We start from the raw sequence: 136,516 nt of genomic DNA on the forward strand, positions 1-136,516 counted from the left end.
GGGGGTGTCGGCGGGGCAGGGAGGGTCCTAGGGACTGGGATGGTGGCGGAGTGAGGGAAAAGTGAGTGAGGAAGGGCTGTGGGGTGAGCGGAGGAGCAGGAGGCGAGCACGAGCAGATAGCCCGCTGCCGTCGCCGTTTCCCGCGCCCCGAGACGGAGGCGGCCGTGGGGGAGTTTGCTCCCGAGGCCCCGGTCCCCTCCCCTGCCCAAGCCCCGGGGGTGTCTCCCCAACGCTGGGCCCCCCACCGTACGCTCACCCCGACCCCACTGGACTCGGTCGCGTCACTGCTCGGACACCCGGCCACCTCGAAGGAAACCTGCGGCGGCGAGCTCGGGGCTCCCGCGGCCAGGGGCGCTGCCCGGCTCGGGAAACTCGGGGCGGGCGGACCGGGCCGGCGGGCAGCTCCCGCCGTTTTGCATGAGCGGCGGTAAGTGAATCCGGGCCTCTCTCTGTTCCGGCCCACGCTCGAGTAGCCCCGCCCCGTCCGCCGGGGCGAGTGCGAGCCGAGGTCGTCCATGCCTTCTCCCCTGAGGTGGATGCGGGCCGGGGTGTCCCTGTCCCGTCCGCCGGGGCGAGCGTAGGCCGGGGCGAACGCGGGCCGGGGTGTCGCCCTTCCACCCGCAGGGTGAGCGCAGGCCGGTGCCGGGGCACGGGCCCTTCCTGTCCAGAGAACAGGACCCTCACCCAGCCCGCTGAGCCGCCGGCTTGTTTTCTAAATGTTTCCGATGTTCTTGCAGTTTTTCATGTGATGTTTGCAGATTCATTTTGAATAAATAAATCATTTGTTTCTTACCGAACTCTCCCCCAGACCTTTGTGAGGACTGAGTGTCCGTGGGGGGCCCGTTCCTGAAGGTCTCTAACAGGGGCATCAGGACTCGGCCCGGGCCCCCGGCCCAGAGCCGTTCCCCCCGCAACCCCAAGTCCTTGTCCCCTTGCCCTCCGGGGTATCTGAGTGGCTCCTGGCCGCTGGGCCCGTACTGCCACGCCTGACCTCGGGAGGAGGGGGCGTTGGCCCTGCGTCCACAGAAGGAGATGGAGGATGGTGCCAGGCATCCGTTGCGGGAAGCTTGTCCTTACCGCTGCTGCCAGGGGAGGAAGGACTAGGAACAGATGTTTTTAGACCTGGCGCTGCCCGCCGGCTCAGCCCGGGGCCTGGCTTCCCCACTCTGAGAGGTCCACCCACCCCTCCGGCCGTTCGGCTTGCGAGACATCCCGGAGGTTTGGGGGGGCTTCCGTCCGGCCGTTCGGGTCCAGCGGGGATAGGCCGCCAGGACGGTGGGGACGGGAGAGAAGCCGGATGCTCCCCGTGGAGCCCTGTGCACCGTGTGGGCGCCGGGGGAGGCTGGTAGGCCGTGGCCGCCGGGCCTGAATCGTGTGGCTTGACCACCACCGACGGCCCTCAACCCTGCTCAGCCAATCACTCCATCGGTAGCATTCAAACTACTATCCAAGCACTTCTGTCCCAACCTTGACTACGGCATCGGCCTCATCGCTGACCTCCCTGCCTCCTGTCTCTCCCCACTCCGGTTATTACTTTGCTACCCGAGTCATTTTTCTAAAAAGCGTTCAGTTCACGTCTCTCCCACTCAAGAACCTCCAGTGGTTGCCCATCCACATTCCCATCAAACAGAAACTCCTAACTCTTGGATTTAAAGCCCTCAGCTCACCCCCTCCTATCTTACCTCACTGCTCTCCTGCTACGGCCCAACCCAACCCACACCACCTCACTCCTCCAACACCAACCTGCTCCCTGTGACTTAGACCTCGTCTATCCCGCCACCGACGCCTTGCCCTAGTCCTTTGTCTGGCCCGGTACTCCCTATCCCTTCTCATCCAACAGACCGTCATCCTCCCCACTGCCGAAACTTCATTCATTCAATTGTATTTATTGGGCACTTCTTCTGTGCAGAGCACTGTACTAAGTGCTTGAGAGAGTACAATACAGCAGTAAACAGACCCATAACGAACCCCGTCTCCTCACACAGGCCTTCCCCAATTGAGCCCTCATCTTCCCGCACTTCCTCCCTCTTTGGCCTTTACCTACGCACTTTTCTGTACCTTTTAAGCACTTGATATTTACCCAACCTCAGCCCAAAGCCCTCAGTGTACATATCTGTAACTCATTTGTATTGTCTGTCTCCTCCTCTAGACTCTAAGCGCCTCGTGGACAGGGAATGTCTGTCAACTGTGGTGGTGTACTTTCCTAAACATGTAGTAGAGTACACAGTGCTCAGTCGATACCACCGATGGATTGGGCGGGGCCAAAGCCAGAGAGAGGATGCCGATTTTGGCCGCGTGGAGGAAGACGGACAGTGACAGCGGAGCGGCCGGCGTGTTTGTCGGGCGGGGCTCCCGGAACCTTGGCTCCGGGCACGAGACTCAAGCACAGGCGGGTCCCGATGGAAGATTTTATTTTAAAACGTCTCCGTGAGTACAAACAGATATAAAACCCCAGAATAAATATCGCCGGTAAAAAAGTGGGGCCGGAAGAGCGGGAGGGCTGCATCCGGCCAACCAGGCGACCGCACTCCCCCCGTCACACGAAGAGATGCCCCTGGGCGGGGCCGAGTGCCGACCGAAGGCCGGCACCCCGGGCCGCTCGGACGGGGCGTGTGGCCAGCGGAGAGTAGGAGAGCGGGGGCCCCGGTCCCGCCGGGCCCATGCTTAGGCCGAGAACCCAGCGGCCTCGCGTGGACCCCGTAGCCGGGAGGCCCTGGAGCAGGAGGAAGGTGGGGACGGCGCGTCTCGTTGGATGAGGGGAAGCGGCTCGGCTCGCCTCGGCACCGCGTGTGGGGCCGGGGGCGCCAGCGTACTGAGACACGGGGCGGTGGCGGGGCCCATCCGTGGGGGTGCGGGGAGGGGGCCGGGGCTGACTCCCTTCCTCCCTCTCCGTTGGGCCCATCACTGCCCCTCGTCCTGCTCCCCCCGCCCGGCCGCCTCCCGGCTCCTGCAGCAGATGGCCACGGCACCCACCGTGCCCCCCTCGCCTCGGCTCCTCGCCACGCACGCGTCGCCCACCGCGTAGGCGCCCAGCGTGGGCGACCCGCCCGAGTAGATGCTGCAGCCCGTCAGCGTCCAGCCGTCCTCGCAGGCCACGGTCACCTGCGGGCGGGGGGGGAGGCGGTGATCCTCCGGGCCGACCCAGTCCCCCATCCTTCCCCACCAAACCCGCCCACGCGACCCCCGGCCTCCGCACCCAGATCACTCACACCCACCCCCCCGGCTAGGAACAAGGACAGGGGAATTGAGGTGTCTAGATTTGGGGACCGCTGGTCTCCCCGTCAGATCCACAGGCTAAGGCTGGACTCCCTCTTTCCCGCCCTCCTCCCCGCCCCGACGCCACGGGACTGGAGGGGTCCCCCGCCCCACCTGCGGGCCGGCGGCCGTGTGCTCCTTGACCCGGCACTCCAGGCCCGGGGCGTGGCAGCAGGAGGCCCGGATTTCGGCCCCGTTGGGCCCCGCGCAGCCGCTGGGCCCGGCCGTGGGCCTCCACACCGGCCGGGCGGGCACCGCCGACCCCTCGGCCGCACTGCGGGAGCTGCACCCTGCAGGGGCGGGGGCAGATCAGATCCCCGTCGCCGGCAGGGTGGGGACGTGGGTGACTCAGACCCCCACCGTCAACGGGAGCCAGGGCAGGGGCCGCTCAAGATCCCTGTCATCGACGGGGACGGGGGTGGTTCGGACCCCCGTGGTCGACGAGGGCCGGGGTAGGGGCCGAGGTGGGGTCAGGGAAAGAGGCGGGCCAGGGGCCAGGGTAGGGGTGGGGGCGGGAGGAGGGGCGGGGGCGGGGACGGAATTGGGGTGAGGTCGCTACCTGTGAGCACGAAGCCTTGGGCCTCGGGGCAGAGGGCGTGGTTCTCATCCCCATGTTGGACGGGGACGCCGGGCCGGATGTGGCAGGTGGCCCGGGGACCCAGGCAGCAGCGGCCCACGGCGTAGACGCCACCGCCGCCGAACGTGTTGTGGGCCACGCACTCCGTCCCGTCCTCAGCCACCTGTCGGGGGAAGAGCCGGTGGGCCCAAGGTCCCAGATGTGGCCAAACGCCCTCCCCCCCCCCCCCGTCACGACCGCCCCCTCCCCCCAGAGGGCCACCCCCTCTGCTTCCCTCGGGGCCGGACGCGTCCAGTGGCTCAGCGAGGGCCAGGAAACGTGTCCAGACACACGTGCACGCTTGCAGGCACGTGACCAGACACGTGCGTTTACAAACATGCACGACACGGACCCGTACATGCTCATACGTACACCCGTGCGTGGGCTGGTGGAAAGAGCCCTGGCCTGGGAGTCAGAGGACCTGGGTTCTAATCCCGGCTCTGCCACTTGTCTGCCGGGTGACCTTGGGTAAGTCACTTTTCTTCTCTGTGCCTCTGTTCCCTCATCTGTAAAACGGGGATTCAATTCCTGTTCTTCCTCCTACTTAGACTGTGAGCCCCATGTGGGACCTGATGACCTTCTACCTAACCCAACTCTTAGGACAGTGCTTGACACACAGTGAGAACTTAACTAAAACCACAATTATCATTAGACGTACGCACACCCACAACTGCCGAAAAGCAGCGCGGCTTGGTGGTTAGAGCCCAGGCCCGGGAGTCGGAAGGACCCGGGTTCTAATCCCCGCGCCGCCGCTTGGCTGCTGTGTGACCTTGGGTAAGTCACTTCACTTCCTCTGTGCCTCAGTTACCTCATCTGTAAAATGGGGATGAAGACTGTGAACACCCCACGGGACAGGGACTGGGTCCGATCTGATTCACTTTATCTGCCCCAGCGCATAGATGAGTGCTTGGCACATAGTAAGCGCTTCAGAAGCACCACAATTATCATCATCGTTATCGCCCGCACGGCCGCAGACACACCTCCATGTGGTCCCCTCGCCTCTTGCCGCCGACGGAGAAGCTGGAACAGCCGAACATCTCCTCGCCAGGCCCGCAGCGCGCCACGGCCACCGCCGCCCTCGTCGGCCCCGACGGCCCCGACCACACGGTCCGGCAGAACAGCCGCCGCGCCCCTGCCGTGGAGCCGGCCCCGAGGCGGGGAGGGGGAGCTGAGCCACCGTCCGCGAGCGTGGGGTCTCGAGGGGCTGGGTGAGGGGTCCCCCCGGCTCCGGGCGGCCGGACGCCCCGGCCGGGGGTCTCCTCCCGCAGCACCCGGCTCGGCCCCCAACCCGGGCCCCCGCCCGGCCCCCAGCTCCGCCTCTGACAGCGGCTCCGGGCCACTTGGAGGGACCGCGCGCCGGATGCCTCCTCGGACACCCGCCCTCGTCGTCGAGGAAGGACCGTCCGACACCCCCGACTCTCCCCTCTCCGTCCCCGACTCCCTCCCGGTGACCCAGAATGGACCGTCCCCACACCCGTGACTCTCCCCTCTCCGTCCTCGACTCTCCCCTCCCCATCCCCGGCTCTCCCCGGCCAACCAGCACGGACCCCGGTGGGAGCTGACCAGAGAAGAGCAGCCGGGGAACGATGGCCTCGAGGAGCCGGCGGGTGGCGGGGCCCTGGCACGGATGCCACGCCCCCGGCCGCTCCTCCCCCGCCACTCCCCGGCAGGTGCCCCCGGCCCTCGCCGGCGGGAGCCGACGAGGCGGGAGGCCCGGCCCGCTTGAGCCGCCGCCGCCGTCCGGGGGCCCCGGGGCAGCCTGACCTACCCGCTCCGGGCCCGGGCGGCAATCTGGCCACCAGGTTGGGCGTCGGCAGCCTCTGCCCCTCGGGGAACCGGGCCTCGTCCAGGACGTCCCTGGCGGCAAAGTGGAGAATTCGCTGCCGGACTTCGGACGGGGTCAGGTCGGGGTCGGCGTCCAGCATGACGGCCACGATCCCTGCGGGGGCAGGAGGGGTGGTGTGGATGGGCGGCGGGGTGGGGGGCGGGAGGGGAATGAGGACGACCCCCTCTGCGAGGCCCGACCCGAGCTGCCCCTCGGCCGGGGCACTTCGGTGGACCACTGGGGGGGGGCCGAGCACGAGGCGGCCACTACACTTCCCTAAGGCGTGGGCCCGGGCGCCCCCCAGCGGGCAGGCGGAACACTGCTCTTCCCCGCTCACCTAATAGCAGTACTAATGGCATTTATTTATATATACATATTTATTATAATATATTATCATATGTATATATTATAGGTATCTATATTATACGTATGTATGTACTCAGTGGAAAGAGCCTGGGCTTCGGAGTCAGAGACCATGGGTTCGACTCCCCGCCCTGCCACTTGTCAGCTGTGTGACTGTGGGCAAGTCACTTCACTTCTCTGTGCCTCAGTTCCCTCCTCTGTAAAATGGGGATTAAGACTGTGAGCCTCACAGTTGGGACAACCTGATTACCCTGTATCTACCCCAACGCTTAGAACAGTGCTCTGCACATAGTAAGCGCTTAACAAATACCAACATTATTATTATTATTATTATCATTAGATATGTACTCAGTGGAAAGAACCTGGGCTTCAGAGTCAGAGACCATGGGTTCGACTCCCAGCTCTGCCACTTGTCAGCTGTGTGACTGTGGGCAAGTCACTTAACTTCTCTGTGCCTCAGTTACCTCATCTGTTAAATGGGGATGAAGACTGTGAGCCTCACATGGGACAACCCGATGACCCTGTATCTACCCCAGCGCTTAGAACTGTGCTCTGCACTTAGTAAGCGCTTAACAAATACCGACATTATTATATATATATGTGTGTGTGTTATTATAATATATTATTTATTCTATTTATTACAATATATTATATTGATTAATTATTGTAAAATAAGTATTAATTTATATAATATATTAGTATTGTATTGATATTATGTTATGGGATTATATTTTTTATCTGTAAATTACATATGTATGTATATGTACATATGTTATTTGTTATAATAATAATAATGTTGGTATTTGTTAAGCGCTTACTATGTGCCAGGCCTTGTACTGGGGTAGACACAAGCTAATCAGTAGTCCATGACCCACGCGGGGCTCGTGGTCTTCATCTCTTTACAGAGGAGTTAACTGGGGCCCAGAGAAGTGAAGTGACTTGCCCCAGGTCACACAGCAGGCAAGTGGCGGAGCCAGGATTAGGACCCAGATCCTCCAACTCCCAGGCTCAGTCTCTTTCCACTAGGCCATGCTGTATGTATTAAACACATACCGTGTCCTGGGGAAGTTCTGGGGGGAAATACATGGGGTGGGGGAGAAAGAATGGGGGAGGCAGGGCTTCCCACCTGCCTAGGGGGATGCCCTCTCCCCATCCTCAGGCCCCTCCTCCCCCCGCCCCTGGACCCTCCCATCACCACTCACCGGCCACGTGGGCAGCGGCCTGCGATGTCCCGCTCTGCGCGGTAAAGCAGGAGCTGCAGTCGCTGGAAGCTGCCACGATGCCATCGCCGGGGGCAAACACGTCCACGCAGCGGCCGAAGTTGGTGCCCAGCGTCCCCATGGTGACCGGCTGGTCCTGCGCGTTCGTGGCCCCGACGGTGATGACCTGCGGCCCGAGGGTCAGGGTTAGGGGGGACGGAAGGGCCGACGGACCGCGGCCGAACGGCCTTCTTCTGACTGCCCCGACCTGCCCCGTCCCCCCCCGCCCTCCCCCAGCTGGCCTGGTTCCCTGGGACCGAGCTCGGGGGGGGCCGGCGGGGGGAGGGGCGCCGCCCGCCGCAGAGGCCCCGTCCCCTACCTCGGGCTCAGAGGCAGGGGAATAGTTGCAGGCGTCGTCCCAGTGGTTTCCGGCCGCGGCGATCAGCACGGCCCCGGAGCGCACCAGGCGGCGGCAGGCGGCGTTCAGTGTTGGGCTGAAGCCCCCAGCCAGCGGCAGCAACACCACCGGCGCTGGCGGCGGTGACCCCACGAGCCGCCCCTTCTGGATGAATTCCAACCCTGCGGACGGAACGCGGGGGAACCTGCCAGGGGGTCGGGGGATCGGGGAGCCCGGGATGACCGACCAGAGGAAGGTCTGCCGGGGGTCGGGGGGGCCCGGGGGAACCGAGCGTAGGAAGATCTGCTAGGGGGCCGGGGGGCCCGAGACCGGAGGGCCCCGGGAGCTGGGCCCCGGGCACGCCAAGCACGGGGAATCCTTCTGGAGGAGAGGCCCTGGAGGCCGTTGGGCAGGGGAGCCGGGGGCCGGGAAGCCTGGGGGCCGAGCTCAGAGCATCGGGGAGGAGCTGAGGTCATAAGGAATAAACGGCCAGGGCTGCCGCCCCACTTGCCCTCCGCCACTTGTCCCCGATCCTCCGACCGACGGCCTGGCGGGCAAACCGATCCAGGGCCGGGGAGAGGGCCACATTCCCTCCGCCTCCTCCTATGTATCCCCAAGCACCCAGTACAGAGCTCTGCACACAGCGGGCACTCAATACAGTGCTCTGCCCATACTAAGTGCCTCGTACGGAGTTCCGCACACGGTAGGCGCGCGGCACAGTGTGCTGCACACAAGAGGAGCCCAGCAGAGTACGCTGCACGTGGCAGGTGGTCGCACAGCGCTCTGCACACAGTAAGGGCCCAGTGGGAGCTCAGCACAGAGCTCTGCACACAGCAGGGGCTCAGGCCACACTACTGCCGATTGTCTACAGGTGCCCGTGGCCCTCTGCTCTGCTCTGTGTCCTTCCTCAGCAATCGGGGCTGCGCGCGGAACCTGGAGCGTCTCAGGATAAAACCGGCCCCACCGGGCCCCGGGGTGGGGGGCCGGGAGGAGCCTCTGCCACCCCCAGCGGAGGCAGGCACCGCGGCCTCCGGTCCGGCAATCAGGCCCGTGACCCCCTCGCAACCCCCGCGGTCGGGGGTGAGGGCGGAGGTAACCCCCCTCCTCCGAAACCACGGCCACGGCCAAACCGACTGGGTTCCGGCCAATGGAGGCTCCGGCCCGGCCGGGCCGGATCTGAGGTCCCGGGGCCGTTCCTGCCCCGGCGGACCGGCTGGGGGACTGGGGGAGGGGGCTCGGCCCCCTACGCACCGGTGTCGACTCCCGCGCGCGGGTCCGGCTCAGCTGGTCCTCTGGGGGCAACGGGCTCCCGCCCACGGGGCCGGCCGGCCCGGAGGACCGGGCCCGGAGGCGGGTGGCGGCGGCTGGTGGGCCTGACCCCGGAGAGAGACTCCTCTAGTCTAGTCTAACTCAGATCCCCGCGGCCGCCGGCCCCGCCCCCCGCCGCGGCGACTCACCGGACAGGACGCCGCTGACCGTCCCCCGGCCCTGACAGTTGAGCACGCGGAGGCTGTGGACCCGGCTTCCCGGGGCGACGCCGGCGTCCCTGCCGCTGACCACGCCGGCCGTATGGGTCCCGTGGCCTTCGCACTTGCTGGCCTAGGGGCGGGGGGTGGGTGCCATTGGGACGGAGGGACCCCGAAATGCCCAGCGGACAGCGGGAGGGGTCTCCTTCCGCCTTCACCCCCTCCCTCCTCCCCCAACAAGCCCAGCTTCTGATCATTTCGCAGCTTCCCTCCCCTCCCCTCGCACCCAACGTGGCAGCCGTTCCCCCCAGCTGGTGGTCCTGCCTAAGGAGGAGCGGGGGGAGGGAGAGACAGAGACAGAGACAGACAAGGAGAGGGAGTGACAGGAGAGACAGACATACTGTGCTCCGGCAAGGTAATTAGCACAGCAGGTAATGAACTAATTAATTAACCTAGTTAGTAAATGAGAAAGTAAGATTTGCCACCCCGGACCCAGTGACGCCAAAGTGGCATTTTAACCCCGCCTCTCCCCGGTGCGGCCCGACTCTGGGACGCACAGGGTGTCGGGGGCAGGGGGGCCGAGGGGTCGGAGGGGGGAGCTGTCGGCCACCGTTAACGGCCACAAGGTCACCCGGCTTCTGGGGAGATGCCCAGTCTGTGGGGAAGGCGAAGCTGGGGGCTCGGGGTTCGGGGGAGCCGAGGTGGGGCCCATGGGGCAGGTAGGGGCAGGCAGAGGGGTCCGCCGGTCAGGTGGGGCGGGCAGCGGCGGCCTGAGGGGCAGGGAGGGGCAGGTGGGGTCTCCAGGGCAGGTATGGGGGGACGGGTCTTCGGGGCAAATAGGAAGGGGCAGGTGGGGGGTCCACAGGGCAGGTAGGGGTCGGGGGGGCGCAGTGTCCTCGCCTGCCGATGGAAGCGAGTCCCGTCTTCGTCCGGAACGTGCTGGAAGTCAGTGACAAAGGCTCTGCCGTCCAGCTCCCTGTGGCCGCTCTGGATGCTGGTGTCCAGCAGCTGCACGTCCACCTGGCTGCCGCGGCCTGGACGGAGATGGGGCAGGAGGGAGATTCAGCGAGGGACGGGAGCCCCTCCACCGGGGTCAGCGGAGCCACACGGCGAGGAGGCCCTCCCACCATGACCCCAAGGAGCCCTCCCCTCCGACCATTCCACACAAACACGACCCCAAGAGCCCCCCCCCCCCACAAACACCCTCCAACTGCCAGGCCAAGGGGCTCCGCCGGGGGGCCGGGGCAGGGAACATTCCCAGAGTCGGGTGGGACGCAGGCCGGACGGCAGGAGGGACGTACCGGGGGGCATGGCGTCCGGGCCGGGGACCGGGGCGATCCTGGCGAGGTTCCAGGGTCCGCTCTGGGCGAACACCAGAGAATCCTCCTCGATGACGTGGACGTGGGGCAGCCGCAGGGCCTGCGCAGGGCCAGGAGACGAGCCCGGTGGGTGACTTTCTCTCCCTCCCCCTTCTCACCGTGCCCCGGCGGCAAGTCCAAGGACTGGCCGACTCCCCGGGGGCCGGGCCCCGTGGCCCCACTGGTGGGACTAGCTCCCAGGCTCTGCCTGGGAGACGGGGGACCTGGGCTGGACTCCCCTCCTGGACGGGCTGCGATGGAGGAGATAAGTCCTGGGAGGAGGAGGCGGCGTCGGAGGGACCAGAGGGCAGAGGGCAGAGGGCAGACTACTGCTCAGAGAAATAGGTTCTCGCACAGGGAGCAGGTTTCCTATGTAGGGGGGACCAGAGAGAGAGGGGAAGGGGGAGGCTGCTCTCCCCACTACAGGAGAGCATCAGACACCCCTAACTCTCCCCAGTGACCCAGCGAGGACTGTCCAACACCCCTCACTCTTCCCCAGAGACCCAGCACGAACCAACCCACACGGTCGACTCTCCCCAGCGAGGCAGCACGAACCATCCAAAGCCCAGGACTCTCCCCTCTCCATCCCTGACTCGCCCCGGGGACCCAGCCGGGACCGCCCAGCACCCCTGACTCTCCCGTGTCCGTCTCTGACTCTCCCCGGTGACCCGGCCCGGCGGGCCCGTGGGCCACACGGCGGCCCCGACACTGACCAGGTCGAGCACGTCGCCGCTCATCTTGACCAGGAAGCCGGGGAAGATGTGCTCGAAGACGTGCAGGATCTTGGTGAGGTAGCCGTGCCTGGCAGCTCGGGCCTGCAGCCGCCGGATGGTTCTCTCCGTCAGAGACGGCCGCGTCCCCTCGCTCAGCACCACGACGTAGGTGCCGGGCAGCCTCCACGCATCCTGGCACAGCCGGGGAGACCCGCTCAGACCCCAACCCTAACCCTCTGCCCCCCTCACCCAGGGGCCACACCTCCAGTGGCCACCCCATTGCGGTTTTTGGAACCTCCGTCCTGTGGCCCTATAGTCCACCCCCTGCCAGGGTCCCACCAACCCCTCTGAGCTGCCCAGATGTTGCCCAGGGTACATTTAGTGATGTCTATGCTCAGCACGCAATAGGTGCACAATACAGCACTCTGCACACGGCAGGCACCCAGTACAGCGCTCCGCCCACCACGGGTGCCCGGGACAGTGCTTTGAACACAGCATGTACCTAGGGCAAGACTTTGCACTCAGCAGGTGCCCAGCACAGCACGCTGCCCACAGCAGGCACCCAGTACAGCGCTCTGCACACAGCCGCAGGGTAGTGTAGGGGCGGGTGCTCAGCCCGCACCATTTTAAGGTGTCGGCAAACACTCTGCGCCCGGGAGACCCCGTAAGGTGTCCGTCGAGCCCGACGGAGGGTCTCCGGAGCCGGGGCCGGTGGTCTCCTGGGCGGATGGGATGGGAAGGGAGGAGGGAGTGGGGAAGAAATAATAATTACAGTATTTACGCGCTTACTATGTACCGGGCACCGTTCTAAGCGCCGAGGCACGTAGAAGATCATCAGGTCGGTCACAGTCCCCGTCCCACCTAGGACTCACGGTCTTAATCCCCATTTTACGGAGGAGGGAACCGAGGCACAGGGAAGTGAAGCGGCTGGCCCAAGGTCACCCAGCAGGCCAGTGGCGCAACGGGGGTTAGAACCCGTGACCTTCTGACTCCCAGGCCCGCGCTCTAGCCACTAAACCGTGCTCAGACAGTAAAGGGGAGGGAAGAGGGGGAGAGGAGGAGGAAGGAGAGAAAGTGGGGAGAGAAAGTGGAGAGAGAAGTGGGCGAAGCAGCTGCATGCGGAGTAAGCAGCGTGGCGTAGCGGCCAGAGCCCGGGCCTGGGAGTCATGCAGGTCGTGGGTTCTAATCCCGACTCTGCCACTTATCTGGGGTGTGACCTCGGGCAAGTCACTTCGTCTCTCCGGGCCTCATCTGCCAAATGGGGATGAAAAGTGTGAGCCCCCCCCCCGCCCCCGGGGTGGGGGGGACACAACCCGATGACCTTGTATCTCCCCCAGCGCTTAACAAACACGATCGCTAGTGTTAGACAGTCTTGGCCGGCGCCCCCCGTCCCCCAGCTGCCCTCCCCACCCCCCCCCCCGGAGGAGGAAGTCTGGTCCCCGCCCCCGCCCCCGGCCCGTCCCCCGCCCACCTGGGCGCAGCGCTGGAAGGGGGCGGCGTGGGTGGGCCGCCCCCCGGGCTCCGGCTCCTCCTGGCCGGGCAGCGCCAGGACCAGCGCCTCCAGCTCCCCGTCCTCGTCGGCCTGCGCCCGGGCCCCCGGCCCGCACAGCCCCAGCCCCAGCGCCAGCGCCAGCCCCAGCCCCAGCCCCAGCCCCAGCGCCCGCCGCAGCCCCCCGCCGCCCATGCCGCGCTCGGCCCGGAGGCCCGGAGGCCCGGAGGCCCGGACGGACGAGGAAGGGTCTGCCCTGCCTGTGTGGCCGCCCGGCGCCCGGCCTCCGTCCGCCGCCCGGCCTCCGTCCGCCGCGGGCCCGCTCCTCGCCCAGCTTGGGCCCCCGGGGGCGGGTCCGGGGGCGGGGGGGCCCCGCTCACGCCATCGGCCCCGTCCAACCCCGGGAACCACCCGGGGGCCCGCCCCGGCCCGCCCCGGCCCGCCCCGGCCTCGGCCTCCCCGCGGAGGAGGCCTCCTCTCCACCCCCTTCCCCCCCCAAACCGGCCCTTGTCCCAGATGCAGCTCCACTTTTCCTCATGTCCCACGGGGCGACGGCGAGGCTGCCGGGGAGGAGGACCGTCCTCGGACTAATCGGGACTTTTGTCAGGCGCTTACTAGGTGCCAAACGCCTTTCTGGGCGCTGGGAGAGTCACGGTAATCATAATAATAATGCTGATAGCCGTTAAGCGCTCACTGTGTGCAGGGCGCCGTTCTAAGCGCCGGGGTAGATACAGGGTCATCGGGTGGTCCCACGTGAGACTCACAGTTAACCCCCATTTTCCAGACGAGGTCACTGAGGCACAACGAAGTGAAGCGACTTGCCCGCCGTCACGAAGCTGACGCGTGGCGGAGCCGGGATTCGAACCCCTGACCTCTGACTCCTGAGCCCGGGCTCCTTCCGCGGAGCCACGCTACGAGGGGATCGGGTTGTCCCCGGGGGGGTTCACGGTCTTCATCCCCGTTTTACGGGTGAGGTGACCGAGGCACAGAGAAGTCAAGTGGGTCGCCCAAGGTCACGCACGGCGGAAGAGTGGCGGAGGGGCATTAGAACCCACGACCCCTGACTCCCAAGCCCGGGCTCTTTCCACTTAGCTTCTCGGCGGAGGTGGACGGAGAGACACCGGAGACCAAGGGGGGTGGGGGGTGGCCAAGGGGTACTGAGTTCTGGGGGGGAGGGAGGGGGGGACCGCAGGAGAGCAGGAACCCGCAGGGCCCGCTCCCCTCCCGCCCTCTGACCTTCAGCAGGGAAAGATGGGCCCTGGGAGAGCCAAGGGACCAGGCCACTCACTGCCTGCCGTCAGACCCGCGGCGGCTCCCGGTCAGCGCCCGGCCAGCGCCCGGCCCGCTCCGTGGCCCCCGGAGGCACCGCACATCGCAGCTCCGTTCCTGGCCCGGAAAACTCCCCATCATCGTAATAATAACGATGGCATCTGTTAAGTGCTTACTGTGTGCCGAGGGCTGTTCTAAGTACTGAAGTAGATTCAAGGTAATCAGGTTGTCCCACGTGGGGCTCACAGTCTTCATCCCCATTTTACAGATGAGGTGACTGAGGCATAGAGAAGCGAAGCGGTTTACTCAAGGTCACTCGGGAGACAGGCGGCGGAGCCGGGATTAGAACCCACGATCTCTGACTCCCAAGCCCGGGCTCTTTCCACTAGGCCAAGTTGCTTGTGTGAAGCAGCTAGAGAAGCAGCGTGGCTCAGTGGAAAGAGCACGGGCTTGGGAGTCAGAGGTCATGAGTTCGAATCCCAGCTCTGCCACTTGTCAGCTGTGTGACTGTGGGCAAGTCACTTCACTTCTCTGGGCCTTAGTTACCTCATCTGTAAAATGAGGATTAACTGTGAGCCTCACATGGGACAACCTGATTACCCTGCATCTACCCCAGCACTTAGAACGGTGCTCTGCACATAGTAAGCGCTTAACAAATACCAACATTATTATTATTATTATTATCTACCCCAGCGCTTAGAACAGTGCTCGGCACATAGTAAGCGCTTAACAAATACCAACATCGTTATTATTATTATTATTGTGTCCTTCTCCAGTCCATCCTCCCATCTTCCCCCTCTCCTGATACTCCAGTTCATTCAACATGCTCCAGCGCTTTCTCCCCGCTGGGAGGGTGCTCCCTTCACAGACCCTCCCTCCGCCCCCCCAAACTAGAAACTCTCGTTACCCCTTCTACCCTGTCAGAGGGACAAGCCACCTTCATTCATTCATTCAATTCTATCTACTAAGTGCTTACTGTGTGCAGAGCACTTCACTAAGCCGTTGGGAAAGTACCATATGCTCTGCCGCTTGTCAGCTGGCAAGTGACTTACTTCACTTCTCTGTGCCTCAGTTACCTCCTCTACAGATGAGGATGAAAACCGTGAGCCCTACGTGCGACGACCTGATCACCTCGTATCTACCCCAGCGCTTAGAACAGCGCTTGGCACATAGTAAGCGCTTAGCAAATACCAACATTAATATTATATAAAAATAAGCAGTGACATTCCCTGCCCACAGCGAGCTCACAGTTTAGAGGGCGGAGGGGGAGACAGACATCGATACAAATAAATAAAATGACAGATACATACTTAAGTGCTGGGGGGTGGCGAGAGGGGGGAAGAGCAAAGGGAGCAAGTGTTTAAGAAGCAGCTTGGCTCATTGGAAAGAGCCCGGGCTTGGAAGTCAGAGGTCATGGGTTCGAATGCAGACTCTGCCACTTGGTAGCTGTGTGACTGTGGGCAAGTCACTTAACTTCTCTGTGCCTCAATTACCTCATCTGCAAAATGTGGATTAAGACTGTGAGCCTCCCGTGGGACAACCTGATGACCTTGTATCTACCCCAGCGCTTAGAACAGTGCTCTGCACATAGTAAGCGCTTAACAAATACCAACATTATTATTATTTAAGTCAGGGTGAGACAGAAGGGAGTGGGACATGAGGAAAAGTGGAGCTGCATCTGGGAAGGCCTCTTGGAGGAGTTGCGCCTTCAGTAAGGCTTTGAACGGGGGGAGAGTCATTGTCTGTGGGATTTGAGAAGGGAGGGGGTTCCAGAGCAGAGCCAGGACGTGGGCCAGGGGTCGACGGTGGGACAGGTGAGATGGAGGCTCAGAGAGAAGATTAGCGGCGCCGGAGGAGCAGAATGTGAGGGCTGGGTTGGAGAAGGAGGGAAGCAAGCTGAGGTAGGAGGGGACAGGGGTTGGAGAGCTTTAAACCCAGTGGTGAGGACACCTCTCGGGGTCGGTTCATCCTTTACCCTCCTGCCTTTCCATCGTCTGTCTGACATCTGTCTGTCATCTGCTTGCCTCCTTCCTTTTGGTTTTGGTTTACCTAGGACCTCTTTTCTACCCGTTTGTCCCCCTGGTCCCTCGGTTTGGTTTCTTCAGCCTTTGCCTGCCCGACTATACGTTACACTGTGAGCTCCTTCCTCCAGGGCAGCAACTACGAATTTTACCTTTTCTCTTTGCTCCAAAGTACCCAGCCCACAGCAGGTGCCCAGTTCAGCAATCTGTGCTTAGTAGACACTCAGCCCAGTGCTCTGCACACAGTGGACACCCGGGCCTTGGTCCAGCAGACACCCAATAAATGCCAGTGATGTTTACCAGTGCTTAGAAAACTGCTTGGCACATAGTAAGCGATTAACAAATACCATTCTTATTATTGCACCTCCCTCTTAACTCTTCCACTCCGACCTATAGCACCCACTGTTCTCCTAGCCTGGAACTCCTTTCCCCTGTCCCCCTCGATTCCTCCAGATCCCAGATCTTCCCATCATTAAAGTCTTCCTAAAACCCCAGCTGCTCCAAGAAGGCGTCTCTGATTAATTCATGACAATTCATTCATTCAGTAGTATTTATTGAGCGCTTACTATGTGCAGAACACTGTACTAAGCGCTTGGAATGTACAATTCGGCAACAGAGACAATCCCTGCCCAATCCCAACGCGTCAGCCCAACACAACAAGCCTCAGCTCTCCGGTACACGTGAACAGTTTCTATTTATTGCTACATTCCATGGGTTTATTTCTTTATATTCCTCTGTCCACTGAGTTACTTGTTGAGCGGTTTGCTGCTGGATGCTGGCCCTGCTTCCTGAGCCCTCATCGTTCTCAGACTAGGTGCCCCCTTTCCTCTTCTCCCACTCCCTTCTGTGTCGCCCTGACTTGCTCCCTTTGTTCTTCCCCCTTCTCCGCCCCACAGTCCTTATGTGCATATCTGTCGTTTATTTATTTATTGATATGAATGTCTGCCTCCCTGTCGAGACTGTAAGATCACTGTGGGCAGGGCATGTGTGTGTTTTTGATATATTGTACTCTCCCAAGCACTTAATACAGTGGTCTGCTCACAGTAAGCGTTCAATAAAGAATGCTTTATTCAGGGCCAATGTTCAATTAGAGAAGCAACGTGGCTTAGTGGAAAGATCACGGGCTTGGGAGTCAGAGTTTGTGGGTTCTAATCCCGGCTCCCCCACTTGTCAGCTGTGTGGCCTTGGGCAAGTCACTTAACTTCTCAGTGCCTCAGTGACCTCATCTGTAAAATGGGGATTAAGCCTGTAAGCCCCATGTGGGGCAACTTGATTTCCTTGTATCTACCCCAGTGCTTAGAACAGTGCTTGGCACATAGCGTTTAATGACCATCATTATTATTAGTAGTAGTAGTAGTAGTAGTAGTAGTAGTGTTAATAAATATGATTGAATGAATTTGGCTGGGAAAGTGGTCACAGGTGATGTTGGGGAGGCAGGTCTCGGAGGTCGGGGGACGTGTCCACACTTGTTCCCCGTTGCTGCCCTCCGCCCACCCCCCAACCCCCGGACAGATGCCCCTATTGAGGCCTGGGCCCTGCAGCCTCCGACATCCTGGACGTGGTTGGAGACAGGGGCGGTGACGGTCAACATTGGTCAGTCCCTGATCCGAGCCTGGCTGGTTTACGCCGGAAGCCCTGGCCTTTCCCCTCACAGGGGGAGAGGGTCTGTGAGGGGTTGGGCGCAGGGAGGGAGGACCGGGAACAGGAAGGAGCTCCGCCGACCCGCTTGGGTCGGACCGGTGAACCCGGGGAAACTCACGAAAGACCGGCCCTGATGGTGATGCCCAGGAATTCCTCCATACCCTTGGGAAGTGGGTTGGGGTATGGTATTTCTTTAGGGATTATTATGTGCCCTGCTTGTACTAAGCTCCGGTGCGGATACAAGCGTATCGGGTTGTATATAGTCCCTGTCTCACATGGGGTTTACAGTCTCAATCTCCATTTTACAGATGAGGTAACTGAGGCCCAGAGAAGTGAAGTGACTTTTCCAAGGTCACACAGCAGACACGTGGCGGAACAGGATTAGAACCCATGACCTTCTGACTCCCAGGCCCGACTGCAGGGACGGTGGCCCAGGGCCATCGCCGGGTCATGGCGCTGTGACCCGGTGGGCAGGAGGGCGGGTGGGCATGGGCGCCACCGCTATCTTCACCCCAAGTCGGAGGGCTGAAGACAGTATTTCAACCGGTATATGCCTCTTGCGGAACGTGCCCTGGGTCTCAGTCCAGAAATTATCCTGCCCGTGGCACTAGAACACAATGCTCTGCATATAGTAGCCTCCCAGGACAGGGAAGCTCATAGTGGGCAATTATCAAATTATTATGCTGGACAGATGCAAGCTAGGGGAGGGGAGGGAACGGAAGGACTTTACAGAGCCAGAAAAGGGGTGAACACCGGCGGGGAATTGCCCTTCCCCATCCAGCACAAATTGCTATTCCCCATTCGACCTTCCGAGCTGGGTTACCGGGGGAAACCAGTGATAGAAAGGAGAGAGTCAGGTGTGTTGGAGTCTGTGCTGGGTCACTGGGAGTTGGAGGTGGAGAGGGGAATATCAGGGATATTGGCTGTCCATGCTGGGTCACTGGGGAGAGACATGGTTGGAGAGGGGTGAGTCGGGGGGGGGGGGTTGGATGGTTCGTGTTGGGTCACTGGGGAAGAGTCAGGGGTGTCGAATAGTCCATCTCTGACCATGAGAGCGGGTCTCCAGGAAGGTAACCAGCTCACAGTTCCTCTGCGCATCCCATAGGGCCTGTCAAACACAGAGTCCTTAGCTGGCCGGGTCAGCAGCTGACTGAGGGCATGCTGCAGAGGGGCGGGAGCCTCCAGCCCCCATAGAGTCCCACACACACTGAAAGGCTTTGTGGTTTTGTGCAAGGCCTGGCCCCACATGGAGTCCTCTGCTCCCACCCCTCGCTCAACCCCCTAAACGTCCAGTTCCAAATCTGAGTCCCCGTCCACCAGGACGTCCCCATCCCTCAGCCCGTAAAACAAATCCCCGTCCTCCTCCCTGTCTTCCCCTTCCTCCTTCTCCCCACTCCCCACCTCCTCGGGTCCCCCCTCCTGGGTGGCCGCTGGATCCCCCGCTGGGCCCGGCCCAGGGAGCGGGGCGGGGGACACAAGGACCTCCTCCTTCGCGTCGATAAGGGCAAAGCCTCCGTAGAGGTCAGGGGTGGGCTGCCTGGGGGGTGGCAGGCCGGCGTGGCTACAGCGGGATTCCAGCGAAGAGAAGACATCCTCATCGTCCAGGAAGGAGGCCAGAGGGGCCCGAGCGTGGGTGGGGGCTGCCCAGCTGCAAGGACACAGGGAGCCAGTGAGGGGTGGTGGGACCCAGGATGAAGGAGGGGTTCGTGGGGGCAGGGAGAGGCCAGGGAAGGAAAGGACTGGGGAGGGGAGGCCCGTGGGGAAAAGGGCGCGGGGGAGAGGGTGGCCGTAGCTACATCTGCCAGGGTGGAAGGGTTGACACGGACCCCAGGGGTCACCCACTAAACAGTCCAACGCTGAGCCTACAGCCGTGAAGGCCAAAGATCAAAGTTCAAGCGAAATTGAAAAGAAAAGTTCTGGAAATAAAAAGTAACATTAGTACTTGGGTCAGGGCAAGGCAGGGGTTAGGATCGGGGTCGGGGGAGTGCCTGGAAGAGCCCCTATTCGGCCTCTCCTCACCCAGCTCAACCCCCTACCCCCAGGCCCCTCATCTTGGCCCAGAGTCCTCCCTGCCCCCAGCCCCCACCCCGGACCCGTGGAGGTAGCCCAACGCGGGGACCCTCACCAGTCCTCTGCCGGGCCTTGGCTCCATCTCCTGCTGCCATCCGGGCCCTGGTGGACTTCCACGCTAGCCTGTACGGATCTCTGGGCACCGCTGTCCCCCGGCTCACACGGGTCCGGCCGGTCAGCCCCTCGGCCCCCCCAGTGCCCTCCGGAGCCCTGAGGCTCCAGCTGGAGGTGGTGGAAGATGATGGGAGGAGGGGCTGGCCTGGCTTCCTCCTCCAGCCAGGCATAGGGCTGCTGGGGCCTGAGGGACACCGAGGCAGGGGAATTAATAAAAATAATAATAATGTTGGTATTTGTTAAGCGCTTACTATGTGCAGAGCACTGTTCTAAGCGCTGGGGGAGACACAGGGGAATAATAATGTTGGTATTTGTTAAGCGCTTACTATGTGCCGAGCACTGTTCTAAGCGCTGGGGTAGACACAAGGGAATCAGGTTGTCCCACGTGGGGCTCACAGTCTTAATCCCCATTTTACAGATGAGGGAACTGAGGCACCGAGAAGTTAAGTGACTTGCCCAAAGTCACACAGCTGGCAAGTGGCAGAGCCGGGGTTCGAACCCATGACCTCTCACTCCAAAGCCTGTGCTCTTTCCAGTGAGCCACGCTGCTTCTCATCAGGTTGTCCCACATGGGGCTCCCAGTCTTAATCCCCATTTTACAGATGAGGTAACTGAGGCCCAGAGAAGTTAAGTGACTCGCCCACAGTCACACAGCTGACAAGTGGCAGAGCTGGGATTCGAACTCATGACCTCTGACTCCAAAGCCCATGCTCTTTCCACTGAGCCACGCTGCTTACTGAAGCCAGGGTCAGGGCGGTGGGGGAGAGAGGGGTCATCAACCTTGGGGGGAGGAGGGGGAGGGCAGGGAAGAAAGGAAAACCCAGCCCACTGACTGGAAATATTTCAGCCAGATCTTGGGGAGAACTTCCAGATCCCAAAGACCTGAAATCCTGGGACAAGTGGGAGGCGGTGGCTGGGGAGTGGGGGTGGGGGTGGGAGGCACCAGGGGCATTGTGGGTTGGGTGCCCTCACTCGGAGGGGCAAAGTCCAGGGTTTATTGAGAGCCCAGTGGGCCACTCTCTCTTCCACTCTAGACTGTGAGCTCAAAGTGGGCAGGGAATGTGTTTGACGCTATACTACAGTCTCCCAAGTGCTTAGTACAGTAAGCGCTTAACAAATGCCAACATTATTATTATTACAGCGCTTTGCATAGAGTAAGTGCTCAATAAATATTATTATTATTGCTAATAATAATAATAAAGAAGTTTCCTGGGCCCCAGTCCTCCTGCCCCAGCCGCCATCACACACCCCAGCCCATGCAGCCCCACCCGCTCCCCTTCTCTGAGCCCTTTCCACATCTCACCCCTTCTCCCCTCCCTCACACCCTCTCCCTCCCCCGACCCCAGCTAGCCTGGGAGTGCCCAAAAGGCAGGCACCAGCAGACAGACAGGCCCTTCGCCCTCCCCATTCCCTGCCGCCTTTGCCCACCCCCCATCCGCCGGGGGAACTGACTCACTTTTTCTCCACGAACCTGGTCTCTGGGGGCCTCGGGAGCTTCTGCGCCAGCAACGCCTCAAAGTCGGAGTCAGCGGGCACAAACGTCACCTGCAAGCCCACGGGGAAGGGGCTGAAGAGGCTTGCTCTCTGCCTCCTGCCCACCCGCCGCTGCCCCTTACCCCCCGCCCACCCACCCTGGGCCCCAGGCAGCTTCCAACAGATAATCTAAATCCGCAGTTCTTTGCCAGATCAGCCTTAGGTCGTTGACCTCTGCTTCGCTCCCCAGAGACACATAGAGAGATAGTGCTAGAGAGGTAGACAGCGGGACAGAATTAAAGAGGGTGCTAGTGGACAGACAGGCAGACAGACAGAGCTAGGCAGGTAAACGGGGGACAGGATTAAATAGCAAGTTAGCCGAGAGACAGAGACAGAGACAGCAGAGAAGAAGGGAAGAGGAAGCCCCACAGCCCCTGTGCCCCAGACCTCCCCAGCCACTGCATTTCACCCCGAAACTCCTGTGAGGGGAGGAGAGGATGAGTTAAATCCTTTGTCCTGCTCCATCAGCCTCAGGGGACAAGGCAGCCTGTGGCCTGAACTCTGAACAGCAGGAAAGATTTCATCCAGACCCACGGAAGGACTTAAAAAGTGGGTGATGCCTGAGGAGGGGAGAGGAGGGCTGTGGCCTCTGAGTCCTTGAGTAGCCACTTCTGGCTATTCTGATTCTGGAGGCCTAGGACCTGCTGGAAGGCAGGGGAATGCCCCAGGTGATGTCTTCCATAGCTTCCCAGCTCTAGGCTTTCCACAAGGGCTCAGGGTGCGAGGGAAGGCGTGCCTCCTGGCAGCTCACCAGAACCACCCTCACCCCTGGGTTCCACCCAGTCCACTCCTGGAACGCCCAACCCAGCCGAGATGGCACCTGATTGATCCCTGAGAACCTCCAGGGCGGGGAGGGGTGGTGCGGGGCCCGATCGCCCAGGCAGAAGAGCAGAACCAACCCTGGGGCCCAGATGTACCCAGGGTTGGATTTTTTTATGGCATCTGTTAAGCACTCGCTATGTGCCGGGCACTGTGTTAAGCGCCGGGTTAGATACAAGATAATCAGGTTGGACACAGTTCATGTCCCACGTGGGACTCCCAGTCTCCATCCCCATTTTACAGATGAAGAAACTGAGGTACAGAAAAATGAAGTGACTTGCCCAAGGTCACACAGAAGACAAGCGGTGGACCTGGAATTAGAACTCAGGTCCTCTGATCCTCAGGCCCACACTCTTGTCACTAGGCCATGCTGCCCATCTCTTCCGCTGCTCCGTCCTGCCCACCCTAGGGAGCTTGCCCCCTGCTCCGGCCCCAGGGCCCAATCTTCCGGCCATCCCATCGCCTGTCGCTATGGGGACCGGACACTGCCAAGGGAGAGGTGTGGTTGGGCGGGGGGGAGCGGATTCCATGTTCTCCAGAGAGATTTTGAGCCGGAAGTAAGGTTCCTAGATGGACACCCACCATCGTCAGCCTCGCTGCCATCACCGCCACCGTTAATCATTCAATCGATGGTACCTATTGAGCATTTACTGTGGGCAGAGCACTGTACTACGTGCTTGGGAGAGTACGGTACAAGAGAGTTTATAGACACGTTCCCTGCCCATCATCCTCACCACCACCACCGCCATCACCACCATCACCACCACTGTCATCATCACCGCCACCACCGCTGTCCCAGTCACCATAGGGAGGCAGTGAGAAGAAGAAGGAAGGGTCCTTGACCTCCGGTCTCCTTGGACGGGCCGGGGACGGTGGAGGCAGGAGACGGGGCTGAGAGGGGCCCGAATCCTCAAGGAGCCAGTCCCCACCCCCGGATCCCAGGCTCCTCTCTGGCCCCCAGCAAGGAGGAAGCCGGGCGAGACGGGACCCTGCCTACCTTGGGGTAGCAACGGCACAGGCTCCAGACGACCCCCACGGCCACCAGGCCGACCCCCACGGCGCAGAAGGTGATGTAGACCTGCGGGCGGTCCGTGCTCATGATGAACATGCCCACGGCCACCAGGAACGCGCCCAGCACAATGAGGCCCGGGCGGAAAGACGCGTCCTCCGCCATGGCCTTGAGCGGGCCGGGCTGGGGCGACCCCGGACTGGGAGCTGACCGCAGCAGGGACCCGGATGGGACCCAGGACAGTTCACTCCTCCTCTTCTTCCTCCTCCTTCTCCTCCTCGTCCTCCTCTTCTCTCTTTCCTTGCCACGGCCGGGCTGGAGGAAGCCGGGGCTCAGCCCGGTCCTGACCGGGTCCTGCTCCGGCCGGTTCTTAATGAGGCAGAGCGAGAGCAGGCGCGATCCCAGCCTGGCCGACTGGCTGGCCGACCGACCGACTCACCGACCGACCGGTGGCTCTCTCACCTTGCCCCGGGGGGCGGGCCAGCGTCGGCCAGCAGGTGTGTGTGTCTGCGTGACTGTATGCAGGTGTGTGTGTCTGTGTGTTTGAGCTTCTGGATTCCCGGGTGTGTGTGTGTGTATGTGTGTGTGTGTGTAAGAGAGACACCCCCATTCCTCCCTCCCCCCATCTTCCGGAGACCACGTCGAAGCAGCAGGGGGAGGCCTGTGGCATGGAGGAAGGAATGAGGGGAAGAGAGGCAGGTGGATTCCTGGGTATCCTGGGTGCCGGACCTGGGGGCTCCGGGCCAGGGACTGGGGGGGCTGGGCCGGGAAGCCTGGGGACCCGATGCTGAGGGGCACAGATTGAGGACTCAATGTCTGCCCCTCTTCCCGTCCCCTCGGCTGGGCATTCCTAAGGGGGGGGCGGAGGGGTCATTTCAGGTTCAAGGTCACACTGGAACTGAGGGAGGGGCCGGGATATGGGCGAGCGGAGGCGGGTACACCGTCATTCATTTATTCATTCAATCGTATTTATTGAGTGCTTGAGCACTGTACTATGCACTTGGGAAGGTACAGTACAGCAATAGAGACAATCCCTGCCCATAACAAGCTCACATTCTGGGGGTCAGGGGAAGACAGACATCAATACAAATGAACGGGCATCAATATAAATAAATAAAAAGGACAGATATATACATAAGTGGTGTGGGGTGGGGGGAGGCGCCAAGAGCAAAGGGAGCGAGTCAGGGTGACGCAGAAGGACGAGGGAGATGAGGAAAAGTGGGGCTTGGTCTGGCAAGGCCTCTTGGAGAAGATGGGCCTTAAGGCTTTGAAATGGGGGAGAGTCTTTGTCTGGTGGATTTCAGGGGGGAGGGCGTTCCAGGCCAGAAGCAAGACATAAGCCAGGGATCTGTGGCAAGACAGGAGAAATGGAGGCCCAGTGAGGAGGTGAGCGGCGGCAGAGGAGCGGAGGGTGGGGCTGAGATGGAGAAGGAGAGAAGTGAGGTGAGGTAGGAGGGGTCATGGTGATGGACGGCTTTAAACCCAATGGTGAGGACACTGTCGGAGTCGAAGCCGCCACTGCGTGTCCCAGGAGCAGGTTTGAATCCCGCTTTCGCCTGCACACAGCTGGTCCCGCATCACTCTCCTTCCCCCACCCGCATGGTCCTAGTCCCGCTCTGCCACCCCCTCCAACTCCCCCGTGCCACGGGCAACCCCCATCCTGCATCAAGCAGTGTGGCTCAGTGGAAAGACCCCCGGCTGGGGAGTCAGAGATCATGCGTTCAAATCCCGGCTCCGCCGCTTGTCAGGTGTGTGACTTTGGACAAGTCACTTCACTTCTCTGTGCCTCGGTTACCTCATCTGTAAAATGGGCATTAAGACTGTGAGCCCCAAGCGGGACAACCTGATCACCTTATTACTTCCCCAGCCCTTAGAACAGTGCTTTGCACATGGTAAGCACATAACAAATGCCATCATTATTATTCAAGCTTCTGGACATGACCCGGGTTGGGGGAGGATGGGAAGGTTGCCTAAGGTGTACGTGGACTGAGTCCAACACTCTACTCACAGGAAGAGCCCAGTATAGCGCTCTGCACATAGTAGGTGCCCAGGATGGACAGTACTTTGCATATATGCTATAGTGCATAGAGCATGGGGCTGGGAGTCAGGAGGTCTTGGGTTCTAATCCCAGTTCCACCACTTGTCTGCTGTGTGACCTCGGGCAAGTCACTTCACTTCTTTGTGCCTCAGTTACCTCATCTGTAATATGGGGATGAGACTGTGAGCCCCACAGGGGACAGGGACCGCGTTCAACCCAATATGCTTGTATCCACCCCAGCCTTAGTACAGTGCCTGGCACATAGTAAGCACTTAACAAATACCAGAATTATTATTAATATTATTAGTGTTGTTACTCAGTACAGCACTCTGCATATAGTAGGTGCCCAGGACAGACAGCTCTCTGCCTACAGTCACACTTGGACTTGGATTCACACCCTTTGTTCTCTCTTCAGTGGCTTCTTCCCCACTACTTTCAAACACGCTAAGACAAGGGGAGGACAGGGTTTGCGGGGGAAGATGAGGAGTTCTGTTTTGGGCATGTTAAATTTGAGATGTCAGCGGGACCTCCAAGGAGAGATGTCCTGAAGGGAGAAGAAAATGCAAGATTGCAGAGAAGGAAAGAGGTCAGGACTGGAGAAGTAGATTTGCAATCATCCACTTAAAGATGGGAGCGAATGAGTTCTCGAAAGGAGTGGGTGTAGATGGAGAACAGAAGGGGACCCAGAACTGAGCCTTGAGGGACTCCTAGAGTTAGGGGGAAAGGCAGAGGAGTAGCCTACAAAAGAGACTAAAAATATGCGGCCAGAGAGAAAGGTGGAGAGCCAGGAGAGAACAGTGCCAGTGAAGATGAGGTAGTATAATATGTCCCGGAGAAGGGAGTGTTCTACAATGTTGAAGGCAGCTGAAAGTTGGAGGAGGATTAGGATGGAGTAGAGGCCGTTGGATTTGGCAAAAAGAAGATTCATACATTCAATTATGTTTACTGAGCACTTACTTTATGCAGAGCACTGTACTAAGCACTTAGGACAATTCAGCAACAGAGACAATCCCTGCCCACACCGGGCTTACAGTCTAGAAGCGGGGAGACAGACATCACAACAAGAAAACAGGCATCATTATAAATAGAACTATAGATATATATACATCAAAATAAGCTAACAGGCAATAATATAAATAAATTGAAATATAGATTTGTACATATGTACATGAGTGCCGTGGGGCGGGGGGTAGAGGAAAGGGAGCAAGTTGGAGTGACGGGGAGGGGAGAGGGAGCTGAGGAAAAGGGGGGCTTAGTCTGGGAAGGCCTCTTGGAGGAGGTGAGCCTTCTGTAGGGCTTTGGAGGGGGGAAGTGTGGTTGTTTGGAAGATTTGAGGAAGGAGGGCGTTCCAGGCCAGAGGTAGGTCATGGGCCAGGGGTCGACAGCGGGACAGGCCAGAACGAGATCAAGTGAGAAGGTCAGCGGCGGCAGAGGAGCAGAGTGTGCGGGCTGCGATGGAGAAGGAGAGAAGGGAGGTGAGGTAGGAAGAGTTAAGGTGATGGACAGTTTTGAAGTCAACAGTGAGGAGTTTTTGTTTGATATGGAGGTTGATAAGCAACCACTGGAGATTTTTGAGGAGAGAAGTGACATGCCCAGAACGTTTCTGTAGAAATATAATCCCGGCAGCAGAGTGAAGGGTGGACTGAAGTGGGGAGAGACAGGAGGTTGGAAGGTCATAAAGGAGACTGAGGCAGTAATCCAGTGGGGAGATGATTGGTGGCCTTAGAGAGGGCAATTTCTGTGGAGGGAAGGAGGCAGTGAGTCAAGGAGAGATTTGGAGGAGGGGAAGTGGAGGCAGGGGTGTAGACAACTCTCTCAAGGACTTTTGAGGGGAATGATAGGAGGGAGGGAGGGCGATAACTGGAGAGACCAGGGGGCCGAGGGAAGGTTTTCTTCGGGTAGGGGAGACATGAGCATGTTTGAAAGCAGTGGGTTAGAAGTCGTTGCCCTTCCATCTCCACTTCAAACAGAAACTCCCACACCGTCTGCTTTAAAGTACTCAATCAGCTAACCCCACTCCTATCTTACCTTGCTGATCTACTACAGTCCAGTCCCTTTACTTGGCTCCTGTAACACCGATCTACTCACTGATCTCATCCATCTCACCGCCTACCCCTTGCCCCCGTCTTCCCTCAGGCCTGAAACTTCCTCCCCCTTATACCACAGAATACCCCTCTTCTCACCTTCAGGACCTTAGAGATTTTTCCCCAACTAATCCTTCATTTCCCTTATCCCCTCTCCCTTGCACTTGGATCCGAACCCTTTAAGCACTTGATATTATTCATCCCACTCTCAAACCCCCAGCACTTACATATATTTCTTTGAATGTCTGTCTCCCCCTCTAGCCTATAAACTCATGTATAGGGAACATATCTACCAACTCCATTGTATTGCATTCACCCAAGCATTTAGTACAGTGCACGCAATAAGCACTCAGTAAATATCACTGATTGATCTAAGCACATAGGCAATCGCTTTCCTTTTGTGCACATTAAATAATAATGATAATAATATTTAGCACTGTTCTAAGTGCTGGGGAAACTACAAGATACTCAGGTTGGACCCAGTCCCTGTCCTTCATGGCGCTCACAGTCTACACAAGAGCTGGGGCACATATACTACATATAATCAATGGTATTTATTGAGTGCTACTTGGAAGAGTGCTATATAATAGATTTGGTAGACACTTCCCTGCCTCAAGGAGCTTACAGCCTAGTAGGGGAGAGGACATTAAAATAAATTACATATAGAGGAAGCTATAGAGCTCCAAGATACAGACATAAATTCTCGGCCGGGCGGGTGAGAAGTTAAGCGTTTAATACTAATTATGGCGCTTGCTAAGCGCTTACTAGGTGACCCGTGTATAGGGAACTGTCAGCAAGAGGGGAGATAGAGTTGAGAGGATGAGAGATTAGTCAGGGAAGGCTTCCTGAAGGAGATGAGATTTTAGGAGGGGTTTGAAGGTGAGGAGAGTGGTGGTCTGTCAGATATAAAGTGGGAGGGAGGGATTCCCGGCCAAAGGCAGGATGTGGATGAGGGGCCGGTGGTGAGATAGACTATATCGGGGCCCAGTGAGTAGGTTGGCGCTGGAGGAACAAAGGGAACAGGCTGGGTTGTAGTGGGAGATCATCGAGACCAGATAGGAAGGAGCGAGACGATTGAGTGCCATAAAGCCGATGGTGAGGAGTTTCTGTTTGATGCGGAGGTGGATGGGCAACCACTGAAGGTTCTTGAGGAGCGGGGAAATGTGGACTGAACGTTTCTGTAGAAAAAATGATCGGGGCAGCGGTGTGAAATATGGGCTGTAGCGGGGAGGGATGGGAGGCAGGGAGGTCAGCGAGGAGGCTGCTGCAGTAATCCAGGGGGGCTAGGATAAGTGCTTGGATCAGATGGGAGCAGTCTGGGTGGAGGGGAAAGGGTGGATTTTAGCAATACCGTGAAGGTTGAGCCAGCAGGATTTGGTGACAGATTGAATATAAGGGCTGAAGGAGAGAGATGAGTGGAAGATAACGCCAAGGTTGCAGGCTTGTGAAATGGGGTGGACAGTGATGTTGTCAAACATATGCCACATGACATGCAAACACGCTCTGAGCATACACACACTCACACACCTGCACAGACACAAATGCGCTCTGTGCCCACACGTAAACAGCTCACCCTACCAACACACAAATACAGAATCTACCCTGAGCATGTGTGAGCGTGCGTGTGCACACACACACACACACACACAAAGCCCTCCCCACCCCCACCACCTCGCACCCTTCCACACAAACATAAAACACACACACACACTCAAAACTCCCGGACTCTCTTGCAGTCACACGAACACACCCCACCCATCTTGTCACACAAACACACCCCACACACATGCAAACTGGCCCCCAGGGAGCTGCTAGTGGCACAAGCAGTTGGCAGTGTCTCTTCCTGCCAGGACTACTGTCCTGCTGACCGGAAGCCGATCCGTGCGTGGACGCTGACTCCGGCCAATCCCTGGCCTCGGAGATGGCAGTCCGAACAGGGTCGGTCAATGAATCAATCCAACATTCAGTGCTTGAGGAGCTTATTATTATTATTAACAATAAGAATTATAAATATGGTATTTGTTAAGTGCTTACTAAATTTAGGTACTGTACTAAGCCCTGGGGTGGATACAAGCTAATCAGATTGGACACAGTCCTTGCCCCTTGTGGGGCTCACAGTCTTCACCCCCAGTTTACAGATGAGGTCACTGAGGCACAGAGAAGTGACTTGCCCAAAATCACACAGCTGATAAGAGACAGGATTAGAACCCATGACCTCTGCCTCCCAAACCCATGCTCTTTCCAGTAAGCCACGCTGCTTCTCCGAGATTGAGAGTATGAGATCTGAGTGTAAGTTTTGTGGGGCTGAGGGTGCTTTACAGAGCACAGACCCAAGTTAATAGGCTTCCCACTTCAGCCCCCTCCCAGAGACCCAGCCCGCTTAGCTCCACCCCCCACACACACACCTGGTGCCCTGCAGATAATAATAATGATGGTATTTGTTAAGCGCTTACCGTGTGCCAAGCACTGTTCTAAGCACTGGGGGAGATACGAGGTAATGAGGTTGTCCCTTGTGGGGCTGACAGTCTCCGGCCCCATTTTACAGATGAGGTAATTGAGGCACAGAGAAGTGAAGTGACTTGCCCGAGGTCACACAGCTGACAAGTGGCAGAGGCGAGATCCTCAGCCTTCCCTCCCCCCACACTCACGGGGAATCAGCACCCCCTCCTTGCCTTGGGGCACTGCCCTGTGGCCAGGATGTAGTGGATAGTGCCTGGGCCTGGGAGTCAGAAGGTCATGGGTTCTAAACCAGGCTCCGCCACTCGTCTGCTGGGTGACCTTGGGCAAGTCATTTCAGTTTTCTGTGCCTCAGTTACTTCATCTGAAAAATGGGGATTGTGACCGTGAGCCCCACATGGGACAAGAACTGCATCCGAATGGGTTTGCTTGTATCCCCACGCTCCCCTCCCCCCATACTTAGTACAGTGCCTGGAACACAGTAAGTGCTTAAATCCCACTATTATTATTATTATTGTGCTTATTAAGGCTGAGGGAGCTTGGAACCAGACTGAGGTCCAGAGGACCTCCGGTGGGGGTGGAGAGAAGGAGGCGGGCGGGCAGGCAGACCCCCCTCCCTGCTGCTGCTGCTGCTGCTGCTGCTGCTCTGTGCTGCCCTGCTGTTGGCTAAACAAGGACCCCACTGCTTGGGGAAGCAGCCACCGGAGCCCGTCACCTGCCTCACCTGCCTCTCCACCCGCCTCACCCTCCCCTCCCGCCCCATCTTTCCTCTGTCGGGGCCTGCGGCCGGTTGGGAACACTGACTTCCCAAGGGCACACCCTTGATGCCACGGGAATTGCCTCATCCGAGCCCCGAGCTGCAAATCTCCGGTTCTAATCCCCGCTCCGCCCCCGGCCTGCTGTATGACCTTGGGAAAGTCACCGAACCTCTCTGGTCCTCGTTTTCCCTCCTGAGGACAGTGGGGTTAAGATCCCTGCTCTCTCTTCCTCTTTGACTGGGAAACCCTTGTAGGGCAGGGATTGGCATCGATCTGGCTATCTGGCCCAGTGTTTAGCACAGAGATTGAAACCTACCTAGAAAGTGTTTAATAAATGGCATCATCATCATCATCATCATCCTAATTATTATGATTCTTGTTAAGAGCTTACTATGTGCCAAGCATTGTTCTAAGCGCTGGGGTAGATGCAAGTTCATTAGATCATCATCATTATTATTATTATTATTAATACAACAAGCCCGGAGGCAGGGGGGTGAAGATGGGGGAGGGGGAAGAAACCCCCCTACAAACCTTTTTTTTCCCTTCTCTTGTCCCCCTGCCCCTGGAGGCTGGGGGTGGAACAGGGCAGGAACAGGGCCAGGGCAGAGGCAGGGACTGGTGCCCTCTCACCCACAAATCCCTCCAAACTCCACTTGAACCTGTAATAATCATCATCATCATCATAACTGTGGTATTTATTAAGCACCTGGAGCTCCCGGTCCAAGTAGGAGAGAGAACAAGTGAATCCCCATTTTGCAGACGAGGGAACTGAGGCACAGAGAAGTTAACTCTGCCCCTTGTCAGCTGTGTGACTGTGGGCAAGTCACTTCACTTCTCTGTGCCTCGGTTCCCTCATCTGTAAAATGGGGATGAAGACTGTGAACCTCACGTGGGACAATCTCATTCCCCTGTATCTACCCCAGCGCTTAGAACAGTGCTCTGCACGTAGTAAGCTCTTAACAAATACCAACATTATTATTAAGTGACTCACCAAGGTAACCCCGCAGGTATGTGGTGGAGCCGGGATTAGTACCCAAGTCACCTGACTCCCAGGCCCTTGCTCTTTCCACTAAACCGGGCTGCTTCTCTGTGTGATTGTTTGGGTGATAAATTATTCCTGAGAATCACGCTTGGCTTCTTGAGGTGGCAGGAAGGTCCTGTCTTCACATCCCTCTCCTCCCCACCCCCACCCCCCACTGTGAGATCATTGTGGGCAGGGAATATCACTGTTTATTGTTGTAGTGTACTTTTCCAAGCACCTAGTACAGTGCTTTGCACACAGTGAGTGCTTAATAAATACTTTTGAATGAGAGCAGCATGGTGTAGTGGATAGAGCACGGGCCTGGGAGTCAGAAGGGTATGGGTACTAATCCCACTTCTCCATTTGTCTACTGGGTGAGTCACTTTATTTCTCTGGGCCTCAGTTACCTCATCTGTAAAATGAGGATTGAGATGGGGAGCCCCATGTGGGACAAGGACTGTGTCCTACCCGATCTGCTTGTATCCACCCCAGCGCTTAGTACAGTGCCTGGCACATAGTTAAGCACTTAGGAAATACCATTATTATTATTATTATTATTATTATTATCTACCCCAGCACTTAGTACAGTGCCCAGCACATCATAAGCACTTCAATGCATTCATTCATTCAATCATATTGATTGAGCACTTACTATGTGCAGAGCACTATACTAAGTGCTTGGAATTATTATTATTATTATGATGGTATTTGTTAAGCGCTTACTATCTGCCAAGCACTATTCTAAGTGCTGGAGTAGGTACAAGGTAATCAGGTTGTCCCAAGTGGGGCTCACAGTCTTCATCCCCACTTTCCAGATGAGGTACCTGAGGCACAGAGAAGTGAAGTGTCTTGCCTGCTTCTCTATGTGGAATTTGACAACAGATAATAATAATAATTATGGTATTTGTTAAGCGCTTACTATGTGCGGAGCAAAGCAGCATGGCTAGGGATGCAGCGTGGCTCAGTGGAAAGAGCCCGGGCTTTGGAGTCAGAGGTCATGGATTCGACTCCCGGTTCAGCCACTTGTCAGCTGTGTGACTGAGGGCAAGTCACAACTTCTCTGTGCCTCAGTTACCTCATCTGTAAAATGGGGATTAACTGTGAGCCTCACGTGGGACAACCTGATCACCCTGTATCTAGAACTGTGCTCTGCACATAGTAAGTGCTTAACAAATACCAACATTATTATTATTATTTCTAAGCACTGGGGTAGATACAGGGTAATCAGGTTGTCCCACGTGGGGCTCACATTTTTTTTAATCCCCAGTTTTACAGATGAGGTAAATGAGGCACGGAGAAGTGAAGTGACTTGCCCCCAGTCACACAGCAAGTCACCTAACTTCTCTGTGCCTCAGTTACCTCATCTGTAAAATGGGAATTAACTGTGAGCCTCACATGGGACAACCTGATTACCTTGTATCTCCCCCAGCGCTTAGAACAGTGCTCTGCACATAGTAAGCGCTTAACAAATACCAACATTGTTATTATTGAACCGCGTAGAGGCAGGCTTGCCAGGGGGAGCTCTGCTGCCACCTAGGGGTCGGACGGAGTTTCCCCGCCCACTGATTTGCATACCAGGCCCGGGAGGGACCTGCCCCATCCGTGAGCCTTCAACCGCTGCCCCCTGGTGGACAGTTCCTTCTTCAATGGCGCTTAACTGTGCGCCCCCTGGTGGACAGTCCCTTCTTCAATGGCGCTTAACTGTGCGCCCCCTGGTGGACAGTCCCTTCTTCAATGGCGCTTAACTGTGCGCCCCCTGGTGGACAGTCCCTTCTTCAATGGCGCTTAACAATAACAACAACGGTGGTATTTGTTAAGCGCTTACTATGGGCCAAGCACTGTTCTAAGCGCTGAGGGGATACAAGGTGATCAGGTGGTCCCACGTGGGCCTCACAGTTTTTCATCCCCATTTTACAGATGAGGGAACTGAGGCCCAGAGAAGTGAAGTAACTTGGCCAAAGTCACACAGCTGGCAAGCGGCGGAGCAGGGATTAGAACCCACCACCTCTGACTCCCAAGACCGGGAGGCTCTTTCCACTGAGCCACCCTGCTTCTTGTTAAGCGCCTACTAGGGGCCAAGTACTGTTCTAAGCGCTAGGGGGATACAAGCTGATCAGGTGGTCCCACGTGGGGCTCACAGTTGTCATCCCCATTTTACAGATGGGGGAACTGAGGCCCAGAGAAATGAAAGGACTTGCCCAAAGTCACTCAGCTGACAAGCGGCGGAGATCGGATTAGAACCCATGACCTCTGACTCCCAAGCCCGGGCTCTTTCCCCTGAGCCACGCTGCCTCTCTGCGCCCCCTGGTGGACAGTTCCTTCTTCAGTGACGTTCAGCTTTGCGTCCCCTAGTGGACAGTTCCTGCATCCGCGATCTTGGACCTCCGCCCCCTGGTGGACAGTTTTCGGACCCGCCACCTCCACCGTTCTCCTTTTTCGACTTACTCCCTCTGGTATTAATACATAATAATAATACCGGTGTTTGTTAAGCGCTTACTATGTACCACATACTCTACTAAGCACTAGGGTAGATACACGGTAATCAGGTTGGACACAGTACCTTGCTGCCTGTGGGTTTAGAGACTCCTGGCCCAGGCCAGGGGCTTGATTAAGCCCTCATTTCCTCTCCTCCCACTTCCTTCTGCATCGCCCTTGCATTTGGATTTTCTCCCTTTATTCACCCCTCCCTCAGCCCCACACCACTTCTGGACATATGCATCATTTATTTATTTATATTAAGAGAAGCAGCGTGGCTCAGTGGAAAGAGCAAGGGCTTGGGAGTCAGAGGTCACGGGTTCTAATCCCGGCTCCGCCGCTAGTCAGCTGTGTGACCTGGGGCAAGTCACTTAACTTCTCTGTGCCTCAGTTACCTCATCTGTCAAAAAAAACTGTGAGCCCCACGTGGGACAACCTGATCATGTTGTATCCCCCAGCGCTTAGAACAGTGCTTTGCACATAGTAAGCGCTTAGGAAAATACCACAGTTTATTCGATTAGACTGTAAGCCTGTGAATGGCAGGGACTGTCTCTATTTGTTGCCGATTTGTACATTCCAAGCGCTTAGTACAGTGCTCTGCACATAGTAAGCACTCAGTAAATACTATTGAATGAATTAATAATAATAATGTTGGTATTTGTTAAGCGCTTACTATGTGCCGAGCACTGTTCTAAGCGCTGGGGTAGACACAGGGGAATCAGGTTGTCCCACATGGGGCTCACAGTCTTCATCCCCATTTTACAGTTGAGGGAACTGAGGCCCAGAGAAGTGAAGTGACTTGCCCACAGTCACACAGCTGACAAGTGGCAGAGCTGGGATTCGAACTCATGAGCCCTGACTCCAAAGCCCGTGCTCTTTCCACTGAGACACGCTGTTTCTCCAGAATTAACGTCTGTCTAGCTTTCTAGACTGTAAGCAGGTTGTGGGCAGGGAACATTTCTACTAACTTTGTTATATTGTATTCTCTCAAGTGCTTAGTACAGTGCTCTGCACACAGTGAGTGCTCAATAAATGATCGGTTGATTGATGGATTGACCAAGGTCAAGGGTATCAACTCCCATAGGGGATTCCACCCCCACCCCATGTTGCCTCATGTTGCCATGACCACGGATGGCTTCCTGGCCCAACCCCAGGACCCGGCCCGTTGAATCTCTCCCATTTCTGCTGATTCCTTTAATAATAATATTTCTGGTATTTCTTAAGCACTTACTATGTGCCAGGCCCTGTACTTAACGCTAGAATGGATACAAGCAAATCGGGTTGGACACAGTCCCCGTCCCATGTGAGGCTCACAGTCTCAATCTCCATTCAGATGAGGTAACTGAGGCACAGAGAAGTAAAATGACTTGCACAAGATCAACAGACATGTAGCAGAGCTGGGATTAGAACACACAACTTTCTGACTCCCAGGTGCAGGTTGAATCCACTAGGCTTTGCTGCTTCTTTACCCTCCGGGCCACACTGGGAGACCAGAGATCTGAGGACCTTGAATTGGGACTTGGGATGGGGTCAGGGATCTTGGGAGTCTGGAACCTGGAGATCTGAAGATCTGGGACCGTGGGGGCCTGGAAGCTGGGGATCTGAGGATCTGGAGAACTGGAAATCTGGGAATTGAGGGGTCTAGGGGCTTGGGGTCTGAGGATCTGGGAATGTGAGGGGTCTGGGGGCTGGGGATCTGAGTAGCTGGAGGTGGCAGTCCTGGAGCTAAGGATCTATCTGAGGCTCTGGGAATGTGGGAGTCTGGGGGCTGGAGATCTGAGGACCTGAGAGTGTGGGGATCGTGGGGGAATCTGGGAGCTGGGGATCTGCGGATCTGGGAGTGTGGGGAGTCTGGGTAGCAGCCGTGCAGCAGGGATCAATGGGTCCGGCCAGGGAGGGGATGGATGAGGGATGTGGCTCAGCGAGCACCCAGCAGGGAGAGGGGAAGAACATCTTGTCATCTGGCAAACATGAAGATGTCTGTTTTCTCACCGACCAGCAGGCCTCCAAGCTCAGCGGGTCTGGGAGCATCTGGTCTGCGGCCGAGGGAGGGCCGCGTGTTTTAGACGAGTCCAACCCTGTGCTGAGCCCTCGGCACTCTGCTCTGACTCCAGCCTAGCAAAAATCCTCCTCGGGACAGGCTCCCTGAGATCCCCAACTGCCCCTGGCTAGAGCCCCTCCCCCCCTCCCCCCGCCACCATCCCTTGCCCCTCCATGCCCCCTGCTCCCTGTCATCCCCCAGCTCCCCTGAGAAGGGGTCCCTGGGATCCCCAGCTCCCCAGACCAGGCTCCCCGTGGTGTCCCTAAAGCTTAATATAGTGCATTCTGCCCACAATAAAGGCTCAGTAAATACTCTCGATTATTATCATTGCTATTATTATTGGTAGTCATAAAAACAGATTGATCGATGGAGGGACAGAGAGGGGCGGGAGTGGAGTGAGAAGGAATCATGCCCTAGTCTAGGGAGTTCGGGTCCTAATTCAGGTCCTGACCAGGGTGGTGACAATGCTGTTTATTAACCAGAAGGATCACTCTGCCCCGGGCTGGCCGACGCGCTGACCGGTACTGACGGGCCTACCCAGTGGACATTCAAGGGCAGGGTGGGGAGGGAAGAGAGCTGGAATCAGGCTCAGGACGCCTGGATTCTCAGGGCTGTTGACCCCAGCGGAAAGCGAGGGTGGAGAGAGAGTAGATGGAGGAGGGGGGCAAAGGGTAGGGAAGTGGGCGGGGAGAGGCGAGTGGGTAGGAGCAGCAGGGTGGAGGTAGGTGAAGGGCCAGGGAGGAAGAGGAAGATGGTGGAGGGGGCGGTGGCTGAAGGGTTTGTTTTCCCTGCCACCTGGCCGCTGGGGCCCTCCCTGCTCTGGAATGTGCAGGATTTTCCGGGGGCGGGGGGCAAAGCACCATTTTCTGTCCTGTCGCCCCCATTCCTGGGTGCCCCACTTTCTTGTCCCCCACCCTCTCACCCCCACGCCCTGGGCTCCTGCCCCCACCCCACCTCCCCTCTCCTCCCCTCTCCCCCCGGGCCCCTCTCGGGCCCCACCTCCCCCCACCCCACCACAGGGCCTGTGAAGACTGGGACCGGACCACCGGTACCCGGATTTGGGGCTGACAGGACCGGGACCCGCTCACAGGATTCCCCCTGCCCCCACCAGACCCTCTGCTTTGGAAACAAAGGTCCCTTCGGCTCCCCTGGCGCAAGCCAGCCATTGGACAGAAAACAGCAAACATTCAAGCAATCATTCGATCGTATTTATTCATTCATTCAATCGCATTTATTGAGCACTTACTGTGTGCAGAGCACTGTACTAAGTGCTTGGAAAGTACAACTCAGCAATTCAGAGAGACAATCCCTGCTCACACCGGGCTCGCAGTCTAGAATGGAGGAGACAGATATCGAAACAAGTGAACAGGCATTAATATAAATAAATAGAATTATAGATATTATACATACATACATAAGTGCTGTGGGTAGGGGGGAGGGGGAAGAGCAAAGGGAGTGAGTCATAGTGACGTGAAAGGGGGGGAGCTGAGGAAAAGAGGGGCTTGGTCTGGGAAGGCCTCTTGGAGGAGGTGATCCATCGGTAGGGCTTTGAAGGGGGGGGAAGAGTGATTGTTTGGGGGATCTGAGGAGGGAGAGCATTCCAGGCCACAGGTAGGATGTGGGCCAGGAGTCGACGGTGGGACAGGTGAGATGGAGGCCCAGGGAGAAGGTTAGCAGCAGCAGAGGAGCGGAGTGTACGGACTGCGATGGAGAAGGAGAGGAGAGAGGTGAGGTAAGAAGGAGGAAAGGGATGGAAAGGTTTGAAGCCAATAGTGAGGAGTTTTTGTTTGATACGGAGGTTGATAGGCAACCACTGGAGATTTTTGAGAAGGGGGGGGTGACGTGCCCAGAGCCTTTCTGCAGAAAGGTGATCTGGGCAGCAGAGTGAAGGACAGACTGAAGTAGACAGAAGGTTGGGAGGGCCGAAAGGAGGCTGATGCAGTAGTGCTTTATTTAGCACTTTATTTATTGAGCACTTACTGGGTGCACAGAGCTAGGCTAAACGCTTGGGAGAGGACAATAAAACAGTAAACAGATATAATGTCGGTATTTGGTCCCTGCCCGCAAAGATCTTGGGCCCTAGTGGAGCCTGGCAGTCAGAAGAACCTGGGTTCTGGTCCTGGATCTGCTGCCTGTCTGCTGTGTGGCCTTGGGCAAGTCACTTCGCTTCTCTGGGCCTCAGTGACCTCATATGTAAAATGGGAGCCCCACGTGGGACAGGGACCGTGTCCAACTCGATTGCTTTTATCCGCCCCGGTGCTCAGTACAGTGCCCGGCACACTGTAAGTGCTTCGCGTCCACCATGATTAGTACTAGTAGTAGTAAGGGTTGAACAAATATGGTTTGGAAATAAAAAAGCTGCTCAGGATGACTCTGTGGCCAGCGCTGTGTCAATAGGGTGGCGGGGTCAATAGGGGTGACACGTGAGCCTGTCGTTGAGCAGGGATGGTTAGAGAAGCAGCGCCGCTCAGCGGAAAGAGCCTGGGCTTGGGAGTCAGAGGTCATGGGTTCGAATCCCGGCTCTGCCACTCAGTTAGGTGACTGTGGGCCAGTCCCTTCACTTCTCTGGGCCTCAGTTCCCTCATCTGTAAAATGGGGATGAAGACCGGGAGCCCCACGGGGGACAACCTGATGACCCTGTCTCTCCCCTGGCGCTTAGAACAGTGCTCGGCACATAGCGGGCGCTTAACAAGTCCCCACATTGTCATCGTGACTATTATCTGCTGCCGAATTGAATTGTACATTCCAAGCGCTGAGCGCAGTGCTCCGCGCAGAGTGGGCGCTCCATCGATACGACGGAATGAATGAATGAAGGAAGGAAGGAAGGAAGGAAGGAATGACTGAATGTCCCGTGGCCCGGCGGCGGCGGGCCGGGCTGGGGGGAGGGGGCGGGGGAGGGCGGCGCGGCGGCAGCCAATGGGCGCGCCCGCCTCCTGATCCGATCCCCGGCGCGGCTCCCGATTGGCCGGCGCCGGGGTCTCGGCCCACCGAGGCGGCGGCGGCGGCGGCCAATGGGGAGGCGCGGGGCGGGGAGGGGGCGGGGCCGGGGGCGGGGCCGGAGGGCGGGAAAGCGTCCCCCTCCTCGACTCCGCCCCCTGCCGGCCGGCCGCCGCCTGCTCACTTGGCCTCGGCCGCGGCGGCCTCCCCGTGCCCTCCCGGTGTCCCGGGCCCGTCCTGTGCCCCCCCCCCCCCGGTGCCCCCCCTCCCGGTGCCCGTGGTCCGGCCATGGAGCCGGCCGTGTCCCTGGCGGCCTGCGCGCTGCTGTTCCTGCTGTGGGTGCGGGTGAAGGGGCTGGAGTTCGTCATCATCCACCAGCGCTGGGTCTTCGTCTGCCTGTTCCTGCTGCCGCTATCCCTCATCTTCGACGTCTACTACTCCCTGCGGGCCTGGGTGGTCTTCCGCCTCAACAGCGCACCCCGTCTGCACGAGCAGCGCGTGCGGGACATCCAGGGACAGGTGAGGCACCAACGACACCACCGCCCTCCCTCCCTCCCTCCCTCTCTCCATTCGTCCCTCTATCCATCCATCCCTCCCTCTATCTATCTATCCATCCCTCCCTCCCTCCCTCCTTCCATCCCTCCCTCTCTCCCTCCCTCCATCCTTCCCTCCCTCCATCCCTCTCTCCATCCATCCCCCCCTCCCTCCCTCCATCCCCCCCTCCCTCCCTCCATCCATCCCTCCATCCCTCCCTCTATCTATCCATCCCTCCATCCCTCCCTCCTTCCATCCCTCCCTCTCTCCATCCATCCCTCCATCCATCCCTCTATCTATCCATCCCTCCATCCATCCCTCCATCCACCCCTCCATTCACCCCCCCTCCGTCCATCCACTCACTCATTCATTCGTTCATACTCTGTGCAGAGCACTGCACTAACCGCTTGGAATGTACAGTTCGCCCCCCGCCCCCACCCCCTCCCCCACCCATGAAGCAGCACAGCCTAGGGGCTAGAGCCCGGGCCTGCAACTCTGAAGGTCGTGGGTCCAGCGCTTAGAACAGTGTCCAGCCCTTGGAATAATAATAAGTGAGAAGTGGAAGTGACTTGCCCAAGGTCACACAGCTGACAAGGAGGCAGGATTCGAACCCTTGATCTCTGACTCCCCAGCCCGGACTCTTTCGCTGAGCCACGCGGCTTCACTTTGAGAACAGTGCTTTGCACGTAATAAGCACTTAAGGAGCACAGCTCAGTGGAAAGAGCACTTTCCTATGTGCAGAGCACTGGACTAAGCACTTGGAATGTACAGTTCTGCAGCAGATAAAGACAATCCCCGTCCAACGACGGGCTCACAGTCTAAACAGGGGAAACAGACAGCAAAGCAAAACAAGACAAGACGACATCATCAAGATAAATAGAATCAAGGAGATGTACACTTCATCCCGGCTCCACCGCTTGTCGGTTGTTGTGTGACCTTGGGCAAATCGCTTCACTTCTCTGGGCCTCAGTTCCCTCATTTGTAAAATGGGAATGAAGACTGTGAGCCCTGATTACCTTGTATCTGCCCCAGTGCTTAGAACAGTGCTCGACACATAGTAAGCGCTTAACAAACACCAACATTATTATTATTATTATTAACAAATGCCATCATTATTCTAATCCCGCCACGCATCTGCTCTGTGACTTTGGGTTAGTCGCCGCACTTCTCTGGGCCTCAGTTCCCTCATCTGGAAGATGGGTTTGAAGACTGGGAGCCCCCTGCGGGACAGGGATCGTGTCCAACACGATTTTGTCGGTATCCACCCCAGCGCTTAGTACAGCGTCTGGCACATAGGATGTGCTTAAAGCATGCCATCATCACGCTCTGCACCCCCAGGCCCACAGTCCTAAGCGCTTAGTACAGTGCTCCGCACACAGTAAGTGCTCAATAAATACAATTGAATGAACCCCTCCAGACTCGGGGACCGCCTCCCCAGCCCCACGAGGGCCCATGTGCCGCCAATAGGGGCACAGGCGACTCCTTTGTAAACTATACATGATGATGGTATTTGTTAAGCGCCTACTATGTGCCAAGCACCGGAGTAGGTACAAGGTAATGAGGTTAAGCAGCGTGGCTAGTTAAGCAGCGTGGCTCAGTGGAAAGAGCACGGGCTTTGGAGTCAGAGATCATGAGTTCGAATCCCAGCTCCGCCACTTGTCAGCTGTGTGACTGTGGGCAAGTCACTTCACTTCTCTGGGCCTCGGTTCCCTCATCTGTAAAATGGGGATGAAGACTGTGAGCCCCACGTGGGACAACCTGATTCCCCTGTGTCTACCCCAGCGCTTAGAACAGTGCTTGGCACATAGTAAGCACTTAACAAATACCAACATTATTATTATTGTCCCACCTGGGGCTCACAGTCTTCATCCCCATGGATGAGGTCACTGAGGCGCAGAGAAGTGAAGTAGCTTGCCCAAAGTCACACAGCAGCAACTGGCGGAGCCAGGCCTAGAACCCATGACCTCTGACTCCCAAGCCCCTGCTCTTTCCTCTAAGCCACACTGCCTCTTTCTGATGAGGGAACTGAGGCACAGAGAAGTGAAGTGACTTCCCCAGGGTCACACAGAAGACAAGAGGCGCAGCCGGGATTAGAATCGCCTTTGCCATCGTGTGGCTGTGGTCTAGAAAGCAGGCAGAGAAGAGATTTACACTTTTGAGCTGATGTCTAGAAAGCAGGTGGGGGAGTTGAGTGTTTATTGGGTCCGCAGTACTTTAGAACATGGAATGAAGAGCGAGCCCCAGCCCTCCCAGGGTTTACAGTCCTGGGTAGGAGGCTCCCGGAAAACTAGCTAATGACCCTTTCAAGTAACCCTCCATCTTCCTCCTAGTCCATTTTCTCCCGGGTCTGCCAGCCCCAAGAGCCGGACTGGACCGCAATCCTGAGGAATAGTAGCAGCTCCAGTGCCCTCCCCACCCTCCCACCCCCACGCTCATTAGTTAATTAATGATGGCATTTGTTAAGCGCTTATTATGTGCAAAGCACTGTATTAAGCTCTGGGGAGGATACAAGGTCATCAGGCTGTCCCACGTAGGGCTCACAGTCCTCATCCCCATTTTACACTTGAGGGAACTGAGGCACAGAGAAGTTGTGACTTGCCCAAAGTCACACAGCTGACAAGCGGCGGGCCGGGATTTGAACACAGGACCTCTGAGTCCCCAGCCCGGGCTCTTTCCACTGAACCACGCTGCTTCTCATGCAGATGGATTGGAGAGAGGGCTTGTGTCCTGCCCCAGATCTCCGAAGGCCCCCTGGGTCATCGCGTGGGCCGTCCTGGGACCGAGTAGGCTTCCAGGCATGTGTCCTGCCCCAGATGGGGTCATCCCTGGAGAGGGTGAGGGAAGAGCCGGCGGTATGCATTGCCTGCCTGTGCAGTGGGCCGCTGTGGCGCTGGCCAGCTAACTGGGTGGTCATGGTGGTGGTCAGCCACACCTAGGGGCCTGGGAGGGTGTTTAGCGGACAGTGCTCCTCCCGCCTCCCCCACCGTCCAACCTTTGCGCTGCCAGGCAGAGCAGTGGACCTTGAAGTTAAAACCGTGTTGCATGGCCAGGCTCTCACCTTCCCCGGGCACATCTCGAGCACAAATAGACCTTGCCGCTGGAAGCCCCGGGGCCTGGGTGACGCAACCAACTGTGCCCCTGTCTGCATGGGACGTTGAGTGGGAAGCCCCCAGTGGGTGATGGGCGGGCGGTCGGGGGCTAACCCGGGAGGCATGAGGACGCCACCATGTCTCCGCCCGGTCAGCCTGTCGTGCTGGCCCTGATCCTGGCTCGTGCTCGTTTAGGGGAGACGGTTGCCTGGCGATGGGGAACAGATGCCAACCGGAACCGGGGGTGCCCTCTCCTTGTCACTCATGTTGTACTCCCCAAAGTGCTTAGTATGGTGCTCTGCACACAGTAAGCCCTCAGTAAATATGACTGATCGAATCCCAGACGAATAATAATAATGGTATTTGTTATACACTTACTCTGTGCCAAGCACTGTTCTATTCTCTGGGGTAGATACAAGGTAATCAGATTGGACATAGTTCCTATGCCATATGGGGCTCTCAGTCTTAGTCTCCATTTTACAGATGGGGTAACTGAGGCCCGGAGAAGTGAAGTGACTTACCCAAGGACACACAGCAGACAAGTGGCAGAGCTGGGATTAGAACCCACTTCCTCTGACTCCCAGGCCCGAGCTCTTGCCACTAGGGCCATGCTGCTTGGGGATTCCATCTTGGCCTGAGCCCTTGGGGGCCCCCCAGAATGGGGGATGTTTCCAGGGGTCCAGGCCTAGGCTTCCTCAGGTGGAGGTGGACCAAGGCCCCTTGGGGCCAGGGGCGGGACCAATGCCACCCCCTTGACCCTAGCCATGAGAGCAAGGAGTCCATGGGGTGCTGGGACATCCCCGACATCTGAGGGGTGGGTCTAACGGCCACCGGTCCCTGCCGTTGGGGCCGGGGGGTTGGCAGAGGAGGGGGCTCTGTCTCCGGGCTGAGACCCCACACTTCCTCTGGCCAGAAGGAAGCCCTATTGGCGGGGGGGGGGGGTCTCTTACCTAGTGGATAAATTCTTGGGGTAAATTCTTGGGGGTCTAATTCCGGCTCCACCACTTGCCTGCTGGGTGACCTCGGGCAAGTCGCTTCATTTCTCTGGGCCCCATTTTCCTTCTCCGTAAATGGGGATTTAATACCCTTTCTCCCTCCTACTAAGATGGTGAGCTCCATGTGGGACTCCACCTGGTATGCCTTTGACCTGATTGTCTGGTAACTCCCTGAGGATTCAGTCTAGGGCTTGGCACACAGTAAACACTTATCACATAGCAATGTTATTATCATTAGGGCTCACCCCACTTTTCTCCTCCCTTGGTGGGAGGAGAGGAGCTCAGGGGCAAGCAGCCTTTTCGAAAGTGGATGAACAGTGGGTAAGAATGGAAAGGAGCCAAGTGGATGACATCCATGAGCCATCTGCTGTGGCGCAGACCAGCCCCCGCAATTCCGTGGCCAGGCGTCGCTCGCTTCCACTGCTTTCCTCTTCTGACCTCTCCCAAGCACTCAGCACAGTGCTCGGCGCACAGGAGCCTGGAAACTCCTTAAGGGCAGGGATCGCGTCTACTTACTAGCGTGGCTTAGTGGATGGAGTATGGGCCTGGGAGTCAGAGGGACCTGGGTTCTGATCCTGGCTCTGCCGTGTGTCTGCTGTGTGATCTCGGGCAAGTCACTCAACTTCTCTGGGGCTCAGTTATGTCATCTGTTAAATGGGGATTAAGAGTGTGAGCTTCATGTCGGACAGGGACTGGGTCCAGCCTGATTAACTTGTATATACCTCAGTGCTTAGAAGAGTGCTTAACACATAATAAACACTTAAGTCCCATTATTATTATTATTGTAATAATAATGTTGGTATTTGTTAAGGGCTTACTATGTGCAGAGCACTGTTCTAAGCGCTGGGGTAGATACAGGGTAATCAGGTTGTCCCACGTGAGGCTCACAGTCCTAATCCCCACTTTACAGATGAGGTAACTGAGGCACAGAGAAGTGAAGCGACTTGCCCACAGTCACACAGCCGACAAGTGGCAGAGGCAGGATTCGAACCCATGACCTCAGACTCCCAAGCCCGTGCTCTTTCCACTGAGTCACGCTGCTTCTCCCAGTGCTCAGTAGGGTGCTTTGCCCACAATAGGCTTAAACTCCTTGAGGAAGGGCGTCACCTCCTTAACTCTGTTGTACTACCTCAAGTGTTTTGTGCAATACTCTCCACACAGTAAGCATTCACTAAATACCATTGGTTGATTGTTTGATTGATTGATTGCTGACCAGCGGCTAGTCGTGAGGGAAAAGACACAATCTGTGGGGACCGTCAAGCAAGAGTCCCCTTAGGGTACCTGTGACACCCCGGAGGAAAGGGACAGGCTCAGGAATCCGGTCAGTCCGAGTCCGCTCCCCACCGGCTGGACTTCACCCGCCCTTGGTCATGCAGATTGGAGAAGGGGCATCCAGCTGCCCTGGGAATGGTTGGGCCTTCAGGCATGTGTCCTGCCCTAGACTGCCAATGCCCCTCCCCATGGTCATCCCTTGAGACGGGGAGGGGAGAGCCAGGGACAGGTGTTGCCTGGTCTGTGTTGTGGGCCGCTCTGGCGCTGGCCAGCCGGTTGGGTGGTCAGGTTGGCGGCCGGCCAGCACTCTGGGCCTGGGACGGTGTGTAGTAGACGGTGCGCCACTCCCTGTCCCCAGACCTTGGCCACATCATACGAGGCCAGGGACGGGCACGAAGAACGGACAGTGCGGCCGCCGGACCCATGCCGCCCCTATCCCCCGTCCTCAAAGCCGTATTGAAGGCACATCTCCTCCGAGAGGCCTTCCCTGACTAAGCCTGTTTTTCCTCTTCTCCCATTCTCTTCTGTATCTCCCTGACTGCCTCCCTTTATTCGTCTCCCCATCCCAGCCCCTCAACACTTATGTCCATATCTGTCACTTATTTATTTGCATTAATGTCTGTCTCCTTCTCTAGACTGTAAGCTCATTGTGGGCAGGGAATGTGTCTGTTTTACTGCACTCTCCCAAGTGCTTAGTACAGTGCTCTGCACACGGCGCTCAGTCAATACGATTGATTGACCGACTGAGTGGTTATTATGGACCCAGTGCCTTCTGCATAGAGAAGACTGTACTAAATGCATGGGAGAATTCAGTAATAAATAAAAACAATGATGACTTTGATTAAGTGTCAAGCACTACAGTATATATTAAGGTAAACAGAGGGTAATCAGATAGGACCCCATCCTGGTCCCACTGTCTGAGAAGGTAGGAACGAAGGAAAGAAGGCTCTCTCAGTTTTACAAAGGAGGAAACGAATCCAGGGAAATGAAGTGACTTGCCCAAAGTCACAGAGGAGACGAATGATGGAGGCAGAATAAGAACTTGGGTCCCCCAGCCCTGTGCCCTGAATTACAGAGCCCGTGAGTGCTCCAGAACTGGTCTGGAGACAGGAAATCCCAAGCATTGCACAGTCCTCCAGGAACACGGGGAGTCTCATACACTGTGGGGCTCCTCTCGAGCTGGGAGCAGGGGAGCAAGAGCACAGCAGCCTGGGGGATTCAAACCCTCCTCATCCCACTGGCGGCAGAAGAGGGAGGCAAACAGATGAGCATTTGGATGAGGGCAAAGAGTCAGGGTCAACTTTGTCCTCAATACTGAGTTGAACACCAGGTCGTGAGATCGGACACAGTCCCTCTCCCTCGTGGGCTTACAATCTTTCCCTGTTGTCCAAAGATAGCGAAACTGAGGCCCAGAGAGGGGTGACTTGCCCAGTAATCAAAATAATAATGGTAATTGTTAAGCACTTACTATGTGCCAGGCACTGTACTTGATGCTGGGGTGGATACAAGCAAAATTGAGTTGGGCACAGTCCCTATCCCATGTGGGGTTCACAGACTTAATCCCCATTTTGCAGATGAGGTAACTGAGGCGTGTAGAATTGAAAGGTTTTGCCCAAGACCACACAGCAGACACATGGCAGAGCCTGGATTAGAACCCATGACCTTCCGACTCCCCCAGGCCCCTGCTGGAGCCATGGTGCCATGCTGCTTCTTGTCCAAGAACCGTGGCGAGTCTGGGAGGGCTAAAAACCCTGTTCTCCCATCCGGCCGAGCCCTGCAGCTGGACCGCCCCCCGTCGCCGCCCCTCCCGGCGGGGTGCTTGGGCGGCAGTGATCCCCCCGCCGCCCCGGCACGGTCCGGGCAGACGGGCGAACGGCAGTGTTTGTGCCTCCCCTCGCAGGTGCGCAGATGGCGAGAGCAAGGGGGTGCCACCTACATGTGCACCGGCCGCCCCGGCTGGCTCACCGTCTCCCTCAGGGTGGGCAAGTACAAGAAGACGCACAAAAACATCATGATCAACCTGATGGACATTCTGGAAGTGGACACCAAGAACCAGGTAGGGACCCACGCTGAGGAGGGGAGCAGGGGGGACCGGGGCCAGCTGTGTCCACGGCCCCTTGGGAACTGCGAGTGGGGAGCAGGGCTACAAGTGGGGCTCGTCTTCATTCACTCAAATGTATTTATTGAGCCCTTTCTGTGTGCAGAGCACTGTACTGAGTGGTTGGGGGAGTAGAATATAACAACAGACACAAGTTTCCTGCCCACAGTGAGCTCACAGTCATCTCCCTGACTCGCACCTCCCACGAAGTACCCAGGCCTTTCAGTATACCCATCCGTCTATCGTCGGGGGTTCGGCGTGTATGGTTTCATGGTGGGCTGAGCACGGGCAAGGGGGTGGGGAGGAGCGGGGTTAAGAAGGTGGAAGAATCAGACAGTCTAGGAGCTCGGTACGTACAAATGATGGATGGATTGAAATCATCTCTGGTCACTGACCTGGCACCTGACTTTAGGGGGGCAGGCGGATGGGGGCAGGGTGAGTGTGTGTCTGGACTGGGTATGCCAATTGCATTTTTTTGTCCTTTTGGTTTCCAGATTGTCCGCGTGGAACCCTTGGTCAGCATGGGGCAGGTGACCGCGTTGTTGAACTCTATTGGCTGGACGCTGCCCGTGTTGCCGGAGCTCGATGACCTCACAGTCGGTGAGGCTTCTGCCCTGTCGGGGCAGCGACGCGATGTGGACCCTGCCTGTGGCGGGGGTCTGGACCGTGTCTCCAGTTTCGGGGGCGGGATGGTCGGCCGAGTCTGCAGTGGTGGGGGGCGGTGGGGAGGTCCCGGCCGTGTCTGTGGAAATGTCTGGGCAGCGGGGAGAGGGCCGGGCGTGGGTTGCGGCCGGACTGAGTGTGTCATGGTCACAGGTGGCCTGATCATGGGCACCGGGATCGAGTCGTCGTCCCACATCTACGGCCTGTTCCAGCACATCTGCACGGCCTACGAGCTGGTCCTGGCTGACGGCAGCCTGGTGCGCTGCACGCCGGTGAGCTCTGCCTGCGGGGCGCTCGGGACCCTGGGGCGGGGGGCGGGCGGCAGGGAGAGAGGGGCAGTCTTCGTCCCTGCCCTCCGGGGCTGCCGGTCCCGTGGTGGCTTTTGGCAGGCGGAGGGCGAAGGCGTCTGGGCGGGAACTTCCATGCCGAAGTGATGGAGAAGGGAGAGAGGATGGGAGGGGGGCGGCTCGTATGTCTGCTTCAGGGTGAAAGAGCCGAAGTGACAGAGGGAGTGTCATCTCTGCTGTAGGAGGGGCCATGTCTCTGATCGACCAGAGTCTCTGGGAGGGGCACCGTCCAGTCACTTGGGGTCTCTGGGAGAGGTGGGATCACCGGGAGGGGCTCGGGGAGGAGGGTCAGGGTCCCCATGGAGGGCCGGGTTGCCCAAGAGTGCTGGGGAGGAGGAGATAATAGTGATGATGGTATCTGTTAAGCGCTTACTACGTGCCAGGCACCGTTGTAAGCGCCGGGGTGGATATAAGCTAATCAGTTTGAGGAGGCCCCGGGCTCCTGGGCTGAGGGCTGCTCGGCTCGGCTCCCGCAGACGGAGAACGAGGATCTGTTCTACGCGGTGCCCTGGTCCTGTGGCACGCTGGGCTTCCTGGTGGCCGCCGAGATCCGGATCATCCCGGCCAAGAAGTACGTGCGGCTGCAGTACGAGCCCGTGCGCGGGCTGGAGCGCATCTGCGAGCGCTTCACCCAGGAGTCCGGCCGAGCCGAGAACCACTTCGTGGAGGGGCTGCTCTTCTCCCTGGACGAGGCCGTCATCATGACCGGGGTCATGACCGACAAAGCCGAACCCGACAAGGTGTGCGGCCCTCCCCTTCCCCGCCCCGGCCGGCCGCCCGCTCTGTAGTCCCGACCGAGTGCCGGCTAGTGATAACCGTAACGATGATCGTGATATTCCTTAAGGGCTTACTCCGCGCCGGGCACCGTACTAAGTGCTAGGGTGGATACAAGCAGATTGGACACGGTCCCTGTCCCAAATGGGGCTCACGGTCTTCAGCCCCATTTTGCAGATGAGGGAACCGAGGCCCACGGAAGTGAAGTGACTTGCCCAGAGTCACCCGGCAGGCAGGTGGCGGAGCTGGAATTAGAACCCAGGACCCTCTGGCTCCATGGCCTGGGCTCTGTCCACTACACCGTACTGCTTCTCCATGCGGGAGAGGTCAGTAGGGTCAGTAGACCTGATCCCTGCCCTTTCAGTCCACTTCATGTAGAGCATCGGACTGAATGCTCATAGACTGTTACCTGCGTGTGCAGAGCTGTGATCTCAGGCCTCTGTGGTCGGGTGGGCATGCGCAGTGCAGATAGGCACCTGACTGCAAGCGCTCACCTGTGTGCAAGGTGTGTGTACAGACAGGCTCCCCGTGTGCAGTGTGCGAATGCAGGTAGGCCCCTCGGCGTATAGACGTTCACGAAGCGCTGTCTCCGGTTGCAGTTGAATCGGATCGGCCGATACTACAAGCCGTGGTTCTTCAAGCACGTGGAGAAGTATCTGCTGAGCGACCAGCGAGGTGTGGAATACATCCCCCTGCGTCACTACTACCACCGGCACACACGCAGCATCTTCTGGGAGCTTCAGGTCAGGCCGAGGTCGGGTGGGCATCCCTCCGCCGGTCCGCTCTCCTCCCAGGCCCGATCCCTGACCCTGCCCTCCCCTCTCCGCTCTCCCAGGACATCATTCCGTTCGGCAACAACCCCGTGTTCCGCTACCTGTTTGGGTGGATGGTGCCGCCCAAGATCTCCCTACTCAAGCTGACCCAGGGCGAGACCCTTCGCAAAATGTACGAGCAGCACCACGTGGTGCAAGACATGCTGGTGCCCATGAGGTGCCTCAACCAGGCCCTGCGCACCTTCCACGACGACCTCCGTGTAAGCCCTGGGCCGCCCCCTGCGTCGCGCCCCACCCGGCGGAGGGGTGGGGGAGGCTGGTCTGCGCTGCCCCCTGGGTGGCGGGGCTGAGCGGCAGTGTTTGGGGGGAAGGGGCGGGGGGCCGGGAGGGATGGCGAGTGGACCCCGGACGGTGCTGTGTACCCCGGCCCCGTGGGGGTGGCCAGGGAGCACGGAGAGCGCCGCGGACCCAGGCAGCCGGGAGGCACGGAAAGGGCAGCGGACCTTGGTGTCCTGGAGGGCGGTGCTGTGGGGGTGTCTGGGGGTGCGGAGAACGCCGCGGACCCTGGCGGCCTGGTCTCCTAGGTGGCGGGTGGCCCCAGTCGGCCTCCGCCGCCCCCGTCCTCCTCCGTCCGTGGCCTGACTCTCCCCGGCCCTGCAGGTGTACCCCATCTGGCTGTGTCCGTTCGTGCTGCCCAGCCAGCCGGGCTTGGTGCACCCCAAGGGGGACGAGACGGAGCTGTACGTGGACATCGGCTCCTACGGCGAGCCCAAGGTGAAGCACTTTGAAGCCAGAGCCTGCATGAGGCAGATGGAGAAGTTTGTCCGCAGCGTACACGGGTCAGTGGTTCTGTGGGAAATGGGCGGGCGCCCCCGGGACGGGGAGAGGGTCTGGTTCTTGTTCCCGGGGCTCTGGACCCCATGGGTTGGGGCCGGGGGGATGTCTTTAATATCACCCAGACTCTTCAGGGCCTTCCTTGGTTGAATTGGGCCTGGTCTCGCTAAGCGATCCCAGCCCACCGCCCTCACCCAGCTCAGGGGGGGCAAGCACAAGGGCGTGGGGCCTGACTGGCTGCCAACGGGAAAAGGCGACGCCTGTACCTATGTGTGTAAGGACAACTAAGCTCCCGTACCCGCTGGAGTGTACGTATGTGCACCTACACCTGGGCACCTTCGGAAGCTGAGTGTCGTAACCCTACCTGGGGTTTCCAGTCGGCCTTCCTTTCATTCATTCAATAGTATTTATTGAGCACTTACTATGTGCAGAGCACTGTACTAAGCACTTGGAATGAACAAGTCGGCAACAGATAGACAGTCCCTGCTGTTTGATGGGCTTACAGTCTAATCGGGGGAGATGGACAGACAAGAACAGTGGCAATAAATAGAGTCAAGGGGAAGAACATCTCATAAAAACAATGGCAACTAAATAGAATCAAGGCGATGTACATTTCATTAACAAAATAAATAGGGTAATGAAAATATATACAGTTGAGCAGACGAGTACGGTGCTGAGGGGATGGGAAGGGAGAGGGGGAGGAGCGGAGGGAAATGGGGGGAAAAGAGGGTTAAGTTGCGGAGCGGTGAAGGGGGGCAGTAGAGGGAGTAGAGGGAGAAGGGGAGCTCAGTCTGGGAAGGCCTCTCGGAGGAGGTGAGTTTTAAGTAGGGTTTTGAAGAGGGGAAGAGAATTAGTTTGGCGGAGGTGAGGAAGGAGGACGTTCCAGGACCGCGGGAGGACGTGGCCCAGGGGTCGACGGGATAGGCGAGACTGAGGGACGGTGAGGAGGTGGGCGGCGGAGGAGCGGAGCGTATGGGGTGGGCGGTAGAAAGAAGGGAGGAGAGGTAGGAAGGGGCTAGGTGATGAAGAGCCTCGAAGCCTAGAGTGAGGAGTTTTTGTTTGGAGCGGAGGTCGATAGGCAACCACTGGAGGTGTTTAAGAAGGGGAGTGACATGCCCAGATCCTTTCTGCAGGAAGATGAGCCGGGCAGCGGAGTGAAGAATAGACCGGAGCGGGTCGAGAGAGGAGGAAGGGAGATCAGAGAGAAGGCTGACACAGTAGTCTAGCCGGGATATAACAAGAGCCTGTAGCAGTAAAGTAGCCGTTTGGGTGGAGAGGAAAGGGCGGTCCTGCTAGCACTGGGCTAAGCCATGATCAGCCCAGCCTCCTCTGGGGCGAATCAAGCAGTCGCCGTGACCCTCCTCCTCCCCTCCCTTCTCTTGCCCTCCCCACCCCTGCCTCTCCTGAACACAGGTTCCAGATGCTATACGCGGACTGCTACATGAACCGGGAGGAATTCTGGGAGATGTTTGACGGGTCCCTGTACCACAAGCTGAGGGAGCAGCTCAACTGTCGGGATGCCTTCCCTGAGGTCTACGATAAAATCTGCAAGGCGGCCAGACACTGAGAGTCCCGGCCAGGCCCAGGGCGGAGGGGGTGGCGGAGGCCGGGGACGGGAGGACCGGTTGGCCATCTGGGGCCCGACTCCACATCTGCCCGGGGTTCGGTTCCTCGGCCGTGACAGCTGTCCAGGGGAGGAGGAGGCCACGCGGCGTGCCCAGCTCAGGAGTGTGGCCGCCTCCCCCTTGGACTCCTGGGTCTCTGACGGCCGGGGCTTCTCGGGACCCAAACCACGCCCCCTCCCCATCTGGAAGGCTGGAGGTCCCATCTCCGTAGATGTTCGTGCCTCGCTGTCCCCCCCACCGCCTTCCCCGCTGCCCCCGTGATGGTGCCTGATCGCTGTTTGTCAGAGAGCCTTCTCTCTTCAGGGCGGACCCCGGCTCAGTGGGAAGGGGAGCCGTCCGGGGGTCTCACCGGCAGTGCCCTGCTACCGCAGAAGGGCAGACTGCGGGCAGAAACCCCGACCCCCATCCCTTCCAGCTCCCTCTTCCTTGGCTTCATCCTAGTGCCTTCTGCATTGTCTGACCCCCACTGCTCCCTGCCTCTCATTCTCCTTCCCTCCTCTCTTCCCTCTTTCCCTCCTCTCTGCTTCCCTGGGAAGCGGAGGAGGAGGAGGAGATGGGGGAGCAGGGAGCCAGCCCAGCCCTGGTCACCATCAGAGATGCCCACTTCTTTGAGAGAGGCCTGCGGAGGCCGCTGTGACAGAAGAGTGGAGTATTAGGAGAGACCGCAGCCTCTGTGCGTGGTGTCCAGCAGACTGGCCCCGGGCCAGGTCCTGGAGCAGAACTCGCTTCCCACCCGCCCTCACGGCAGAGCTTAGTGGGAGAGATCACCCGGGGGTTAGGGGTTGCCTGACCAGGAGAGCAGCATGATTGATCCTGGGATGGCCCGGGCCAAAGCAGTGATTCTACGGAATACGTAGAGGAGCGACTCACGAGGGCCAGATTGAACCCCAGTAGTCCCGGACCCCAGCGGCCTGGGCTGGGAGCCCCCGGCAGCCCCAGACCCAGGCAGGGTGGGCCGGGACTCCCGGAAGCCCCCAAACCCCAAACTGGGAGTCCCAGCCTGCGGCCAAGGTCAAACCAAAAAACCGGAGGCATCCTGGGACTTTGGCAGTTCCCAGGTCTCTCAGGTGACGAGGTAGTCATTGCCAAGGGGACTGAGTGGCCGGGCTGACCGCAGCCCCGGGAACGGTCGGGTCCCGGGCCACGTGGGTGTGGCTGTGCTGCCTCCAGCCCAGGCCTGCTGTAATTGTGCGTGCTGAGTGTGTTTCAGGATTTCTGCAGTTTATTTTTGTGGTGAACATGTAATTTAAATGTGCTTTATGCCGGAAGTGTGATTGGTTTGTTTTTTGGTATGTTGGTTGTTTGAAGCGGTCACTGGCTTATCTGGGCCTTCCCAGCTAGAAGAGGGGAGGGGCCGCCTGGCATGGTAACAGACACTGTCCCAAACAATGAGCAGAAGCTGTCTCCCTCCTTGGTGGACGCCGGGAGTCCTGCCTCTGCCTTCCTCAGCCTTGGTGCCCGCAGCCTCCTGGAACCCGCCAAGCCACTGCCGAGGGCCCCGGGGGGCAGGGCCTGGACCCCGTCTGCCCCCAGGTGGGACCAGAGAGGCGAGGTCTGGTCTCACTGCCACAGGACAAGGCCCGTCGAAGGAACCGGAAAGCCCGCGTGTGAGGCAGGGGTGGGACTTGGGACTGGAAGCTGGATGGGGTGGGGGCGGGGCCAGAGATTGTTTCTGATATGATTTTAGCCAGGGCCCTTGAGGGGCACCCCCAGCTGCTGGTTCAGGGCTTGGGTCTAGGCCCGGGGTCTAGCAGACCAACTGTTCTCCAGACGGGATCCTCCGAGCAGACAGAATTTCACTGGCCATTGGTCAGAGTGGTTATCGGCAGTCCTGACAGGGAGCTGGTGGTGAGAGCCTGGAAACAACTGGCTTCTGGTTTAGGCTCTGCCTTCTGGACCCCCACGAAGGGGGTGGGCCAGTCTTAATTCTGATTGCCAGCCGGCCAATGTAGGGACATAGATGGTGGCGGTTCCCAAGGCCCCACCCTCCTTCGCTTGGTCACCACGGCCCGGAACTAGATCGTGTGAGCTGCCAAGCCACTGATGCTAGAATTAACTCCCTCTTGTGGTGTCCCCCGTCCCTGCCCAAGCTCCAGTCCTCTGGTTCCTGTCCTCTCCCTTTCCCTCTCTTCAATCTGGGAGGTAGCTCCAGGGGGTAGGGTCCTGAAGGAATGAGCTGAGGGTACAGGTCGGGGAAGTTGGAGGTGAGAGCTGGGAACAGGGATCTCTCCGGCTATTCTCCGGTAGCTCCAGGCTGGCCAGATCAACACCCTGCATTTACCTGCTTCTCTCCAGATTTTAATCACTCCTAAAGTGGGTGACCCCCAGACACTCAATGAGCGGACCGTCCTCGGGAGGGGTCCGGGGGCTGAGGCTGCAGGGTAGGACAGCCTGGGCTGGAGAGATAGGCTGATGGCGAACGGAAAGGGGCGCGGATCCGGACTGGGCAGTGTCAGAGGCAGGGCAACGGTTCAGTCCTGGCTCCCACGGTGGGCAGCAGGGCCGATCCAGTTCCTGGATTCTGACTCCTTAGGAAGGGGTGGCGGGGCAGAATCTGACCACCCACTTGGTGCAGGATGGCGTAATCCGTTCCCTGAAGGGAGAGGGAGAGGAACTGCCCATCCGTTCCCCAGCGGCACCGGGACAGTTGGGGCTGCAGCAGTGACTGGGAGCTGACGAAGGCTTGTCGGGTGGACTGCCCTCAGCCGACGGTCAGCTCTGCCCCTGCAGGAGCCCCGCTGACCCCCACCCACCAGCCCGGACGCAGGGTGCACATCGGGTGGGTAGAGCACTGAGAGCTCATTGTGAGCAGGGAATGTTACTATTGTTTATATTGTACTTCCCCAAGCCATAGTACAGTGCTCTGCACAAGTAAGCGCTCAATAAATACGATTGAATGAATGAATGAGTGAGGAAAGTCAGAGGAGAAAAGAGGGATGGGTCAGGACTCGGCAGTGTGGACAGGCGGCAGGCCGACGGGGCAGAGCTGGAGCTTAGGGAACCAGGAAGGGGGCTGCAAGGGGATGTAGAGGAGAGTCAGAGGATTGGGGTGGTCTGTGATGGGTCACTGGGGGACGGTCAGGAATGGAGGGAGAAGTTAGGAATGTGTGGGTGGTCGGTCATTCGTTCATTCATTCATTCAATCTTACGTATTGATCCATACTGGATCACGGTGGGGAGAGCCGGGGATGGAGAGGGGTGAGTCAGGAGTGTGCGGCTGGTGTATGCTGAATCACTGGGGAAGTCGGGGACAGAGCGGGGAGAGTCGGGAATTGAAGAGTCCGTGCTGACCAGTGGGGAGAGGCAGGGATGGAGAGGGGAGAGTACAAACTCTGTTACGGTGTACTCTCCCAAGCACTTAATACAGTGCTCTGCACACCATTGTTCAGAGAAGCAGCGTGGTTCAGTGGAAAGAGCCTGGGCTTCGGAGTCAGAGGTCATGGGTTCAAATCGCGGCTCTGCCACTTGTCAGCTGGGTGACTGTGGGCAAGTCACTTAACTTCTCTGGGCCTCAGTTACCTCATCTGTAAAATGGGGATTAACTGTGAGCCTCACGTGGGACAACCTGATTACCCTGTATCTACCCCAGCGCTTAGAACAGTGCTCTGCACCTAGTAAGCGCTTAACAAATACCAACATTATTATTATGATTACAGTCGATTGAGAGTCAATTGTGGGGTGGTCTAGCCCTGCCCCAGAGGGTGGGTGTATCGATCAGTACTGATACAAAAATAACAATCAATCAAAAAGTATGTATCGAGGGGTCTCCGAGTGCAAGGCCGGATCCCAGACGGGGCAGGGATGGGGCAGAACTGGGGGCTCCGTGAGCTATGCAGCGAGGGGCAACAAGGTCTCCTTGCTTTTGCCCACGGAGCTGGGGTGGGGTGGGGGTTGTTCGCCCCCCGTGGGACACTCACTGCAGGTAGGAGTCACGGATGGGGTTGCTCAGGTAGCGCCGGGATGGCATCAGGTAGAGAGAGCGATAGCGCCGGCCCCGCTCCCGTTCCTGCTCCAGGGGCCCGGTGAGGTAGTAGCGGCCGACGCCCACGGGGTTCTGGCAGCCGGCAGCGAGACAGGGGCCCCGGGAGGCCGGGGGTGGCACCCGGGGGCTCTCTCCGGGCCTGCCAGCCCACTCCCGACACCCAAAACCTGCCCGGAGCTGGGGGCTGCGCCTTCTGCTTCCGGTCTGTGTGCCCAAGGGCACACAGAGGGCGTCTGGCACAGAGTTCTACACATACTGGGTGCCTGGCACAGCACTCTGCACACAGCAGGTGCCCGGCACAGAGCTCTGCATACACTAGGCACCTGACACAGAGCTCTGCGCACAGTGGGTGCCCAGAACTTTGCAGAGAACACAAATGCATCCCAAAAGAGGGCTCAGGCCCTAGGTGCTCCTCTGGCTCTGATGAAGATGGATGAGCAGGGTTCCATTCCCACCCCCACCCGGCCGGAGAGAAGGCCCTTGGCGCTGGGAAGAAGGGCAGGAGCTCATCCTTGGGGCAGTCCCAACCTGACAGGAGTTGGGGTTGGGGCTGGGTAAGAAATGTCCCCCGGGGCTCCCCCAGCCTCAGCGTGGACAACTCCCCAGACCCCTCCTGCCCAAGAATAGGGGGGCGGGGCCCTTGCCTGGACTCCTCCAGTCCCGGGGGAAGGTGGGCAGTGTCCCTGCTCAGATTCCGCCAGCCCCAAGGGAGGGGGCGAGTCCTCGTTCCAAGACCCCTCCAGCCCCAGGGGAGAGGTCAGGCCCACACCTGTACCCCTTCAGCCTCGGGGGAGGGGTCAGTCCCCACGCGCGCACAGACGCCTCACCGTGTTGCCCATAAAAAGCTGGTGGTAGTGTCGCTCCACCCGCTTGGCGGAGGAGCCGAAAGGAGGAGCGATGGAGAATTCTTTCTTTCCTATGGGCTGGGGGTTGTAGGAGCTTGGGCCGATGCTCTCCTAGGGCAATAATAATGTTGGTATCTGTTAAGTACTTACTATCCCCTCCTCCTCCATACCTTATCTCACCTTGGCTTCACGGACTCTGTCCTCTCCTGGTTCTCCTCTTACCTCTCTGGCCGATCATTCTCGGTCTCCTACGCTGGAGCCTCCTCCCCCTCCCATCCTTTAACTGTTGGAGTTCCTCAAGGGTCAGTTCTTGGCCCTCTTCTGTTCTCCATTTACACTCACTCCCTCGGTGAACTCATCCGCTCTCATGGCTTTGACTACCATCTCTACGCAGATGACACGCAGATCTACATCTCCGCCCCTGTCCTCTCCCCCTCCCTTCAGGCTCGCATCTCCTCCTGCCTCCGGGACGTCTCCACCTGGATGTCGGCCCGCCACCTAAAACTCAACATGAGCAAGACTGAGCTCCTCATCTTCCCTCCCAAGCCCGGTCCGCTCCCAGACTTCTCCATCACCGTGGATGGCACGACCATCCTTCCCGTCCCGCAGGCCCGCAATCTCGGTGTCATCCTTGACTCGTCCCTCTCGTTCACCCCACACATCCTATCCGTTACCAAGACCTGCCGGTTTCACCTCTACAATATCGCCAAGATCCGCCCTTTCCTCTCCACCCAAACGGCTACCTCACTATTACGGGCTCTCGTTATATCCCGGCTAGACTACTGTGTCAGCCTTCTCTCTGACCTCCCTTCCTCCTCTCTCGCCCCGCTCCGGTCTATTCTTCACTCCGCTGCCCGGCTCATCTTCCCGCAGAAACGATCTGGGCATGTCACTCCCCTTCTTAAACAACTCCAGTGGTTGCCTATCGACCTCCGCTCCAAACAAAAACTCCTCACTCTAGGCTTCAGGCTCTCCATCACCTTGCCCCTTCCTACCTCTCCTCCCTTCTCTCTTTCTACCGCCCACCCCGCACGCTCCGCTCCTCCGCCGCCCACCTCCTCGCCGTCCCTCGGTCTCGCCTATCCCGCCGTCGACCCCTGGGTCACGTCCTCCCTGCGGTCCTGGAACGCCCTCCCTCCTCACCTCCGCCAAACTGATTCTCTTTCCCTCTTCAAAACCCTTACTTAAAACTCACCTCCTCCAAGAGGCCTTCCCAGACTGAGCTCCTCTTCCCCCTCTACTCCCTCTGCCATCCCCCTTTACCTCTCCGCAGCTAAAGCCTCATTTTCCCCTTTTCCCTCTGCTCCTCCACCTCTCCCTTCCCATCCCCACAGCACTGTACCCGTCCGCTCAACTGTATATATTTTCGTTACCCTATTTATTTTGTTAATAATTGTACATCGCCTTGATTCTATTTAGTTGCCATTGTTTTTACGAGATGTTCTTCCCCTTGACACTGTTTAGTGCCATTGTTCTTGTCTGTCCGTCTCCCCCGATTAGACTGTAAGCCCGTCAAACGGCAGGGACTGTCTCTATCTGTTGCCGACTTGTTCATCCCAAGCGCTTAGTACAGTGCTCTGCACATAGTAAGCGCTCAATAAATACTATTGAATGAATTGAATGAATGAATATGTGCAGAGCACTGTTCTAAGTGCTGGGGTAGATACAGGGTCATCAGGGTGTCCCACGTGAGGCTTACAGTTAATCTCCATTTTACAGATGAGGTCACTGAGGCACAGAGAAGTTAAGGGAATTGCCCACAGTCACACAGCTGCCAAGTGGCCAAGCCAGGATTTGAACCCGTGACCTTTGACTCCCAAGCCCTGACTCTTTCCACTGAGCCACGCTGCTTCTCTAGAGAGGGGCCTTTTTGAATGGGGGAGCGGGAGGTTGCTCTGAGCACCTAGGGAGGGAGGATGGGGCAACAATGACCCGCCCTAGTCCGGACCCCCTTCTCTCACCGGCCGGCCACACCTGCAAGGACCATCCCCTACTCCCTCTCTCCCCTGGATACGCAATCATCCTCACTGACCAATCGAGGCTCAGAGCACCAGCGCAAGGGGCAGGGAGGGGGTTAACCCAACCGGAATCCCACTCCCCTGTACTCCCAAATGTGGGGCCGCAGGCCAGCAGGGGAGGGAGAGACCGGAGCTGGTTCAATCCAGGGTCTCGGAGGGAATTGGGGGAGGACGGTGGAGAGTGAAAGGGTCTTGGTGGGGCTTGGTGGACAGGAGGAAGGGGCAGGTGGGGGGAAAGGTGGAGGACAGAGAGGGAAGGGGTAGGGCAAGGGGAGGGCAGAGGGCACTGACCGGCACGCAGGAGCCCTGGCCGGCCGCAGCCCAGAACATCCTTTCCGGGGGCCGTCGGGGGCTGCGGCTCGTGGTCCTGAAGGTGCCGTACTTGGCCCGGGGACCGGCGCTGAGGTCGGCCAACAAGTTGGGCAGCGGGGCTGGGCCCAGCTCCATCGGCTTCCTCTTCTACGGGCACAGAGGTTAAGCCTCGCTGGGTCCCGGGTCCACTGGGGGTCGGTCGACCTGGGGACCGATCACTTTCTGCTCCCGGTGGGGCCAACGGACTGAGTGGGCACGTTGGCCGGGGAAGAGTGGCTGGTGAAGGGACCCCCACACATCAACGTGCCCGCCCATTAACATGCCCGCATGGTGCATGCGCGTGCACACACGCGCGCATGCACACACGCGCACACACACACACACATGTTGGAACAGGCCCTGCACATGCCTGTCTGACCGTGCCACACCATGCAGTCACCCGTGGCCTAACCCGCTCCACCCGCTGGACTGGAAAAGCCTGGGCTACTGCCTTCTGCCGCCGCCCCCCCCCCCACCATTTGCCTCCCTGCTCTGCTGTCCCTCTCCCTACTTCCCACCCACTAATCCCAGAGGATTATGTCATACCATGACTGTCCGCCCCCACCCCGGTCCCACCCACACCTACTCAACCCCCATCCACCCAGACTCTCCCCCAACCCGGATGGATTCTCCCCGGAGAGGCCTAAGCTGGAGCCGCCTGCAGGTGCCAGCGTGGAGGCCATGGGAGCTGGTGGGGGAGAGCTCAGAATCAGATCAGGCTGTCCTGCTGTCTGACCTTGGGCAAATCCCTTGGCCTCCCTGGGCCACATTTTCCCCATCCACGAAGTTCCTGCGGCCGAGGACGGTGTGAAGATTATGGCTGTAATTATTGGGCCAAGCCAGCTGCCAGGACTGGGCTTCATCTACCCCGATTCCATACACAAGGGCATATGTGCGTGCCCACACACACACACACTCACACACTCACACATACATGGCTGGGGCAGGACAGGGGCTGACAACCCTTCTGGATCCCACATCTTTTTAAGTAGGAGAGTGCAGGAGGAAGGAGGAGGGGTGTTTTGGGGAGGAAGTTCCTTGAGGACAGGGATCCTGTCTACAAGCTCTCAGTCCAGTGCTCTGCCCACAGTAGACAGTAAACTCCTCCAAGGCAGGGATCGTGCCTACTAATTCTATTGTCCTCTCCCCCATGTGCAGCCCAGGGCCCTGCTCTCTTTCAGTGCTCTGTATACATCATGGGTTCAGCGATTGCCCGGTGGAGCAGGGCAGGGTCGGGGGGGAAGGGGAGTCACACTGGGAGCACAGGAAATTCTTCACGGAACCCAACTTGAGGGGACACTACCCCAACCCCTGGCCACGGACCGGGGTGGCGAAGTGGCCGTAGGGAATCGGCTTGGCCCGGTCTCTGGAGAAGAGGTCGTAGGGTCCTCGCGTGCTGACCGTGCGGCTCAGGAGTGCGTCGATGCTGTTCTGGAGCCTGTAGGTCCCGGGACCCAGGCCGCTGCCCTGAAGGGAGAGGGGTGTCAAGAGGAGGTCGCCGCGGCGAGGACCCTGACTGGCCCAGAGGGTGGAAGGTGGCCTCAGCGGGGACCCAACCCGGCCCAAGGGGATGGAGCGTGGCCACAGGAAGGACCTTGACGGGCAGAGGTTGGCCTCAGGGAGGACCAGCCCCAAGGGGTAGGGAGCAGCCACACGAAGGCCCCTGCCCAGCCTGATGGATGGGGCGGTGGGCCTGCGGGGGCCCACGAAGACTCGGGGATGAGGTGGACACTTGCCAGAAGCAAAGCTGACCGGGACGACTTGGTTTTGCTGGACATGATTCCTTGGGTCGGGGGTGAGCACCGAGCCTTCTCCTCCAGCTCGGTGTACGGGTTCCCGCCCTTCCCGTAACTCCCGGGCCCCGGGTAGTGGTTCTGCAGGGTGGACAAGGCCGCAGTTAAGGTGGGAACCGGAGCGGAGAGGTGAGGCAAGGCAGGGAGGATGGGGCCAGGTGGGAACGGGCCAGAGGCAAAGGAGAAAGGGAAGAAGAGAAGGCGGAGGGAGGAAAGGGATCGGGGGGAGGGGGGCAGTCGTGTTTTGGAGATTGCTACAATGTTCAGTAGCAAACCCATGCCTGATGCCCCATTTCCTTCCATCCCTTCCCTCCCTTTAAGCTCCCCCAAAGCCACCTCCTCTAGCAGGCCTTCCATGATTGATTCCCTTCCCCTGACATTGGTCATTTCAGCTCTGCTCAGTCAGGGGTTTACGTGGGCCAGCTCTGCCCGCTCCCTCTCGCCTGCACCGCTCTTGTAGTTTGTCCGTGGAATCTGTTGCATTTCTGCTGCATGTCTGCTCCGGGACTTTTTCCTTCCAAGGGAGCCCTTTGTCCTTAATGCGTGTGTCTGCATGTGTCTGTGTCTGTGCCTGCGTGTGTGTATGTGCGTGTGAGTGAACTGGCACATTCAAACCTGAACCTGTTCCCAAACACACAACCCTCACCACACACATGTGCAGGTATGCATGCATGCACACGTGCTCAGGCGTGCATGTAAATACACAGTTGCATAATTTGCACACACATGTGCCCAGACCCGTGTGCCCACAGACACAGAGATGCATCCACATGTGTGATATGAGTGCACATGGATGCACACATAAGTTCACATATATACACGTGTTCAGATGCACGCACACAGATACGCTCGCATGCATGTGGTGTTCTGGACTTGGGCCCCCTGTGGCCTGATTCTCCAAGGGCAGTTCCGGGGGTCTCGGGCTGGATACAGCTCACGACCAGAACTAAGGCTCCCGGGTCCACTGTACTGAATGTGTTGTCTGTTCATTGTTGTAGCGTACTCTCCCAAACGTTTAGTCCAGTGCTCTGCACGCGGTAAGCGCTCACTGAATACGATCGACTGACTGACGGACTGCCTCGGACGCCCCGACGCGACTGGAGGCGAGAGACCCTCCCTCTGGGAAGAGGATGCTCCTAGTCTCCTAGGCCATGGAGGAGCCGCGGAGATGCAAGTTTTCAACACCCACCCAGGCGGCACCCAACTCCCGGCCTGGGATCGTGCGCTGCCGTGGGCCCCGACCTCCCAGGCCGGTCCTGTCATCTCGCCCCCGGCCCCCGGACCGGCCCAGAGCCCAGAGCCCACACGCACCCCGACGAAGGCCCGGAACCTCTGCTCCCCGGAGTCCAGGAGGCCGCGGGTGCTGCCGGGACGCTGGCGGCGCAGCTCCAGAAAATCCTTCATCTGGTAGGTGCTGGGGCCCAGCCGCCCGGCCTGGGCATGATGGGACAGGGCAGGGCAAGGGGGGAAACACGGATGGGGGGCGAGAGGACTAGCCGGGTGTCGTCATCCCTCCGCCCCACGCACTGGCGACCAGGGGCCTTCCGTGAGGGCCCCGTCCCCGTGCCCCTTTCAACCCTGACCCCTTCCTCTTGCCCTTTACCACCCTCTGGCTCCCCTCCCACTGGACTCTCCCCGCTTCAGTGGGAAGGGGCTTTGGGGGTCAGTGTTGGCAAGGGGGGAGGCCCAGGCCTCACCAGCAGCCGGTTCCGCCCCAGAGCTTCCTTGAAGCGGAAGTGGGGCATGCGGGTCAGCCTGGAGGACTCCTGCTCCTGGATCCAACCCGTCCCGGTCCCGGTTCCGGTCCCCATCCCGGTCCCGGCCCTCAGGTCCTTGGACGTGCAGGAGTCTTCGCAGCCGAGGAGGTAAGACCGGACCCCACTGCCCTGGAGCCGGGGCGACAAGGCCTCGAGGCTCAGCGGCGGAGTCCGGGTCATGGGGTGACCCGGGTCCGGGGGAGGTCGGGGGAGGGGGCGCCTTCGACGGAGGGAGGGAGGGAGAGCCCCGGGGGGGACCCCAGCCTTTTCTCCTGTCCAAAGTTGATCGGGTCATGCCCCGATTTGGGGGTGCTGAGGGTAGGAGGGGGGGAGAGTTAGGCGTGGGAGTGTGGGGGTCAGGGATTCGGGGAAGGGTCCCGGGAGATCCGGGGAGGTGGAGGTCCCTGACCTGGCCCTCCAGGCCCCGCCAACCCTCGGGCACCATGGCCGCGGCCCGGGGCAGCTCCGGGGGCGCTGGGCCGGGGCGGTGCCCGGGACGCGTCTCCATGCCAACCACCCGCCCCCTGTGACCGGCAGATCGAGACCCCGCCCCCCGATGGTCTAGGCCCCGCCCACTCAACGGTGGGTGGGGGGCCGCTGCGCTACCCCTTCCTCACCCCAAAAAGTCGAGGAGCAACCGAGGGCACTGGCTGGGTCTCCTGTGGCAGCCGGGGGGGGTGGTCTCAGGGGCTATCAATAATTAATAATGATAATAATGATAGTATTTGTTAAGGGCTCACTATGTACCGAGCACCGCTGTAAGCGCTGGGGGAGCTGCAAGGTCATCAGGTTGTCCCACGTGGGGCTCACGGTCTTTTCTTCATCCCGTTTTTACAGATGAAGGGAACTGAGGCACGGCAATGCCCAAGGTCACACCAACAGACAGGTGCAGGAGCCGGGATTGAAACCCACATCCTTCGACTCCCAAGCCCGGGCTCTTTCCACTAAGCCACACTGCTTCTCTATCACTATGCAGATGAACACAGTAATAACAACAACAATAATAATGATAATCAATAATAATTGTGAGGAGCTATTAAGAGTTGGGGGGATACAAGATAATCAGGTTGGACACAGTCGCCCTCCCAGTTGGGGCACACAGTCTAACAGGGAGGGAAGACAGGTATTTACTCCTCACGTTACAGATGGCTTCTTTTGAGCTCTTACTGTGTGCAGAGCACTGTAATAAGCACCTGGGAAAGTCCAATTCAGTAGAGTTAGGTAGACGTAGTCCCCACCCGTAAGGAGCTTCCAGTCTAGAGGGGGAGAGAGACTTTACAGAGAGGGGAAATGGGAGAGAATATGGCCATGAATGTAAGTGCCGAGGGGCTGAGGGTGGGAAGACTACGAAGTATTTGAGGGGTAGAGATCCAAGTGCGTGGGCGATGCAGAAGGAAGGGCAAATGGGGGAAATGCGGGCTTAGTCGGGAAAGGCCTCTCGGAAGAGATGTGATTTTAGGAGGGCTTTGAAGGTGAGGAGAACGTTGGTCCGTCCGATATGAAAGGGGAAGAGAGTTCCAGGCCAGAGGGAGAACGTGGGCAAGTTAAGTGACTTGCAGGAGGTAACAGAGCAGGCCAGTGGCAGAGCTGGGATTAAAACCCAGAGCTCTTGACTCCTGGGTCCACGCTCCTTGCACGAGACCATGCTGCTACTCTGTGAGCTTACTTGACCACTGAATGGGGAGGGGCTTGAGGGTGGACCCATCTCCACCATCACCGTCAGATCAACACAGCTGGGAAACAGGGACACCGGCCCCATCGCCCCCACAATTGGAGTCGGAGACAACGGGCTTACAGTCTAGAAAGAGGGAGACAGACAAAACAACAAAGCAAAACAAGTAGGTATCAATAGCATCAATATAAATAAATAGAATTATAGATATATACACATCATTAATAAAATAAATGGAATAATAAATTTGTATATATATAAACAAGTGCTGTAGGGCAGGAAGGGGGGTAGAGCAGAGGGAGGGAGTTGGAGCGATGGGGAGGGGAGGCGGAGCAGAGGAAAAGGGGGGCTCAGTCTGGGAAGGCCACCTGGAGCAGGCGAGCTTTCAGGAGGGCTTTAAAGGGGGGAAGTGAGCTAGTATGGTGGATTTGCGGAGGGAGGGCATTCCAGGCCAGAGGTAGGACGTGGACCAGGATCAACGGCGGGACGGGCGAGATGGAGGCCCAGGGAGAAGGTGAGCAGCGGCAGAGGAGTGGAGTGTGCGGGCTGCGATGGAGAAGGAGAGAAGGGAGGGGAGGTAAGAAGGGGCAAGGGGGTGGAGAGCTTTGAAGCTAATAGTGAGGGCTGAATTGAACTAATTAATGTGAGAGAGCTTTGGGAATAAAAGCGCTAAAGAAAACCAAGGTATTATTATGAAGCGGTGTGACCTTGTGAATAGAGAACAGACCTGGGAGTCAGAAGGATGCATGGGTTCTAATCTCTGCTCCACCACTTGTCTGCTGAGTGACCTTGGGCAAGTTAGTTCATTTCTCTGGGACTCAGTTACCTCATCTGTTAAATGGGGATTAAGACTTTGAGCTCCATGCAGGATATGGACTGTGCCCAACCTAGTTTGCTTGTACCTTAGCATAGTTTCTGGCACATAATAAGCGCTTAACAAATACCATTTAAAAAAAAAAGGATCACGATGGGCGTGGCTGTGGCCACTGAGGAACTGTAGTGAAAGGGGAAGTTAAGGCTCCAACAGGTGAGGAAGCTGTTCATCCCCTGGCCCCCTCCTACCTCCCCTCCCCTCCCTTCTCTCCTTCTCCATCACAGTCCGCACACTCCCCTCCTCGCTGCCGCTAACCTCCTCATTGGGCCTCGTTCTTGCCTGTCCCGCCCTTGACCCCGGGCCCACGTCCTACATCTGGCCTGAAACACCCTCCCTCCTCACAGCCGCCAAATTACCTCTCTTCCCCCCTTCAAAGCCCCACTGAGAGCTCACCTCCTCCAGGAGGCCTTCCCAGACTGAGCCCCCTTTCCCTCTGCTCCTCCTCCCCTCCCCATCGTCCTTCCTCCCTCCCTCTGCTCTACTCCCTTCCCCGCCCCATAGCACTTGTGTATATTTGTACATATTGATTATTCTATTAATTTTATTAATGATGTGTATAGATCTAGAATTTTATCTCTTTTGATGCTACCGATGTCCGTCTACTTGTTTTGTTTTGGTGTCTGTCTCCCCCTTCTAGACCGTGAGCCCGTTGTTGGGTAGGGATTGTCTCTATCCGTTACCGAACTGTACTTTCCAAGCACTTAGTCCAGAGTTCTGCACACACTAAGTGCTCCATAAATACGACTGAATGAATGAATGAAAGCAGGAGGGGACATAGGCCGTCCACCTCTCCAGCAGGATGCCCACGGCTCGAGGGGGACGTCAAGAGACGGGGTGCTGGGGTCACCGGGGTGTCAGGTCCTCCAGGGGAGAACCCAATCTTCTTCATCTTCTGTTGTATATTTCCTAGCACTTGGACAGCGCTGTGCAGAGCCCGACTAAGGGCCAGTGTTCTGGACACTGCAGATCCTGGGTCAGATTCCTGGGTATTGCAAGCCCCAGGTTAGCTTCCTGGTCACTATGGGCCCAGGGTCTGTCTCCTGATCACGCACATCCTGGGTCAGCCTTCTGGTCACTCCAGGACCTGGGGTCACCATCATGGTCACAGCAGGTTCTGGGTCAGCCTCCTGGTCACTGTGGACCCTGGGTGAGTCTCCTGGTCACTGAAGGCCCTGGGTCAGGCTTCTGGTCACTCCAGGACCTGGAGTCAGCATCGTGGTCACTGCAGGTCCTGGGTCAGCTTCCTGGGCACTGCAGGTCCTGGGTCAGCCTCCTGATCCCTGTGGGCCCTGGGTCAGCATTCTGGCCATTGTGGGGGCCTGGCACAGCGCTGGTGTTGAGAGTGGATGCAAGGTCGCTGAGACAGATAGAGCCCCGGGGGTCGGATGCTCCGTCCCTATCGCAGCCCGCTGCCCGCTGTCCACTCAGGGACGGCTGATGATGCCCCATGGGCCCTGAGCAATAGAGCCTCCCTGCGGGTAGCTCTGCAAGCCTTTCCCTGTGGCCCCCTGTCTTCCGGCTGACCCTTGGCTGAGACCGGGGTGGGGGGGGGGGGTGTCCACTGAGAAGCAGTATAGAGTAATGAATAGAGAAGAGAGAATAGTGGCAAGAGCCTGGGCTTGGGAGTCAGAGGTCATGGGTTCTAATCCCACCTGCGCTACTTGCCCGCTGTGTGATCTTGGGGAAATCACTTAACTTCTCCGTGCCTCAGTTACCTCATCTGTAAAAGGGGGATTAAGACTTCGATCCCCACGTGGGACAACCTGATCACCTCCTATCTACCCCAGTGCTTAGAACAGTGCTTGGCTCATAGTAAGCCCTTAACAAATACCGTTATTATTATTAGTGGGTAGAGACACTGGGAATCAGAAAGTCATCGGTTCTAATCCCTGCTTCGCCCCCTGCCTGCTGTGTGACCTTGGGCAAGTCACTTCACTTCTCTGGGCCTCAGTCACCTCAGCTGTGAAATGGGGACGAAGAGCGTGAGCCCCATGTGGGACAGGGAGTGTGCCCAACCTAGTCCAGTGCTCTGCACACGGTAAGCGCTCAATAAATACGACTGAATGAATGAATCTGCTTGTATCCACCCCAGCGCTGGGGATGGTTGCCTGGCACATAGTAAGCGCTTAACAAATACCATAATAATAATAATCTGGGGAGGGAGGAACGGGGGTCCCCCGGGAGAAGCCAGGCAGGGAGGTGGGGGAGAAGCCAAGCAGGGAGGTGGGGGAGAAGGGTCCTCATTCATTCATTCATTCATTCATTCATTAGTATTTACTGAGCGCTTACTACGTGCAGAGCACTGTACTAAGCGCTTGGAATGTACAATTTGGCAACAGAGAGAGATCATCCCTGCCCAACGACGGGCTCACAGTCTAATCGGGGGAGACAGACGGACAAAAACAAAACAACATAAACACGATAAATAGAATCAAGGGGATGGACAGCTCATGAACAAAATAGGGTGATAAAAATCTATCCAGATGAGCAGAGTGCCGAGGGGAGGGGAAGGGAGAGGGGGAGGAGCAGAGGGGAAGGGGGAAGGGGGAGGGAGCAGAGAGGGAGCAGAGGGAAAAGGGGAAGCTCAGTCTGGGAAGGCCTCTTGGAGGAGGTGAGTTTGCCCGGCCGGGGAAGTGAGGGGACCCGCCCGGCGGGAGGCGGGGCCGGAGGGGAGGAGGACGGGGAGGAGGAGGAAGCGAAGGAGAAAGTGAAGAGCAGCGGGGTCTCCGGCGGTGGCACCGCGCCCGGGTGGCCCCCAGGACCGGCCGGCCATGGCCACGGCGGGGTCGCCCCCGCCCGACGATCTGGCCTCTCTGCTGGACGCCCTGGCCTACCTGCCCGGCCACTTCCACCTGGACCTGAAGGTGAACGAGGAGCCGTGCGGGCCGGCCCGCTGCGCGGCGCGACCTGAAGCTGAAGCGGGACTGCCTGCGCGTCGAGCTGGGGCCCGGGCCCCCGGGGGCCGGGCCCGGGGCCAACCTGCTGGGGGTCTTCGCCTTCCACCTGGACCAGCTGGCCGAGGCCCGGGACGCCTTCCTGGCGGTGGCCCAAGCCCAGCCCCGCAACCTCAACGCCTGGGCCAACCTGGCCGTCGTCTTCGACCGGCTGGGCCAGGAGGGGGAGGCGGCCCGCTGCGCCGAGACCCTGTCCGGCCTGATGGGGCTGGCCGGGGGGCCCGGGGGCCCGGGGGGCGTCCCGGGGGAGGCGGCCCTCGGAGCGGCCCGCTGCCTGGCCGAGCAGGGCTACGCCTACGCCTTCGACCTGGGCTTCGCCGACGACGCCGACCGGGCGGACAAGCTGTGCTCGGGCATCGCCTTGTACGAGCAGGCGCTGGCCTACGGGCGCCAGGTGAGGAGGGGTCGTCGCCGGGACCCCCCGGGGGAGGGGGGACACACCACCCTCCGCCTGTTCCAGCCGGTCCTGCCTGGCCCGGTGGCGAGAGCCCGGGCTTGGGAGTCGAATCATGGGTTCGAATCCCGACTCCGCCCCTTGTCAGCTGGGTGACCGTGGGCCAGTCGCTTCACTTCTCTGGGCCTCGGTTCCCTCATCTGGAAAATGGGGATGAAGACTGTGAGCCTCACGGGGGACAAGCTGATGACCCTGTATCTCCCCCAGCGCTTAGAACAGTGCTCTGCACATAGTAAGCGCTTCACAAATACCAACACTTATATTACCGGCCCGAGGGGAGGGGTCGCCTCCGGGACTCCCGGGTGGGCGGTGGGGGGACCCTGGGGCTATTCCAGCAGGTCCTGACCCACCTGCCGGAGGGGAGGGGTCGCCCCCGGGACCCCCAGGAGGACGGTGGAGGGACCCCCGGGCCGGACTGAGCCCCGGGAGGATCAGCCGGGTGGGGGAGGCCAAGATTGGGGTCACTGTTGGGGTTTGGGGGAGGGGACACTCCTCCCCCCTCGGAGGCACATCGTCCTCACCCCGGGAGGGTAGGGGGGCGGCGGGGGGGGGGGTCTTGGATCCATCCTTCTGCCCCCACCTTGCCCAAGCGGCCTGGAGGCCCCTCCCAGGCCGGGAGGGACCAGCCCCGACGGCGGGTCGCCCCACAACCGGCTGCCAAAACGCTGACGCCGCCGGGCCTGACGCCAACCGGGAGGTGGCCCGGGAAGGACCGGCCGGGCGGGGGGCGGAGAATGCCGGCCTGGGACCACCCCCCACCCAGGCCCACCACTCCCCAGCCCCTACCCAGCCTGGACCGGGGAGGGCCGGGAGGGTGGAATGACCCACCCCTACTGGTGGCGGCCAAAGTCCAGGAGTCGACTAGGGTGTGGACAAGGGCGGGCCCCCGGCTGCAGCTGGACAGTGAGGAGCTACGGGTAGAAATAATAAGAATAATCATCATGATGGTGGTGTCTGTTAAGCGCTCACTATGTGTCAAGCTCTGTCCGAAGCGCTGGGGTAGATACAGGGTCATCACGTTGTTCCATCTGGGACTCACAGTCTGGAGCAGCATGGTTCAGTGGCAAGAGCCCGGGCTTGGGAGCCAGAAGTTATGGGTTCTAATCCCGGCTCCGCCACTTGTCCGCTGGGTGACTTTGGGCAAGTCACTTCACTTCTCTGGGCTCGGTTACCTCATCTGGAAAATGGGGATGAAGACAGTGAGCCCCCACGTGGGACAACCTGATTACCTTGTATCACCACGCCTCATCGCTTAGAACAGTGTTGGCACGTAGTAAGCGCTTAACAAATACCCACATTATTAGTATTAATCCCCCTTTTAAAGATGAAGGGAACTGAGGCACAGAGAAAGAGCACCGAGCGGGCAGCCAGAGGACCCGAGTTCTAATTCCAGCTTCACCACTTGCCTGTTGCGTGGCCTCGGGCAAGTCACCTAGTTTCTCTGTGCCTCAGTTTCCTCATCTGGTAAAATCGGGTTTCAAAAGCTGTTCTCCCTCCTACTTAGACTCTGAATCTCGTGTGTAAGAGGGACTGAGTCTGACCCGATTGTCTTGTACCTCTATCCCAGCACTCAGTACAGTGCTTGGCTCAAAGAAAGTGCTTAACCAATTCTATTATTGTTATAATTACATCCTGGACGATATGGGCATCGGAGCTCTAGTCTAGTGTAGGTGGGGTTGGCTTGTCTTCCCCATCCAGGTATTGGGTATGCTTGATTCCCCAGGGTTTGAGGGAAGCAACGGGGAGGGGGAGGGGGATGTCATTCGGGTGGGAGCAGGGAGAAGGGTCTGCTCGCTGAGCCCCCTGAAGCTGTGGGGTGGGGTGGGTGATGCCCTCTGAACCGTCCCCTTCTGCCACAGGTGCCACTGGAGGAGAAGCGGAGCTGGTACTTCACCATGGCCACCCTGCTCATCCGGTGAGGGGACTTGGGTCTGGGTTCCGGGCCGGGTTCACTATGGCCATCCTGCCCATCCAGGAAGGGGGCTCGGGTTGGGGGTCTGGGCCCAGTTCGCGTGGCCACCTTGCCCGTCTGATGAGGGGGTTTGAGTCAGAAGTCCAGGCCCGACAAGCGAAGAGTCTCCAGCCACCCAACCACCTGCCACCTCCTGAAAATCCTTTTTTAGGGAAGCTGGAATCAGAGAGGGAAGAAGGGAGGGGAAAAGGAGAGATGGGCTGTTGCTTGGGGTATGAGCTCAGAGTTTCAGCAATCATCCCCAGAAATGACACTGTTGACTGAGCACCCACAGTAAGTAAGGCTCTGTATTGGGTGCCTGGAAAGAACATAGTAATAATAATAATCACTGTGGCAAATAGGGTTTGGAGATTAGGAGGAGCAAGATGAAGATGAGGCTCAATGAATAGGTTTATATTAGAGGAGCAAAGTGTTGTGAGCTGGGGTGTAGTGGGAGAGGAGTGAGGTTACGCAGGAGGGGGAGAGTTGATTGAGCATCCGATGCAGAGATGGCTGGGCAACCATGGAAGGTCTTGGAGAAGTGGGAGTTGTGCTCTGAATGATGTTTTAGAAAACTCATCCGGGTAGCAGAGCGAAGGATGGACTGAAGGGAGAGCCTGGAGGCAAAGAGGTCAGCGAGGAGGCTGATGTGTTAATTGAGGGAGGAAAGACAAGTGAAACGTCAGCGGTTTGGATGGAGAGGAAGGGGCGGATTTGGCAGATCTCATGAAGGGAGGATCGGCTGTATAGGAGAGTTGGAAGAGAGAGACGAATGGAGGATAAATGATGCCGAGGTGGAGGGCCGGTCGGATGGGGAGGAGGGTGGCGTTGTCCGCTGTGATGGAAAAGTCAGAGACAGGAGAGGAAGTTGAAGGAGGCTGGGTGGTGGTGGAGGAGCAGGACAGAGTTTGGGTGGGCCCGGGGCCTGAGCTGGTCATTTGGTGACCTTGAAGAGAGCCATGTAGAGGTTGCCTGGAGTGGGCGCCTGGTCATTCGGGACACGGAGGGAGTTGGATGGGAGGATGTGTGGACAACACTGCTGACCCTGTAGTCGTGTGGGCACACGCCATCCCTTGGGCAGAGGATGGTTTGGTTCCTGGGCCCCACGAGGCTGTCCTGGATGAGGCAGCTGGGGCTTGGGGGTTGGTGAGGAGAAACCTGGGCGGGGAGAGGGTCAGGGGAAGAGTTGGGGGGTCACTGCTGCTACCCGGGCCCCTATAGGCTGGACGGGATTTGGCTGAACCAGGGCCAGACAGATGAGAAGAGGCTACCGTCCTTCAACCGGACCCTCCGCCTGCTCCAGCAAGTGGTGAAGTCATCCAACGATCACCACCGAGGTGACACGGCCTGGGCACGCAGACCTCCCGGATCGGGGCTGCCCTGGACTGATTGAAGGGTGGAAGGGCCGAGAGGCGGGTGGGGGGGCACGGGGGCTGGTGAGTTGGGGTGAGGGCAGGGTGGACAGGACCTGGCCGAGTCTCGGGGGCAGAGAGGGCAGGGGTGGAGTGGGATGGGCAGGAACGGATCAAGCTCTGAGCATTCGTGTCTGGGGGTGAGAGAGGATGGTGATGGGGGCCGGGAGGGAAGGCAGAGGCAGAAAGTGGGAGGACAGGAGCAGGGAGTGGGAGGACAGGAGCAGAGAGCAGGAGGACAGGAGCAGGGAGGGAGTGGGAGGACAGGAGCAGGGAGTGGGAGGACAGAAGCCTATCCCAAAATGATTGACCCCACCCCTCCTCGTCCCTCCCACCCCCCTGCAGCGCTGGGCTGGTGCTACCTGGGCATGGTACTGGAACGGACCCTGACCTTCGGGACCACGCCGATGGGCGTGCACGACTGCGGCTACTCCGGGACTGACCCACTGGACTGCTACAGCAAGGTCCGGGTAGTAACCACGAGCGATTGCTGGCTTTGTTAAGTACTTACTGTCAATCCATGGGGAAGTAGCATGGCCTAGTGGAATCAGGAGGACCTGGGTTCTAATCCCAGGTCTGCCACTTGTCTGCTGTGGGACCTCGCTTCATATTTTGTGTCATTTATGCTTAAAAACAGAGTGGTCAGTGGAACTTGTTGGGGACATTTTGCCAGTGATTTCAATTGAAAAATCCCTCTGTTGTCTGCTTACTTGGTGCCAGGCACTGTACTAAGCACTGGGGTAGATATGAGGTGATTGGATTGGACACAGTCCCTGTCCCACATAGGGCTCCCAGTCTTAATCTCCTATTTACAGATGAGGTCACTGAGGCAAGGCGAACTGAAGTGATTTGCCCAAGGTCACACAGACAAGTGATGGAGCCACTGACACCCAGGCTATTAAACTCTTACTGAGTGAGCTCTTAATCCCTGTTTTACAGATGAGGTAACAGAGTCAGAGAGAAGCGAAGTGACTTGCCCAAGGTTACACAACAGACAAGTGGCAGAGCCGGAATTAGAACCCAAGTTCCTTTTGACTCCCAGACTATTGAGCTCTCACTATGTGAGCTCTTAAGCTCTTGGGAGAGTACAAACAACAACATAATAATAATGGTGGCCTTTGTTAAGCACTTACAATATGCTGAGCACTGTTCTAAGCACTGGGGCAGATACAAGGTGATCAGGTTGTCCCATGTGAGGCTCACAGTCTTAATCCCCATTTTACAGATGAGGTAACTGAGGCACAGAGAAGTCAAGTGACTTGCCCAAAGTAACGCAGCTGATCAGTGGCAGAGCTGGGATTAAAACTCACGACCTCCGACTCCCAAGCCCGGGCTCTTTCCACTATGCCACGCTGCTTCTCATAACAGACACATTCCCTGCCCACAACAAGCTTACAGTCTAGAGGGGGAGACAGATGTTAATATGAATAAATCAATTACGGATATGAACGTAAGAGCTGTATCAGACCTGTTCAAAGGGGATACGAAATGAGGACTGAGAATATCTGATGAGAGAAGAGAAAAGAGAAACATTCCCTAATTTGGGGTTTTCTCATCAGTGAAAACAGAATCATAGACCAGTGTGAATTTTCGCTTTTAACCAAGGCTTAATTTGCACTTAGGCTTGGCTGGCACTTTTGGGCGGGGCCCTGGAATCTTGTGCCAATGTCAGGACCAGATAATTAACGCTGAGAGAGTCACTGTTTTCTCCCTCCAGCCTTGTCTCCCCCACTTGACTCTATCCGTGTTATGGGCAGGGGATGTGAGTTCGAATCCCAGCTCTGCCACTTGTCGGCTGTGTGACTGTGGGCAAGTCACTTAACTTCTCTGTGCCTCAGTTCCCTCATCTGTAAAATGGGCATTAAGACTGTGAGCTCCACGTGGGACAACCTGATTCCCCTATGTCTACTCCAGCGCTTAGAACAGTGCTCGGCACATAGTAAGCGCTTAACAAATACCAACATTATTATTATTATTATTATTATTAGATTCTGTGGTACTCTTCCAAGTGCTTAGTACATAGTAAGCGCTCAATAAATACCACTGATTGATTGATTCTCTGGGCCTCAGTTCCCGCATCTCTAAAATTCCCAGCCACGCTGGGAAGCAGCATGGCTCAGTGGAAAGAGCCTGGGCTTCGGAGTCAGAGGTCATGGGTTTGAATCCCGGCTCTGCCACTTGTCAGCTGGGTGACTGTGGGCAAGTCACTTCACTTCTCTGTGCCTCAGTTACCTCATCTGTAAAATGGGGATTAACTGTGAGCCTCGTGTGGGACAACCTGATTACCCTGTATCTACCCTAGCACTTAGAACAGTGCTCGGCACGTAGTAAGCGCTTAACAAATACCAACATTATTAACATTATTAAAATGGGGATTAAGACTGCGAGCCCCATATGGAACAGGGACTGTGTCCATCTGGATTTGTCTATATCCGCCCCAGCGTTTAGTACAGTGGCTGGCACGTAGTCAGCATTTAACAAATTCCACAGTGATTATCATTGAGCGCTTACAATGTGCAGAGCACTGTACAGAGTGCTTGGGAAAGTACAGTACAACAGAGTAGGTAGTCATATGACCTGCCCACAACGAGCTTACTGTCTCGTTGAGTACTGAGATAGCTGCACTACCAACACAGCAAACACCACCCCGTCCCTTGCGGCTATCACAGTCGAAGGGAAAACAGGTATCGAATCCCCATTTTCAGAAGAGAGAGAGTGGAGGCCCAGAGAGATTAAGCAACTGGCCCGAGGTCACACAGCAGGAGAGTGGCAGGGCCGGGATTAGAACCCACGTCCCCCGAGTCCCATTTCCATGCTCTGCCCATTAACCCATGCTACTTTGCACGACAGCCCCCCACCCTCTCATTTGCCCCCTGCACTCTGTAGCCTCCCCGTACCTTCACCTTGCCCTAACCTCCCAACTCACCCCCTAAACCCTACCCCCCCCAACCCTCTCCCCCATCCCAGTTTTGAGCCTCAGAAAACATCCCCTCCCCAGCCTCTCCCCAGGGGAAGGGTGCAGGGGGGTGGCCAATGGCCCCTTCCCAGAACCTCCTCTCTCCTTCCCTCCAGCCAGACTATTCGCTCATTCCTTCATTCATTCAGCCAGTCAATAGTATTTATAATAATAATAATGAAGATGGCATTTGTTAAACACTTACTGTGTGCCAAGCACTGTTCTAAGCGCTGGGCGAGACACAAGATCATCAGGTTGTCCTATGTGGGGATCACGGTCTTAATCCCCATTTTCCAGATGAAGTAACTGAGGCACAGAGATGTTAAGTGACTTGCCCAAAGTCACGCAGCTGACAAGTGGTAGAGGCTAAAGTAGAACCCACGACCTCTGACTCCCAAGCCCATACTCTTTCCACTAAGCCAGACTGCTTCTCTAACGCTTACTGGGTGCAGAGCACTGTACACTGCACTGTTTGGTGTCATGTACTCGCCCAAGCGCCCCACTCCCCTCCCCATGACAGTCGCTGGGCCAGTGTGGGGACGTGGCGAGCCTCCCCACCCCCCGACCCCATCCAAACCTCTGGGCCTCCCAGCCCCACCGACCATCTGCCTCCCACAGTCGATCGAGCTGGCCAGGATGCAGCCCCACGTCCTGAACCGCCTGGCCAAGATCTTCCACTTCCTGGGCAAGGACGACCTGGCCACCGGCACCTGCAACATGGCACTGGACCTGCTGCCAGCACCCGAAAAAAACTGGCAAGCCTACTGCACCCGAGCCAAGGTAGGGGGCCGCCCCGCCCACCCGTCCTGTCAGTCAGAGGGATTTCCTGAGCCCTTACTGGGTAAGGGCTCTAGACTGTAAGCTCATTGGGGGCAGAGAATCTTTCCATTTATTATTGTATCATACTCTCCCAAGTGCTTAGTACAGTGCTCCGCACACGGTAAGCACTCAATAAATACGATTGAATGAATGAAGGGTGCAGAGCGCTGTACTAACCAAGTCCTTAGGAACGTCCAGTACACGAGAGTAGGTAGACCCGATCCCTGCCCAAAAGGAGCTTACAGTCTACCCTGGGAGATGGATGTTAAAATCAATGACGGATGGGGAGACGGGCACAGTGTAAGGGTACGGACAGAAGGGCTGTAAGGCTGGGCCGAGCATCGGAGAGCTTCAAGCGTTCACGGCCAAGTGCCTAGTCGATGCAGAGGGGTCAGAAGAAATGAGGGAATAATCCGGGCAGGGCTTCAACAGAGTGTGGATGGGTGGGTGGTTAGGGTTCTTGGCAGAACTTGCGTGGGCAAGAGCTCGACAGGGTGTGGGTGGGCAGGCAGGGCCCTCAGCAGGGCCCCTTGGCAGGGCGCGGCTAGACTGGCCTCTTGTCAGAGAGTGGGTTGGCGGGGGCTCGTCAGACTGTGGGTCAGGACCCTTGATAGGACGCGGGTGGGTGGTTAGGGCCCTTAGTGGGGTGAGAGTGGGCAGGGGCTTGGCAGGGTATGGGTGGGGGGGCAGGGTCCTCTAGTAGGGAGCGGGTGGGTGGGCGGAGGTTCGGCAGAGAAGGTGCAGGGCGCCTTTCCCCAGATCCACGTGAAGGCTTACCTGCGAGACCTGGAGAGAGCCAAGGCCGGGCTCGGTGGGCTGCCGGACCGCGGACACCTGTCCAGCGCCAAGGCCGACCTGGAGGGGGTCGTGCGCGTGTGCCCGGGGCTCAAGGCCTTGGTGGACATGGGTCAGGTGAGGTCAAGACCAGAGCCCTTCCTCCTGCCGGACGTGGACCCTGGGCAAGTCTCCCCATCCCAGGGGCAAAATCTCCCTGGCACGTGCCCCCTGAAGACTGCCCTGGACGCTGCCTGTTGCTCCCCTAACTGTTGCACATTTAATAATAATAATTGTGGTATTTGTTAAGCGGTTACTATGTGCCAGGCACTGTACTACATGCTGGATACAAGTACATCAGATCGGACGCAATCCCTGTCCCACACGGGGCTCAGCCGTAATCCTCATACAGAGAAGCAGTGAGGCTTAGCGGATAAAGAGCGAGCCTGGGAGTCAGAAGGACCTGGGTTCTAATTCCGGCTCCACCCCATGTTTGCTGGGTGACCTTGGGCAAGTCACTTCACCTTTCTGGGCCATAGTTCCCTAATCTGTAAAATGGGGATTAAGAGCGTGAGCCCTATGTGGGACAGGAACTGCATCCGACCTGATTAACTTGTATCTACCCCAGTGCTTAGAACAGTGCTTGGCACGTAGTAAGCACTTAACAAATACCGACGTTATTATTATTATTTTACAGATGAGGGAACTGAGGCCCAGAGAAATGAAGTGACTTGTCCAAAGCCACACAGCAATGGCAATGGTTTGGGGGGATGAGACCGTTGTCCTTGGTCCAGCGGCCATAATCTCTTCCTTTCACCCCAGGGGCTGGTGGGGAGAGGGGTGTGAGCTGCCCTCTCCCCTTCTGCCTGCCTTAGCGGATAGAGCCCGAGCTGGGAGTCAGAAGAACCTGGTTTCTAATTGCGGCTCCACCACGTAATAATAATAATGTTGGTATTTGTTAAACGCTTACTACGTGCAGAGCACTGTTCTAAGCGCTGGGGTAGATACAGGGGAATGAGGTTGTCCCACGTGAGGCTCACAGTCTTCATCCCCATTTTACAGATGAGGGAACTGAGACACAGAGAAGTGAAGTGACTTGCCCACAGTCACCCAGCTGACAAGGGGTAGAGCCGGGATTCAAACCCATGACCTCTGACTCCCAAGCCCGGGCTTTTTCCACTGAGCCACGCTGCTTCTCTGCAATGTCCGCCAATGTCTGCTGGGTGAGCTTGGGCAAGTCACTTCCCTTCTCTGGGCCCCAGTTCCCTCATCTGTAAAATGAGGATTAAGAGTGTGAGGCCCCGTATGGGACAGGGATTGTGTCCAACCCCATTAACCTGGATCTACCCGCTGCTTAGAACAATGCCTGGCACATAGTAAGCACTTCAAAAGTACCATGATAACAATAATTAAAATTATCTCTCAGCTCTAATTTGCTGCCCCCGAGGCCCCAGGGAACCTAGTCTACATGGTCCCTGGCTGAAAGTCAGCGAGCCAAACCTCCTCCCTTTAGTCAAGCTGACCACAGAGAGAAGAGACTTTCCCGGGGGGTCACCTAATCCATCCCCCATCTGTAAGCAAGACTACCTGAGATAGAAGGGACCACCTCCCCACCCCGAGGTCGTCTAGTCCATCCCCCTGCCTTCAGGCAGGTGTGCAAGTCCCCACCCTGAGGAGGTCATTCATCTGGTCCCCCTGCCCCGGGCGTGACCCCCTCCTGGCAGTCCGCCCTCCACGGGACGCACCCTGACCCGCCAATGCTCCCATCCACCCACCGCCCTGCAGGTTTACTACTACATGGGCGTGGACGCCGTGCAGGAGCTGCTGGCAGTGGACGAGGGGGCGCTGGACACGGCCCTGGTGTTCCTGGCCCGGGCGCTGGAGCTGGACCCCGGGGACGCACTGCCCGAGGTGCAGCTGCTGCGGGGCAAGTGCCTGCGCACCAAGGGCGAGGAGCGGAACGCGCTGCAGTGCTTCAAGCGAGCCATCGAGCTGGACGACGCGGGCTCCGCGCTGACCGAGAGCTTCCGCTGCCTCGTGGAGACGCTGCTCGGGTTGTTCGGTCAGGGCCGGCTCGGCGCCCGCGAGCTGGGCCGCGAGCTGGACGTCTGGCTGGACGAGGCCGGGCGCAAGTACCCGTCCGGCCAGTTGCGGCGGGAGCTGCGCCTGGCAGTCCGGAGCCACACCACCGAGGTGGTGGCCCTGGCTAAGGACCTGGTGGCCCAGGGACAGTTGGATCTGGTCCGGCTGCTGTTCGACACCGTGGGTGGGGGGCCAGACCGGCCGGCCGGGGGGGACCTCTCCGTCTGAGGCTTGGGTGGCCCCGAGGCCGGGTGGCCCTCAGGGTCTCTCTATCCCCACCAGACCCCGTGGCCAGAGGTGATCCGGAGTTTGCATGTGGCCAGAACGCGCCCACCCTGAATGGCGTCCCATCTCCACAGGAGAACTGTGGCCTCGGTTTCCCCTCCTGGAGACGGCAGCCTCGGTTTCCCTCCTTGAAGAAGTGACCTCGCTTTCCTCCTGGAGGTGGCAGCCTCAGTTTCTCCCCTGGAGGCAGTGGCCTCAGTTTCCCCCCAAGAGGTGGCAGCCTCACTTTTCCCCCATCAGCCCTCCGGATCGCCAGCGCTGAGGAGACCCCTGCCCTTTGCCCCCCAAGGTCAGGGTCTCCGCCGGCTTGCTGCTTTCCAGACTTCGGTGGGGGTGGATGGGGACCGGGGGGAGCTTGAATGGAAACACTGTGCACAACTCTATGCTGGGAGTTGTGGCTGGGAGTCTGATTCCTCTTCACCAACCCCTTTTCCATCCACCGGCCCTCCCCAGGCCTGTGGTTTATGGAGAAGCGGAGAGTGGGAAGAGGGGTGCTCACCGTCTACTTCTGGGTCTCGCCAGCTGGACCCCCGCACCTGTCCCTGTGGACAGAGCGCTGGGTGGGAGGGGTTCACTGAAGGGGCAGAGGACTCTACTAGATGCCCACTGGGAGCAGAGCACTGTACTAGGCTGCTGCTGGGGGCAGAGCACTGTATTTAGTGCTCACTGGGGACAGAGCACTGATTTAAGTGCCCGCTGTAGGCAGAGCACTGTATTAAGTGTCCACTGGGGGTTGAGTGTTGTACTGGTCGCCCCCGAGGGCAGAGCACTATACCGAATATACAGGAGTATTAAACAGAGGAGGCCTCTCTCCTCAAGTTGTTTTGGACCCCCTACACCTCCCTCCCCTGCAGCTGTTTGCATAGAAGGAGAAGCCGCCCTCAGTTCAGTTCAAACTGTTCCACGTTCCCAGGGGGTGCTTCCGGCCGGCCTCCCGGCCGACCCCCAACACGGTCCAGCCGGGCAAGCGTTGCTTTCCCCATTTTACAGAAGGGGAAGCTGGGGCCCAGAGAGGTAAAGTATCTTGCCCAAGGTCACACAGCAGGCAGAACTGAAACTAGAACCTATGCTTTGTACCTCCTGCCCCCCAGACCCGGGCCCTGCCCTTCAGTGCAACTGTGGTGGATTTCCTCGGAGGGCAGGGCCGGGCCGGGCTTCCTGGAACGACACATCTTCCAGCCCTCCTGAAATCCCTCCTCCTCTAGGGTGTCTTCCCTGGTGCATTTTTCTTCTCCCCCAGTCACGCTCTCCCAACTACCACCTTTTCACTCCAGTTTCCCCTGTGCACTTGTGAACTCACACCTACCCACAGCACTGCTGTACATGTCAGTTTACACAATCTACCATTAAGCATTTTCTCTTCTAAATATCCTTTATTTTTTTTAAGGTGTTGGTTACGCACTTACTATGTGCCAGGCACTGAACTAAGTGCTGGGGTAGATACCAGCTAATCGGGATAGCAATGGTCCGTGTCCCACGTGGGACTCTCAGTTTTAAGATGAGGTAACAGGCACAGAGAAGTGAAGTGACTTGCCCAAGATCATACAGCAGATAAGTGGTGGATCAGGAATTAGACGCCAAGTCCTTTTGACTTCCAGACCCGTGCTCAATCCATTAGGCAGAGCTGTTTCTTTCTGTAAATAATAATCATTGTAATTGTTAAGCTCTTTCTATTTGCCAGGCGCTGTACTAAGCACTGTAAATACTGTTTGGTCTCTGCCCCTGCCAAACTGTAATCTTCTTGAGGTCAGGAATCGTGACTAAGTCTCCTCTCCTCTCCCCAGCAGTCAGTACAGTGCTCTGCACACGGTAGATTGCCAGCTCTTTTAGGGGAGGGATCGTGTCTACCACCTCTATTGGACTCTTCCCTTAGTGTTCAGTGCAGCACTCTGCACACAGTAGACTGGAAGCTCCTTGGGGGCAGGGATCCTAACTCTTTGCACATAATAGACACTCAATAAATATTATCGATTAATTGGTTTTTTGTTTATAGAATTTTACCACACACAGGGACACTAGGTTCACACTCTGTTTTGATACTGTTGGTTCATACACCCTTTCCTTAACTCTGTCTCTGTGTCTCTCTCTTCCTCTCTCGCCATCTGCCTCTGGATCTGTTTCTGCCTTTCCCTCAGTTTGCCTCTGTGTCTCTGTCTTTTCCTCCTTCTGTCTCTGTGTCTCTCCCTTCCTCTCATGCTGTCTGTCTCTGGATCTGTTTCTGCCTTTCCTTCACATTGTTCCTGAATCTCGGTCTTTCCCTCCTTCTGTCTCGGTGTCTCTCGCTTCCTCTCTTGCTGTCTGTCTCTAGATCCATTTCTGCCTTTCCCTCCTTGCCTCAATCTCTGTCTCTCTCCCTGCCTGATCTTGTGTCTCTCTCTGTTTATATCTCTATTTCTGTCTTCCTTTCTCTTTCTGTCTCCCTCTCACTCTCTCTTTTAGATTTCCTGTGTCCCTCTGGCAATTTCCCAACTTCTTAAATTCAAACATTTTATCTCTGAACATGAACATGGCCTTTAAGTGATCTAAGCTCTGGCCATCCATGTCCTCACACTTGTCTTGTTTTCCCTTGCAACCTTCCTGTCTTTCCTCTTTTTTTTCCTCCTCCCGGGCCCCAGGGAGGCGAGCCCCCCGGACCATGCTTGTGGCCGGTCTGTGGCTCGGTCCTCTGGGTTGGCAGGAGTTACCCACGATCCCTGGGTCCCCAGGTCAGTGTCCATCGTCTGTTTCTCGCCGGTCTGCCAGAGCCCCGGTCCTCTGGCCCGGAGGAAGTGGAGCCCACCGGCTGGCCCGGCCTCCCGTCCCCAGACTCGTCACCCACGCTTCCCCCGCGGCCGGAGTCGCCCACGCGGCTTTACCCGGCCCGACGGGCTGGTCCCACAGCTGGGGGCTATTCGGGAGGGTAACCGTGCCACCTGGGGACCTCACTGAGCCGGCCACATTGGCTGCTAATCTCTTAACCACCTTGACCCGCTTCCTGCCAGCTCCTGGTGCCAAGCAAGGCTGGTCAGAAAGCCAGGTGAGAGCAGGAAGCCAGGTGAGAGTGGGCACAGCTCTGGCTGGATCCCTCCTCCCCATGATAGAGTCGTGACCTCTGAGTCATTCATTCGTTCATTCATTCAAACCTATCTATTGAACGCTTACTGTGTGCAGAGCACTGTACTAAGTGCCTAGGAGAGTACAAAATAATAAACACACATTCCCCACCCACAGTGAGCTTATGTTGCAGAAGGGGGGACAGATATTAATATAAATCAATAAATTACAGATATGTACATAAAGTGCTATAGGGCTGGGGCGGGCGATGAATATAGGGTGCAAATCGGGAAGATGAAGAAGGAAGTGGGAGAAGAGGAAAGGAGGACTTAGTCAGGGAAGACCTCTTGGAGGAGGTGTTCCTTTAATAAGGCTTTGAAGAGGGGGAGCGTAATCATCTGTGGGATTTGAGGAGGGAGGGTGTTCCAGGCCAGAGGCAGGATGGGGGTGAGAGGGTCAGCGGCGAGATAGATGAGATCGAGGTACTCACTGAGACCTTAATTCATTCAACTATATTTATTCATTCATTCAGTAGTATTTATTGAGTGCTTACTCTGTGCAGAGCGCTGTGCTAAATGCTTGGAATGTACAATTCGGCAACAGATAGAGACAATCCCTGCCCAATAATGGGCTCACAGTCGAATCAGAGGAGACAGATGGACAAAAACAAGACAACGTAATCACGATAAATAGAATCAAGGGGATTTTACACATCATTAGCAAAATAAATAGGGTAATAAAAATATATACAAATGAGCATAGTGCTGAGGGGAGGGGAACGTGGGGGAGCAGAGGGAAAAGGGGTAGCTCAGTCTGGGAAGGCCTCTTGAGTTTTAAGTAGGGTTTTGAAGAGGGGAAGAGAATCAGTTCGGCGGAGGTGAGGAGGGAGGGCGTTCCGGGACCGCGGGAGGACGTGGCCCGGGGGTCGACGGCGGGATAGGCGAGACCGAGGGACGGTGAGGAGGTGGGCGGTGGAGGAGCGGAGCATGCGGGGTGGGCGGTAGAAAGAGAGAAGGGAGGAGAGGTAGGAAGGGGCAAGGTGATGGAGAGCCTCGAAGCCTAGAGTGAGGAGTTTTTGTTTGGAGCGGAGGTCGATAGGCAACCACTGGAGTTGTTTGAGAAGGGGAGTGACATGCCCAGATCGTTTCTGCAGGAAGATGAGCCGGGCAGCATAGTGAAGAATAGACTGGAGCGGGGCAAGAGAGGAGGAAGGGAGATCGGAGAGAAGGCCAACACAGTAGTCTAGCCGGGATATAACGAGAGCCCGTAGCGGTAAGGTAGCCGTTTGGGTGGAGAGGAAAGGGCGGATCTTGGCGATATCGTAAAGGTGAAACGGGCAGGTCTCGGTAACGGATAGGATGCGTGGGGTGAACGAGAGAGACGAGTCAAGGATGACACCGAGATCGCGGGACCGAGAGACGGGAAGGACGGTCGTGCCATCCACCGTGATAGGGAAGTCTGGGAGAGGACCGGGTTTGGGAGGGAAGATGAGGAGCTCAGTCTTGCTCATGTTGAGTTTTAGGTGGCGGGCCGACATCCAGGTGGAGACGTCCCGGAGGCAGGAGGAGATGTGAGCCCGAAGGGAGGGGGAGAGGACAGGGACGGAGATGTAGATTTGCATGTCATCTGCGTAGAGATGGTAGTCAAAGCTGTGCTCATTTATATATTTTATTTATTACCCTATTTATTTTGTTAATGAGGTGCACATCTCTTTGATTCTATTTATCTTTATGTTGTCTTGTTTTTGTTTTGTTCTCTTTTGATTTGCTGTCTCCCCCCATTAGACCGTGAACCCATCATTGGGCAGGGATGGTCTCTAAGCAGCATGGCTCAGTGGAAAGAGCCCGGTTGGAGTCAGAGGTCATGGGTTCTAATCCTGGCTCTGCCACTTGTCAGCTGTGTGACCTTGGGCAAGTCACTTAAGCAGCGTGGCTCAGTGGAAAGAGCGCGGGCTTTGGAGTCAGGGTTCATGAGTTCGAATCCCAGCTCTGCCACTTGTCAGCTGTGTGACTGTGGGCAAGTCACTTAACTTCTCTGTGCCTCAGTTCCCTCATCTGTAAAATGGGGATTAAGACTGTGAGCCCCACGTGGGACAACCTGATTCCCCTATGTCTACCCCAGCACTTAGAACAGTGCTCGGCGCATAGTAAGCGCTTAACAAATACCAACATTATTATTATTATTATTACTCTGGGCCTCAGTTCCCTCATCTGTCAAATGGGGATGAAGACTGTGAGTCCCACATGGGACAACCTCATTCCCTTGTATCTACCCCAGCGCTTAGAACAGTGCTTGGCACATAGTAAGCGTTTAACAAACACTAACATTATTATCTATGGCCGAATTGTCCATTCCAATCGCTTAGTACAGTGCTCTACACATAGTAAGTGCTCAATACTACTGACTGAATGAACACTGTACTAAGCGCTTGAAAGTACAATTCGGCGACAAATAGAGACCGTCCCTGCCCACAACGGGCTAACAATCTGGGGGTAGACAGGCATCAAAACAAGTAGATAGGCATCAATAGCATCAATATAAATAGAATTATAGATATAAACCCGTCATTAATATACAGAATTATAAAAAAGTACAAATATACACCAGACACATCATTAATATAGAGGATTATAAGTACAAATATACACAAGTGCTGTGGGGAAGGGGGAAGAGCAGAGGGCGGGAGAAGGGGGATAATAATGCTAATAATAATGGTGGTATTTGTTAAGCGCTTACTGAGTGCAGAGCACTGTTCTAAGCGCTGGGGTAGGTACAGGGTCATCAAGTTGTCCCACGTGAGGCTCCCAGTCTTAATACTCATTTTACAGATGAGGTCACTGAGGCACAGAGAAGTGAAGTGACTTGCCCACGAGAGAAAAGGAGGGCTCAGTCTGGGAAGGCGTCCTGGAGGAGGTGAGCCTTCAGTGGGGCTTTGAAGGGGGTGAAGTGTGGTCGGGCCGGGAGGGAGGCTCTTGTCGGCTTCCGGACGCTAGGGGGCGCCACTCCGAGTATAACCCCTCTCTTTGGCTTAAGGGAAGGGCGCTCTATCTCTCCCTTTCTTGTGCTCGCCTTTCCCTGGAGTTGCGCTCAACTTCCGGCCCCGCCCGGGAAAAGGGGTGGGCGGGGCTTCCCCGGCGACCGCAGGTTCTGATTGGCTGACTCAGCCAGGGCGGGCAGGAGCGCCACGCCCAGTCCGCCGCCACGCCTGCCAATGCGCATGCGCATTGGGCCCCGAGCCTGAACGCGGCGGAGAGGTGAGCGGGGTCGGGGGCGGGAGGCGAAAAGCGGGGTTGCCCCCAGCCGGCTCCGGCCCAGGACACGAGCGCGGCCTCAGAACGGCGGGAGGGACCGAACCTTCCGAAGGAGTCTAGCCCGGAGTTCGGCCGGCCAGCAGGGGCACTTGGGTGCCCGGAGGCCGGACGGCGCCTGCGCAGTGCGGAGAGGGGTTCCCGGGGGGCCAAACCACGCCTGCGCAGTGCAGAGAGGGGCGCCCGGGGGCTGGACCGCGCCTGCGCAGTGCGGAGAGGGATTCTCGAGGGGGCCGGTCGGCGCCTGCGCAGTGGGGCGGGGGGGGGGGTGTCGAGGGGCTGGTCTGCGCCTGCGCAGTGCGGAGAGGGCCTCCCGAGAGCCGGACTGCGCCTGCGCAGTGCGGAGGGTGGTCCCCGCAGAATCAGGGGTTTGTTCAGTCAATCTGTGATGTTTGCTGAGCGCTTATCAGGCAAAGCACTTGGAATAGTACGGTCTAATTGAGTTGCTAATCACGAGTCCTGCCCACAACGAAAAGCGGCGTGACCTGGAAAGAGCCCGGGCCTGGGAGTCAGAAAAAAAAATAAATGTTGGTATTTAAGCGCTTACTATGTGCCAAGCACTGTTCTAAACGCTGGGGTGGATACAAGGTGAGCAGGTTGCCCCACCTAGGGCTCACAGTCTTCATCCCCATTTGACAGATGAAGTCACTGAGGCACAGAGAAGTGAAGTGACTGGCCCAAAGTCACACAGCTGACAGGCGGCGGAGCCGGGATTCGAACTCACGACCTCTGACTCCCAAGCCCGGGCTCTTTCCACTAAGCCACGCTACCTTTGGACCTGGGTTTTAATCCTGGCTCCTCCACTTCATTCAATGGTATTTATTGAGCGCTTACTGTGTGCAGAGCACTGTAATACACGCTTGGAATGTACAATTCGGCAACAGATAGAGACAATCCCTGCCCAACAGTGGACTCGTAGTCTAAGGTGGGGGAGACGGACAACAAAACAAGGAGTCAGGCATCAATACCATCAAAAGAGAGCAATAAAATCATAGATATAGACACATCATTACTAAAATAGGGAAATAATATAAGCAAATATACACAAGTGCTGTGGGGAGGGGAAGGGGAAAGAGCACAGGAGGGAGTATAGGGAATGGGGGGGGAGGCAGAGGGAAAGGGAGGGCTCAGTCTGGGAAGGCCTCCTGGAGGAGGTGAGCTCTAGGTGGGCTTTGAAGAGATGAAGAGACACTTGTCTGCTCTGTGACCTTGGGCAAATCATTTCACTTCTCTGGGCCTCAGCTCCCTTTTATTTAAAATGGGGATTAATACTGGGAGCCACATGTCAGAAAGGGACTGTGTCCAACCCGGTTATCTTGTATCTACCCCAGCATTTAAACAGTGCCTGGCACATGATAAGTGCTCAACAAATACATTATTATTATGATTACTATTATTGAGCTTCCAGTCTAGAGGAGGAGAGCAAGAATGGTGATGGCATTGATTCAGCACCCACCCTGTGTCACACGCCATGACCAATGCCGGGGACAACACATGATAATTAGGTGGGGTGCCTTCCCTGCCCCACCCAGGGCACACAGTCTCTGGAGGACCCGGTGCCGCATCCTCATAGTACGAAGGAGAAAAGTGAGCCCCAGAGAGGTTAAACAGCAGACCATTGCGGAGCCGGGACTAAACTTAGGCCTCCTGATTCTCAGCTTCATTCCCAGTTCACGTTGCCATGCTTGAGAAGTAGTAGACAGACTACTCTTAGTAGTTATAGACAGAAAACTACTCTTCCCCCTTTCAAAGTCTTATTGAAGGCCCATCTCCTCCAAGAAGACTTCCCTGACTAAACGCCCTTTCCTTTTTTCTCACTCCCTTGTGCATCACCCTGACTTGCTCCCTTCGTTCATCCCCCCTTCCAGTTATGGTATTTGTTAAGCACTTACTCTTTACCAAGCACTGCTCTAAGCGTTAGGGTAGATACAAGATAATCAGGTTGTCCCGTGAGGGGCTCATAGCCTTCATCCACATTTTACAGATGAGGGAACTGAGGCACAGGAAGTGACTTGCCCAAGGTCACCGAGCAGGTACGTGGTGGAGCCGGGATTAGAACCCATGTCCTCTGACACCCAAGCCCACACTGTTGCCACTAGGCCATGCTGCTTCTCTGTGTACATATTTATGTTCTCTACTTATGGACTTATCTTTCATTTATTTATACTCGTATGTCTCCTCTAGACTGTAAGTTCGCTGTGGGCAGGGAATGTGTCAGTTTATTGTTGTACTCTACTGTCCCAAGTGCTTAGTCCAGAGCTCCGCACCCAATAAGCTCTCAATAAATAAGATTGAATGAATGAATAGTAGTCATGTTGGTGTGTAAGGAACGCCCACTGAGTACAATGCATTTGGAAAAGCGCAACATAGAGGAGGCATGTGCCTTGCCCACAACGAGCTGCCAGTCTAAGCAGAGACATGGGCATAGAATTACAGACCAATAGAGGAGTCAGGATTCAATGAAATGACCAAACAGCTGGTCATACACATATGCATAACTGTTGAGGGAATGTATAAATTAATATATGCATGTTGGAGGTGAATAGAGGTTGTTGGGAGCTAATAATAAGTGCTCACCTTATGCTAAACACAGTAGTAAGTGCTGGGTTAGATACAGGATAATCAGGGTGGACACAGTCCCTGCCCCATAAGAGGCTCCTGGCCTATGGGACTCTTGAAAACAAGTATCCGTTCCCCGTTTTACAGATGAGGAAACTGAGGCATAGAGGCGTGAAGTGACTTGGCATTGGTCACGCAGCAGACGAGCGGCAGAGTCAGGATTAGAACCCAGATGTCACGTGCTTTTTCCACTAGGCCATGCTGCTTCTCACTGTTAGAAAAATGATGCCAAAAAGCGGGGCAGCTATGCGGGTCATTGTGGTCATGAGGGCAGGACACTGCCTTCTCATTGCTCAGATCTCCCCCCTCATCTCCCCCACCCCCCAAAACCTATGGCCTCCATGGAGAGAACTTTGTCAGAGGAAAGTGTGCTGGAAGGAATGAAGTGCAAGGAACCAGCAAAAGACCCGGGAATGGGAGGGGTGGCCGAGTGACCAGACGCACACCCTTTCACAGGCAAGGACCGAGGGAGAGCCCTGCCCAGTCAGGTGCCCCCAGGAACCGTGCAAAGATTGGGTGTCCAGCAGTCTATCCACCAATCAGTGGTATTTATTGAGCACTGTACTGAGCGCTTGGAAGAGGAATAATGATGGTATTTGTTAGGCGCTTACTTTGTGCCAGGCACTGTACCAAATATGATAGAGTTGTGCTAAGTACATATGCTCCTTCATTCGTTCAATTGCATTTACTGGGTGTTTACTATGTGCAGAGCACTGTACTAAACGCTTAAGAGGGTACAATAGGCAACGATAGGCACATTCCCTGCCCACAACGAGCTTACGGTCTAGAGGTGGGGAGATAGACATTAGTATAGATAAATAAATGACAGATATGGACATAAGTGGTGTGGGGCTGGGAGAGGGGAAGAACAAAGGGAGCAAGCCAGGGCGACGCAGAAGGAAGCGGGAGAAGAGGAAAGGGGGCTTAGTCAGGGAAGGCCTTTCGGAGGAGATGGGCCTTCAATAAGGCTCTGAAGGAGGGGAGAGGAATTTTCTGTCGGATTTGAGGAGGGAGGGCGTTGCAGGCCAGAGGCGGGGCGTGGGCAGGGGATCAGCGGCGAGACAGACAAGACGGAGGCACAGTGAGAAGATGAGCATTGGAGGAGTGAAGCGTGTGGGCTGGGATGTAATAGGAGAGTAGCAACGTGAGGCAAGAGGGGGCAGGTTGATTGAGTGTTTTAAAGCCAATGGTGAGGGGTTTTTATTTGATGTGGAGGTGGATGGGCAACCCCTGGAGCTTTTTGAGAAGTGGGGAGACAGGTCCTGAAAGGTTTCGTAGAAAAACGAACTGGGCAGCAGAGTGAAGTATAGACTGGAGTGGGGAGAAAAAGAGAGGAGGCAGGGAGCTCAGCAAGGGGGCCGATGCGGTAATCCAGGCAGGGTAGGATGAGTGATTGCATTAACATGGTAGCATGTTAACAGAATAGAGAGAAAGGGCAGATTTGAGTGATGTCGTGAAGGTGGGACCGACAGAATTTAGTGACGGCTCGAATATGTCGGTTGAATGAGAGAGAGGAGTCAAGGATAACGCCAAGGTCATGGGCTTGTGAGACAGGAAGGATGGTGGTGCCCTCTGTAGTGATGGGAAAGTCACGGGGAGGACAGGGTTTGGGTGGGAAGATAAGGCTTTCTGTTTTGGACCTGTTAAGCTTGAGGTCATGGCAGGACATGCATTCATTCATTCATTCAGTCGTATTTATTCAGCGCTTACTGTTGCAGAGCACTTGAAATGTACAATTGGGCAACAGATAGAGACCATCCCTGCTCAATGACGGGCTTACAGTCTAAACAGGGGAGACAGACAACAAAACAGGTAGTCAGGCGTCAATACCATCAAGATAAATAGAATCATAGATATATACCCCTCATTAATAAAATAGAGAAATAATATATACAAATATGCACAAGTGCTGTGGTGAGGGGAGGGGGAAGAGCAGAGGGAGGGAGCAGGGGGAATAGGGAGGGGCGGAGGGGCAGAGGGAAAGGGAGGGCTCAGTCTGGGAAGGGGATGTCTTGAAGGCAAGAGGAAATGCAAGACTGCAGAGAGGAAGCCAGATCATGGCTGGAGAAGTAGACTTGGGTTATCATCCGCATAGAGGTGATAGTTGAATAGAATAGAAGCTCCATCATATGCTTAGATCAGAGCTCTGCACAAAGTAAGCATTCAATAAGTACCACTGATATCGATCGAGTGCCTTTTGTGTGCAAAGCACTGTGCTTACTGCTAGGGAGAGTACGCCACAGTAGAGTTGGCAGCATGGTCCCCTGCACAATAGAGTATGTGCAGCGTGCAAGTTGATCGTATTGTACTCTCCCAAGTGGTCAGTCTAGTGCTCTAGTGCTCGGCGTACAGTAAGTGCTCAGTAAATATCATTGATTGATGGAGCACCTACTGAATACAAAGCACTATGTTAAACGCTGGGGTGATATTGGATGCCCTCCCTCCTCGCCTCCGCCAAACAAACTCTCTTCCCCTCTTCAAAGCCTTACTGAGAGCTCACCTCCTCCAAGAGGCCTTCCCAGACTGAGCCCCCCTTTCCCTCTGCTCCCCCTCCCCCCAGCCCCTCCTCCTTCCCCTCCCCTCAGCACTGTGCTCATTTGTATATATTATTTATTACCCTACTTATTTTCTTAATGAGGTGTACATCCCCTCCATCCCATTTATCTTGACGACGTTGTCTTGTTTTTGTTTTGTTCCGTTTCGCTTTGCCGTCCGTCTCCCCCGTTTAGCCTGTGAACCCGTCAGTGGGCAGGGATTGTCTCTATTTGTTGTCGAATTGTACATCCCAAGCGCTTAGTACGGTGCTCTGCATATAGTAAACACTTAATAAATACTGTTGAATGAATGAATGAAAGAATGAGAGTGCATCACCTGTCCGTGAGGTGTTTACAGTCCAGAGGGGAAGTCTAGAGGAAGCTGGAGGTGGGAGGAGGATGGTCGGGGAGATGGCAGTGAGTTGTATTTATTAAGCGCTTACTGTGTGCAGAGTACTGTACTGAGTGCTTTATTGTTGTAAACAGACACATTTCTTGCCCACAATGGGCTTACAGTCCGGAGGGGGAGGCAGACATTAAATAAATAAATGACAGATACATACATAAGTGCTGTGGGGGTGGGAGAGGGGAATGAATGAAGGGAGCAAGTCAGGGCAACACAGCATGGAGTGAGAGAAGAGGAAGGAGGGCTTTGTCGGGGAAGGCCTCTTGGAAGAGACGGGCCTTCAATAAGCCTTTGAAGGTGAGGAGAGTAACTGGCAGTGTGTGAGTGGCGCCAGAATAATAATGTTGGTATTTAATAATAATGTTGGTATTTGTTAAGCACTTACTATGTGCCGAGCACTGTTCTAAGCACTGGGGTAGATACAGGGTCATCAGATTGTCCCACGTGAGGCTCACAGGTAATCCCCATTTTACAGATGAGGTAACTGAGGCACAGAGAAGTTAAGTGACTTGCCCACAGTCACACAGCTGACAAGTGGCAGAGCCGGGATTTGAACTCATGACCTCTGACTCTGAAGCCCAGAACCCTAGGGCCAGTCTGACCACACTGCAGCCGCCTGAGGGTCTGCCCCGGGGGAAGGTACTACCAGGCGAAGTACCTACCCCACCTCACCCCACCCCCTAATGTGCCCTCTTCTCTTTCTCTAGCCCCGAGGCCGGCCCCCACGCCATGGGAGGGCTGCTGAGAGGATGGCGGGTGGCTCTGATGTCCGGCCCCCACCGGGCCACCCTGCACCCCCTCTGCAGCTGGCCCCCGGGGGGTGCCCCGCAGCCCGAGTTCTCCCGCCTCTTCCAGCCCCAGAACCTCCGGGAGGACGAGGTGAGCGGGTTGGACGCCGGCGGGCCCGAGCTGACCTGCAAGAGCCAGCGGCTGATGCTGCAGGCCGGCCTGATCCAGCCGGCCACCCCCGGCTGCTTCCACCTCCTGCCCTTCGCCGTGCGTGCCCTGGAAAAGCTCGTCCGCCTCATGGACCGCGAGATGCAGGCCATCGGCGGGCAGAAGGTGGACATGCCCGCGCTGAGCTCGGCGGGGCCGTGGCGGGCCTCGGGCCGCTGGGACCGGATGGGCCGCGAGCTGTTCCGCCTGGACGACCGGCAGGGCCACGAGCTGTGCCTGGGGCCCACGCACGAGGAGGTGGTGACGGCCCTGGTGGCCTCCCGCGGCGGGCTGTCGTCCCGGCAGCTCCCGCTCCTGCTCTACCAGGTGACCCGGAAGTTCCGCGACGAGCCCAAGCCGCGCTTCGGCCTGCTGCGCGCCCGCGAGTTCTACATGAAAGACCTGTACTCCTTCGACGCCTCCCCCGCCGCCGCCCGCCGCACCTACAAGCTGGTTGGCGCCGCCTACGGCCGTCTGTTCGAGCGGCTGGGGCTCCCGGTCGTCCGGGTCCAGGCGGACACGGGTCACATCGGCGGCTCCGAGTCCCACGAGTTCCAGCTGCCGGCGGGCGTCGGCGAGGACCGGCTGGCGCTGTGCCCGGGTTGCGGCTTCGCGGCCAACGCGGAGACCCTCGCCCCCGCGGCCGGGCCGCCCGCCTGCCCGGCCTGCGGGGGCCCGCTGACCGAGAGCAAGGGCATCGAGCTGGGGCACACTTTCTACTTGGGCGCCAGGTACTCCTCCGTGTTCGGGGCCACGGTCGCCGGCGCCGACGGCCGGCCGCTCCCGGCGGAGATGGGCTGCTACGGCCTGGGCGTGTCGCGCATCCTGGCCGCGGCCGTCGAGGTCCTGTCTCCGGAAGACTGCCTTCGTTGGCCCCTCCCGCTCGCCCCGTACCGGGTGTGCCTCATCCCCCCAAAGAAGGGCAGCCGGGAGGCGGGGGCGTCTGTGGAGGCCCTGCGGGCCCGCCTGCTCGCCACCGCCCCCCAGCTGCAGGGCGAGATCCTGCTGGACGACAGGACTCAGCTGACCATCGGCCGGAGGCTGAAAGACGCCCAGAAGCTAGGCTACCCGTTCGTGGTGGTCGCGGGCCGGAAGGTGCTGGAGGACCCCCCGCTCTACGAGGTGTGGTGTCAGGATACCGGCCAGGTGCGCCTCCTTTCCGAGGAAGGAGTGGTCGAACTGCTGCGGACGACAGAGGTCGTCTGAACCTCCCGCCCTGGGCGGCCAAGCCCTGTCCATCCCCTGTCCGCTCCCTGCCTCTGCTCTGGCCCGCGGCCGTGGCGGTCACGTTCCGGAAACTCCTCCGCATCCCCGGACTGTCCCATCCCCGCCCTGAGAAACTGCCCCTCCCGAGCCTCACCCTCTGGCCACGTTGTCACGCCCAGTTGCGTCCAAACTCCTTAATAACAGTGGTCGGTGTTTTTTTATTCAGAGTTTCTACAACCTCTTCAAACTAGACGACTCCCCTACGGAAAGAAATCAGACAGTGGCCCCGTTCCGCGTCGGGCTTGCAGTCTAAAAGGTGGGGAGAATTGGTATCTTATCCTTGTTCTACAGATAAGAAACCGTGACCCAGAGTCATTCCTTGACTTGCCCATGGTCATAGAACAAACCTGGGTGAAGCTGTGACTCTGCTTACCAAACTCGGGTGCCTGGGCCTGCTCCGTATAAAAGACACATTCCCTGCCCGTGGTGAACTTACAGTCTCAATCTACAGTCGGAGAAACAGAAATTAATATAAATGAGAGATAGAAAGAGCATACGTGTATACACACATGCCCATCCCCCACTTGAGAGAATCTTGCCCACCCGCCCAGCCAACTGTAGAGATGGTTTATCCCGGGATAGATTATCCAAGTCTTCCCCTCCTTCCTCCTCCTCTTTGCAATCAGTCCCTGTGACTACCTCAGGTTAAAAGGCCTGGGAGTGGAAGTTTAGTCGATGGTCAGTATTTTCTGAGCATACGGAAGCATGCAACAGAGCAGGTAGGCATGAACTTCCTATCCTGTGCAGAGCACTGTACTGAGCGCTCAGGAGAGTACAACAGACTTGGCGGACATGGTCCTTGAAATAGGAGTTTCCAGCCTCCCGTGTGCGATCACAGTATTGAGCATATGGGGGAGTACACTATAGTAAGTAGATACGGTCTCTGCCCACAAGGAGCTTACAGTCTATGCAGAGCGCTGCACTGGGCGCACAGGGAAGGACAAGAGCGTTTGGTAGATGCTCTCCTTGCCCTCAAGGAGCTTCCAGTCCAGCATGGGACACCAGCACAATGTAAATGTCAGGAAGAAGGGAGTGGGGAGAGGAAGATGTGGATGGCCATTTAGAGTTCCAAACACACACCATGATACAACAGGCTAGCATTCTTTGCAAGTGTGGCAGTATGGTGGGATGTGTTTTCCCATAGACTAACACATTATAAACTGTGTTCTGTTCCATACCCGAGGAAAAGCCAGGGCAAGTTCCTTTAAATACCATAAACTGTTAAATTAAGCATCCCTAAACTATCAGGCTAAAGAGACAACAGCTCCAGGTGCTGTAAACATTAAGCATGACAACACAATAAGGTATAGCCTTAGTATGTGTGCCCAGTGTGGCCAGGACTGTGGGTCCCACATTAGCCTATTCATGTGCCATACACACATACACACACACTATCAGTGGCCTCTCCTTTGAATATAAAGGAGTGGGTGTGTGTGTACACTCTACCAAGCGCTTAGTACTGTGCACGCAGTTAAGCACTTAATATGACTGAATGAGGAGGTAGGACAAGGAGATAGCCAACAGTAGCGCCCATGTGCCCGGTGGTCAGTAATACAAGGGACCCCTAGGTAGACGGATGCTGAAGACCGGCGATGGGTTGGCATGTTTCCCCTTGGGTGCTCAAGGAGCAGAGAGCAGCTCAGCTTACTGACCGTCCCACATCCTGGTCATCAAGTGATTCCAAGCAGTTGTTCTCGGGCCCGGTGCCGTGTCACCCACAGGAGCGAGGGCTGACGACCTCTCCACACAGACCGGCCCGACCCCACAGGTGTCACTGGGGAAATTCAAGGGTGTTGGATTGTCTGTGCGGGGTCACTGGGGAGAGTCAGGAACGGAGAGGGGAAAGTCATGGATATCAGATGGCCCATGTTGAGTCACTGGGGGAGAGTCAGGGTGTGGGATGGTCCATGCCCGGTCACTGGGTGAAAGTTAGGGGTGTGGGATAGTTGGTTCTGAGTCACTGGAGGAGAGGAAGGAACAGCGGGAGAGGCAGGGGCGTGTTGAATGGTCCCTGTTGGGTCACTGGGGGAAGGGTGGGGAGCGTCAGGGGAGTTGAATGGTTCATCTCATACCATGAGGGTGGGCACCAAGAAGGGCAACAGCACATGATTCCTCTAAGATTCCTAGTGTCCCGTTGGAGTCGTAGTTTTGCTTTGGCTTGGTCGTGAGACAGCCCGAACCACCACCATCCTCCCCATCTCACAGGCCCATAACCTTGACGTTATCCTCAACTCATCTCTGTTCAACCCACATATTCAGTGTCACCAAATCCTGCCTGTTCAACCTTCCACCCTTTCCTTTCCATCCAGACTGTGACCACGTTAATCCAAACATTTATCCAATCCCCCCTCGGTTACTGCATCAACCCCGTGCCTCCTCTCTCTCCCCACTCTGTGGTCACTAAGACAACTGACCATTCACTCTGCTGCCCCGACCATTTTTCTATAAAACGGTTCAGTCTGTGTTTCTGCACACCTCAAGAACCTCTAGCAGTCGTCCGTCCACCTCTGCATCGAACTCCTTATCATCACTCAATCAACCGTTGTTGGGTACGGATTGTCTCTGTTGCCGAATTGTACTTTCCAAATGCTCAGTACAGTGCACTGCACACAGTAAGCGCTCAATAAATACGATTGAATGAATGAATGAATAACCTTGCCCCCTCCATCCCTGATTTCCTACTGCAACCCAACCTGTATACTTCTTTCCTGTAACGCTAACCTCCTCACTGTTGCTTGATCTTTTTTTCTCCCCTCTGACCTCTCGACCACATCCTGCTTCTGGCCTGGAATGTCTTCCCTCTTCATATCCGACTGACGATCACTCTCCCCTCCGTCAAATCCTTCTTTAAAAGCACATCTCCTCTCAAGAGGCCCTCTCTGACTAAGCCCTCATTTCCTCTTCTCCCACTCCCTCCTTTGTCACCCTGGCACTTGGGCTTGCACCCTTTACTAGCCCCTCCCTCTGGCCCACAGCACCTCATTTATTCAATCATACTTTTTGAGCACTTAAAAAACAGTGCTTGGCACATAGCAAGTGCTTAACAAATACCATTATTATTATTATTGAGTGCTTACTATGTGCAGAGCGCTCTACTAAGCGCTTGGGAGAGTACAATGCAACAAGAAACAGTGACATTCCCTCCCCATAACAAACACAGTCTGGAGGAGGGGAGATGGACGATCATTAATAATGTTGGTATTTGTTAAGCGCTTACAATGTGCCAAGCACTGTTTTAGGCACTGGGGTAGATATAAGGTCATCGCAGTCATAACTCCCCTTTTACAGATGAGGTAACTGAGGCCCAGAGAATTTAAGTGACTTGCCCAAGGTCACACAGCTGATAAGTGGCAGAGTTGGGATTAGAACCCACGACCTCTGACTCCCAAGCCCGGGCTCTTTCCACTAAGCCAGATAGGTACATAGTACATCTGCAATTTATTAAGGTCAGTCTCCCACTGTAGACTTTAAGCTCGCTGTGGACAGGGAATCTTTCTACTCACTTTTGTTCTGTTGTACTCTCCCAAGCGTTTAGTTCAGTCCCCTGCACAGAATAAGCACTCAGCTACCACTGATGGAGCCAAAATGCAGGGGGATGGTGCGGGTCCCCCTAGACTGGCGGCAGTGGAGGGCAACCTGATGATGATGTTGGTATTTGTTAAACGTTTACTATGTGCCAAGCACTGTTCTAAGCGCTGGGGTAGATACAAGGCGATCAGGTTGTCCATATAGGGGGCACAGTCTTCATCCCCACTTTTCAGATGATATGACAGGCACAGAGAAGTTAAGTGATTTGCCCAAGGTCACACAGCTGCCAAGCGGAGGAGCTGGGATTAGAACCCATGACCTCTGATTTACCTTGAATTGCATTCAATAGCATTTACTGAGCTATTACTCTGTGCAGAGCACTGTACCTAGGGCTTGGAGTCTACAATTCGGCAACAGCTAGAGACCATCCCTGCCCAACAACGGGCATCCACCCCAGCCCTGGGAACAGGGCTTGGCGCTCAGCCGATCCCATCGTGATACTTTAAGGCTAGTCCAGGCCGCCCGCACCGGTCAGAGATCAGTCGAAAGGGTTAACGGCCCCGTGGGATCCGACGGAAGGAGGAAGGGGAGGAGGAGAAAGGAAGAGAGGAGGAGGAGGAGGAGGGAGGAGGTGCCACCTTAAAAGATTCCCAGTTGAGGACGGAAGCGTCGAGGAGCCTGGAGTGGGGCCAGTCCAGCTCTGCGTTTGGACGGGCTTCGGGGTGAAAAGGCCGAGCAGGTGGGCGACTGGGGGGAGGGAGAAGGGAACTGGGTGGGTGGTTGGGTCGGTGGGCGAGGCCAGTGGGGTCCGGCCGACGCCACGAGAAGGAGGAAGAGGAGGGAGGCTGGTCAGGGGCCGGCCCCGAGCTCCGGATGTTCAGCTCCTGCGGCATGTGGGTAAGGGTCTCCGCAGCCCGGGGGCTGGGCCGGCCGGCCCCGGGTGACCCTCGGGGTCCGTGCAGGAGAGGGGACGCTGGGCAGGAGGGGGTGTGAAGGCGCCCTGCCCAGCCTCCAGCCCGGGGTCAAAGGGCAGAGGGGTAGGGGAGGAAGCGGAGGGACGAGGGGTCCGGTGCGGAGGCAGGGTGGGGCGGGGCGCGGTGCAGGCAAAGGTGACCCTGCTTGCAGGAGTGCCCCGTGGGCGGGGACGGCCTAGGGTCCAGGACCCAGGCGCGTGCCCTGCTCACCTGCCTAAGGTCACCCCATCCCTGCACCCAGAACCGTCCACTCCAGGCCCTGGCCGTGGTAATAATAATAATGTTGGTATTTGTTAAGCGCTTACTACGTGCAGAGCACTGTTCTAAGCGCTGGGGTAGATACAGGGTCATCAGGTTGTCCAACGTGAGGCTCACAGTTAATCCCCATTTTACAGATGAGGTCACTGAGGCACAGAGAAGCGAAGTGACTTGCCCACAGTCACACAGCTGACAAGTGGCAGAGCCGGGAGTCGAACCCATGACCTCTGACTCCGAAGCCCAGGCTCTTGGTAGCTCTCAACCCTCCAGACTGAAGAGGCTCAGGTTGGGGGCCGGGGACGCGATGCCCGGGGAATGGCTCTCAGCTCCCACGGTGTCCCCACTCCAGCCCCTGGGCCTGACCATTTTCAATCCAGGATGAAGGGGGCTGGGGGCATTGGAGCGGACCAACTGGTCTGTCCTCGTGATTACCAGGCACGGAGAGACCTGACCAGGGTAAAGTTTGGATTGCATCTCAGACCAAGAGAGCCAGGCTCAGACAATGGGGCAGTGGTGCTGTCCAGATTGGTATTGGGGGGGTGGGAGGGGGCATCTGGCCACATTTGGGAGGGGCAGTGCCCTTCCCCCTCCGCTGGGTAAGTCCAGCCCTTAACGGTTTCTGTGGGGTGAGGGTCCAGAGCGGTGCCCCCCCAGGTCCGGGGAAGCTGTGGCCGGGCAGGTGTTGCCCGTGGTCGGCGACGCCGCCCCTAGCTGGAGCCGCTGCCGATCCCTGCTAATGAGTCTGTCGGATCGGGTCACCTTGGAGGCCGGGAACCGTGCCCGGCGACTGTTGGCAGCCTTCGGCGGAGGGGTCAGTGCTTTGTTCTTTCTGCCGGGTCCGTGCCAGCCCCCGCCCCTGCCTCGGGGAGCTGGCCCCGAGCCCTCGGTGGCTGCGCCACGGAGTCGGGATGGCGTGGGAGGCCCTCCGGGAGCAGGGCCCTTAACCGGAGAAAAGCAGCCTTAGGGGGACCCCTGGGATCTTCGCCCCACCCCCCCAATCCAGTTCCTCTCCTCCCTACACCCCGCATCACTGCCGCACCCCTCGACGGGCCACAGGATGTCATGCAGCCGTGGTGAATTGTGATCAGTTATCCCGGGACCACTGTTGCCCTGCTCTGACCTGGGTCAGCGGGGGGGGTTCATCTCTGACTTTCTAGTTAAGGGGAGGGGAGCGTTGTGAAGATGGGTGGAATTGGTTCCTTTTCACCCCCCTTTCCCTCCCCTCCACCCTCTCCAACAACCCCCAAAAGGGCTACGGTTGCTGGAGTGAGGACAGACACCCTTCGCCACCCTCTCCCCACAGTTGCTTTCTCCAAGGCCCTGCAGGGCTGCGGTATCTGGGGGCTCGGCCCGACCTTAGCTCTTAACCTCGGACCAGAGGTTGAGCTCCATTTAGGGGCGGTCTGGCTGGGGCGTGGCAGAGCTTGGCTCGTTGGGGGCAGGGTGAGCACCCAGAGAGAGCATTTTGGCCGGGGGGGCGGGGGGGGGCGTGTCTAGCTACCTATTAAGTTTTCAGCATTTCAGTGTTGGTTATTGAGCACTTACTGTGCTGAGCTTGTGGGAGCGTGCAGTAGAATTAGTGGACTTGATCCCCGCCCTCAAGGGCCCTCCTGTGTGCCGGGTGCAGAGAACTGTACTGGACATCTGGGAGACCCCAGTAGAGTCTTGCCCTCAAGAAGCTTACAGTCTAAAGGGAGAGGCCAATTTCAAAATACAGGTAGGGGAAGAGACTGATAAATACCTAAGAGATATAGAAAGAGCGGCCATAGAGATTAGGAGAACCAAGAAGTAACAGTGTCACTGAAGCTGAAAATGTACCCTGAGTGGAACAGAAACTGTGCTGACCAGATCACCTTATATCTCCCGCAGCGCTTGACACACAGTACAAGCATTTAACAAATACCACAGTTCTTAGAGAAGGGGGTGATCCACAACATCAGAGGCAGCTGAGGTCGAGCAGGATTAAGATGGAGTAGAAGCTGTTGGATTCGGCAAGAAAGAGGTCACGGGTGACCTTGGAGAGGCCAGTTTCTGTGGAGAGGAGGGATCGGAAGCCAGATTGCAGGGGTCAAGGGGAGAGGATGAGAGGAAGTGGAAGCAGCGGTTGTGGTGGTGGAGGAGTTTAGACAGGAAGGGGAGGAGGGAGAAGGAGATGAGAGATGAAGCAGCATGGCCTAGCGGAAAGAGCCTTCTAATTCCCGCATTGACAATTGTTTCCTTTGTGACTTTGGACAGGTCACAACTTTTCTGTGCCTAGATTCTCCTGGTCTCTCTCCTACTTAGACTCCGAGCCCCATGCCGGACAGGGACTGTGTCAACCTAATTAACTTGTATATACCCCGGCCCTTAGAACAAAGTTTGATACATAGTAAGCGCTTAACAAATAATGTTGGTATTTTGTTAAGCGCTTACTATGTGCCGAGCACTGTTCTAAGCACTGGGGTAGACATAGGGGAATCAGGTTGTCCCACGTGGGGCTCACAGTCTCAATCCCCATTTTACAGATGAGGGAACTGAGGCCCAGAGAAGTTAAGTGACTTGCCCACAGTCACACAGCCTACAAGTGGCAGAGCCGGGATTCGAACTCATGAGCCCTGACTCCAAAGCCCGTGCTCTTTCCACTGAGCCACGCTGCTTCTATTACGAAAATGCAGCGCTAACTAGAGGAGGGCAGTGGAGTCGAGGGAGGATCTTTTAGGTTAGGGAAGACTTGGGCACTGTGAAGGGGCAGGGAGCTGTTGGAGAGGCCACCCCTCCTCGCTGAAGGATGCAGATTCCTGAGGCGGCCAGGGGCCCCTGGGAGAGGAAGTTGGAAACCCCATTGGCCGGAGGTCACCCTCCGGCAGTTCCCTGGGCCAGGCGGATCTGGGTTAGGCCCCTTGTGACTGTAGGGACTTTCCCTTTCTGAGACTCTTTCCAGTTTCTGTCAGCTCAAGCCCTCATTGGCCCCCAACTCCATGACACAGGTGTCTGCTGGTCAGGTGGCCGGGCCAAAGGGCCAATCTCTAGAAGGACACCGGCCCATGGAGGGAGGATGACATCAGGCCTCGGCCCTGGCGGCTCCACCCCCTCTTCACCCTCCTCCCTCTCCCCCCGGCTCTGCTCTCTCCAGGTGGGAGGTGGTGATGGTGACCACAGGGGACCTGCTCAAAAGGGGGCTCAGAGAGAGAACGCCTACCTTTCACGCCATCCGTGTGTGAGGGAGGACCTCAGGGGTCTTTGAGATTTGGGACCCGTCCGGGAGACCGGACCCTCCTCCACGAGATCCGTTGGTCACCCTCCAGACTGAAGAGGCGCAGGTTGGGGGCCGGGGACACGATGCCCGATGAACGGCTCTCAGCTCCCACAGTGTCTCTACTCCAGCCCCTGGGCCTGACCATTTTCGATCTAGGATGAAGGGGGCTGGGGGCATTGGAGAGGATCAACTGGTCTGTCCTTGTGATTACCAGGCACAGAGAGACCTGATCAGGGTAAAATTTGGATTGCAGCTCAGACCAAGAGAGCCAGGCTCAGACGAGGGGGCAGTGGTGCTGTCCAGATTGATGTTGAGGGGGAGGGGGGCATCTGGCCATATTGGGAGGGGCAGGGCCAAGTTGGGGCTCAGGACAGGAAGGCATCAGATGCGGCAGGGAAGACCAGCCTTCCCACTCCTGGTGGCTAGGGGGCGGGGACCTAAACCGGCCCTGGCTGGGGCTGCAACAGCCCCTGTGCCCGGGACAAGGGCAGGGGCAGACCTGCCCTCGTTTGACCGGGCGGAGTGAGAGGCAGCACCTTGGGTGGGGTGGGGGAGCGTCCGATCTGTAGGAGGCCATTGGCCCTCAGCTGGTGTCCTGCCCCCAGCCGCGACCAATGACGGTGGTGACCGGGGCGCGTCGGCTGGGGGCAGCGGCTTCCTCTTTGGAGAGGGAGTCTGTGTCCAGCGGCCAGCTGGCACCCAGCTGCCCGTCCTGGCACAGGGCCCCAATGCGGCCCGGCTGCAGACACACAGCTGTGTGGGCCCGCTTCCTGTGCCCACGCCTATCCCCTTCCACCTCACTCACCTCCCATTGCTCCCTCCAACTCTCACCTGCTGCCTCCCCGCCCTCTCTCTTCCTTCCTGTGTCACCTCCCACTGACCTCTTGCCTTACACTCCTCCCCACAATAATAATAATAATAATGGCATTTGTTAAGCCCTTACCATGTGCCAGGCACCATACAACAACATCCATTGCCCCCCCACTCGCTCTTCCCCCTTCCCCCCATCATCTCCAGAGCCTTCCCTCCACCCTCTGCCCCCCTAACTATTCTCTTGTCTCCTTCCTGACCCAGTGTCTCCGGCTTCAGCCCACCACTGGCTTACCCCAAGTTGCAGGGAAGTGGGGGGGCTGGGGAGTGCTGGCTGCTAGAGGAGAGCGGGGACCCCTTTCTCCACCAAAATACGGCCCCGGGCCTGGCTAGGTTGATGGTAGGGTATGGCAGTTCTGTGTATTTCCCCCTCACCGGCACCCCAAAATCTCCAAGCACATGGATCGGCACCTACAAGGGCCCTCTAGGAACAATCAGAGTGTCCTCGGTGTAGACTCTGTGCCAAGCCCAGTGCTGAGCGGTGGTGTAGGTGCAGGATAATCAGCCTGGGCACAGCCCCCCGCCCCTTACGAGGCTCATCTTCTCAGTCAGAGGGAGAGCATGTGTCTTATCCCCACTTTACAGAGGCAGAAACTGAATTTCCCTAGATCACAGGATGGTCCAGTGTTAGAGCCGGGCTTCCCGGCTCTGTACCTCTGGGACTGTTTAATCTCACTTCATCCAAGTTTCTGTTCCTGTGTCCGCCCCAGGGCTTCGGCTCCGTGTTCTCGGGGCGGCTGGCCCGGAGGCTGGCCTTCAGGGTGGAGAAGTCGGGGGGCGGCGGCATGGAGGACCAGGACCAGCCCCAGCGGAACCCCACGGAGGTGCAGATGAGCCAGATGGTGCTGCCCAGTCACACCAACCACCGCGGGGAGCTGAGCGTCGGCCAGCTGCTCAAGTGGGTTGACACCACGGCCTGCCTCTCCGGTGAGACCCGGCCCTCCCCTACTCTGATCCAGTGTCCCCAGAGCACACCCTCCCCTGCCCACCCCCTCCCCACACACACACACTCACACACACAGTGTGGCTGGCAGGCTCACATGTTCCACTGCAGAGGAAGAATGAATGCCCCTCAAGGCAGGGGGAGGGAGGAGGGCATGGGCTGGCTTTTAAGGTGGATCGCAGGGTTCCCCCACTTGGACTGGCTTCCCCCACTTGGACTGGCTGATACAGACCCCCCATCCCACCCTCCACCAGGGATTTAGAGCCCCCTCTATCGAGGTGGGGGAGTGCCCAGAGAGGGCACCTTACCTCCGAAGGTCATACAGCAGCCTATGGCCCCACAGCCTTCCCTTCTTGGGGTTGAATGCTGCCCCTCAGGCTCCCTTCCCTGCCCTGGGCACTGGTCACCAGCCCCCCGAGCAGTGACGTTGGGGCACCTGTGGAGCTGGGCCCCTTTGCACCCTCTCGGCTTGTTACCTCTCTACAAGGACACGCCTCTCTATCTCTGTCTCTCACACTCTCTCACACACTCACACACCCACATACCCATTCTTTTTATGTCTGGACAAGTATAGTTACCCCGGTGTCGCAAGCATTCCGGGGTCTCCCGCAGCGCCCCATGCTGCTTCCCCAGGGAAAACATTGCATCCCAGCCTTGGGGCCAGGCTGGGCTGGACAGGGCTGAGCAGGCTCGGGATGTTGGCCGGCCTCCAGGAGGCCTTGGTGTCTGAAATGGCGTGGAGAGAACTCTGCCGGAGCAGGGGTCGAGCACCCTGGGACTGGCGGGTCTGGGGGTGGGGAGCGGGCGGGGTCCGTATCCAGCGGAGGCGGGGTAGCTCACGGCTGGCATTCCTCCTCTCACGGCCCGCAGCAGAGAGGCACGCCGGCTGCCCGTGTGTCACAGCCTCGGTGGATGACATCTACTTTGAGCATACCATCAGGTAACTGCTTTCCTCGGGGACCCGGGAGTGACTTGTCTATATAAAATGCCCACCGTTTCCTGCCGGTTGGGCTGATAATAATAAAAATAACGATGGTATTTGTTCTGCACTTACTATGTGTCGAGCACTGTTCTAGAAGCTGGGGTAGATATAGACTAATCGGGGGGGACACAGCTCCTGTCCCACATGGGGCTCACGGTCTTAATCCCCATTTTACAGACAAGGGACAGAGAAGGGAAGTGACTTGCCTAAGGTCACACAGCAGACAAGCAGCAGAGCTGGGATTAGAACCCAGGTCTTTCTGATTCCCAGGCCCGGGCTCTTTCCACCGGCCCATGCTGCTGATGATTAAGCCCTCCTTTCCTCTTCTCCCACTCCCTTCTGCATCACCCTGACTTGGTCCCTTTATTTCCCCCATTCCAGCCCCACAGCACTTAGGTACATATAGGTCATTTAATTATTTCTGTTCATATTCATTCATTCAATAGTATTTATTGAGCGCTTACTAGGTGCAGAGCACTGTACTAAGCGCTTGGGATGAACAAGTCGGCAACAGATAGAGACAGTCCCTGCCGTTTGACGGGTTTTACAGTCTAATCGGGGGAGATGGACAGACAAGAACGATGGCAATAGAGTCGAGGGGAAGAACATCTCGTAAAAACAATGGCAACTAAATAGAATCAAGGCGATGTATAATTCATTAACAAAATAAATAGGGTAATGAAAATATATACAGTCGAGCGGACGAGTACAGTGCTGTGGGGATGGGAAGGGAGAGGTGGAGGAGCAGAGGGAAAAGGGGAAAAAGGGGGTTTAACTGCGGAGAGGTAAAGGGGGGGTGGCAGAGGGAGTAGAGGGAGAAGAGGAGCTCAGTTTGGGAAGGCCTCTCGGAGGAGGTGAGTTTTAAGTAGGGTTTTGAAGAGGGGAAGAGAATCAGTTTGGTGGAGGTGAGGAGGGAGGGCGTTCCGGGACCGCGGGAGGACGTGGCCCGGGGGTCGACGGCGGGATGGGCGAGACCGGGGGACGGTGAGGAGGTGGGCGGCAGAGGAGCGGAGCGTGCGGGGTGGGTGGTAGAAAGAGAGAAGGGAGGAGAGGTAGGAGGGGGCAAGGTGATGTAGAGCCTTGAAGCCTAGAGTGAGGAGTTTTTGTTTGGAGCGGAGGTCGATAGGCAACCACTGGAGTTGTTTAAGAAGGGGAGTGACATGCCCAGATCGTTTCTGCGGGAAGATGAGCCGGGCGGCGGAGTGAAGAATAGACCGGAGCGGGGCGAGAGAGGAGGAAGGGACGTCGGAGAGAAGGCTGACACAGTAGTCTAGCCGGGATATAACGAGAGCCCGTAACAGTAAGGTAGCCGTTTGGGTGGAGAGGAAAGGGCGGATCTTGGCGATATTGTAGAGGTGAAACCGGCAGGTCTTGGTAACGGATAGGATGTGTGGGGTGAACGAGAGAGACGAGTCAAGGATGACATATCTGTCTCCCCCTCTAGATGGTAAGCTCACTGTGGGCAGAGAATGTGTCTGTTGTATCACACCCTGCCAAGCGTTTAATACAATGCTCTGCACACAGTTAGTGCTCAATAATTGATTGAGCAATGTGGTATTTCTTGAGTACTTACGGTATGCAGGGCATTGAGACGATAATACAGTAGAGTAGGCAGATAAAAGCAATTAGTAAACGCTATGCATAAAACACTGCACTGAACTCATAGGAGAGTTCACTATAAAACAGTTGATATGCACATTATCTACTATCAAAGAACTGACAACGCTGTGTGAAGAGTGTACATATTTATTACTCTATTTTATTAATGGTGTGTATATATATATAATTCTGTTTATTTTGATGCTATTGATGTCTACTTGTTTTGATGTCTGTCTCCCCCTTCTAGACTGTGAGCCATTTGTTGGGTAGGGATTGTCTCTATCCATTGCCGAATTGTACTTTCCAAGTGCTTATTACAGTACTCTGCACACTGTAAGCACTCAATAAATAGGATTGAATGAACGAATGAGACTGTAAAGGGGAAGCAGCCAAGTATAAGGATCTAGACACCAGATGCTCGTAGTCACTTTCAGAAAGGGAAAAGGACAAGATCTGGAGATTGCCAAATTTTTACCACAGGGAAAGCCAGGTTCCAGAGAGGTTATTAATTCAGTCATATTTATTGGGTGCCTACTGTAGGCAAGTCTGAGCCAACGTGCCAGCTGGTCAGCCGGCCGCAGATTTTGAATGTCGGCCCTCCTTCCCTCCCTCCTCCTCCTCCTTCTCCATGTGTGGGAGCCCCTGTAGGGGTTGGGGGACAGGGATGGGGGAGGGCACAAGGTCAGGGAGTGTCCATGCTGAACCCTGTCTGAATCACCCCCCTTCCCTCCAGCGTCGGTCAGGTGGTCAACATCAAAGCCAAGGTGAACCGCGCCTTCAACTCCAGCATGGAGGTGCGTGGAGGTGTGCCGGGGCGGGGGTCCCGCCATCCCCCGGGAGTGCCTCAGGCAGCCCCCACTGTGACCCGGGCTGGGTTGGGGGAGCCGGATTGGGCTACCCAGCTCGCTCTCTGACTGGACCGTCGCCCCAGGGGAGCCCCATGGGGGCTGGGTTCAGTTCTCCCCACCCCAGGAAGGAGGGGAGCTTCCTTGGACGAGGCTGTTCGGGGGTGGGGAGGAGGGGCTGCCAGGTGAGCCCTCCCCCTTGCTCCCTTGCCAGGTGGGTGTCCAGGTGACATCGGAAGACCTGTGCACGGCGAAGCAGTGGAACGTGTGCAAAGCTTTGGCCACCTTTGTTGCCCAGGGCTCCACCAAGAAGGTAGGGAGGGAAAGGAGCTGCTGAGCACTGGGGAGGACACTTGGGTGGGCCCTGGGCATAGCATTGGAGTGAGCAATGTGGGACTGGCTACTGGGGTGCCGCTATGGCCAGCCCACCTCCATCTCTTCTCGAGCCCCGCTCACCCTCAAGTCCTCCCCTGCCCGGGGCCACTGGACCCACTGCTTAGAGGAGCCGAACTGAAGCCGCGCAGCAGCAGAAGGGGCGGCGATGAGGGCAAAGTCCTTGTCCCTTGCTGGAGGTTGGATGCAGTCAGTCTCCCACGGCTGGGGAGGAGGTCATGTCTACTCTCTGCTGGGCATCGGGTGGGGAGGGGAGGGAGGAGCTAGGGCTGGGGCCGGCTCATTCATTCATTCAGTTGTATTTATTGAGCGCTTACTACGTGCAGAGCAGTGTACTAAGCACTTGGGAGAATAGAATATAATACTAAGCGGACATATTCCCTACAACGAGCTTGAGAAAACTTGCTACCTGAGTCTTCGCTTGACTTCTCTGTGCCTCAGTTACCTCATCTGTAAAATGGGGATTGAGACTGTGAGTCCCACGTGGCACAGAGACTGTCTACGCCTATTTGCTTGTATCCACCCCAGCGCTTAGTACAGTGCCCAGTATGTAGTAAGCATTTAACAAATACCATTATTGTTATTACAGTGTAGAGCAGTGTTTGGAGCTCTGCCTGCATGCCTTCCATCTGTATCCATGACCCTGCCCCTCGCCAGTGCTCAGACCGCCACCCACTCAGGGCAATCGATTGATTTATTGATCGATCAATTGATGGATGTGGGTTGGATGATGGGTTTGGGGAGGGAGGGAGGAGTCTGGTGCCCCTCCCTTCAACTCCCCCCCCAACACACACACCTTACGCATAGGTTCAGATGCTCCAGCCCCTCTCTCTCCACCCCTCCCCCGCAGCCCAGGCCTCAGCCCTTCCCCAGGACTCTATTTGCCCAAAGTCTAGCTTCCTTCAGTCTGGGGGGCTGCTCTCTCCAGGTGCTCACTGGGCCCGATGGCGGGGGTGGCCTAAGCACGTGCCCCTTCCCTTCCTTACCGGCTGCAGGTGAAGCTGAGGCAGACGACCCCACGCACGGAGGAGGAGAAGACTGAGTACAGCATCGCGGCAGAAAGGAGGCGCCTGAGGCTCGTCTATGCCGACACCATTAAAGACCTACTCCGCCACAGCGTCATCCGTGATGGTAAACGCCCCCAGACCCTCTTCGGCCCTCCCCGATCGCCCTCAGACACAAACTGGCCCTGGACCGGTGATCCAGGGGAGGATGGACATCCAGGGGCTCTGGCTCAGCTCCTCCCCTGCCTTTCTTACCCCTCCCCTTCACTGGTTTTAGCCCCGTTCCCCCCCCCCCCCCCGAAGCTGGTCTGGGCCTCCCTCCAGGCCGGTCTTCTTCTCCTCCGCAGACCTGGAGGGCCGTGACTGCACCCGCAAAGTGCCGGCGGAGAAGACGCGGGTGGAGAGCGTGGAGCTGGTGCTGCCCCCGTATGCCAACCACCAGGGGAACACGTTTGGGGGCCAGATCATGGCCTGGATGGAGAACGTGGCCACCATTGCCGCCAGGTGCGGCGTCGCCCGGGCCCACCCCCCCTCATCCCGCCTGGCCCCAGCATCTCCCATCCTCACAGCTCTGCCCCGGTCTGGCCACGGCCCTCTCTGGCCCGGCCCTACCCCTCGTCGTCCTGATACCATCTCACCACTGCCCTCTCAGTCTGGACCTTCCTGGGCACCCAGAGATGGGGGCAGTTGGGGTTTTGCTTGGGATGGGTGAGTAGGTGGGTGGAGGTCAGTGGGGCCAGCACAGACCAGGAAGGGAAGGACGAAGGCTAGTAGCAATAATGGTTGTAGTGGTGGGAGCTTTTTGAGCACCACTGGTGCAGTTCACTGTACTGAGTGCTTGAGGGGAGGTGTGATGGAAGATCCAGGCCATTTTCACACGGCCCTGAGCCTCAGGTTCCCCACTGGGAGGTGGTTCCCCGGCCTGGCCGGGGGTAAGCAGCGGTGTTGAGATCCCAGCTGGGAAGAGCCTGGAGTCTGGCGGGTGGGTGGTCTTGGCCGAGAGTGGGCCCGGCCACCAGGATGACACGGGTCTGGGGCCCACGTAGCCGGCTGTGCCAAGCCCACCCCACTCTGAAGGCCATCGAGATGTTCCACTTCCGGGGTCCCTCCCAGGTCGGGGACCGGCTGGTGCTCAAAGCCATCGTCAACAATGCCTTCAAAAACAGGTAAGGGGCCACCCGGCTCCCCTCTGCCCCCACCCCTTCCACCCTATGCCCCTCTGTCCCTCACTCAGTTCTCTGCCCCACCCACTCCTTTGACTTGACATCCTGGGCCTCGGCTTTGGGCCCCGGGCAAGGGCGGTGGCGGTCGTGGGATCTTCCGACCCCGGGCCGGCAGTCGGTGACCCGGCCCCCCGGTCCGGCAGCATGGAAGTGGGGGTATCGGTGGAGGCCTACCGACAGGAGCAGGAAGCCCACCACAGACACATCAACAGCGCCTTCATGACCTTCGTGGTCCTGGACCAGAACGGCCAGCCCCAGACTCTGCCCTGGATCCAGCCCCAAGCTGGGGTCAGTGTCGGGGGGGTGCCTCCCCTCCCCTCTCCTCCACCCTGCACAGAGTGACTACTCCTTGGAGAAGCCCCCCCCCAACCCCTCACGGGGTGACCTGGGCAGGCATCCAGCAGGAGGGACAGATTAAGGAGTGAGGGATGTCAGGCGGGCTCAGATGGAGAAGGCTCTGAGGGAGGGGGATTTGTTAGAGAGGAGGGTGATGGAGTCTTGGCACTCAGAAGCGGAGTGGGGCCGGGGTCTCCTGGAGCCGGTGGGTGCCTGGGCTGGCTGAGCCCATTGGACGGGCTGACGTTTCACCCGCAGGACGGCGAGAGGCGGTACCGGGAAGCCAGCGCCAGGAAGAAAATCCGGCTGGACCGGTGAGTGGCGGGCGGTGCCGGTATCTGTGGACCTCAGCCTCCTCTCCCCCAGCCTGGTTGGGACCCACAGGTCCCCCTCATCCTCCCTGAGAAAAGTCTGCCATCTGGGGTATGGGTCGCAAGCAGAGTGCCACCCATGAGGGCAGCACGGCTGGGGATTCGCCACAACTGGGTTCTCATCCCAGCTCCGCCCCTGGCCCGCTGGATGAGCTAGGGCAAGCTGTTCAACCTCTCTGGGCCTGTTTCCTCCTGTGTATAAGGGCTCCTCCCTGCCCCCTGGGGCTGACTATTCCGAGATCAGCGTTTTGAGTGACCACTGGCGATGCTAGCGGTCCATGAGGGTTGCCCCTGGTCCGGCTGGCTTTTGGAAGGCGAGGAAAGAGAGCGATTGTGGTTTGTTGTTGTTTTGCTTCCTTTTTTTTTTATACTATTTCTTAAGCACTTACTATGTACCAGGGACTGTACTAAGCACTGGGGTAGATACAAGCTAATCAGGTTGGACACAGTCCATGTCCCACATGGGGCTCATAGTCTTAATCCCCATGAGGTAACTGTGACACAGAGAAGTTAAGTGACTTGCCCAAGGTCACGCAGCCGATAAATAATGGAGCCGGGATTAGAACACATCCTCTGACTCCCGGGCCCATGCTTTATCCACTAAGCCATGCTGCTTGGTGACCTAGAGAGGTCAGTCAATCTATTCCAAGTTGCCCATTGTGTTGCTGGCAGGGTTAGCTGGAGTCCCTCGTGCCTCTCTCTGCTCTTGGTCTTTGTCCTGGGGCGGCAGGATGGGAGGAGAGGGTTCAAGTAGCCACTGGGCCCCTCCGAGTGTGCTCCACTAACCCACGGGATCTCTGGCTCTCTGTCTCAGGAAGTACATCGTCTCCTGCAAACAGGCTGAAGTGCCTCTGTCTGTACCCTGGGACCCCAGTAACCAGGTCTGACCCCCGAACACACACCCAGGACCGCTCTGGGGGAAGGGTGGGATGGATGGGGCACTCTCTGGTCTGGTCGGGGGGGAGGGTGCACAGTGCACCACTTGACCTAGTGGGGGGCCTGGAGGTGCCCCGTCCCATTCCTGCCTGGCCCCTTGCCCTGTCCCTCCTTTTCCTGTCCCATTGTAGTATTTATCGAGCGCTTACTGTGGGTGGAGCACTGTACTAAGCGCTTGGCAGACTACCATATACGGACACATTTTCTGTCCACAGTGAGCTTACAGTCTAGAGGGGGAGACCCACATTAATATAAATAAATAACACATATACGTAAGTGGTGTGGGGCTGGGTTGGGGGTTGAATATAGGGAGTAAGAGCAATACAGAAGGGAGTGGGAGAAGAGGAAAGGAGGGGTTAGTCAGGGAGAGCCTCTTGGAGGAGATGGGCCTTCAGTAAGGCTTTGAAGGTGGAGGGAGGGTATTCCAGGCCACAGTAAAGATGTGGGTGAGAGGGTGGAAGTGAGATAGACGAGATCCCGCCCAGTCCCCAGCCCTGTCCCTCCCTCCCTTCCCATCCCATTGTTTCCCCTGCCTTGTCCCTCCCCCTCTTAGGTGTACCTGAGCTACAACAATGTCTCTGCCCTCAAGATGCTCATGGCAAAAAGCAACTGGACCCTTGCCTCTGAGCTCAACAAGGTCTCTGTCCCCTCACCCCTCTCCCTTCACCCCGCCCATTCCCAAAGAGGCCGGAAGCAGCCGTGGGTGGTCGGCTACCCTCCCAGGGCTTCCTGCGGTCCGGCCCGGGCACCAGAATGCCGGGGGGTGGACCCTTTTTTTGGGTGGTTAGGGCTGAGGATGGGGAGAGAGGATGTGGGGCTGGGGGAAGGAGAGTCTGTGGGTACCCTGACTACGTCCAGGATCTGGCTAACACCTTTGCCCCTCTCGGGTCAGGCAGCCGGAGTCTGGGGTCCCCGTGGCCTTGGCAGGGCATCGACAAAGCTGACGTGTCCCTAGGGAAGGGGGTGGAGGGCAGCGCCAGACCGGCCCTCACTGCTCACCGTCTCCCCGCCTTGCTGCCTAGATCAAACTGTTCACCCTAGAGGACGACCACTTCCTGTCCTTCCACATCGAGATGACCGTGGCCACCTCCACCCCCCAGGCCTTCCTGCTGCTCTCGGATCTGTGCCGCCGCCACCAGTGGGACCGGCACTACCTGTGAGGCCCGCCTCTCCCCGCCTGCTCGCTGCTCTCCCTCCTCCCCACACTCCTGTGCCCCCTCGCTCTCCCTTCTCACCACCCTCCTCCCCCCGCCCCTGTGCCCACAGGAGTGCAGAGCTGGTGCAGCAGGTGGATGAGGACGATGCCATCTACCATGTCATCAGCCCATCCCTCGGCGATGACAACAGCAAGCCCAAGGATTTTGTAATCCTGGCCTCCCGCAGAGAGCCCTGCGACCAGGGGTACGGGCGGGGCCGACGAGGGGCGGCGGAGCAGGGGGCAGGGGCACGAGGGGTGGGTTGATGAAGACCAGCCACATTCTCCCCCTTCCTTCGGGACCCCCCGCCCCAGCACACCTCCACACACCTCCGTGAGTTGAAGGCTCGGTTCACCTTGGCTTTGATGTTGACCACCTGACCGGTGCTGGAGGGAAGGGGGGTGATTCAGGCAGGGTTGAGCACAGACACTCCCTGACCTTGTACCCTCCCCCGTCCCTATTCCCCAACCCCCACAGGGGTTCCCACACATGGAGGAGGAGAATGAGGAGGGAGGGGAGGAAGGCCGACATTCAGAATCTGCGGCCGGGTGGCCTGTTGGCTCAGACTTGCCTACAGTAGGCACTCAATCAATCCCTCAGCCAACCAATGGTCTTTATAGAGCAACCCGAGAGGGCAGAGTACTGTGCTGGGCACCTCCCCCGTGCAAACGCTTGACTGGCTGCTGGGCAGGGCCAACTCCCTCCTTGCACTGCCCCTCAGTCCACCTCCCACCCTCACCCTCTGCCTCATCCTCAACTCGCGCCTCTCCCCCCAACTCACATCCTCCATCCTGCCGGCAACTGTCTCCCCCTTCACATCCGGCCGGGAAACGCCTCCCACAGCGCGTCTGCTAGACCGCCGGTCTCCCCAGCTTCCAAGCAATCCTGCGTTCTTGGAGAGGCCTGCCCTGCTTTGTTTTTCTTCTCCCTATGCCTCAGCCCTCCAGCTGCCACCTGGGCACCGTTGCACTGTCAGCTGCCCATAGCTCTTTCCGACCTCACCATTTACACACCTTACCGTTCCAGCCCTGCTTCTCCCGACATGTACCTAGCTGATGGAGACCAAGAACATGTCTATTAACTCTACCCTCCTCACCGAAGCGCTCAGCGCAGTGCTCTGCACCCTAAAGACCGAAGGCTCCTCGAGGGCTAGAGGGGTGTCCACAGATGCTATTGTCCTCTTCCAAGAGCTCCAGTTCAGTTTCTACACACAGACTAAACACGTCAAGGGTAGGGATCGTGTCTACTAATTTTCCTCTCCCAAGCACTCAATACTGTGCCCTGCACACAGTAGACTGGCAGCTCCTTGAGGGCAGGGATGGTGTGTACTAACCCTTTGGACTTGGGCATTTAGTGCAATGCTCTGAAAACATTGATTGGAAGAGAATAACTAGGAAATACCGGCTCTGCCCTCAAGGAGTTTAAAGTTTAACGGGGACACTGACCAACACAGGCTCCCCTTCTCATCGCTGTACCCTTCCCCGTCCCCGCCTCTCTCCTCCAGGGACCCATACGTCATAGCTCTGCGGTCGGTCACCCTGCCCACACACCCCCCAGTCCCCGACTTCAGTCGGGGGGAGACTTTGTGTTCGGGCTTCTGCCTCTGGAGTGCGGGGGAGCAGCTCACCAAGGTAGGGTGAGAGGGATTCAGGGGGCGGAGGGGGTCTGTGATCTGATTCCCCAGTAGCCTGACCCAGATAAACGTGCCCCGAATTGGCCCCGGGGTCAGGCTTGGTCCCTCCCAGGGCAGGGTGGGAAGCCTAGGGTAGACAAGGAGTTCCCCACTTCCTCTTCCTGCTTCAGTGAGAGAGGTTGCTCCGGGGGTGATGGAGGGAGGCACGCTTCTCTTTGTCCCCAACAGCCCCTTCCCCGGAAATCACAGTCCTCTGCGACCCCAGGGTCATGGTGTTGTGACCTTGCTGCCTTGATTTTCCACGGTGTGGGTTCTTGGTAGCAAGAACTCAGAATGGAAGTGGCCGTGGCTCTGGATTATCCGTGAAGTTGTACTGTCCGGGCCATCCTCGGTCTGCGAGGATAACGGAGAACCGCTCGTTGCAGGTTTCCTACTACAACCAGGCCACCACCGGCGTCCTCCCCTACGTGACGACCAACATCGCGGGCCTGTCTTCCGAGTTCTACAGCACCTTCAAGGCCTGTGAGGGTTTCCTGCAGGACAACGCCTACGCCGAACCGACCCTCCGCAAACTCAGCCTCCTCCCTGACAGCTCTGGCTCCCAGGACTGATGCCCCCATGGGAAGGGGGTGTGACACCCCTCCACCCCCCAAGTGGGCAGCCAGACCCTGGCGTCTCTTTTTTTTTCAATCTGTGGAGAGGCAGGGTCTTCACTGGCGGGGGAGAGTATTGCAGGGGGAGGGAAATCCCTCTTGCCATGGACTGATGTAAAGGTGGAAAATGGGTCTCGGAAGGACCCCTTACCCTGCCTGGGGGAACCCCCACCCTTCACTGTCACTGGGCCCAGGGAGCAGTAAATATTCCTCCTTTTTTTCCCCCTCACTCCCTCCTTTCCCTCCATCTACAGGGTCTGGGCAGGTGCTCCTGCAGTCCCTCCCTCGGCTCCAGTCACACAGGCCGGCCTCTCTGTGTCCTTCTGAGCCCTACTGGCAGTGGAGATGGCCTCTGGACAGGCCCGGCCTCTTTTGGGCACCACTCCCACACACTGTCCACTGACTCCTGCCCCCATCCCCCAGGACAGGTTGCGGGCAGGACCGGCTGCGGGCAGGACCTCCGGCCAAGGCAGGAGGGGCCGGACAGAGATCCGTTGTGCACAATAAACTCCCAAACTGACCCCTTTGAGCTTTCCCGTGTTCAGTTCCAGCTGCACCCCCGCACCGGGGTGGGAGTTTCAGAGGGTCCAGAAATCGGGAGTAAGGAAACAATCCCTTGGTAGATCCTTTGTACAGAGGGGGAGGGAAAGGAAACAGGGTGTGAAGGGGCCAGTGTCATGGGCAGCTTCCGGTCCCTCAGTCCCAGGCTCAGACCCACCCAGCTCTTCGGGCAGAGTTTGGCACCAGTATGCCCACACCGCTGAGCAGAGCAGCCCGCGTCGTCCCAGAGCCCCACTGGGGCCCTGCCCCAGCTGTGTCCTGGACTGGGCCAAGACCTTTGGCTTTCTCTTCAGGTTAACTGGACGAGCCCAGGCCTTCACTCAATCATATTTATTGATTTTGTGTGACTTTGGGCAAGTCACTTAACTTCTCTGTGCCTCAGTTACCTCATCTGTAAAGTGGGGATTAAAACCGTGAGCCCCATGTGGGACAACCTGATCACTTTGTATCCCCCCCCCAGTGCTTAAAACAGTGCTTTGCATATAGTAAGCGCTTAAATGCCATCATTATTATTATTATTTATTACTGAGCAATTACTGTGTACACAGCACCGTACTAAGCACATGGGAGAGTGCAATATAAGACATATTCCCTGTCCACAATGAGCTTACAGGCTAGAGGGGGAGACAGCGTGGCTTGGTGGAAAGTGCATGGGCTTGGGAGTCAGGTCATGTGTTCGAATCCCTGCTCTGCCACTTGTCAGCTGTGTGACTGTGGGCAAGTCACTTAACTTCACTGTGCCTCAGTTACCTCATCTGTAAAATGGGGATTAAGACTGTAAACCTCAAGAGGGACAACCTGATTACCCTGTATCTACCCCAGCGCTTAGAACGGTGCTCCGCACGTAATGAGCGCTTAACAAATACCAACATTATTATTATAAATAAATTACAGCTGTAGATATAAGTGCTGTGGGGCTGTGGGCAGGGAATGAATAAAGGGAGCGAGTCAGGGTGATGCAGAAGGGAGTTGAAGAAAAGGGAAACAGGGCTTAGTCAGGGAAGGCCTCTTGGGAGAGATGCGACTTGAATGATACTTTGAAGGTGGGGAGAATCATGGTCGGATGTGAAGAAGGATGTTCCAGGCCAGAGGCATTAAATGGGTGAGAGGTCGGTGGTGAGGTGGAGGTGATTGAGGTAGAGTGAGAAGGTTAGCATCAGCTGTGGGTCTGGGCCGTCCTCCCTCAATCTGCTCTGAGCCCGCCCTTTCCCCACCCCCACCACTGCCTCCCTCACAAATCCCCTGAACCGATGACCACTCACACGTGTTCTGCTTGGCGAGCAGTGGAGATGATCAATCAATCAGTGGTATTTAAGTGCTTATTATGTTGCAGAGCACTGCATTAAGCACTTGGGAGAGTCCAATACACCAGAGTCGGTAGACACACAATCCGTGCCCTCAGTGAGCTTGCAGTGTAAAGGAGGAGACAGATGGGAAATTATAGAAAGGGGGATGTTGTTGGGATCATCATTATTATTATTGAGAAGGGCCCCAGAGCAGGAAGGGCCGGCCCACTGAAGCATGGCCCGATTGCTAGTAGCAGCCGTTGCTTAGCGCCCAATGGGGCCAGGGCACTGTACTGAATGCCCACTGTGGACAGGGCCCTGAACGTAGCGCCCCCTAGTACTAGTACAGTACCGAGTGTCCATTGCAGGGAGGACATTTCGTCAAATATTGTACTTATCGATATGTACATTAAGTCCTGTGGGGGTGGGATAAGGATCAAGGGCTTAAGGGGTACAGATCCAATGTGAAGCAGCATGGCTCAGTGGCAAGAGTACTGGCTTGGGAGTCAGAGGTCAGGGGTTATAATCCCGCCACTTGTCTGCTGTGTGACCTTGGGCAAGCCGTTTAACTTCTCTGTGCCTCAGTTACCTCCTCTGTAAAAAGGGGATGAAGACTGTGAGCCCCACGTGGGACAACCCAGTTATCTTGTATCTATTCCAGCGCTTAGAACACTGCTTGGCACATAGTAAGCGCTTAACAGATACCACAATTATTATTATCCAAGTGCACAGGTGATTGAGAGGAGAAGGTGAATAGAGGAAGTGAGGGATCAGTCTTGGAAGGACTCTTGGAAGAGATGGAAGAGAATTTTTAAGGAAGAGAAAATGTTGGTCTGTCGGATATGAAAAGGGAGAGAGTTTCGGGTGAGAGGGAGGATATGGGAAAAGGGTTGGTGACAGGATCGAGGTACAGTGAGTGAGTTGACAGTGGAGTGGAGAGTGCAGCGAGGTGAGTAAGTAAAGTAGGAGAGGTGAGCCGAACGAGCACCTTAAAGCCGATGGTAAGGTGTTTCTCTTTGAGGCACAACCACTGGAGGTTCTTGAGGAGTGGGGAGATGGGGACTAAATTTTTTTTTAGCAAAGCGAAGCAGGAAGATGAAGGGATCTGTTTTGGATGTGTTTATCTTGAATTGGACATTCAAGTAGAGATGTCCTGGAGGCAGGAGGAGATGAGAGACTGCAGAGAAGGAGTGAGGCCAGGGTTGGAGAGGGAGATGTGGGAGTTGAATCTGGGAACAAATGAGTTCCCCAAGGGTGTGGGTGTAGATGGAGAATCGAAGGGGAGTCAGGGCCCTGAACTGTACTGAGCACCCACGAGGTGCCCTGCCAGTGCCCTGAGCACCCCCAGGACATCATGCCAGTGTGCTGAGCACCCACAGGGTGCCCTGCCAGTGTCCTGAGCACCGCCAGGGCATCATGCCACTGTACTGAGTGTGCGCAGGGAGCACTGTCATTGTACTGAGCAACCACAGGGTGCTCTGCCAGTGTACTGAGCTCCGACAGGGAGCTGCCACTGTACTGAGCCTCTACAGGAAAAACTTTCATCCTCGGCTGTACTGCTGGATAACTTTCCCCAGCTTCCCCCATCCAGGAGCAGTGTGGTCTATGGTAAGAGAATGTGGCTCAGAGTCAGAAGAGCTGGGATCTCTTCCATCTCCTCCACCCGCCTGCTCAATGACCTTCCCAAAATCACTGAACTTCTCTGGGTCTCAATTTAACTGTCAAATAGGAATTAAACACCTCCCTCCCTCTTTGGCTGAGTTTCACTTGGGCCAAGGACTGTGTCCGATCCAATCGTATCTTCCTCAGTGCTTAGCATGTAGTAAGCACTTAAAAAATGCCATGAATTTAATTTAATGTTGGTATTTGTTCAGCGCTCACTATGTGCAGAGTACTCTTCTAAGCGCTGGGGTAGGTACAGGGTCATCAGGTTGTCCCACGTGGGGCTCACAGTTTTAATCCCCATTTTACAGATGAGGGAACTGAGGCACAGAGAAGTTAGGTGACTTGCCCAGAGTCACACAGCTGACAAGTGGCAGAGCCGGGATTCGAACTCATGACCTCTGACTCCCAAGCCCGGGCTCTTTCCACCGAGCCACGCTGCTTACTATTATTATTATTGTTGCCATTATTGTTTTTGTCATTATTGTCCAAAACTGCCCCAGAGGAAGGAAGGGCCGGCCCCACTGAACCCCGGCCTAATTACGAGGAGTAGCAGCATCTGCTTAGTGCCCACTGGGGGCAAGGCACTATACTGAGCGCCCCTAGGGCATCATGCAGGGTGGGACACCGTTCCGAGTGCCTTCTGTGGAGAGGACCCTGAACCTAGCGCCCCCTATGGACAGGGCAGGGTGCTGACTGTCTATTGCGGGGAAGACATTTCATGGAATATTCATCAGGGGCAGGCTACTGTACTGAGCACCCACTGAACAAAGGGCACTGTACTGAGTATTTCCTGGAGGTATGGAACTGGATAGGTGCTTGGAAAATGGTGCCCACCAGTGACTGCCCAGTTGAACAGAGACTCACACATACACACGTTGAAGCAGCGTGGCTCAGTGGAAAGAGCCCGGGCTTGGGAGTCAGAGGTCATGAGTTCGAATCCCGGCTCTGCCACTTGTCAGCTGTGTGACTCTGGGCAAGTCACTTAACTTTTCTGTGCCTCAGTTCCCTCATCTGTAAAATGGGGATTAAAACCGTGAGCCTCACGTGGGACAACCTGATCACCCTGTATCTACCCCAGCACTTAGAACAGTGCTTTGTACACAGTAAGCACTTAACAAATACCAACATTATTATTATTATTATTACATTGAACCCATCAGGGTGCAGTTGTAAGGTTTCCCCTGTTGAACAGTGAGAATGGCCAGGTGCCCTCGCCCTCTCCCCACCCCCTCACCCCAACCCGGGGGTGGGGCGTGGGCTCCATGAGCTCACAGAGACAATGGAACGGTGTTGCCCAGGGTGGAAGGGTGGGGCGGGTGGTCCTGTGGAGGGGGCTGTGGCAGGGTCGAGGGGGCCAGCTCCCCTATCCAAGGAGGCTAAGACCCCGTGCGGCATCTGGGGGGACCTGCAGGTTTGGGAGGGGGTTGGGGGTGGGGAGGGGAGTTCTGCTGCTTCCTTGGCAATCACTCTGCCTCAACAACGGGGGTGAGGAGCGAGGCCCTGGGTTCGAATGTCGGCTCCTCTACTTGTCTGCTTTGTGACCTTGGGCAAGCCACTTAACTCCTCTAAGCCTCAGTTACCTCATCTGTAAAATGGGGGTTAAGACTGGGAGACCCATGTGGGATTACCTTGGATCTACCCCAATGCTTAGAACAGTGCTCGGCACATATTAAGCACTTAACAAATGTGATAATTATTATTATTATTAAGAGCACGGACTTGGGAGTCAGAGGATGTGGGTACTAATCCCGGCTCTGCCACTTGTCTGCTGTGTGACCTTAGTCAAGCCACTTAACTGCTCTGGGCCTCAGTGACCTCATCTGTATAATGGGGATTAAGACTGTGAGCCCCACGTAGAACAGCCATATTACTTTGTGTCTATCCCAGTGCTTAGAACAGGTCTTGGCACATAGTAAGCATTTAACAGGTACCATTACTATTATTATTAGTGCAGTGATGAGAAGGAATCAGCCAATTAATAGTATTTGTTGGGTGCCTACAGGGTGCAGACCACTCTCTTGGGCATTGGCTGGTTGCAGGGTGCTCACCCCTGGGGAGAAGCAGCATGGTGTAGTGGATAGAGCCTGGGCCTAGATGTCAGAAGGTCATGGGTTCTAATCCCAGCTCTGCCACTTGTCTGCTGTGTGACCTTGGGCAAGTCACTTAACTTCTCTGTGCCTCAGTTCCCTCATCTGCAGAATGGGGATCAAGACTGAGAGCCCCAGGTGGGACAAGGACTATGTCCAACCTGATTAGCTTGCATCCACCTCAACATTTAGTACAGTGCCTGGCACGCATTTTAGCAAATGCCATAATTATCTCTCGCCGGATAGAAGTCAGAGAGCTGGGCAGGGCCCCGGTGAGACGAGCGGGGTCGGACGGGTCCTCTCTGTCCTCTCAGGACGACGGCCAGACACCGCCCCGGCAACGGGCCTGGCCATGGACCCCCGGCAGCCGCAGCTCCCCAGGCCCACGGCCCCCTACACTCCCGAGGCCGCCCAGTCGGAGGAGGAGGGGGCGGTGGGCAAGGGCGAAGCTAACGGCGCAACCCACAGAGCCACGGAGACTCTCCTGCAGGAGCCCCACCATCAGCTCTGGACGATCACTGAGGGTGAGGCCTGGGACCGGACCAGTTCGTATGGGTAGGGGGATCGGGCTGGGACGTGACCGGACCGGGGCAGGACCAGACCGGGGCAGGACCGGACCGGGGCAGGACCGGGCTGGGCCAGGACCAGCCGGCTGCTGGACAAGGGGTTGGGCACCCTGGCAGCTGGGGCCACTCCTTTGGGTTCCCCCGAGAACCCTGGGGTCCCACCAGTCCTTGGAAGCCCACCACCCCCGTCCTCCCATAACAGCGGCATATTTTCTCTGGAATTCGAGGTGCAAAACCGGTCCTCCCCCCACCCCCTCCTGACCTCCCTCCACCTTGCGGACCCAAATGGAAACCCCCTCCAGTCCAGAGACTTTCCCCTCTCGGGCAGGACCTGTGGGGGTCGGAGGGTCTGGGGTCACTTTTCTTGCTGTGAGAGGCCGAGGCTCATTGACTCAACCTTCCTGTTCTCTGGGGGTACCAGCCAACCGGGCCCCGGGAAAGACTGGCAGTCTGGATCTGATCTCGGGGTCCCCCGCCCTGCACCCCACCCCCTCCCTCTTTCCCCTCCTCCAAACACGCAGAAACAGAGGCCCTTAGCGTGGCCCGGGAGGCCCCCTTCAAGACCCCGGAGAAGGAGGCAGATGGTGGCAAGGAAACCCCCGTAAGGACGACCCCCTCTCCAAGCTGCGAGGCCTGCAAGGTGGGCTGGGAGACGCCCTTCAAGAGCCTGGAGAAGAAGGCAGACGGTGGCAAGGAAACGCCTTTAAGGACCACCCCCTCTCCAAGCTGCGAGGCCTGTAGCGTGACCTGGGAGACGCCCTTCAAGACCCCGGAGAAGAAGGCAGACGGTGGCAAGGAAACCCCTGTAAGGGCGACCCCCTCTCCAAGCTGCGAGGCCTGTAGCGTGACCTGGGAGACGCCCTTCAAGACCCCGGAGAAGAAGGCAGACGGTGGCAAGGAAACCCCTGTAAGGGCGACCCCCTCTCCAAGCTGCGAGGCCTGTAGCGTGACCTGGGAGACGCCCTTCAAGATCCCGGAGGAGAAGGCAGACGGTGGCAAGGAAACCCCCGTAAGGGCAACCCCCTCTCCCCCCCCGCCCCCAAAGCTGCGAGGGTCTTTCTCCCCAACCCAGTTGAGCACCGACCCATGGGGCCCAAGGATTTCATCCTTGATCCCATGCAGGGTCAATGGGAGAAAGTCCAAGATGGAGAAGAAAGGGTCAGGGGAGTGAAATGGTCCCTGCTGGGTCAATTGGGGAGAGTCAGGGATGGAGCGGGGAGGGTCAGGGGTGTGGGATAGTCCAGGCTGGGTCAACTGGGGAGATTCAGAAGTGTTGACTCAATTTCCTCCTGTTGAGTCAGGGTTGGACAGTGGACAGTCGGGAGATTGGACGGTCTTGAAGAGTCACTGGGGAGATTCAGGGACGCAGAGGGAAGAATCAGGGGAGTGGCATGGTCCATGCTGGGTCACTGGGGAAGATTCAGGGATAGAAAGGGGAGAGTCGGGGGGGTGTCGGATGGTCTGCGCTGGTTCACTTGGGGAGATTCAGGAGTGCTGACTCAGTTTTCCCCTGTTGACTCATCTTCCCATCTCCTTCACGGACTGGTCTCTCCCCTGCCACATTCTCCCCTTCTCCTCCCCCACCATCCTCTGCCTCACCATTGCCCCAGGTCAGTAAGTTCCGCTACCAGGAGACCCTGAAGTCCCCAGACCCGGAAGAGGAGAAGCAACTAATCGTGCAGAAGATGAAGGTAGGACTAGGGCCGGCGGAGAGGAAAAGTCTGTTATTCTGGTGAGGTTTGGTGGGAGGGGGCCCAGGGAAGATGGTAGAGCTCTACAGGGCAGTTATAATGAGGGAAGACCACCCTCCCGCCCCCGACCTTGCAGGCATCCGATACCAATGACAACAGTGGTATTAAGCCATTAACAATGCCATTAACAAATAATAATGGTATTTGTTAAGCGCTTACCATGTGGCAGGCACCGTACTAAGTGCCAGGGTGGATATAAGCAGATCTGGTTGGACACAGTCCCAGTCCCACGAGGGGCTCCCAGTTTCAATCCCCATTTTACAGATGAGGTAACTGAGGCACAGAGAAGTGAAGTGAGTTGCCAAAGGCCACACAGCAGACAAGTGGCAGAGCAGGGATTAGAACCCAAGACCTAATTCTCAGCTCCGTGCTCTATCATTCATTCATTCTTTCAATCATATTAGAGAAGCAGCGTGGCTCAAGGGAAAGAGCACGGGCTTGGGAGTCAGAGGTCGGGGTTCTAATCCCGACTCTGCCACTTGTCAGCTGTGTGACTTTGGGCGAGTCACTTAACTTCTCTGTGCCTCAGTTACCTCATCTGGAAAATGGGGATTAAAACTGTGAGCCCCACGTGGGATATTGTGTTTACCTTGTATCTACCCAGCGCTTAGAGCAGTGCTTGGCACATAATGAGGGCTTAACAATACCAAATTATTATTTATTGACTGCTTCCTGGGCGCAGAGAACTGTGCTAACCCCTGGGAGATTACAATAAAACAATATAACAGACATATTCCCTGCCTGCAATGAGTTTGCAGTCTGGTGGGGGGCGGGGGGGAACAGACATCAATAGAAATAAATAAAATAAGAGATATGGACATAAGGGCTGTGGGGCTGAGAGAGGGGAAGAGCAAAGGGAGCAAGTCAGGGTGATGGAGAAGAGGGGGAGATGAGGAAAAGTGGGGCTTAGTCTGGGAAGGCCTCTTGGAACATTATGCCATGCTGCTTCTCTCTTATTTATATTAACACCTGTTTCCCCCACTAGACTGTAAGCACACTGTGGCTAGGGGAACGTGTCTACCAACTCTGTTATATCATATTCTCCCAAGCGCTTAGTACAGTGCCCCGCACCCAGTAAGTGTTCAATAAATGTAATCGATTGACTAATTGAGAGGTGCCCAGTTCAGCATTCTGCACACGACAGGCACCCAATACGACCCGGGTGCGAGGGGATTGAAAACTCTCCTTGTTCTGTCGATGCCCCAGAAGCTGATCGAGGCTGAGGTACAGAATTCCGTCCTGAGTCCTGTGTTCCAGGAGTCCATGCAGATCCTCACCAGCCTGAGGTGCCGCACGCAGAGTCTCTCCTTCCCGCCCTGCTCCCCGCGCCTGGCCCACCACCCCGGCCTGGGCCCCCGACCCCTCCCCAGCCCGGCCCCCCCAGCTCTGCCCCAGGCCCCCGGCCCCGCCCCGCTCCCTCTGGTCCGCCCCAGTCCGAGTAGCGTGGCTTAGTGGATAGAGCATAGGCCTGGGACTCAGAAGGACCTGGGTTCTAATCCTCACTCTGCCACTTGTCTGCTGCGTGACCTCGGGTAGGCCTCGTTGATCTCATCTGTAAAATGGGGACTAAGGTTGTGAACCCCACATGGGACAGGGACTGTAACCAACCTGATTATCTTGCATCCGCCCCAGCATTATGTACAGTGCTTTGTATTTATTTGTTAAGTAAGCACTTAACAAATACCACAAAGACTATTATTATTATTATTATTATCATTCCCCAATCCCAGCCCCAGCCCCATCTCCCCACCCGATCACTTCCACTTGGTCTGCGAATTCCCAAAGGGACCCTCCATCCCTATTCCGATCTCGTCTTCTGCGTCCCTCCGCCCCCAGTGCTGGCGGGGGGCGGGGGCCGGGTATCAGGGGTCCCCAGGTGGGCGAGGGTGACCTTTCTCCCCGCCATCTCTCGCCGCAGCCAGACCAAGCCAGCGCTGAACTCCTGGGAGAAGCGCGAGCTGGTGGGAGTCTGTGTCAAGGGGGTCTTCTCCTGGAGCGAAGGGCCCAGCTGGCCGGGCCTGGACCTGCCCAACTCCTGGGACGTCCAGGTCGGCTTTCCTGCCTCCGGGACCACTCCGGCTGCCCACACCCCCCAACGCTTCCGGAGCCTCCCACACCCCGGCGCTTATTCTGACCCCCAGCGTCCCCCACCCCATCTCCCTCCTCTTCCCCAGCACTCTTCCCTCCTCCTCCTCCCCAGCGCTCCCTTCTCTTCTTCGGGGCTCCTCCCTCCTCCCCTCTAGCACTCCTCCCTCCTCCCTTGCATTTCCTCCTCTTCTCCAATGCTCCTCTAATCTCCTCTCCAACACTCCTCCATCCTCCTCCCCAACGCTCCCTTCTCCTCCAGCGCTCCTCCATCCTCCTCAGCACTCCCTCCTCCTCTTCCCCAGCACTCCTCCCTCCTCCCCAGCACTCCCTCCTCCTCTCCAGTGCTCCTCTAATCTCCTCTCCAACACTCCTCCATCCTCCTCCCCAGCACTCCCTCCTCCTCTCTGGTGCTCCTCCATCCTCCTCTCTAGTACTCCTCAGTCCTCTGCAGCACACCCTCCTCTTCCCCAGCACTCCTCCCTCCTCCTCCCTAGCGCTTCCTCCTCTTCAGTGCTCCTCCCTCCCCCTCCCTAGCACTCCCTCCTCCCCAGGACTCCTCCCTCCTCCCCAGCACTCCCTCCTCCTCTCCAGTGCTCCTCCCTCCTCCCCAGCGCTCCCTCCTCTTCCCCAGCACTCCTCCATCCTCCTCCCTAGCGCTTCCTCCTCCTCCCCAGCGTTCTTCCCTCCTCTTCTCCAGGGCTCCTCCATCCTCCTCCCCAGCACTCCCTCTTCCTCCTCCCCAGCGCCCCTTCCTCCATCCTCCTCCTCCTCCTCCATTCTCCGCAGAGAGGGAGCGGGGGCGAGGACGGAGGTGGAGGGTCCGGGTGGACGGGGGAGCAGGGACGGCCCCGCCGGGCCCCTGTCTAGGTGTCCGGGCGGGCGCCATGTCTCGTTCCCCGGCCGATGGCCAATGGTCGATGTGACCCCCACAGACGCTGCCCAGCCAGACGTTGGGCACCTTGGCCGCGATGCTGGAAGCGTTTTTCCTGGAGGAGCCCAGCCCAGCCGAGCTCCAGAACATCCTGGAGGTGCGGAGACCCAAGGGTCCTTGGGTATTTGTCTGGGTGTCTTCAAATATGAAGGGCCAGAGCCATCTTGGAGTCCAGGTCGAGGGGATTGGTCTCCCACCCTGGGTCCAGCGGCCTCCCTCCTCCCTGCAGCTGGTGCCCCCAGCCGGGATCCTTTGCCCCAAATCCTCTAGCCTTTGCCCGCTGAACGCACTTTCTGCCTGCCGCCCTCAGGTGCTGGGTCCATGGTTAACCGCCAGCCGCCTCTGTGCCCGGGCCCAGGCCGTGGCCTGCAGCGTCTTTCTGCTCTACAAGGCTCTGCGACACCCACTCTTCCTCGTGAGTGATCCCGGGGTCCAACCAGTTCGGTACCCCGAAGTGATGCCTGCACTCCCAGCCTAATGTATAAAAGAATGCCTCATTTCTCTGAGGTCTCATTTTGGGGCTGAAATAGGTGGTAGGGGCCCAGAAGAGTAGACGGTGTTGGGGCCCCCATTCATCCCCTTCTCTCTGGCCTCCTGGTCCCCTCGCCTTGACTCTCCCCCTCACTTCCCTTCCGGCCAGACCCACTCAGAGTTCCCGGGGATCGGGCTCCTGCTCGGACGACTCCTTTCCCGCGTCAGTGATCCCGACAGAGAGATTGGCAGCAAGGCCCTGGATGGCATCTGTGTCCTCTACACCATCTTGGAACTCCAGAAGAGTAAGTGCTGAGTCCCTGGCCGCCACCCCGGCCACTCCGGTTTGACCCGGTCCTCCCCAGTGACCCGGTCCATCCCAGACTATCCCGGTTCATCCAAGTCCAACCTGGGTCACCCCAGTCCAACCCGGCCCATTCCGGTCCAACCCGATCCACCCCCAGGGGATTGAGGGGATGGTGGCGATGGGGTTGGTGATGAAGGGGATGAAGATGAGGGTGCTGGGGGTGGCAGTGGTAATGATGGCGGTGATGGGGATGGCGGTGATGGAGGTGTTGATGATGATGATGGTGATAGTGATAATAATAATGATGGTATTTGTTAAGCGCTTACTATGTGCCAAGCACTATTCTAAATACTGGTAGATATAGGGTAATCAGGTTGTCCACATGGGGCTCACACTTTTAATCCCCATTTTACAGATTAGGTAATAATAATAATGTTGGTATTTGTTAAGGGCTTACTATGTGCTGAGCACAGTTCTAAGAACTGGGGGGAGATATGGGGTGATCAGGTTGTCCCATGTGAGGCTCACAGTCTTAATCTCCATTTTACAGATGAGGTAACTGAGGCACTGAGAAGCTAAGTGACTTGCCCAAAGTCACACAGCTGACAGCTGGCGGAGCCAGGATTAGAACCCACCACCTCTGACTCCTAAGCCCGGGGTCTTGCCACTGAGCCACGTTGCAACCGAGGCACAGAGAAGTTAAGTGACTTGCCTAAGGTCACACAGCAGACAAGTGGTGGAGCCGGGATTAGAACCCAGGACCTTCTGACTCCCAGCCCGGGCTCTTTCCACTAAGCCACGCGGCAATGCTGATTGTGGTGATGGTGATGATGCAGCGTGGCTTAGTGGAAAAAGCCCGGGCTTGGGAGTCAGAGGGGGTGGGTTCTAATCCCGGCTCTGCCACTTAACAGCTGTGTGACTTCGGGCAAGTCACTTAACTTCTCTGTGCCTCAGTTACCTCGACTGTAAAATGAGGGTAAAGACTGTGAGTCCCATATGGGAAAACCTGATGACTTTGTATCTACCCCACCGCTTAGAACAGTGCTTGGCATATAGTAAGCACTCAACAAATACCATTACTATTATCATTATTATTATTATTATGCCGACGATGGTGGTGATGGTGACAGTAATAATGATAGCAGTGATGTTGATTTTAATGATGGCAGTGATGGTAATTTCGATGGCGACTGTGATGATGTTGGGGATGGTATGGCGGTGTTGGTGGTGTTTCTCCAGAGCCCAGACTAGCTATCGACTGTAGCAGAACAGAGCTGTGCGAGAGCAACAGAATGGTCCTAGGGCCCTACAACCCCACCAGCCCATGCCAGAACATCTTGAAAGTGGTTGCGGTAAGGGTACTCGGGGTAGGATGAAGCTGGGCTCTTCAGCAGTGGCAAAACCAGTTCCCCCAACTCCCATGTTCTTGGTCCCTGGTGCCCTGGGCTCCCCCCACCCCATCTCTGGGCTTTGAGATCCCTCTGCTACCTCTATCCCATCCCACCATCCCCTAGTCCCTCCCACACCCCAGCCCATGGGGATGCTCCCGCTCCACTTTCTCCGGTGGACCAGGTGACCGCACGAAGAGGGGAATGGTGCTGACCAGTCCTGACCTGGGCCTCCCAAACCATGTGCCCAGCCGGATGTTGGTGGGGGACTGAACAGTGGGCGAGCCCCCTCTGGGCAGGTTCGGGACCCCCAGAACGGTCGGCCCAGAGTGGGAGTTGCCCAGGACGGGGAAGGTTTGGGGCGGGGGGCAGAAATCCCATCTCCTGCTATCACCAGCCCAGCCTCTATTTGCCACTCCGGGGATCTCCCGGGACTCTGCTGGCTCTGAGGCATATCTGTACTATCATATGTGTGGAGATGAGTGTGTGCGGATATGTTGTATGCATATGTATGCGTGAGCATGTGTGATTGGGAGAGGGCGTGATTGGGCATGCTGTGATTCTCTGTGGTGTGGCCATGTGTTCCAGGAGTTTGGGGACTTCCTGGGTCCACAGCAGGTGAAAGACCTGCTCCTGGCCAGCCTGGAAGGCCTGCAGGACAGGGATGAGGATGGCAGGGAGGATGGTGACCAAAGGTCCGAGCTGCTGGAGGCCATGCACTTGGCCACGGAGGTCACACTGAGCTCGATGCTGGAGTGGTACCTGCACAGGGTGGAGGAGGTGGTAAGCAGTGGGCGAGGGGGTTTTGGTGCCCAGCTGCCTCTCTGTGCATGATCCATCCTTCCTTCCATCCATCCATCCATCCTTCCTTCTTTCCTTCCTTCCTCCTTCCCCCCTTAACCCTCCCTCCCTTCCTTCTTTTCATTCTTCATTCCTTCCTTCCTCTAACATCCATTCTTCCTTCCATCCATCCATCCATCAATCAATCAATTGTATTTACTGAGTGCTTACTATGTGCCGAGCACTGTACTAAGCAATTAGAAGACTACAGTATAACAGAGTTGGTAGACAGAGTTGGTTCCCTGGCCACAAGGAGCTTACATTCTAGTGGGGGAGACAGATGTTACTATAAATAAATAAATTAAATTACAGAAATGTACATATGTAGTATGGAGCTGAGGGAGAGGTGAATCGAGAGTGCAAATCCTAGTGCAAAGGTGAACAGAAGGGAGTGGGAAAGGAGGAAATGAGGAATTAGTCGGGGAAGTCTTCTTGGAGGAGATGCGCTTTTAATAAGGCTTTGATGGTGGGGAGAGCAGTTGTCTGTGGGATATGAAAAGGGAGGAAGTTCCAGGACAGAGGCAGGATTTGGCTGAGGAGTCGGCAGCAAGGTAGTTGAAATCAAGGTTCAGAGAGTTAGTTGGCAATAGAGGAGTGGAGTGTGCAGGCTGGGTGGTAATAGGAAACCAGGGAGGTAAGGAAGGGGGGAGGAAGGTGACATTGCTTTAAAGCCGATGGTAAGGAATTTCTGTATGGGAAACTCCATCCATCCATCCATCCTTCCATCCATGACCGATGATATGTACTGAATGCCTGCTGTCTGCACAGCCCCGTACTGACACGTAGGAGAATTCAACAGAAACATCCCCTGCCCTCATGGAGCTGAGAGTTTAATGAGGGAGACACTGAATCTACCCCAGCGCTTAGTACAGAGCCTAGAACGTAGTAAGTGCTTAACGAGTACCATTAAAAAAAAATGGTGGGAGCAGGAGGAAGTTCAAGGAAACAACTGAGAACAGAATAAATGGGAAAGTTATGAAGGATTGATGAAGGTAAATCATTTCATTAATTGTGATTAATGTGTGCATTGTAAATCGATGAAAATCTGCATTCTAATATGCTGGCTTCCTGGAGAACATTTGATGGTGCAGGACTTTGAAGGGAGGGACAGCTGGGGTCTGGTGGCTTTGCGAGGGAGGAGGGGAAGCTCCAGGCAGGAGGAAGGGCGTGAACCGTGAGTCGAAGGCGGGATAGCAGAGAGCTGGGAACAGTGAGGAGATGAGAGTGGGAGGCGCCGACAGTGTGAGCTGAAAACGGCGGGCAAATTGCATCTCTGCTCAGTGCAGAGCCGGATGGGTAGCCACTGGAGGGTTTGGAGGGGTGGAGAGGAGCGTGCGGAGTGACGTGCAGGAAGATGATCTCGGAAGCAGTGCAGAGTGTGGGTTGGAAAGAGAAGAGGCTGGAGGCAGGGAGACCAGTCAGGAGGCCGATTCAGTTTCTAAACCCAGTCTGACCAATGCTCAGAGCAGGGTGGGGGGCGTTGGCGGCAGGAGGAGGAGAAGGGCCGGGACCAAGAGATGCCATGCAGGAAGAACCGACAAGATTTACCGGTAGATGGATCGGGCAAATCGGCAGACTGTGGGGAGGGGAGGAGGAAAACGATTTTCTGGGACAGTGAGGAGACGGGAGAGTTCCTTTGGAGGAAGGGTGGGTTTGGGCAATGGCCTGGGGCGGACGGAGCTGTGGGACTGTATCAAAGGAGGGGGCGAGCGAGGTCATCTGAGACCTTGCCCGCCCAGAGGTGAAAGTCGAAGCCGAGGGAACCGGTGAGCTCCCCGAGAGTGGGTGTAGAGCAAGGAGAGTGGAGGACCCAAACAGAGCTTCAGGGGATCCCGCTGTTGGGGTGGGATTTGGAGGGGAAGAGGCAGGAGACGAATGAGTGAAAGAGTCTGAGAAGGAGCCGCCAGAGAGGAGTCTGGGAGGGAGAAAGGCCTACATGACTTCAGGTCAGGGAGTGGCAGAGGCCAAGGGGCTGACCGTCCGGGGTCGGGGGCTTGGCGGTGGGGCGTGGGGAGGGAATGGCACCGTACACGGCCCAAGGAGCAACGGTGAGGAGTGCGTCCTGTGCCCGGGCCATGCCCGGCCCCATCTGCCCCCAGATCCCAGACATGATCCAGGGAATTCACCTGAGACTGAGCACCGTTCACGAGCCGCGGGCCCGGGAGGTGGTCCTGCTCCCCATCTCCCTGCTGGCCGGCTCCTTCCTGACCGAAGTGGTCATCGCCCTGCTGATGTGCCCGCTGCCCCTGGACAGGTGCCTGGCTCGGGCGGCCCCCACGGCCCGGGGCTGGGGGTGGTCCTGGGTCCCCGAGCCCCTGGCCGAAAGAATGAGATGAGATGGAACCAGCCCAGGACAGACTGAGGCCGGGGGGGTGGGAAGGTGGGGGGCGACCAGAGGAATGAGGATTTAGGTTCTGGGGATTCAGGTCTGGGTCCTCCCACCCTCCCCATCCCCCCACCTTCCTCTTCCTCTCCCCCATCCCTTCTCCTCCCTCTCTCCCTCCTTCCCCCGTCTCCATCTCTCGTCTTCTCCACTGCCCCTTCTCCTCCCTGTCTCTTCCCCACCCTCCCCTTCCCCCCTCGACCTTTCCACCGCCAGTTCTTTCCATCTCTCCCATCTTCACCCTGCCTGTCCCACCTTGTCTTCTCCACCGCTCCTTCTCCTCCCTGTCTCCTCCCTCCTCTCTGTCTCCCTTCTCCCCACTCTCCACATCCCCCTTTCCTTTTCCTCATTGTCCCATCTCCCCTTCTCTCCCCATCATTTCTCCCCCTATGCCTCCCTCCCCGGCCTCCACCACCCCATCCCCTCCCCAGGTGCCCCCTTGCCCGGGGCACCCAGAGGAGCCAGCCTCAGGACAGACCATGGACACCCTGGGGGTGGGGATGGGGGAGCAGAGATGCCAGCATCCCCATGACCCCCACACCCGACAGCCACGGGGCGGAGATGTGGAGGCAGCTGGTGGCCCACAAGCCGAGCTGTGACATCCGGGAACTGCTGGAGCTGCTGTTGACCAGCCTCAAGGAAAAGCCAGTCACTGGGCCCGGACAAGAGTCCATCGTGCCCCTGGCGGTAACTGCTGGCTAACTTCCAACCCCCTCGTGCTCCAACCCCGCCACCCCCCAACCCCTGGCGCCTCAAAGCGCCCCCCCTACTCCCCACAGACTCCCAGTCCCCATCCCGGCCCCCCACCCCTCAGTGGGCCCCAATCCCACCGCCGTCCTGCCGTCCCCAGGCGGCCAGTGGGCTGTGTGAGGTCCTGGGCGTGCACAGCTGCTTGGGCCACGTGCGGCGGCTGTACCCCCAGCTCCTGCTGGCCCTGCTGATCCAAGTCCACTACCACATCGACCTCAGCCTGCCCGGATGGGTCGTCTCCCAGCACCAGGGCCAGCTGCAGAGCCTCCAGGCCCTCTTCACGCCAGTCTGGTAGGTGTCCCGGGCTGGGGCCGGGGTTGGGGGCCACTGGCCGGGGGCCGGAGGCTGGCTGAGTACCGCACCTGCAGCTGGGTGGTGAAGGTGGTGAAGTCTCTGCTGCTGCGGATGGGCTGTCGCTATGAGGCCACGCTGCTGGAGAAGCAAGGAGGCTGGGACCACCTGACCCTGTCCACCGACCATCACCGCGGCGTCGGCCTGCTGGCCAGGTGAGGGCCGCCAAGGGCAAGGGCACCGGGGGTGAGGTGGGTGCTGGGCTCACAGCTGGTTTCCTGGTCTGGCGTGCCCAAGGTGGGAGGATAACGGAGAGGTGCGGATCCCCCCCCAGAGAAAGGCAGATCTGGCCCCTGGCCCCTGCCACATGGCTGCGAATGAGATGACGGTAAAATCCTCAGGGGGCTCCGAGCCCCTTGCCTGACCAGTGCCCCAGGGGGTCTCGCTTCCTTGATGTCAGCCACCCCCTGGGTGGGGCTCTCAGGCCTTCAAGGTGGTGGGGGGCGAGGGGGAGCTTGATGTCCCCATTCTACGGAAGCACAGACCGAGGTAGGTGACCCAGCAAAAGATCCGGCTCGGCGGGTCCCGAGAAACAATCTAGGACACAATTCCCTGGCCCCACACAGGGCTGGCTGGGCTGGCACAGCGGTGCCCCTGCCCAGAGCCGGCTAGAGGACTCCCCCACCCCAGCTGATGCCCAGGACTCCAGTGCACCCTCCCCAACCTGGGCCCCCTCCTCCTCCATGCTCCCCACTAATGCTGGGCTCCCTGCTGTGCCTCCCATCTCCCTCCACTGCCGGGCTCCAGTGCCCACTGCCACACCTTTCTTTCCACTGATGCTGGGCTCTACTGCCCCCGACCGAACCTCCTTCTCCTGTCGATTTCCGGGCTCTGGTGCCCTCCGTTGCGCTCTCCTCTCCTGCTGATGCCAGGCCCCGGTGCCCCCTGCCGGGCCCCGCTCTCCTGCCAACGCCAGGCTCCGGTGTCTCTCGCCATACCTCTCCCCCCGCCCATTGATCCTCGGGTTCTGGTGCCCACCTCTCTCTCACTGGTGCCAACGCTGGGCTCCGGTTCTCCCCTGCCCTCCAGGGCCATGGTGCAGTATTCCTGCCAGGAGCTCCTGCGCTTCCTCTACCTGCTGGTGCCACTGCTGGAACGGGGCGACCACAGGCACAAGGTCACCGCCATGGCCTTCTTCGTCGAGGTAACCGTGGGAGCACCCCCCCGCCCCCCTTCCAGGGCCCCCGAAGTTGGGTCTGAGCCAGGGGCAAGACGGGGGTGAGGCCAGGCTTGGCTCCGGAGGCGTTCAGTGCTCACTGCCCAGCGCCCCTCACCCTGGCCTGGGGGGGTCAGAGGTTAGCGGGCAATGCTCTGGGCCTTGGCCGGCAGGGGCAGGTGACCTCCCTCAGGTCCCTCCATCCCTCGCTCTTCCCCGCCCAGCTCCTGCGGCTGCAACAGGCACGACGGATCCCGGATGTGTATGCCCTGCACCGCCTGCAGCGGGCCCTGGAACACGCTGATCCGGTCATGCACGTGCTCTCCGTGCGAGGCTTTGCCCTGCTGATCCATCGGCCCCGGGAGGTGAGGGGTCCGGCGGGAATGGCGGCCGGGGAGGACGATGGGGTCCGGTGGGCCGGGGTGGGATGGAGGACACGTCACTGTTGCCCGCAGAGAGCCAAGGTCCAGGAGCTCCTGCCCGCCATGGTCAAGGGGTTAGCACACATGGACGGGTCGCTGGTGGTGGAGGCCGTCGCCAACCTCCATATCATCCTCAAGACTCTGGGCTGGCAAGGGGCGAGCGGGCCAGTTTACCTGGACACCGTCCTGATCCTGAAGCCCCTCTTCAGAGATGTGAGGCCATGCTGGGCCCCGGGACGGCCCCAATCCACGCTCCCCTCACCCCCACTCTTCTCTCGTCTAGCCCTGCCGGAGGCTGGGGTACTCAGTCAGTCAGTCAGTCGTATTTATTGAGCGCCTACTGTGTACAGAGCAATGTACTAAGCGCTTGGGCAAGTACAATGTAACACTAAACAGACATATTCCCTGCCCACCACAAGCATACAATCTAGAGGGAGAGGCAGACATTGATATAATTAAATGACAGATATGGACATAAACGGTGTGGGGCTGGGAGGGGGAATGAATAAAGGGAGCGAGTCAAGGTGATGCAGAAGGGAGTGGGAGAAGAGGAAAGGAGGGCTTAGTCAGGGAGGGCCTCTTGGAGGAGATGTGCCCTTAATAAGACTTTGAAGAGGGGTAGAGTAATTGTCTGTCAGATATAAGGAGGGCAGGGGTTCCAAGCCAGAGGCAGGAGGTGGGTGAGCTATCAATGTCGAGATAGACAAAAGTGAGATACAGTGAGGTTAGCATTAGAGAAGCGAGGTGTGTGGGCTGGGTGCTCAGGCTGGGCTGTGCCCACCTTGGCGGACCCCAGGAGAGGAGGGTTCATGCCTTCCAGGGACAGGGTGGGGCTACCAGGCAGAATCTTCCTGAGCTGCTGGGAGGTCACACAGTCCAGCCCTCTGCCTTCAGCCAGGCTAGTCACCAAGATCAGTGAGAGAGGAGGCTGGGGGAATGGATGGGACAAGCCTGGAGTCGCCCTCTCCTTCTCTCCCCTCCCCTTCCCCGTCCCTCTCCTCCCCTCCCCAGATCTCCCATCCCAGGACCTTATCTCAGACAGTCAGGAATTCTTCCTCGTGCCTCACTCAGGTCCCTCCTGCTGTAATTCAAGCTCACATGCCCTTGTTCGGGCCTCAGTGGGTCTCAAAGAATAGCCGGGGGGCATCTCCCCGCTCCAGCCACCCAAAGGTGCTCCCACCAGCCTTCTCTTCCACAGGCTGGACCCTCCAACCCTCCCCCCGCCCCGGCCAACTCCCTCCCTCCCTCTGGGCACTCTGGGGGGACAGGGGGGGTGCTGCCACTGAGGGCAGGGTGGGGGTCCCCACAGGTGAGGGAGAACGTGCGCTCGGATGCCATCGAGCTGCTTGGAAAAGTGGCCAAGCTTCCGGGAAAGTTGTCCAAGACTGTCTTGGAGGAGCAGCTGCGGGGCTGCCTCGTGCCCTTGCTCTTGCACCTGCAGGAGGGGAGCCCGGCCCTGGTCAAGGTCAGCCCACCCCCATCCATCTCCTACCCTGCCCCCACCTGCTCCTCTTTTCCAGGTCCCTGCCCCGCACCCCCTTGCTCCCTTCTGCAAGTCCCAGCCCTCCTCCTAAACCATTCCCCCACCCTTCCTCCTTCCTCCCCATCCCTCTCACCCATACCCCTTTCCCCAATCCCCTTTCCCAGCCCTGCCCCCCTCCTCCCTCTCCTCACCCCTTCTCCCCGGCCCCCTCTCCCCACCCCCAGCTCCACCTCCTCACCCGCTCATTCTGCCCTGCTTTGTGCCCCTGGGTCCCCTGGGCCCAGAGGGGCCGGCGGGAGGGGGTGGGGGTCTTGGGGAGCCAAACCAGTTTTGACCCGGGACTGGCGAGAGCTGTAGCAATGCCCAGCCCCCTCCATTGGCTGTCGCACTCTCTCTCCCGCACTAACCAACTATCCGGAACGTATTCATGTGCTTGCTTATTTGCCCAAGTTTGTTTGTATCTTTTTTATCGGAGTTCTCGCTCAGTTACCCAGTTTACAGTTGGCATTTAAGACTATCAGCTTCTCGAGAGCTTGGATTATTCATTCATTCGTTCATTCAATCATATTTATTGAGACCTTACTGTGTGCAAAGCACTGTACTAAGCGCTTGGGAGAGTACAATATAATAACAAACAGACATTCCTGCCCACGACAAGCTTTTGCTTCTATTGTATGTTCTCCAGCACCTAGTACAGTGCTGTGCACATAGCAGACACCCAGTACAGTGCCCTGTCCCCAGTAGAGTGGTCTGCACACAGAAGGTGCTCAGTAGAGCACTCTACGTAGAGTGGGCACCCAGCCCTCTGTACACAGTAGGCACCCAGCTCACCACTCTGTACGTTGTAGGTGCCCAGAACAGCTCTCTGCCCAGATTAGGTGCCTAATACAGCTCTCTATACATGGTGGGAGCTCAAGAAACGTGGGTGCAGGGGCTAGCGGCAGGCAGAGCCAGGCCCGCTACAAAACCAGACCCGAGCTGGGGCCGGGGAGGCGGCTGAACTAGGGTGGCAAAGCGGACCGGTGAGCGGGTGGTCCTCAGACCTGACCGGCACCCGGGGACCTCTCCGGCCTGTCCCCGTCTCCCAGAGGTGCAAGCAGACCATGAGCCAGTGCTCCCGGCTCATGGGCTGGGAGCTGCCCCGGAAGGTGAACAGCACCAAACCATGGCACGACCACCAGCAGATTGTGGCCGACATCTGCCAGTTCCTGGTGAGGCATCGGAGAGATGAGGAGGGGTGGCGGGGGGTGGGGGGCTCTTGGGGTGAGGACCTATCTGACTCTTCTGTCTGCCTGTGTTTCTGGGGGTCTGTTTGTCTGAGTCTGTCCGCGTGGGCCTGGGGAGAGGAGGAGGTGTTTGTTCTCCGTGTGGCTGAGGTGGGAGTCCCAGCTCTGGCATCCTAGGGACCACTGCGTGTGCTCAGGGGGCTGGGGGAGCAGCAGGGGAGCTGGGGGAGCTGAGAGCCAGGATCAGGACCGAGACACCGGGACCTCTCAAAATTTCTGGCCCATTCCCCGCTCTGAGGACCCCCTGAACTGTGAGGGGTGCTCAGGGGAAAGGGTGAGGAGGGATCCCCGGGCAGGGGCTCAGGCAGACCGCCCCCCCAGCTCGGCATCCCTCGGCCAGGTGAGGACGTTTCCCGGCAGCACCCTGGACTTCCTGTCACAGAGCCAGGAGTACACCAGGAGTCCCCTGCATTGCCTCCGCAGGGCCGCCGTCATCTTCATCGGTATTCCCCCGACTCCCAAATGTGGGACCCCGAACCCTACAACTGGTGACCTCTCTGACCCCAGTAGCTTCGAAGGGTCACTCTGGATGGCAAGGAGTGAACTCATGCCTGGGAACAGACCCTCTCCCCCTCACCCTCCACTTCTCAATCGTCACTGCTGCACAGGCCTAGTGGCCAGGGTAGGGAGCAGAAGACACCTGTGTTCCTTGGGAGGGAGAAGCAGGGAGAAGCCCTCCCCCAGGCCAGGGCAACTGGTGGGTAGCAGGATA

The 136,516-nt window shown here is 57.5% G+C and overlaps 8 protein-coding genes across 16 annotated transcripts in view; 5 read left to right on the top strand and 3 right to left on the bottom strand.

Annotated features, from left to right (window-relative positions):
- Positions 1-2,394: 2,394 nt before the first annotated feature.
- PCSK9 (proprotein convertase subtilisin/kexin type 9) lies at positions 2,395-12,822 on the bottom strand (the record flags this gene model as incomplete). The annotated part of the gene is made up of 12 exons (XM_039914680.1): positions 2,395-3,102; positions 3,370-3,545; positions 3,815-3,995; positions 4,852-5,003; positions 5,640-5,810; positions 7,262-7,445; positions 7,638-7,837; positions 9,113-9,254; positions 10,022-10,155; positions 10,423-10,540; positions 11,193-11,384; positions 12,664-12,822. Coding segments are annotated over 12 exons (2,010 nt in total), but the record flags the coding sequence as incomplete, so codon positions are not given.
- Positions 12,823-18,566: 5,744 nt separating this feature from the next.
- On the bottom strand, positions 18,567-23,695 carry BSND (barttin CLCNK type accessory subunit beta). Of its 2 annotated transcripts, none has more exons than XM_039914731.1 (4): positions 23,146-23,695; positions 21,268-21,341; positions 19,738-19,980; positions 18,567-19,260 (listed from the first exon to the last, which is right to left on the bottom strand). In XM_039914731.1, exons 1-4 carry the CDS (start codon positions 23,320-23,322, stop codon positions 18,894-18,896), a joined length of 861 nt encoding a protein of 286 aa, XP_039770665.1. In that variant the 5' UTR covers positions 23,323-23,695; the 3' UTR covers positions 18,567-18,893. The 2 variants fall into 2 exon arrangements, with proteins under 2 accessions (XP_039770665.1, XP_039770664.1); XM_039914730.1 differs by having other exon boundaries at positions 21,253-21,341.
- A 15,505-nt stretch (positions 23,696-39,200) lies between these two features.
- Positions 39,201-53,240, top strand: DHCR24 (24-dehydrocholesterol reductase). Its single transcript, XM_029046463.2, has 9 exons — positions 39,201-39,487; positions 46,759-46,914; positions 47,451-47,556; positions 47,773-47,891; positions 48,443-48,706; positions 49,340-49,483; positions 49,576-49,773; positions 50,174-50,352; positions 51,761-53,240. The coding sequence occupies exons 1-9, from the start codon at positions 39,257-39,259 to the stop codon at positions 51,912-51,914; spliced, it is 1,551 nt and encodes a 516-aa protein (XP_028902296.1). The 5' UTR covers positions 39,201-39,256; the 3' UTR covers positions 51,915-53,240.
- A 1,008-nt stretch (positions 53,241-54,248) lies between these two features.
- LEXM (lymphocyte expansion molecule) lies at positions 54,249-63,219 on the bottom strand. Of its 4 annotated transcripts, none has more exons than XM_029046464.2 (9): positions 63,128-63,219; positions 62,659-62,847; positions 62,273-62,395; positions 60,905-61,042; positions 60,492-60,635; positions 59,109-59,276; positions 56,782-56,910; positions 55,890-56,026; positions 54,414-54,565 (listed from the first exon to the last, which is right to left on the bottom strand). In XM_029046464.2, exons 1-9 carry the CDS (start codon positions 63,161-63,163, stop codon positions 54,502-54,504), a joined length of 1,128 nt encoding a protein of 375 aa, XP_028902297.1. In that variant the 5' UTR covers positions 63,164-63,219; the 3' UTR covers positions 54,414-54,501. The 4 variants fall into 4 exon arrangements, with proteins under 4 accessions (XP_028902301.1, XP_028902299.1, XP_028902297.1 ...); XM_029046465.2 differs by having other exon boundaries at positions 54,482-54,565; positions 62,273-62,453; XM_029046468.2 differs by lacking the exon at positions 55,890-56,026 and having other exon boundaries at positions 54,249-54,565.
- Positions 63,220-67,949: 4,730 nt separating this feature from the next.
- On the top strand, positions 67,950-79,787 carry TTC22 (tetratricopeptide repeat domain 22). Its single transcript, XM_029046534.2, is given in 8 exon segments — positions 67,950-68,151; positions 68,153-68,612; positions 70,532-70,587; positions 71,845-71,960; positions 72,381-72,499; positions 75,610-75,771; positions 76,570-76,722; positions 78,370-79,787. Coding segments are annotated over 8 exon segments (1,707 nt in total). The 5' UTR covers positions 67,950-68,035; the 3' UTR covers positions 78,895-79,787.
- A 5,369-nt stretch (positions 79,788-85,156) lies between these two features.
- PARS2 (prolyl-tRNA synthetase 2, mitochondrial) lies at positions 85,157-93,563 on the top strand. Its single transcript, XM_029046538.2, has 2 exons — positions 85,157-85,238; positions 91,559-93,563. The coding sequence occupies exon 2, from the start codon at positions 91,581-91,583 to the stop codon at positions 92,991-92,993; it is 1,413 nt and encodes a 470-aa protein (XP_028902371.1). The 5' UTR covers positions 85,157-85,238; positions 91,559-91,580; the 3' UTR covers positions 92,994-93,563.
- Positions 93,564-97,224: 3,661 nt separating this feature from the next.
- Positions 97,225-114,561, top strand: ACOT11 (acyl-CoA thioesterase 11). 2 transcript variants are annotated; one of them, XM_029046537.1, is made up of 16 exons: positions 97,225-97,320; positions 102,629-102,845; positions 103,732-103,801; positions 106,176-106,236; positions 106,502-106,600; positions 107,676-107,811; positions 108,032-108,188; positions 108,731-108,850; positions 109,051-109,195; positions 109,502-109,557; positions 110,429-110,495; positions 111,104-111,187; positions 111,573-111,706; positions 111,817-111,951; positions 113,251-113,377; positions 113,805-114,561. In XM_029046537.1, the coding sequence occupies exons 2-16, from the start codon at positions 102,704-102,706 to the stop codon at positions 113,988-113,990; spliced, it is 1,719 nt and encodes a 572-aa protein (XP_028902370.1). In that variant the 5' UTR covers positions 97,225-97,320; positions 102,629-102,703; the 3' UTR covers positions 113,991-114,561. The 2 variants fall into 2 exon arrangements, with proteins under 2 accessions (XP_028902370.1, XP_028902369.1); XM_029046536.1 differs by lacking the exon at positions 97,225-97,320 and adding an exon at positions 97,379-97,478.
- A 4,303-nt stretch (positions 114,562-118,864) lies between these two features.
- Positions 118,865-136,516, top strand: part of MROH7 (maestro heat like repeat family member 7) — a 19,089-nt gene continuing 1,437 nt past the window's right edge. The window contains exons 1-21 of one of the 4 annotated variants that reach the window (XM_029083018.2): positions 118,865-118,955; positions 119,946-120,155; positions 120,719-121,206; positions 121,808-121,888; positions 123,155-123,234; positions 123,867-123,996; positions 124,969-125,064; positions 125,278-125,382; positions 125,608-125,743; positions 126,985-127,097; positions 127,722-127,916; positions 130,073-130,227; positions 130,905-131,043; positions 131,207-131,397; positions 131,475-131,612; positions 132,487-132,601; positions 132,838-132,978; positions 133,069-133,248; positions 134,345-134,500; positions 135,607-135,729; positions 136,145-136,247. In XM_029083018.2, the coding sequence (XP_028938851.1) occupies positions 119,984-120,155; positions 120,719-121,206; positions 121,808-121,888; positions 123,155-123,234; positions 123,867-123,996; positions 124,969-125,064; positions 125,278-125,382; positions 125,608-125,743; positions 126,985-127,097; positions 127,722-127,916; positions 130,073-130,227; positions 130,905-131,043; positions 131,207-131,397; positions 131,475-131,612; positions 132,487-132,601; positions 132,838-132,978; positions 133,069-133,248; positions 134,345-134,500; positions 135,607-135,729; positions 136,145-136,247 (3,037 nt within the window). In that variant the 5' untranslated portion in view covers positions 118,865-118,955; positions 119,946-119,983. The remainder of the gene's footprint in view (positions 118,956-119,945; positions 120,156-120,718; positions 121,207-121,807; positions 121,889-123,154; positions 123,235-123,866; positions 123,997-124,968; positions 125,065-125,277; positions 125,383-125,607; positions 125,744-126,984; positions 127,098-127,721; positions 127,917-130,072; positions 130,228-130,904; positions 131,044-131,206; positions 131,398-131,474; positions 131,613-132,486; positions 132,602-132,837; positions 132,979-133,068; positions 133,249-134,344; positions 134,501-135,606; positions 135,730-136,144; positions 136,248-136,516) is intronic. The other 3 variants (XM_039914702.1, XM_039914703.1, XM_039914701.1) reach the window with 3 other exon arrangements.

This window comes from Ornithorhynchus anatinus, chromosome 18 (genome assembly GCF_004115215.2).
Source record: "Ornithorhynchus anatinus isolate Pmale09 chromosome 18, mOrnAna1.pri.v4, whole genome shotgun sequence".
NCBI classification, from domain to species: Eukaryota; Metazoa; Chordata; class Mammalia; order Monotremata; family Ornithorhynchidae; genus Ornithorhynchus; species Ornithorhynchus anatinus.

What these genes read in the sequence shown, in the direction of transcription:
- PARS2 (XM_029046538.2), top strand. Translation starts at nt 91,581, where the DNA reads ATGGGAGGGCTGCTGAGAGGATGGCGGGTGGCTCTGATGTCCGGCCCC.
- LEXM (XM_029046464.2), bottom strand. Translation starts at nt 63,163, where the DNA reads ATGGTGCCCGAGGGTTGGCGGGGCCTGGAGGGCCAG. An exon ending in GCCAGGGCTCCTGCGTGCCG is followed by an intron (nt 56,911 to 59,108) that starts GTCAGTGCCCTC and finishes TTATTGCCCTAG; the next exon opens with GAGAGCATCGGCCCAAGCTC. An exon ending in ATCCGTGACTCCTACCTGCA is followed by an intron (nt 54,566 to 55,889) that starts GTGAGTGTCCCA and finishes CTCTCCCTTCAG; the next exon opens with GGAACGGATTACGCCATCCT.
- DHCR24 (XM_029046463.2), top strand. Translation starts at nt 39,257, where the DNA reads ATGGAGCCGGCCGTGTCCCTGGCGGCCTGCGCGCTGCTGTTCCTGCTG. An exon ending in GCATCTTCTGGGAGCTTCAG is followed by an intron (nt 49,484 to 49,575) that starts GTCAGGCCGAGG and finishes CCGCTCTCCCAG; the next exon opens with GACATCATTCCGTTCGGCAA. An exon ending in CCTTCCACGACGACCTCCGT is followed by an intron (nt 49,774 to 50,173) that starts GTAAGCCCTGGG and finishes CCGGCCCTGCAG; the next exon opens with GTGTACCCCATCTGGCTGTG.
- ACOT11 (XM_029046536.1), top strand. Translation starts at nt 97,455, where the DNA reads ATGTTCAGCTCCTGCGGCATGTGG. An exon ending in CCCAGGGCTCCACCAAGAAG is followed by an intron (nt 106,601 to 107,675) that starts GTAGGGAGGGAA and finishes TACCGGCTGCAG; the next exon opens with GTGAAGCTGAGGCAGACGAC. An exon ending in GTGGCCACCATTGCCGCCAG is followed by an intron (nt 108,189 to 108,730) that starts GTGCGGCGTCGC and finishes GGGCCCACGTAG; the next exon opens with CCGGCTGTGCCAAGCCCACC.
- BSND (XM_039914730.1), bottom strand. Translation starts at nt 23,322, where the DNA reads ATGGCGGAGGACGCGTCTTTCCGCCCGGGCCTCATTGTGCTGGGCGCG. An exon ending in TGTGCCGTTGCTACCCCAAG is followed by an intron (nt 21,342 to 23,145) that starts GTAGGCAGGGTC and finishes GTGGGCTTGCAG; the next exon opens with GTGACGTTTGTGCCCGCTGA. An exon ending in CAAGGCCCGGCAGAGGACTG is followed by an intron (nt 19,261 to 19,737) that starts GTGAGGGTCCCC and finishes GTGTCCTTGCAG; the next exon opens with CTGGGCAGCCCCCACCCACG.